This window comes from Rhipicephalus microplus, chromosome X (genome assembly GCF_043290135.1).
Source record: "Rhipicephalus microplus isolate Deutch F79 chromosome X, USDA_Rmic, whole genome shotgun sequence".
Lineage (NCBI taxonomy): Eukaryota > Metazoa > Arthropoda > Arachnida > Ixodida > Ixodidae > Rhipicephalus > Rhipicephalus microplus.
This window is the reverse complement of record NC_134710.1, coordinates 127,392,902-127,505,339: the sequence shown is the minus strand read 5'-3', so window position 1 is coordinate 127,505,339 and position 112,438 is coordinate 127,392,902. Positions and strand designations below refer to the sequence as shown.

Genomic DNA, 112,438 nt, shown 5'->3' with positions numbered 1-112,438 from the left:
TCCTCTTGAGGGTTAGTGACAGATTATCATTCATAATTTGAGAATGCTTGCCGAATGTGATCCACTCATTCTTATTCTTCCTTATTCTAGTTACTTTACTCTCATGGTTCGACTCCGCGATTGCTACCTCTCCAAGACATGCCTTGCTTAATAAGTGGACGAGTTATTGCACAGTTTCTTTTTTTAGAACTTTGATAGTGTCACTCCCAACATGCTCGCGGTATCAGTAACTGTTTCAACACTACTACAGCTGTACCTACCACTTCCTTGCAATAGTCTTTACATTTACAGCAATCTATACACAAAGTGAAAAAGAAGTGCTGCTAAATATGCACTACTACAAGCCCATTCGTTACCTAGTTATATGTGATACTCCTTGCAAAGTTTGACACGTAGAGTGAAGTACATTATGTGCACTCCATGACATGCACTGTCCAATATGTTTCATTGTAAACTTACGAAAAATGTACAAACATGTATATGTACTAAGGGTTCACTTATTGGCTCTACTATGCATTCAATTTATGAGCATATATTGCAGCAGACTCATTTTGAGCAGAAACAGGTAGAACTTATGCTGTGATCTGCGCTACAAATTTTAGCAGTACATATATTTTCAGTGAATGTGACAACGAAGTAAACGATCTCAAACATTCACAAGGTGTGCATCTCATTAGCTGTACAAGTCGAAAAGCCTTATGAAACGATAAAAACTGTAGCGCATGCAGAAGGGCCGTGTTCAGATAAACAGCAGCGCATTTTTACTCACCGGCGAACAAGCCCACATTGTGCAAGATTATTCCGTCTTCGTAGGCAGTCTCCGAGCGATTTGCCGGCGTTGAATTTTCACGCTGGAGGCTGCGCAGCCGGACGTCGGTGAAGCACAACACCCGACACGGTTCACAGCCTCTAGACACGTTCGCTTCGTCGTTGCGGCCCGTGAAGTCTGACACACAAGCTCGCATTGATATATCAACGCTGAATTAAAACGGAGCTTTGCAATGCTGATCGACAAAAAGTACCGCGGAATTTTTGAACAAATCAACTGATATAAATAAAATTGATGCCAATGGGCTGCTGCTTTTCAAGCGTCAAGATAATCTCAATACTTGAACTAAAAAATCAGCGCTCTTTTATTAATACAAAACTAATATAAAATTATTTTTGTTCAATTTTTTACGAAAAAAAAAGTCGGAGTAACTTCTTATTAACGGTTTTTTTATACATCCTGAAATAAAAGTTTTTGCCACGTTGAGCGCTCCTAACAGGAAAAATGCACACTAACTTGTTCGACCGTTAAAAGAAGAGTTAGTAGCTTTACTATACCTGCTTAGAGGCGTGCGCCGACTGGTCGGCGCGCCGCCGCCGAGAGTTTAGGAAGGTGTTCTGTGGCGTCGTCGCCGCCGACGCGACTTCATCGGCGCACCATTTATGCGCCAGTACTGACTTTTCACAGATTTGTCTTCTTTTTCATCTTGATTTATAGCTTCGTTTCACATTTTATGTAGCCAGTAAAAACCAGGCTTCTTAGTTATCTTCACCCAGCTTCAGAGACCGAGAGTACCACTATGAACAGCGGCGCAAGTTGGCCGGCCGCTGCATGAAATGACATATTGGACAAATTGACAGAAAATAAATGTAACAGTTACAGCAAAACATATACACTGCCACCTTAGACTTAAAAGCAATTTTGGCTGTTTTTTTGTGTGTCGTAATTAGCTATGATTATGGTCATACGACGCTGAAATTAACGGCCCAGCGTTTTGATGCGTGCGAGTTCACCGTAGCACTATTCGACTGCAAAACGGCGTCATTATCAGTTCAAGATGGCAGCCTATGATCGGGCCTGAAACCGGGCGTATATACAGAAGAAATTAAGTACTAGCAGTGCAGCGCGTTAGATGAAGAACTACACAAAGCCCCGAAGGATGAAATCGAAAGGGAGAAGTTTAATAAAGATTAAAAGCGTCGAGGCATAATACATGCTTGAACCTACTCAGGGTATATCATCACCTGTCCGTGGTGTTAAAGTTAATAATTTTCAAGGATAATCACTCATGTGCAGCGTCTGAACATGCTGCAGAAAATATTCACCATATGTTTTATTCTTTAACCTCTGTTGGTATCGGCCTTTCCAGTCATCGGATATTCGGGATGAAGATGCCAAGGCAGTAAGATGGCAAGAGAGAGAAAGGAAGGCTGGGGGATTAACCATATCTTGGCATCCGGTTTGCTGCCCAGCACTGGGGGTGGAGAAATAGGGGCAAGGAAGGGCGTGTAGAGAGACAGAAAAGAAAACGCATGTGCACACAGGAGTAAGATGGCAAACTTAACAGAGGATTTATTACATTCTGTACAGACAGGGCGAGAGATCTCTTGCGAATGAGCTGGGTGGCTCACTATAAAGTGTGCGTTTTGACTAAATCAGGGAATGGGTCCAGAATGCGCTGTTGAATCACGAGACACACATACCATTCCTGACGGTGCCGCTCACACTCGCTCAAGTCAAGGTCTTTGATTGGGGCGTGGCCACCACACTGCACCTGTGACACCAAGAAACCATTATGGTCGTCTCGTCGAACGTCTTATGGTGTCGGAATGCCACCTCACTTCCCGGCTAAGATGGACAATACACGGCGGCCAGCAGGCTGGCAGCCCTTGGGTGACTTGTTTGATGAACAAAGAACGCGGCCCTCTCCCGTCGGCCCACGCACTGCGCTTAACAACGGCTATCCAGTGGTGAGAACAGGCGTAATAAGCTTGTCTGAGGCCACCAGTTTTAAAAACAACAAAACAAAATTAAAAGAAAACTTGCCAGTAGACGCTTTACAAAAGACGGCTGGATTCATAAAAAATGCAGAGACCGACATTTGAGCGACATGTCATATATGACATAGTCCAGCAAACTGGTTTTCATCACGTAACTTGAACGGACCTACTGGCACTCGGAGAGGTTAAGAATGATTGCCGCTGACAGATGTACTTCTGTTGCGAAGGTAATGCTCAGAATCAACCAAATAAAACTTAACATTATATTCAAGTCTTGATAAAAAAGTAAGTCAAGTTAGAAAGCTCCTCAGGTGGCCAAATAATAAATTACTTCACCATACTTTATGAAGAAGTAATTTGCAAATAAATAATGCAACCCTGTTTAATTGACATTCAATGACATGGCCGCAATCAACGGTGTGTCGTCGCTATAAAAACTGGAAAGTTATATGTGGACATGATCGGGCGAATGCGGCGGAGAACGAATATGTCACGTAATAAAAGCGATGTGATGTTGCACATTTTCATCTTCATAACTCCGTGCTCTTTTGCTTGCTCGTGACGTATTCGAAGGAGCTAGCCAAGTCTCAGGTAGAAGTCAAGCAGAGTAGCCGGGGCTGATAAGAGCAACGTTTATATACACTATTTACACACTAAAGGTAGCATCATGGAAGCTTGATGAGAGCTTCTGAGAGCTGGTTCAGAGCGTCTCGGTGCTCACGTTTTAAGCCGTAGTCTTCCTAAAATTCTCTGCAGGAGAAAAACAATGGACAGTTTGCAATAATCTGCAAGGCAGATTTTCTGTAAGGTTAGTTTTTCAGCCAAAAACTCTCGTTCACAAGCTACTTTCCTCGCTCATTTTGTTTCTGCCATTCTCTTTTTTGAGATTTTGCTGTGCTCACTTGCCTTCGCTGGAATTCGGAGAGGTAAAGGCACAATGAGGAAGAAAAGCAGTCTGTGAGCGAGAGTTTTTGTTGGAAATTAAACCTTACAGGAAAGCCGCCTTGCAGATCATTGTAAACGGACAGACTGCATGTCCATTCAGTCCAGGGCAGTCCAAAGAAATTGTCGTCTTCATCTCCGTCCCCCAAATGGTGGGGGTAGTGGTTAGAAGATGGCGCCTAATTTCTGCAGTCCAGCAGGGAGCACGGCGCAGCGAATAAGGATAAAAAAAAACGAGAGGGAGAAAGAGAAAGTCAAACACTGCCTTCTTTTCTACCCAGGAAATAGAAAGGATGCACGCTCGGTTCGTCACACGGCGAGAGAGAAACACAGCGTAGGTCATAATGCAATAATACGCACAACACAGCACAGTGCAATAACGTTGCATCGCACGTGCAGAATAGGGTCTGCAGTGCTAGGCAGGCTAGGGCCTGGGGGAGGGGAAGACTTGAAAGCACCACAGAGTGTGGGAAACATACCTGACGACGGATCCCAAGCTCTCGGCTAATTGTTCAGCGCGTCTCGTGGCATGTCGAACAAATCAAGCAGCCTCGATTTCCAACAGCTCTTCCTAGGCCGCCAGTCAGTCAGGCGTGTCCAAAGAGTTTTTGACGAGGGGAGCCAACAGCCCTAAAGAATTCGAAGTATGACTTCGTATTGTCGCCTCTTTTAGCGCACCTCGAGAGGGTTGACCCAGAACAAATCAGAGTAGGCTTAGCTGCAATCGTCCTCCGCGTCCAAGCGGCACCGAGCCAGGGAGGCCGATCTTAACATCTTCTACAGACACACACACACACAAGCACGCACAGTTTCATTCCGAGAGAGAATTGGTAGTGGTCGCAATGACGCACGTAACATGCATCTGCTATAAAAAGGTGTGCAGTGTATGCCATGGCTTCTTTTCTTTGAAAGTCTTGGAATTCTAGTATATTTTCATTATATAGCTGAATTATGAGGCAGTTGTTAGTTGCATATATTTGGGTTAAAGTACTACAAATATTTATTCGCCACGCATGACTTCTGGAAATGATACTCCTGAATGATGCGCCAAGAAAAAGGAAATCGCTCCAACATTTTTTTTAACTATAAGCTCGCACGTGGAAGTACTTGTTTTCTGTCTGTGCTTTTCCATGGTTCATGAATGTTAAGCCCCGCTGCCGGTTCTATAGAATGGGGTACAATAAGCCGTATCAAGGCAGTGACAGGATTTCCTACAGACTACCAAGCATTCGATCACCAGACATTTTCCCTCCGGCATATTTTGATTAAAAGAAGCGACAAATTTTTGCTGAAAACCCGGTTTATGCACTGGGGCCCGGTGCACAGATGTTGCACAGTACAACTCTTGACCATCGCGAACACGAAGACGGCAAGTAAAAGCCTTTATGCTATTGTCTGTACGGCCGATGTAATGAAACCCTCTAGTCTTGAGGTTGGTGGGTTAAACCATGCACTTTGCTCATTGCTATTTTTCATCATGGCGTTTGTCTATTCACTGAGTGGTGCTATGTGGTGCACGAGGCAGTAGTGCTTATGTGCTTTTTGGTGCTGGTACAAAAAGAAAACTAGCTTGTATCTCTTTTTCAATGAGTCCTTCAATTAAACCTATTCTAGTGGGCTGCATAGAAGACTATACGCCTGACGCAGTTGGAAAAGTAAAGCACGTTGTAAGAGACCACTTCTGCTAATTGAAGGACTTGTAGACCATCACCATCTAGACTGCGGTGTTCTACAGAAAGACGTTAAGCTAGTGACGTGCCGCATTAGGTTCTAAATTTAAAATTGATGTGTCCAGACAGCAATATACTAACAGCGCATTTGCTAGCAGCCTGCCCTGTGTACCGACTGTAAGTTTGTTTTTTTTTCAAAAAAGCTTTTTTTTTTTATTTTTGTTGAGCTAAATAATTTTGAATTGCCGTTCTACTAATCTCAGTCCTCGCATGTGTTTATATTAAGATGGTTGGTTGTGGTGGTTCCTAGCATTAAGTGCAATCCTAGCATTAAGTACAAGCTGAGTGGACGCGAGAAACATCTAAACAGCATATACAGCTCTCTAAGTACTTATTCAAACTATTTCCGCGCAAGTATTAGCTTTAGTCATCGAGGAATTCGAATACTTTTAGAGTGCACCAGGTCGATCTCTTGTGACACTGTGAACGAATACCGACGTGTAAAGCACCTGGTTAATTACATCCGAAGAATAATAAATTGATAGAGCACAACGAGCAAAGAATCCGCTAAAATAAAAAAAAGGTATGTTTCGCGGCGGATGAGTTGCAATTATAAACCAACAGATGATTACTGGTTAATTAAAAATGGCCCCTCAAATACTATTCAGTTAGTTCATAACTGCGACTTATTTGACATGCAACATTTTTTTTCATGGATTCTTTGCTTTTGTCGCACAGGTTGGTATCACTTCCCGGTAAGCGGAGCGCTGCACGTGGTTTAAATACATCTGGGTAGAGTTGGCATCTTTTGTTGACTAAAGCTATAATAATGTGGCACTCGAAACGCCGAAAATCGAAATGACGAACTATTGGAATGCCGAAAGTTAGAACACCGAAAAATCAAACAGCCAATTATACAAGATACCGAAAGTGTAAAATGTCAATGGCACTGTTCTTTCTTTTCTTCTGCTCTTCCTGCTTCACGATATGTTTTTGCACCTCAGTCTTCTGCACCAAGTCAAAAAATCAAAATACCTAACTACAGAAACGCCGAAATATCATAATGTCTTCGTCACCTAGCTTTACTGGAAGATGAAGTACCTACCTAAATTAGAGGTTACGCCAGCACACTCTTTCACCCTCATTTCCAGTTGTCCATTTACATTTATCGCAAGCGTTCATACAAATAGCAAACTATATATTTTCCACCTCCAATTGCACATCAGAGTGATTTCTTACCAAACAGCTTGCATGCAATTCGTTGTCGAAAAATTGAAACGTCGTCATTGTCCGGGTTGCCTAAAGCAGCATCAAGCGATTTTGCAAACAGAACATTTCGGCAAGCTTTCTGGATGCTTGTATCACAGAAAAATAGCAGCAATATTGTTCAGCTTTTAACACCTGGAACAAACAATTTTGCTTAACATGAAAACAAAATTTGCCATTCAAACGAGCAAGGTTATAGTAAATTTCGCAAACAACACCCAGACTACACTCTGCGGAATACGGAAAGATCCCACGTACGGCATAGGTTGGCCTAACAAATGGAACTCACTCAGATTAACTCAATAATCATATATAAAAATATTTTCCTTTGGACTCACTCGGACTAAAAATTAGCGATATTGGACGTGGTCCAGCTCATACAATAAACGTCGAAGGAGTACCATTAAAAAACACATGTGAGATTTCTTTTGGTTTCCTTGGCCCAATTTTGATGCCTAGGTAGTGAAAGCATAAGATTACATTGTACGGTTGAATGCTTGCTTTGGTGCTAAGAGGTGGAATATAGATAGCTGTTGAAGGATGTGTTTATTTCCTAATGTCTTGGCTAACATGGTTCATTTTCATGCCATGAAATCATGTGAATTGTGTTTTCTGCTTGTTCAAATGCTTATAGTACACAAGGAGGGGTCTTGGAATTGTGATAAGTGATGTATATAGCGGTGCACTATTAAAGAGAACATCGGAGTGGGTGGCAGCTGCTCGGTACCACCACCTGCTGGCGGCTGCGAATAGTTTTGCGCAGGCACAGTGAGCACCATGTGCGGTGCTTTTTTTATCAAGTGAGCGGACAGTAGTGGACATGGCAAGTGCACCATTTATGGTGCACTTGTGTCACAAATTATTGCTACAGCTGGCCGGTGGTGGGACCAAGTGGCTTTCGATGTTCTCTAACAGTGGAATCCTGTATACACTGTGCTTGCTTCTGGACCCTGTTAAAGCAGTGGGAGAGTGCATTTTCAAATGCTGTGCTAAAATACAGCCAGCCAATGGACCTGTTCTTGATCTAAGAATTTAGAACATTCAACAGCCATTATCAATAATTTGTGGCCCAAATTAATGATGCAAAGAAACCTGAATTTTGTTGTGCTTTTTTGATAGGCTGTTTCAGTAGGCAACTAAGGAAAGAGTCTTTTCTAGCCTACTAATTGTGAAACAGCTTTGTTCAGGATATATAGCAGTGACATACAGAATGCGTCTTAAGCATTTGTAATGGCTTCATTTTACATTCTCAGATTTCATTTCTTACAGGTTGTTAATTTTGAAATGCTCAAGCCTGGAATCTGCAAGTCTGAGACTTCGGAAGCCACTGAATGAGCTGTTCATGTTTTTGATAATAAAAAGTTTGTTTTTTGTTCACACATTCATATCTACATATATCATGGAACTGCTTATCCAGAGTTATTTCATTCTGTGCCATTGTCAACATGTTTGTGTCGCCACGATGACCAGGATCTGCATCATCTGTTGCTTGACTGCCCCAAGTACATCATACATAGACAGAAACTTCGACGGAAACTCCACATTCCAGTGAACATTCTTTTTGGTGAAAATGCCAGGTTCATGACCATCTGAATAAATTACGAAGCAACGAGGTGCTTCAATGTTTTTTTTTAAAAAGACCAATACACAATTTTTATAGGGCCTAATTTTTTTAGCAGAACGGAAAGCGGTGCGAAGCATTTGATATCAGAATTTTTACATCTGGAGCGAATGTGTTAGCGTATACTTGCATGCTGCTAACAGTGAACGTAAGAGAAGAGCGATTTGGGTTCGAGCACGGTGGTTTATTTCGCATGCGGGAGAGCGTACTATTTGCACCAGGTTAGCCCACAACAGAAGGAAGTGAAATTTACTGCTTTATTTCACGTATTGCCTGCAATCGGTAAAATGTGCTCGAGATGAACAATTTAATTTGCACAACAGTTCCGTTACAGCGATGCGTGAACAGTTACGACGGCTAGGCTACTGAATAATGTAGTCATCTGGGTACTCAAATACTTTTGGGAACTTCGCTTGCTCCTCTTCCGAGTACTCGACGAGCTTCTTAGGTGCACGCCGGAGCTGCCTCAGTTGACCCGAGATGTTGTCCATAATTTCGCGAGGCACCTTGTCGTCTGGGAACAGGTGCAACCTGGCCATCCGGGTTCGCCTGTTCAGGTCGCCTGGCAGTGCCCTGTACACAGCCTTCCAAAGAACCTTTGTCGCGTCCTTGTCCTGCACTTGCCATGCCGGTGTCCAGGAGCGCCCGCCAGCAAACCGTGTGTCGTGGAAATACATGCGGTACTTCCACTCGTACCAAGGCATGGCGATTTCGCTGCAGTTCGTCACCACAACGTGGTCCCCGCAGTCGCTTGTGGGAGAAAATATCGGCTTGTGTTTGCCCTGCAACACGTCGGAGATCATCTCGGCGGACTGGAATGGGTTCTGCCATCGCGCGTCGTAAAGGAGCCAGCGGCGTGTAAACGTTGCCCACTGTTGCACCCGTTTAAAATTAGATAACGCACCCATATCGAAGCAGGAAAGGGGAAATATACACTTTGCGATACTGGGAAATCACTGGCACATGACGCTACAGAAGTATAGTGTACTAGAATATGGTAGTACTTGATAGCAAAAACCATGACCTACTACACTCCTGACCTGCCCAGAGAGCACCTCTTCCAGCGCCCACGTTCTAGTTCATACCTTCTGCCGCTAGGGCCGTCACCTACGAGCGGCGTGGCGCTAGGCAGCACCTGTTCGCTGACGTCACCTTCACTCTTTGTAGTCAAATTTTAACCAACAAAGCACTCGTAGTGCGAATTTATGATCCACAATTTAGAAATATCCAGAAATAATAATACTAAAAGACATTCAGAATTTTTTTTGCAATAAAATGCACGCGACAACGCATAGGCTGTCCAAAATCATGTAAATCCACGGGTTTCCACGTTTGTCAACCAGTGTGCTATAAATTCTTAAGCGCACTGAACAGCTTACTTGACCAGCAATGTATGGGAAGAAATAGTCACATATATGCCGACAGTTCACCACAGAAAGCAGGCATTCTTATACCAGCGCCTACAAAACAACCGTAAAGAAGCAGACGAACAGGTTATAGGTAGCGCCACCTACGGCGAGCGATTGAACGAGAGCGGGGACACGCGCTCCCATAGGAACCCCGCTATCTGAACAGGTCAGGAGTGTAGTAGGTCATGGCAAAAACAAAATGAGCCTGACGCAGGGTTGCCAGGTGCTCGGAAAGCAACCTGCCAAGTTCAGGTCCATTAGTAACCCAAAAACAGCCAAAGACAATATATTCAGATAAAAAATTCTTACTTATTATAAACTGACACAAAGCGAGTTCATACACAAAGAAAACATTTATGCAACGTATTAACAGACAGATAAATCACTTAAGACAAGTACGAGAGGGAAAATTTGGTTACATAAAAACTCCCAAGCATTTCCCCGAGGGTGAACATGATTTTTGGACCTCAGGGCTGTTTACTGGCCGTTTAAACTAATCAACTAGAGAACAAAAGAGGGTGAAGCCTCAGTCTGAGCAGCTGTTTATTGATTGAACGATTTTACTTCGTCTCGCCGTAGGCAAGTCGGAGAGAAGATGAGTCTGCTTCTCAACATGTTGATATCGGAATGAGACTAACCCCCCTCTTGTTCATAATTCCGTAAATTGGCCTCTATGACATTTACGAAAATGCTTGCTTTAGTAAAATGGTTTGGCATGTTGAAAGCCACATCTGAAAAGCCTGAACAAACCTCAAAATGCATGTCACCTGCCAGAAATGTTTTAACTACTTGTATTTGCAAGTGACAATTATTTAAAGTGACTCAGTGGAAAAGATAATTTTAGCTGCATGGATCATATTTACTGTACTCTGGACAAGCTGAGTACATGACAGCTGTGTGAATGTGGCTTTTGCACATGCGTAACTTGCTTTTTCTTCCCTTACCTGTAAAATTGCTGGAGCACGAGTTCATTGAAATGTAATTGCGACCATTTTTGTCTCTTTTATGTAGGGATAGGCTCTGGCTCAATGAGTAATAGCATTTACCTTTTGGAAGTCAAGGGTATGAGTGGTATGTCTCCTTCCTAGTATTTCTCATTGGGGGCTTTATGAATTGATTCTGCTTGCTTAAGCTTCGCTTGCAGTGACACGCACATTCCTGCAACGGCTTTGTTCAGTAGGTGTCATCAGTGCTGAATTAACCTGTTATCATTGGCTATGGTTGTCTTGCTCTCGCGTGCCAATTTTGTAAGATCTCTTGACATGAATGGCATGTTGAAATAAAACTGGCTTACTACTATCGATTCTTATATTTCCAGCAGGGTAAAAAAAAAAAAAAGAAGGACAAGTGCGAGCAAACTGGCCTTGTTAAATTTGTTAAATAACAGCATGTTTAAAGACCTCCACGGTAAAAACGTGGAATGTCACTACGCATATCCCATCACCGTATAAGCCTTGTGAAACTTTGTTGGCGTCGCCGTTGGTGCTCGTGTGTAGCATTGAAGCACAGCAAGAGCAATGCGATGCAGCAAACTAGTGTGGCCTCATCCAGTTGACAATGGCCATATTTGTTATGAGAGAACGCATGCCACTCAACTACACCAGCTATGTGACAGTAAATTTTCACTATATCTTTGTCGGTACATTTGTTTATGCGGGTAGGTTACCATCGCTTGCATGGTGCCACGTCGTATTGTGTCCAGGTGCCCCCTCCACCCTAATGACATAAAGAGGGACACCATTCGCAGCTGAGCTTACCAACAGAAAATTTTTGATTTAGTAACACCAGGTATCAAAAAACGACTGCTTACTATTTCCAGACCATCATACTTGTGGAGCATTACAAAAGATTGCATGTGTTTAGTTTTATATAATTGTCGCAGTAAATGTAAGTGGGACAAAGAGCACTTAGCAGTGAATGATTGTTGTTTACTGAGAAAATGTTACAGTCAGGACTGTTACTATTATTGTTGTACTTGTTGTTCCACTTCCTTCCGTGGATAACATGTGTTAATGATGCCTCCTCCCCTCAGATATCGATGAGTTCTTCATAAAGCACATAGCAGCATCTAGATACATGCAGAATCACAGGTTGATCAACGAAATCTTCAGTGATGCTGTGGTGCCTGACGTAAAATCGGTTGCCACAACAGCGCGAATGAGTGTTCTTAAACGTCAAGTGCAGTCCCTCACTATGCACCAGGTATGTATGTCCCTTTGTGCTGTCTTGATTCTTAGTAGTATATTAGCTGAGCTTTACACTGCATAAATCTTGCATGTGCTCGAATTAAATGGGAATGCTCCGTCAGCTGTGGTGGTACACCGTTAACAACGCAGCACCTGAGAGTATTTGCACCTGAAGTAGAGGAAAGTAGTTTCCCGTGACAATTTCAAGGAATACAAGCCACTTTTATGAGATTTTCTATGACTGGCGTATGACAGCCACCTTCATTTCTAGCGCCTCGCAAACAATGTATTGCATGCTTGGCTCTGTTACAAAGGCTTAGGTAAATCATAACTGCTGTGTATATTTGATTTGTTTACTGACAAAAAAAAATTTTTTTTTTTCAAGGAACTTAGCTGGAAATACCAGTTTTCATTAGGTTTTGAGTATTGTTGCATTGAGGGCTGCCTGTATTTCTTAGCAGAGTATGATGAGATTCATATTTTTTCCCCACTAGGTACATTTAAGGTTTGATTACTGCAGAACTTTCTTTCACGAAAAATTGGAAGCAGAACTGCAGCAGATTGAGGAGAAATTCGAAGCCGAAAAGTGAAAGTTCCTTGATGCCAGCAAGCTATTTCAGGCAGACTTGAAGAAGGTACGAAATTTTTTTACTGTTTTCCCCTGCAGTTTCTTTCATCGTCGTTCTTTTACCCAACGCACATTTTCTGCCAACAGCATTGGCTACTAGAAGTGGAGGCGGTGACGGTGCACATTTTACTAGTAAAGGTCAACTTTCTTTCTAAGCAATGCCCTAAATGTAATCAATTGTAAAAAACAATGCCTGCCCTTGCAATGTGCAATATCTTTTTCAATCTTCACTAAATTTGCAATGCGAGCTATGGAGGCATGTTGGAATAGTGACATTGCAGAGTAGTGGTTTGGGCTTATTGCATTGCCTTAATACATATGAAGCAGCTAGCGTTGCACTCAAAAGAGGTTTATGTAAGCCATCGATTGCCTTTTTGCAAGAAAAGTTCGCACTCCTGAACTTCAGCATGAAGGGTACAGGGAAATGGTGATCTTTTCTGTATCATTTTGTATTGGTTTCTTTATTTATGTGTAAACTTCTCTGTCTAATGAAAGCTAAGTTGGCAGTTAGCGTTTTTCCACATCTCTTCGCCCCCCTGCCTGTCCTGGGCTGCATTGCTTACTTTTACGAAGTAATGAATTAGGCGAGCTAGTGACATACGTGTAGGTGTAAGAGCTTTTCACAGTGACTGTACTTCAGCGGCACAAAAGCTAGAAAATTGACCGAATGAGAAACATATGAGCCATGTTTTTTTTTTTTTACTAAGTACACGAGAAAATAAATATGATGCACACGCCTTCACGCATAAAAAAAAGTGGAAGAGAGACTTTCCTGCCTCTGTACATGCAGCGTTGTTGAAAGGCTGTCGATGTGGAGACGTACCTGAAGATGGTGGAGCGTGCTCTGGAGCAGCTGAAGAAGGACAATGCAGCCAAGGAGGAGCAGCGTGGCAATGGCGACAGCAAACCTAAGGAAAGAGAAGAGGAAACCAATGGTGGCGTAACAGGCTCGCCTGAAGACAATGGAGGTGTCTCCAAGGAGCGTAACAGCCTGCCCGAACCCATGGACAGGTCGTCGTTTCCCCCCTGTGCCCCCACGGGAGGGCAGCACCAAACAGAAGCTTCGGCTGTGTCCAAGGAAGAAGAGGACAACGATGATGAAGAAAGAGGCAGTGGTCCTCCTCCGGCCACCAGCCAAGAATCTCTCACAGAGGACACTCAGCAACAAGCGAGTAGAGGGTCAACCACAGCACCCACTCAGCAGCAGCAACAGCAGCCTCCTTCAACATCATGGAAAGTGAGGACACTGCAGAAAGCCGAGACTCTCAGGTGAGTAAACTCCTAAAGCCAGCTGTGGCCAGGCTTTGTCTAATGACCGGTACACATCTTTCTGTTCACTGTGAGGTGTGTGACTGTGTGCCTTCGTTTTCAAAATTCGAAGTGCTATAAAGGAGCAAGAAAATGTCTGCATGGTTGTCACGCGAAAAAAAAAAAAGGTGCAGATGGTGTCACCCAAACGTCGGTGTGTTTGTGGGAGCGAATTTGACGTGCTTTGCCGTAATCTGTAGCAGATTTTTTTATCAGATTCACCTTTTGATGTGTGCACAAATACACATGTGTCATATTGAGTGCGTGCATAAGTTCCTCAGTTTTTTGTAATAAACCGGGTGGTAGTGAGTGGTATCATAGTGAGCTCCAATTTTGTATTGAGACCATGAACTAACTCACCCAGCAAGGTATTCTATTAACTTTATGTTCTTTCACATTGTGAGAGTAATGGTTTGAAGTCAGGAAAGACACTTATTTCTGCAACCCATGAAAGAATGTGGTGCAGTGTCAAAAGGGAGGGGAGTGAAATATATAAGAGGGTGGTAAGGTGACTGAACCTAGTATTTGGACTGTGCTCACTGAATACCTGCTGTGAGGCCTTCACTACATTTCGTCTTGTCTGTACCTTTCATGGTACCTTAGTGGGCAAATGCGTTGTGTTCCAAAGCTCGAAGAAGCATGTTCGATTCTGAATCGCCACAGCTGCGTTTCAGTGTTGGTGCAATGCAAGAACACTCATGTATTTATATGTACATGACTGCTAAGAAACTTTGTACAGTCAAAATTAATGCGTAGTCCCCCACTATGACACGCTCGTAATCATATTCTTTTGTCAAGTATAATCTCAGAATTTTTTTTTTTCATATCAGCTTGTCTCTGTGAAATGATTTATCTGTGTGGTGGCTTTTAGAGCTTGAATCTCAGCTTAAAGGGACTGCAAACTTAACTTATGTAATACGGGCCAGGTGACTACAATGCTCATTTTCATGAACTAAAAAACTCATTTTTTTCTGTGCGGCTACTGAACGCCATTCACCACTGTTATATTTGTGCTAGAACAAAAATGTGTCATACGACCAATCTAGCTGTTTACTGGTCACGAAATTGCACATTTTGGCCCTTGTAATGCATTGCAGTGTTTCATTTTAGCCAAGAAACTTAGAGTAAAGCTGAATCAATAACTACTGATTGTCCAATAAGATCGTGCCAAATTTGCTTTTTGCATGATGCCGGACTTACGGTGTGTTTGTTGCCTTTTGCAGGAAAGAAGTGATGGGACTTTTTCGGACCAAGAAAGCAAGGACACATCAAGTCATGCTCCTGAAGTTTGCACCAGGCCAAGCGAAATTCCCAGGACAGCCATCGAATCACTCAGTCAGGCGACACAAGAAATGAGTGGACCTCAGTAGACGTGATGTTTATTATGCCACCAGCAACTTTTTTTATTCAAGTGTTTATAAGCTATTTTTGCCACACTGCACTTTGGTGCTAGATGTTTTATATATTTTTGAAAGCCTTTTTGTACAACACACGAGCAGCTTCTAGATTCATTTGCGCGAGGCGTCACGATTAATGTACAGTATGACATGATACAGCCACTGTGCAGGCATTTTTATATATCGCGTTAACAGATAAAGCATGCTTTTTATCACATTTATTTTTGCCCTCCCCGCCTTATGTAGTGAGCTGTTCCTTAAGTAGGTAGCAAGAATGTGCATTTTCTTAAGACTGTGCCAGGAATGTGTACCAGATAAACGAGCATGGCATGTTGTAAATAACATTGTAGTCGCTCGTGACAGTTGTATATTCAATTAAAAACTTCGTGTGGTAACCCATTGCTGCATTCTGCATCTGATTTCTGTTCTGTGTTTAAACACAAGCATCGTACATAAATGCACGCTTAGTGTTCTTCCAATAAGGGCCTTTAAAAAAGTTTGGGCAATCTGACCAAATAAGCACAGTGTATGGGTACCCATACTGAGCAAGAGCAACTAATGCAGCTGAGGGGTTGGATTTTTTTTTATATGAAAAGCAAACATATACAATGAAGGGGGAAATAGCATTGGAAAATTAATGTTTTCATTAAAATGTGGATGAAACGTCTTTCTACAGGCAGGATCTAAACCTTCATCTTCATGTAGTCCTTTCCCTTTAGAACTGCTTCGACAGCTGTTGGTCAGTCATCATCTTTCTTCAATGTGTATGTCTTCTGCTTTAACCCTGGGAATATCAGCAATTGCCACCCATGGACTCGGTAGTAGGTACCACGATTCGGGGTGTCTGTAGATCCCTAGAACCCTTGAAAGCCCTGGAACCCTTGAAGTTGAGTATGTTGTCTGGGCACTGGAAACCACCGGAATGACTTTTTCTTGAAAACTTTTGACTTTCATAAGTAGCGTGTAATTCGAGTTATGAAAAAAATAGGTTTTAAAATTACCTTACTTATACTTTCTAGAGCGGATCAACATGGAACTGGTGAAATCTCAATTTTGGATATGATGCATAGTACAACTTTGGATGTATAGCATCTGGAAAAGATACACGTGCAAGTTCATTATGATGGTAATTCAGTATAAAAAAATCTTTGGCACAAGTACTACTTGGCTTCACTGTAATACAAGCTCATGTTGCAGTGGAGTATTCTTAGGCGAATTCGTCGTTATCAAGTGCAAACTAGGTCTTGCTTCATATCTTCGTGGCATATATAATCTTTAGATTAAGTATGCGCAGAATAAATGACTTTTAATTTGCTCATGTGATAACAATAATAAGCACAGTAGGCACAGCACATAATGCCACATGCACATTATGTAATATTTATTAATGGGGTTGTGCGCTGGAGCCAACAGGCGCCCCGCCACGGTGGTCTAGTGGTTAAAGTACTCGGCTGCTGACCCGCAGGTCGCGGGATCAAATCCCGGCTGTGGTGGCTGCATTTCCTATGGAGGCGGAAATGTTGTAGTAGGCCCGTGTACTCGGATTTGGGTGCACGTTAAAGAACCCCAGGTAGTCAAAATTTCCGGAGTCCTCCTCTACGGCGTCTCTCATAATGAAATGGTGGTTTTTGGCACGTTAAACCCCACAAATCAATCAAATCATTAGCCAACAGGCAAGTCCAGTACGGACCCTGTCACTAATTCTTAATCACAAGATTCCATCTTCTCCAGACTCCTGGCTTTTTTTTTTTACATTTTTCACGCAAAAGTACTTTATGCAGGGGTTCGCCATGGCTCTGCTGACGGATTTCCGTCACAGATATGACGTAAAATAGATACTAACATATTGCAAAAAAAGAAACGAGAAGGAAAAGTTCCACAGCAGGACGTCGAACCAGCGAACTCGCGCTCCTCAAAGCGCGACGCTAACCACTAAGCCACGGTTTGACCTTTCTCCAAGTTGTCAACGGTGAGCCATTTATATACACCATGTACCACTGGCAATCCTCAAAGTTGAGCAACTACAGCACATTTTCGTCATCAGTAGCGAAATGGCACGACAGGCGGGCGTGCTCTGAAGGTCCTCGTGGGTGCCATCCCACGCGTCGCTATGCATGCGTGCCGCCACGTCGCGTGGTCAAAGTATGTATTGATGTTCTGTAGCCTGGTGGCCCACTCGCTTATCTTGGGATTCGGGTGCTTTGTACCTCTTGTGCTTCCACCGCAAATTAGCTTTGAAGTTACAGTAGTTAAGGTGAGCACGAATGTCACTTCGCTCGCCGCATTCACGAAATTAGCGTGCTGCTCACACACTAAGTAAGAATTGTGACAGCTGTTCACGCTCATCGTGTGTATACCTGTGCGTTCATTTCGTTCTTCTTTCTGTTTGAGCAGCATGCTTAAAGTGTCGAACTGTGACAGTTAGTCCGCACTCGTCCTGTGCATGCTCATTTCGTGCATGCTTTGTGCTTGAGGTGTGTGCTACAAGTTTCGACCCACTAGCCGTTTTTTGCGTGACATAGCAATTTGTTGCTGTAGCATTAATTCCTTCACCCTTGTGGTGAAACAATGCACAATGAACGCTCAAATATCTCTGGGAGGACACGTCTCAATTTCGCGTTATACTGATTCATAAATAGAGGGATCAGCCACTTTTTTTTTTCTTTGCTTTTGCTCATTCAGTCTATCATTTAAAAACTCTCTGCAGAGTTTGTCCTTAGTGAGACTTGGTGCTGAACTTGAAAACTTTGCAACAATTTTAGAAGAGTTTGCTGGTGTGCCATGGTGTTAAAGCTTCATAGCTGTTGTGATAGGCATTGTAGTGAAGCATGCCTGAGTGCCTTTAGTGTGCAGGTTTGCATAGATAAATTTTAAAACGAGTCACAGTAATTTTAATTCTTTATGTTGCTTTTTAATATCGCAATCGCTGCTTATGTTTTGTGAAGAATATAGATGCAAGTTTATGTAGCAGGGTCAAATTTTAAGTAAATGGTGGCACATCAAATATATGCTGCATGATCGAGGCTGAGATGCATGCAAAAGCTGTATTGTCTAAACGAATACTTTAAAATGCGCTTGTGAACGATTCAAGCTGCCCTCACCACGCTCCGATTGTGTTATGCTCTATGTACTCTTGCAATAAAGGTGCAACAGAATGAAACAGGAATAGAACAGCTTTACGGCTTTATTTGTGCACACTGCTATCAATTTACTACAGCTGATCACCTAGGCTCTGCGAAAGTTACTTTGATGGCTTCTTGGTGTCGGCGGGTGGTGTCTTAGGCTCCTCCATCATCCCGGACACAGCATTCATGCACCACGAAGCAGCTTGCTTTGAATATTCTGGCGTGTTTAGGAGGTGCTTGAATGTGGCCTTGATACCTGCAGGACAGGGAAGGAAGGAAGGGCATCGTTTGGCTCCTCTCGAACTTTTTTACTCCATCTGAAAGTTACAAAATTGGCAGAGAGGGAGAGAGAAAAGCGAAGGAAAGGCAGGGAGATTAATCAGGTCGCACCCAGTTTGCTACCTTACCAAGGAGAAGGGGGGGAAAGAAAGAAAATAATGTGCTTGAATGCTTAGCAGTATGTGCCAATCAGGCCCAGGAGGTCATGAAACTAAACTGTTGCAGGGTTCGAACAGGACGACTTCGACTGTCTTACACGAAGTAGACTACAATCCATGATGTCAAAGAAGGCTTGCAAGGACTGGCTCCATGGTACCCAGAACTTGCTGTGCACTTCGAGCTGATTGGCTTGTCCATCCACCAGCTTGGTGATGAGTGAGTGCTTTGTGCTTGCCAGTGGCCTCAACATTGCAATTACAGAGATATGGGAAGTTCAGGGGAGAATAACTGTAAGCACATGAAGGAGCCAACTCTTTGAGGTTGGGGGTAGACATATCACGTTTGCATGATTATGGTGTGCCTCTAAGTCTAATGTGCAGGTTATCTTAAATTAGAAAAATCTTAGAAAGGCAAAACTTGATGCCTATTTCACTTCTGGGTCCAGTGGTAATGTGCACAGACATTCTAGGGCTACATTTATAAAGAAATAAAAATGAAAAGTTATAATCTTGCAAATGTACTACTGTTTGTCTAGGGTTTTTATCGTGGACATGGCAGTTCTTGGGACTTGTCACGTGCCTTAGCAAGCTCCAGCTGAGTCTAATTAGATTCGTATACGTCCACACTGTTTTATTATCCTCAGAGATTACTTTTGCAATTTGTTTAGTAGTCATTTCTATTTGCCCTTCCGGATAAAAATTCCCCTTTAGTTGCTCATCTTGTCTCCTTTGCATTTTCATTGCTCCTCCAAAACTGAGCTTGATACGTTTATGATCACTACCCAGACTTCTGGAGCCACATTCATCTATGTGAATTCCCCTGAGCCTATCACACATCTTATGTGACATCAGTGCAAAATTTATCGTCGACTGCAGCGTTCCTACCTCCCATGTTATTTGTTCTTCACACTTCTCAGTAGTGTTGCAAATGATCAAACCATGCCTTTCACACATATCCATGATCATTTTGCCTGTTGGGTCAGTTTACCCATCTATGTCTCTTATGTGCGCATTCATATCTCCTAGTATAATTATCTCGCATTCTCCTCCTATTTCCTCAATGTCATTTGTTATACACTCTACCATTGCTTGGTTTCCCTCTCTGGCCTTGGCTCCTGTCCACAAGTACACCAAGCCCTGTCGCGGTGGTCTAGTGACTAAGGTACCTGGCTGCTGACCCACAGGTCGAGGGATCGAATCCCGGCTGTGGCAGCTGCATTTCCGATGGAGGCGGAAATGTTGTAGGCCCGCGTGTTCAGATTTGGGTGCATGTTAAAGAACCCCAGGTGATAGAAATTTCTGGCGACCTCCACTATGGTGTCTCTCATAATCATATGGTGGTTTTGGAACGTTCAACTCCACATATCTATTACTCAACAAGTACACCAAACCAAGGAGTATCATATCTGCCCAGCTACTTTCCCTCTTAACCATAAATGTTTCCTGCATCCATGCTTGACTCTTTGCCAACACATACTTTTATGTATAAATGCCCTAATTCCACCTCTCTTTTGCTGCCTTCTGTTCTATTGCAATATTCCCATACGAGGTCCAGATTGCAAGGTGGTTGCTCCATGTCCCGAAGATGTGTCTCCACAATCCCATATACCATCACCTCCTGCTGCCTTAACTGCTCCTCTATCTCTTCCCACTTTAACCTATTCCTGCCACCCTGCATGTTAATATAACCTACGTCTGACTTAGCTCGGCCCTTGTGCTTACGTCGATTTCCTCTCCCACGGACTCCACGTGGCTTGAATATTTGTGCCCCTTTAGAATCGTCTTTGGCTACACTGTTGGGCCTCAGGATCTCCCTAAAAAAGCTGTGGCTTGACTCCTGCCCATCGCACCACTGTAATGAATGTCATATTGTGCAAAGGGGCGAGCGCCGGGCTCGTACACCTTGTACACGTGTTGGTTCACATCTTGGTTCACGCTAGTGACTTCAACGTTTCCTGGTTGTACAGTGTACTAAAAGGGCGGTGCACTTAGTGCATGGAGGAAGGGTAACTTAGTGACGTCTTAACGTTTACTCCTTTGCCAAATGGTGCCAGCCTGTTGAGCGCTGACAAAACGACAATATTATTCAACAACAACCTGTAGTTTTTAAAAACACTTTTAAAAAATTTTGCATTGTTTAACTGCTGGTTATTTTTGGCTGGAGTAAACAAAGCTTGTTTAAAAGCAAGAGTGAGGTCGATACAAAACTGGGGTGATTGCGATCTAAAAATTATTTTGCTGTTTATATTACTTACTTTTTGTTACTCCACAAGTTTGCACGTGTAACCACATTTTTGAGATATTAATTTTGCCTGTAGTTGATTTTGTTTGCTCTCGTTAGTTCTATTTTGTTGTGAATGTATAACCTATGTATTACCTCTATCACTTGTCCTGATACACAAGTTTTTTTATGTAACCAAATTTTCTCTCTCATACTTGTTTTAAGTGCTTGATCTGTCTGTTAATACATTGAATAATTGTTTTCTTTGTGTGTGAACTCGCTTTGTGTCAGTTTATAATAAATAATAATGTTTTATCTGAATATATTGTCTTTGGCTATTTTTGGGTTACTAATGGGCCTGAACTTGGCAAGTTGCTCTCCGAGCACCTGGCGACCCTGCGTCAGGCTCATTTTGTTTTTGCTATTAAGTACTAAACTGGTAGGTGTTCTGTGGTACTACCATATTCTAGTACACTATACTTCTGTAGCGTCATGTGCCAGTGATTTCCCAGTATCGTAAAGTGTATATTTCCCTTTTCCTGCTTCGATATGGGTGCGTTATCTAATTTTAAACGGGTGCAACAGTGGGCAACGTTTACATGCCGCTGGCTCTTTTACGACACACGATGGCAGAACCCATTCCAGTCCGCCGAGATGATCTCCGACGTGTTGCAGGGCAAACACAAGCCGATATTTTCTCCCACAAGCGACTGCGGGGACCACGTTGTGGTAACGAACTGCAGCGAAATCACCATGCCTTGGTACGAGTGTGTTGTGTACCAAGGCATGGTACACAACGGCGAGGGCCCGACGACTGAACACGAGACGCAACGTGCGCCAGCATGCGCCCCCGACACACGCAGTAGAAGTGAGTTGACCAAAGCCCGCGGGAACCCAACAAAGACTGAGCCGGCCAGCGGCCGTTTATTGAACGACACACAACGGACGCGCGCAATTGGCTGCCTGCAATCACGTGTGTGCCGTTACAGACGACATCTGTTAAGCAGAGTACACACTAGGGCGCACTCAGTGCGCACACCACTCACAGGTGGCGCCACGACACAACATCATCCCCCCCTCTCGTCGACAAAATGAGCATTATAGGGTAACACTAGAGAAAGTCCCACGATTTCCACTAAGGAATGTTCACGCCACACGAGCGGCGGGGAGAAGAACAGTTCGCGCACAAGCACAAGTGGCCTAATACAACAGATACGTCAAACATCTTGTGAATAGAAATACAGTGCAAAAAAAAAAACACAGAACTGAAAGTCTCTTGCGATGTCGTGGCTGGGCCCACTAGCCACGGCATTATAGGAAGAACTCTTTTGACCTTAAGTGACAAAATTTTTGAGCCAGTCAGGTCGTTTTGTCTGACGGCGCGGACGCATAGAAGTCTCAGTAGAAACTTGTTGAAGTGCGACCAGGTTCGGTCGTCTTTGAAAACCTTGCAGTCCCTTCACTTTCTCCCTCCCCAGGGTTGAGATTTAGTGGATTACTTGAAAAAGGTACCCGCACCGGGTCCTGCAGACTTCCCAACGTTTTTTGGGGAACAACTGATTCAGACCCTTCGCTATAAGAGATCTCTGACGAATCGGAGTCTGGCTGAAAACTGGGGGTGGAGCCCTGCAACATAGGTGCACCAGGAGACTGACTGTCACAAAGATCTAAACTGGAATAAGAGTAAATAAGTTCTTTGGGTGTAGTAGAAAGGGCAGCATTCTGGAAAGAATCCTTAGGAATTACTGTTAACTTGGATGCATTCCACACTTTTCCGTCACTGAGGAGAAAAGTGGACGGCGCAACCTGAGCCTTCACTGTAAGAGGCCTACTATACTTGAAAAAGCTTTCCTATGGAGTCTTGCCTTAACCAAATCGCCGACCTTTATGTGGGTTTGCTGCGGACCTTTCCTTTTGTCAAAATACCCTTTGCTCTTATTCTGTTTCGCTGCAACCTGATTCCGGACATCAGGCAACCCATTTGGCGACTCCGATACTTTAGGACGAATCCTAAAGTTGCTAATGTCTACTTTGGAACGAGGTTGTCGACCGTGCAGCAAAAAAGCTGGAGACAGGCCAGTCACCGCATGTGGTGTGATCCTATACGAACTCAAAAATTGTGTGATGCTCCTCGAGGCATCTTTACCTTCAAGTCTGGCTACCTGCAAATGTTTCTTAAAAACCCTGTTAAGGCGTTCTATTTGACCGTTGGCCTGGGGGTAATAATTGGACGAAAATATATGACGGATGCCCTGTTCCTTTAGATATTCCTGAAATTGTACAGAGACAAATTGTGGATCATTGTCAGTTACTAAGAACTCTGATAGCCCTTCCCGGCTGAACGATTCCAACAGCTTAATGACATCCTCTGTGGAGATAGAATTCGTGCCAAGAACCTCAGGCCATTTTGAATAATAGTCGACTAAAGTAACAAGATACCTGGGAAACGATGCATTTAACGGGCCGACAATGTCCATACCCAACTTTTGCCACGGCCTTTCAGGCCATTCAACGGGCTGCAACAATGCTACATGCGGCTTGTCTGTCAGCTGACAGGTGTGGCAATGCTTGACATGTTCTTCTACAGAACGATCCATTTGGGGCCACCAATACCTTTCACGCAGAAGTTGCTTAGTACGTACTATCCCTTGATGATTTTCATGTGCTAATTGGAGGAAAGTAGGTACCAGAACACTAGGAATGACTACACGGTCACCACGCATGAGTAATCCGTCAACACAAGAGAGTTCATTCCTAAGATGAAAGTAAGTTATTAACTCATTGTTTATATGCTTCTTAAAAGGCCAGCCCTTGGATACACATTCACAGACTTTTTGCAACGTCACATCTGCATTCGTTGCAAGTTGGACGATTTCTTTGTCAACTACAGATGTCACTAAAGACACTATTTCTTCATCCTTGCTATGTTCTGGACAGGTCTGAATTGGCAGCCTAGACAGAGCATCAGCGACCCCATTTTCTGAGCCCTTGCAATATTCTATGTCAAAGTTGTATTACAAAAGTCTAGCTGACCACAGCGAAATCCTTAAAGGCCGTCGGCCTGCATCACCTGCGGCTAACAAAGCAACTACAGCCTGATGGTCGGTTCTAAGGGTGAAACGTCTACCCCAGAGGTAAATATGCCACCTTTCACACGCAAATAGACAGGCAAGCGCTTCGCGTTCACCCACAGAGTACTTTCTTTCAGCATCTGACAAGGTTCTCGACGCAAAGGCTACTGTTTCAAGCTTAGGACCATACCGCTGCTGTAACACAGCCCCGATGCCCACGTCAGATGCATCGGTTGTAACCACCACAGGTAGCTCAGGATTAAACACCTTAATGACAGGCGAACAAGTCAGGCGCGTTTTCAACTGGTTAAAACTGCGTTGGGCATCCTCTGACCAGCAAAACTCTTGGCCCTGCCTGAGCATGAGACGAAGTGGTTCAACTAGGTCTGCATAGTGATCAATGAACTTGGCATAGTAGCCTGCCAGACCTAAAAATGACTGTAAAGACTTAATGTCTGTAGGAGCTGGGGCATTTACTATAGCCTTTACTTTACTTTCTAACGGCGGTATGCCATCAGCTGAAATCCGGTGTCCCAAGAAGCTAAGTTCTTTCACGGAATAAAGACATTTATCATTCAACTTCATGCCACTGTTGGCTATGCAAGTCAAGACTTCAATTAGGCTCGCGTCATGCTCAGACTGAGTCTTACCCCACACAAGGACATCATCCAGATAGCAAATTACATTCTTGCAATCTTTTAAAATCTGGGACATCATTTTTTGAAAAACTGCAGGCGCGGACGCCAGACCGAAACAGACACGCTTAAACCTGAACAAGCCATCATGCGTGATGAACGTCGTTGTGTCCCTACTGCTCTCCCCTAACAACAGCTGGCGATAAGCTGACGCCAAGTTTACCTTAGAAAAACAAGTGGCTCCATGAAACATCTGCAACAACTCTTCAACGTGCGGCAAAGGATACCCATCGATGATAATTGCCTTATTCGGTTTCCTGAGATCTACACACAGCCGGATGCTTCCATTTTTATTGCGGACGACGACGAGCGGCGAGACCCACTCGGAAGCGTCGACGCGTTCGATGACATCCGAGTCCACGAGTCATCGCAACTCAGTCGCCACCTGATCGCGAAGAGCCAGAGGGAGACGTCTCAGCTTGGATGCAATTGGAGTCACACCTGGCCGCCGTTGAATGCGATGAATGAAACCCTTGACGAGACCCAACTCGTCGCTGAAGAGCTGCTCAAAGCCCGAAAACACGTTGGAGGGACACTGCACTTCACATGATGCGAGTCGACACGTCAACGAAGCGCCGTCAATCTGGATGCGCTGTCGCTGAATGGCGTCAAGGCCCAAAAGCGATGTGCCCTTATCGGTGACGTAGAAGACCACGGAGCAAGACCGCTGCAACACTTTGACTGGAGCTTGGAAGGAGCCAAGGATCCCGATGCGCTGCTTGGAGAAGTTTTGCAAGTCGACTACAGCTTTGGACAGGCTGTGCTGTTTGCTGAAATGACGCTGAGTCTTCTGCAGTCATCGAGGATACAGACGCTCCTGTATCCACCAGTAGTCGCAGGGTAACACCATCGACCACAGCGTGGACGACTAAGTCTTTTCTGAATGAGGTGCTAACGGTGAGCACAGACAACAAAGGACGATCCGAAGATAACACTGATGAGCTTGAAGTTGAGTTCAACTGAGTGGAGGTCTGCTGCTCTGGTACGACGTCGACAGCTCCCCTCGAAGAGACGCGCTGTACAGGGGCAGTCTTGCGGCACATCGATGCAAAATGTCCCCAAGCGTTGCACGTATTGCAACGTCGGCTTTAGGCTGGACAATTTTGAAAACTTGAGTGGTCCCGTCTGCTTCCGCAGCGGTCGCACAATTGAGGATGGAAGTCGCCTTGAGACTTCTCATTTGGGACTGGAGCTCGATGACGACTGCGGCTGAAAATCGCCATCTTGGCCTCCCGGACCTGGAAACGTGGCGTCACGGCCTTCCCGCCTGGCGCGGCCATTCTTTCTCTTCGCGCCGCCATATTGGGCGCCTTGCCCAACGGCTTCGACATGTTCAGGTTGACTGGGAGCAAACGCTTGTTTCGCCAAGGACAATGCTTCGAGCGTCCGACCGACTTCTTCCGCTTTCTCCAAGGACAACTCTTCGCCGTATGCCAGCAGCTTCTCTCTCACCCGCAAGTTGGACGAGCCGTGAATAATCTGATTGCGGACGCGTTCCACATACGTGAGCCCAAACTTGCATCGTACGGCTTTGTCCTTCAGGACTGTCACGTAGTCGAGGAAACTCTCGCTGGGGAGTTGACGACGACTAGTGAACTCGTGACGTTCAACTAGCGGATTAGTGGACGCGGCAAAAGCCGGTCGAGCTGCTTGACGAGACTGTCATACTTTGTAACAGCCGGACCCGAATCTGGGTCAGACGCCGACGTAGTTGGCGCCGCGTTGCTCGGAGTAGACGCCGCATTGCTCGTCTCATGTCGGGCTTCTTCCTGTTCGGCTGCCGCGAAATACCTCCGCTGTCCTTCCTGTCCCAGCAGGCTGACGAGCGCCGACGCACGACGCGCGTCGTTCCAGTCGCTGCCGCCGGCCGCCTCGAGGTGGGCCTGAAACATTTTTTTCTAATGAGTCCACGGAACCGGGGGCGGCCCCGGCAGCTGGAGGAAGATAGGAGGGTGCTCGAAGAGAGCCATGCCGACAGGAGAGGTGGTACAGAGAGGTGTGGAGCGGAGCAAGGGCGAAGGCCTAGGCGAGAGCTTGCCAGAGTCTACACGCAAAGAGCGCTAGGCCTCGCGGACGCCAGACGCATCAGACACTGGTTCTTTCTGCCGTGGTAGGAACCGAGGCGAAGAACATTCCATCTTCGTCGCCATTTTGTTGCGTCGGCGAGCGGCGTCTGACGGCGAGGGCCCGACGACTGAACGCGAGACGCAACGTGCGCCGGCAGGCGCCCCCGACACTTGCAGTAGAAGTGAGTTGACCTGAGCCCGCGGGAACCAAACAAAGACTGAGCCGGCCAGCGGCCGTTTATTGAACGACACACAACGGACACGCGGACACACGCGATTGGCTGCATGCAATCACGTGTGTGCCGTTACAGACGACATCTGTTGAACAGAGTACACACTAGGGCGCACTAAGTGCGTGCGCTACTCACAGGTGGCACCACGACACAACAGAGTGGAAGTACCGCATGTATTTTCATCTCGGAAATTGTTCATCTCGAGCACATTTTACCGATTGCAGGCAATACGTGAAATAAAGCAGTATTGTCCACTTCCTTTTGTTGTGGGCTAACCTGGTGCAAATAGTACGCTCACCCGCATGCGAAGTAAACTACCGTGCTCGAACACAAATCGCTCTTCTCTTACATTCACTGTTAGCAGCATGCAAGTATGCGACTACACATTCGCTCCAGATGTAAAAATTCTGATATCAAATGCTTCGCACCGCTTTCCATTCTGCTAAAAAAATTGGGCCCTATAAAAATTGGTTATTAGTCTTTAAAAAAAAAAACATTGAAGCACTTCGTTGCTTCGTAATTTATTCAGATGGTAATGAGCCTGGCATTTTCACCAAAAAGAATGTTCACTGGAATGTGGAGTTTCCGTCGAAGTTTCTGTCTATGTATGATGTACTTGGGGCAGTCAAGCAACAGATGATGCAGATCCTGGTCATCGTGGCCACACAAACATGTTGACAATGGCACAGAATGAAATAACTCTGGATAAGCAGTTCCATGATCTATGTAGATATGAATGTGTGAACAAAAAACAAACTTTTTATTATCAAAAACATGAACAGCTCATTCAGTGGCTTCCGAAGTCTCAGACTTGCAGATTCCAGGCTTGAGCATTTCAAAATTAACAACCTGTAAGAAATGAAATCTGAGAATGTAAAATGAAGCCATTACAAATGCTTAAGACGCATTCTGTATGTCACTGCTATATATCCTGAACAAAGCTGTTTCACAATTAGTAGGCTAGAAAAGACTCTTTCCTTAGTTGCCTACTGAAACAGCCTATCAAAAAAGCACAACAAAATTCAGGTTTCTTTGCATCATTAATTTGGGCCACAAATTATTGATAATGGCTGTTGAATGTTCTAAATTCTTAGATCAAGAACAGGTCCATTAGCTGGCTGTATTTCAGCATAGAATTTGAAAAAAGCATTCTACCACTGCTTTAACAGGGTCTAGAAGCAAGCATAGTGTATACAGGATTCCATTGTTAGAGAACATTGAAAGCCACTCGGTGCCACCATCGGCCAGCTGTAGCAATAAGTTGTGACACAAGTGCTTTAAAAATGGAGCACTTGCCATGTCCACTACAGTCCGCTCAATTGATAAAAAAGCACCGCACATCGTGCTCACTGTGCCTGAGCAAAAATATTCGCAGCCGCCAGCAGGTGGTGGTGCCGAGCAGCTGCAACCCACTCTGATGTTCTCTTTAATAGTGCACCGCTGGTTACATCACTTATCACGATTCCAAGACCCCTCCTTGTGTACTATAAGCATTTGAACAAGCAGAAAGCACAATTCACATGATTTCATGTCACTAAAATGAACCATGTTGGCCAAGACATTAGGAAATAAACACATCCTTCAACAGCTATTTATATTCCACCTCTTATTCACCCTATATTCCACCTCTATATTCCATCTGCTTTACTGATGAATGAGCAAACAGCTGCACACATGAAAGATGGCAGCTACTTAGAAAAAGTCGCAGAGGCACATAGAGGTGGCTTTTAGAAATTCTATTTTATGATTAGCCTAATGTGGATATTCTGTGTATGTCTAGATTTCCATAAACAATCAAAAGAAGTCTCAATATGGCAAACCTGCAACATGAAGCTGAAGATGTAGCAACAAAAAGTATGCCCACGCACACTGCTCTTAAATATGAAAGGCCACAAGCCAGTACCTAGCCTTCCTTTACTGCGATAGCAGGCTTAATGGTTTTCAGGTGGCAATTCAAATATGCAAAAACAATCTACAACTGAATAAACACAAAATACCAATACGCTTCTACCCTACCCTAACCTTTGGCACTTCTAGCAGTAATAATATGAATGGTCAGCGGTGCACAGTCACGTGATCGTTGATTGATTGGTGTACGTGGTCTATCTTTTTGTTAGTTTTGAAATATTGTTTGTTTCTCTATAATAAAACATATTACTCTATAAAAATGTTTATATGCTTGCACTAGTAGCATGCATTAAAGTGGTGCTGCCTCCACTTGATGTAATGATACCATGCTCGTCAGCTTGTCCACGACACAGGCGCAGGGAACCTTAGGCGTAGGTGCACACAACACTGTATGAATACAGGAAAGGTGTATAAAGCCACATAGTCTCATTGTAAAAGCTTGATGTTTCCAAGAAAGGTTGAATAGCTTTAAAAAAAAAAGGTGTTTAACTTGCGCGAAAGCAGAACGACAGCTTTCACAAATCATGAGAAGGGATAGCGTCATCACTATCAATTCTTAGCATTCTTAGAGGAAGTGCTCATACATGTTTAGATCCTTTCAGATCGAAAAATACTGTTCATAAAATAGCTATGTGTTTTTAGGATTAACTACTGCAGGCACCAATACTAGGAATCGTAAGGTTTCTGTCGTGCTGTAAAAAAACTGGGTTCAGAAAAATTGGTTGTCAGGCCGTTTAAAACATTTTAATGCAAGAACGTAAAAAAGTTTGTTTTGCAGGAATTCCGGCGTTGGCGTCATTGGTTGTGAGCGAAAAATCACCATCTTGTGCATGACTAAAAAATAAGAAAAAGCAAATACTAAAATAATGGAAAATTCCGGTTCCGAGTGAAGATCGAGCCCAAGTTGTTTGCAAGAAAATGCAGAGAAAAGAACTTCCTAAAAGTAACTGCAAGTAACTTTGATGCTTTACAAGACACAAGTCCCATACGCATGGTTCACAATACAACATATTGTAACGAACAAATACAGTGTCGGAAGCTAAAACAGCTATTTATTAATGGCGAACTTGTGCCCGTCAACTAAATACACAAAGGTTGTGAGCTCACTAGTCAAAACCTCTTCAACTTCTTGATTGATTTGTGGGGTTTAACGTCCCAAAACCACGATATGATTATGAGAGACGCCGTAGTGGAGGGCTCCAGAAATTTTGACTACCTGGGGTTCTTTAACGTGCACCCAAATCTGAGCACACGGGCCTACAACATTTCCGCCTCCATCTCGTCAACTTCTTCTCTTGCGTCTCGCCTCAAGCTGCTACTCGAAAAACCGCCAGCGTTCTTTTTTTCCAGCGCGTGGTGTGTTGACACGTGCAACCAGCGTTGCATGGCGCGTTTAGCTTGGCGCATTTAGCTTGGCGCGTTTGGCTTGTCAGTTGGTGTGGCAGAATTTATAAGAGCAGAAAGCGGCGCAAGACTTCGGTAGGTGCCTAATAACATGCGGCATTAGTCCCCCTCCCGAAACGCATCGTCCCGATGCGCGCGGTGACGTCGAACAGTTTTGTAAAAGAGTATTTATCTGATGTTTGAGCACATTTATCAGTTGTCTCGTTCAGTGCCTTTCGTAGTACGGTTTCATTCGTACTACATGTACAACTTCTGGGCGATTCCTGCATCGGGTTGAGCACACTTGCCCTTCAGGAATTACTTCGTAGTTTAGCGTTTCTAACCGGCAAAGTACTTTGTAAGGGCCGAAATAGCGCCGCATCAGTTTTTCCGATAGGCCAGGTGCGCATATAGGCGTCCACACCCACACTTTGTCTCCGGGGTTGTACTGTACGTCTCTCCGCTTCAGATTATAGCGACTTGCGTCGGAGCCTTGTTGCAAAATGATACGATGTCTTCCCAATTGCCGTGCCTCTTCTGCCCTTTCTTTGTAGTCGCTGTTGTGAGGGTCACTCTCATTCGAATCGTTGACAGGTAACATCGCGTCTAAGGTCGTTGTGACCGTCCGACTATAAACAAGTTGAAATGGCGTGAAGTGTGTCGTTTCTTGTACTGCGGTATTGTACGCAAATGTTGCATAAGGCAAAATACTGTCCTATGTCTGGTGCTCAACGTCCACATACATCGAGATCATGTCGGCGAGAGTTCTATTGAGCCTTCCGGTTAATCCGTTTGTTTGCGGATGGTATGCTGTAGTCCTTTTATGGTCGGTGTGGGTGAGCTTTATAACAGACTGCATTAAACGGGCAGTACCGTGTTTACTCGCATAATCCTCGCACTTTTTTAGCCAGAAAACCGATGCAAAGTTGGGGGGTGCGAGAATTACACGGGGAAAAGTTTCTACGAAAACGCAGAGAGCAAAAAAGAAAACGAAGTGGCTGCAAATCGGAATTCTTACAAAAGCACCTTACAGCAAGCTTCAAGAAGTACTAATTAGAACTCACCTCAACAATAAAAGCAGAAGTTCAACACAAGACAAGATTTATTTGAGACACAAAAAGTGGAAGCAAATGGTCGAGAATTAGAATACCATACGCGAAGCTTGTGAGCGTTGCGGGCGTAGCGGTAGCGATCGGCGCTCAACAGGAGCCATCAAAAAGTAAGCGTAGGACGTCAGTATTGGGCTGATGGCTATTTAACAGAATCGTCGGCAGTTCCCTTTTGAAAAAATAAAGTTTACCATCAATCCCAGTTTTAGGCACACGGCAGGCCCAACGCGTCTTGGTGGCCTTCAGCTGATGTTATCAGTAGCGAACACAAAACTCGTAGGCTCCGAAGGGCCTACCGGCGGCCCTGTTGCCGTTGTTTAGCGCATGATCTATCACTTGCAACTTAAAGCAGCCGTGTGGCTTCAGTATCACCCCATAATGTGCCAAGGTTACCGACACAACACACAAAACACGCCGTAACGCGCACTGCCCACTTCGGCTTGGCTTGGCTTGAATCTCTATGCAATAGTACGCTTGATGCTTTTAAGAGATGGCGCCAGATGGTGCGCACTATCATCATCAATGGCTGGAACGAGCAGACGACATTATTGCGGTAGTTTTCGGGGGTGCGATAATTACTCGAGGAAAAAAAAAATCGTAGTTTTTCTTGGGCGATGTGGAGAATGCGAGAATTATGCGAGTGCGAGGATTACGCAAGTAAATACGGTAAATGCTGTTCCTTTGTCTGTAACGACAACCTGCGGTGCGCCATGTCACAGTACAATCTAAGTGACGAAAAACTGGGCTACTTCATTCCCCGTTCCTTTTGCGAGAGGTGATGTTTCCGTATACTGAGTCATGTAGCCTGTTGCTCTAACAATCCAGCGCTTCCCGGATGAGGAGAGAGGAAATGGACCAAGCAAATTCATTCCCACTTGCTGAAACGGCCCTTTTGGTGGCTCTATCGGATCCAACAAACCCGCTGGTTTCGATGGTGGTATTTTGTGTCTTTGGAAATCCCGGAATGACTTGAGATAATGGTGCACCGAATCCCTTAATTTCGGCCAATAATACTTCCGGCGGATTCTGGCCAAAGTGTGACTTCTACCCATATGGCCAACCGATGGGTCGTCATGACACGCTTCTAAGATTTCTGCTCGCAGTGATGATGATGCAACAAGCAGAAACGTCTCACCGCTGTTTCCGAAGTTGCGCTTGTATAGGACATCATTCCAGAGGGCATAGGATGTCAATCCACAGACGAAAACTTGTGGTACCTTAATTTGATGACCCTCCAAGTATTGGATAAGCGGGCGTAGTTCCGGGTCCATTCGCTGAAGACGAGCCATCTTCGATACATTCAGAACTCCAAGAAATGGGATGTCTTGTTCTTGATCAGATGACGGAGACTCCACAGGTGCGCGAGACAAGCAATCCGCGTCATTGTGCTTGAGGCCGGACTTGTAGACCACAGTGATGTCATGTTTCTGCAGACAAAGGCTCTATCTAGCTAGTCTTCCTAAAGGGTCCTTGATATTTGCCAGCCAACACAATGAATGGTGATCACTGATTGCTTGAAACGGTCTCCCGTAGAGGTATGGGTGAAACTTTTTATTAGTCGACACTCTTTCTCAGTCACTGAGTAATTGGACTCAGCATCCGATAATGTGGCTCGCGTAAGCGGGGACTTTTTCTTCTCCATTCTGCCACTGAACGAGGATGGCACAGAGACCAACGTTACTCGCGTTGGTATATATGTCTGTGTCGGCCTCTTCATCAAAATGGGCAAGTATTGGAGGAGAGTGTAAACGGCGTCGCAACTCTGAGAAAGCTGCTTCTTGTTCTTCCCGTCAAGAGAATGGTACACTTTTTCATTAGCCGTGTCAAAGGCTCAGGTACCTTAGCAAAGTTTTCAACAAAGCATCTGTAGTAGCACTTAGTCCCAAGAATCGTCTGACGGCTTTTTTGTCTTGCGGTTTCGGAAAATTTTCAAGTTGCAATCTTTTCCGGGTCCGGGCGGACGCCTTCCGCAGCAACTATGTGCCCGAGGAACCTAAGCTGACGAAATCCAAAGTGACACTTTCCCGGTTTCATAGTCAGTGCTGCCACACGAATGGCATCCAGTACCGTTCTCAGTCGGTGGATGTGCTGCTTGAAGGTAGAAGAAAAAAGCACTACATCGTCGAGGTAGACGAGACACGATTGCCACTTGAGTTCGAAGAGCACAGTGTCCATCATCCTCTGGAACGTAGCGGAAGCAGAGCACAAACCGAGAGGCAGCACTTTGAACTCGTATAGTCTGTCTGGGGTCACAAATGCCGTCTTCTCGCAATCTCGTTCATCCACCTCGATCTGCCATATCCACTTTTTAAGTCCAGTGATGAAAAGAAGTGAGCATTGCGTAACTTATCTAAGACATCATCGATCCACGGAAGTAGGTAAACATCACGCTTTGTGACTTGGTTCAGCTTTCTGTAGTCAACGCAAAACCGCAGAGTGTTGTCCTTCTTTTTGACTAGCACTACCAATAATGCCCACGGACTGTTGGATGGCTGGATTACATCATCGTTGAGCATTTCCTGCACTTGGTTCTTGATGGCTTCCCTTTCTTTTGGCGCTACTCAGTATGGGCGCAGATGCACAGGTCTCACGTGTTCTTCGACCACGATACGGTGCTTTGCGACGGGAGTACATCCGACTTTCGACGAGGTGGAGAAGCACTAGGCGAACTCTCCGATGAGGTCAGCAATCTGTTGCTTCTGAGATGACGAGAGCTCTCTGTCAATGTCTACTGACTGGAGTACGTTGTCTACTGTCTCTGAAGCTTTATCAAGAGTGAAAACATCTGAGACTTGCACGTACTCATGCAGCGATGCTACGGATGTTCCCTTCGCAACATGCTGCAGCTCATTTCGAAAGTTAGTTAATAAGACATACGCACATCCATCACGAAGGCTCACCAGACCTCTTGCCACGCATAGTCCTTTTTCTAGTAGCAGTCCGATGTTTCCGTCTGCTAATCCGTCACAGTCACGAAGAACTTCACTCCTCACAAGAACGGTCACACTGGAACGTGGCGGCACGGTTACATCTTCGTCCACAATAAGGAGAGGTAGAACCATTGGTTTCTCTGCATGACAGAAGGCGACGGCATTCTTCGTAGAAAACGAAACCTGGGACTCTTGCAAGTAAATGACTGCATTGTTTGTTTGCAAAAAGTCCATGCCTATAATCAGTTCCCGGGAGCACTCAGGAAGCACAATAAAGCTGCCGACATACACAAATCCTCTTATTCCTATCCTTGCGGTGCATAACCCCACGGGACTAACTAAGTGCCCTTCAGCGGTACGTATCTGAGGTCCGGTCCACTCAGCCATCACCTTCTTAAGCTTCTTTGCAAGAGCATTACTGACAACGGAATAGTCTGCACCAGTGTCTATTAGCGCAATGGCCTCGACGTCATCGATCGTGACTAATATCTCGGAGGTAACGTCGCTACTACTGCACTTGTCCGTCGTTGCGTAACTGCCACCGTCCTGTCGGGCTAACAATGGAGGGTCTTCAGTTGTAAGTATATCAGCGGCCTCACCTCCAGAGGTCGCTGGCTCTAGTTTTCCCGCCGCGGGCTAGGTGAACGTGATCTTCGGAGATTTGATGACGGACGAGGACACGGCGACCGATAGCGCATTGGTGCTGTCAAACGCGACTCCCGTTGTTGCGTGTCTTGAGGTGAATAGCGTGAAGACAAGTATTCTTCCATTTCGTAGGGCCGTTCACCGTTCCGTGGGCATGGCGCATTGACTGGAAAACCACGCAGTCCCGCTCGACGATACTGGCACGCCCGGTAAAGGTGACCTGCTTCTCCGCAGTGATAACAAAGGGACCGCCGGTCTACAGTGCGCGATACAGCACTCTTACGTGGTCTTGCTTCCGGCATTGGTAGCGGCGTACTCGGAGAAAACGTCGGAGGCATCACAGCAGTCGCAGCCGTCCGATTCATGCGTCCGAGGTCCTGCCGTACAGCTTACGCGTACGACAACCGAGGCGGAGGCTCCTGTTGTGCGCGCTGTAGTACCTGAGGTTGTGGTTGTAGAACCGCTTGCCGCACTTCTTCGCGCACAATGTCGGCAAGTGAGGACATCGCTGGATGAGCTTGAGTAATTTGTATTTTCTGAAGTTCTTCCCTTACGACAGCCCTCACCATTTCACGCAAGAGGTCAATATTACTCGTGAGGGTTGTCGACGCCGCGCTAACAGATGAGACGCTTACGTCCCTGTTGTATTGGCACGCGTGCTGCTGCAGGGTCTTTTCTATCATGGTCGCCTCTGATCTGAACTCAGCAAGAGAGTGCAGTGGATTACGCACCAGGCCTGCAAAAAGCTCCTCCTTCACTCCACGCATCAAGTGCCGCAACTTCTTTTCCTCAGCCATGTTCGGGTCGGCCCGGCAGAACAGTCGGGACATGTCTTCAATGTACATGGCGACGCTCTCGTTGTTCCGTTGGTTTTGAGGCTGAAGAGCGGCCTCTGCCTTTTCTTTGCGGTCAGTGTTAGGGTACGCAGCAAGAAACTCTCTTCGAAAGTCGTCCCACGACAATAAGGACGCTTCGTGGTTTTCGAACCACGTACGCGCAGAATCTTGCAGTGCGACGTAGACGTAGCGAAGTTTCCTGTCTTCGTTCCAACCGTTCAGTCTGGCAACGCGTTCTAAACCATCGAGCCAGTCCTCAGAATCCTCGAAAACATCACCGTGAAATACCTCTGGTATGCGGGGCGGGTCCATGACGATATGAGATGGAAATGAAGTCGCTTGGGTGACCATTGCAGGGACTCCGAAACTTACGTCCTCCACGGGTCTCGAAGAATCGAAGAGGGCATCAAACTCGGGCTACTCACCTCGTAGGCGATGACTCCTGCGTTGGTGTACGGGAGTCAACAGCGCTGGCTCCAACCTTCGGGGTTCTGGGCTATGTTCCCTATCCTGAGATGGGCTTGGAATCATACCCCGTACCTCCACCAGTTTGTAAGGAACAAATACAGTGCCGGAAGCTAAAACAGCTATTCATTAATGGCGAACTTGTGCCCGTCAACTAAATACACAAAGGTTGTGAGCTCACTAGTCAAAACCTCGTCAACTTTTTGTTTAGCGTCTCGCCTCGAGCTGCTACTCGAAAAACCGCCAGCGTTCTTTTTTTCCAGCGCGTGGTGTGTTGACACGTGCAGCCAGCGTTGCATGGCGCGTTTAGCTTGGCGCGTTTGGCTTGTCAGTTGGTGTGGCAGAATTCATAAGAGCAGGAAGCGGCGCAAAACTTCGGTAGGTGCCTAACAACATGCGGCAATATAATATCACAGTAATAATGCATGGTACAGTGTACATTGCCATCCGGTGTGAGAACATGTGATTATCATAATGAATTCTTTGTATAAAGCCAGCCATCTACTACAAGAGGCACACAGGTTACTGCGCCTATTCCCTTAAGGCCAAGTTGTGCTGGGGGCACAGCAAGTTCTAGAAGATTATACACGAATAATCACTCGTGGTTTAAAGTATGCTACTCATTACACAAAATTCAGCCATTTGCAAAAAAAAGCCACTTTTAACTTAATTGATTACATTGAAGTAATACACAATTTAATCATCACCAGAAACATCATACAATAAAAAGTATGCATTCAGTGGTTGAAGTATGCACTAGGGACAGGACATCGCTATCGCATTAAACTCAAAGGTGAAGCTTAAGTGTCTTCCAATGTTTGTCCGCGTTTTCATAACAATTTTCTTATCTCTTTCTGTGCCCTTCAATATTACTGTCCACACTAACTCTTCAGCTTTCACCTTTGGACGAATGGTTACCAAAACTGTCAAACACTGTGACAGGTGCCCAAGCATATATGAATGAATGAATGCATTTTTATCTAAAAGAAAAAAAAACTGGCATGTTTATATTGGGGAGTTATATGTTCAGGTTAGATTGTGGTGAATTCGTTCGCAAGTGCACGAATTGAAGATCCCCATCTACTGGTCTCACACTAAACTGCCCCCAATGAGCTAGATCCACATGTGTTTTTTAGCCTCAATGGAAATCCCAGGATTTTCAAATATTATATACTTCATAAAAAGTGACATTTAACACTAAATTAAGCACACACGCACCTGCTTTGCATGGGAATCTGCAATGTTTTGTAGCAGCTCACTTGTACGACCACAGCCAATAAGGTCCTGTAAGAGTGCCGAGATTTAATGAGCAAGTAATGAAAAAAACAAAGAATTATAACGAATGCTCACACACATGTTAGTACAAGCAGAGTCCTTCAATACTTTTAATGGTCATGAAGCTTCGGCGAAAGTTTGATATAGAAACAGGAGCAACTGCTAGGGGCGTCCACGGCGCGGCATCGGAGCGGCCGTCGCGCTGCAATTGTACAGCACGCACCGGAGCTCTGAAACGTTTATTAAATGTAGCCGTAAAGGTTGAATAAGTCTTCAGAGTGATGTTAGCTTCAAGAAAATTCGGGAAAGCTCTAATACAGTAAAATTTAGCGTCGAATGAAGCCTTGAAGCTAGAAATTCGACAGCATGCCGATTTCACTGTAAGATATGCTACCATTATAAATGCGTGCTTATATTTTTTCTTTCCTTAAGCATTTAGTGAACATTTGTGCACAATCCAGAGTTCTTCCACGACTCTGGTGGTAAACGCGTCGCAAAAGTGCAGTGGCTGCACCTTTTGACCGCATATCCAACCTTCCAGGCTATATATACATTCAGTGTTTCTATATATGAAGATATATTATCTTCTTGTGCTCTTAAAATTGCCTCCCACTTATTAAACCTATGGCCACTTTGAATAAATCAGTGCTTTTAATTTAGCAAGAGATGAGGATCAGGCAATACTTCATATGAGGTTTGCCTCGTTTTCGTGTTTCTGTTTTGTGTTAATTTATCACCATGGTGTGTAGCACGTTCTAAGTTCGGTTGGCCATGCAATGTAGTTTCACGGTCATTTGCTTTGCTGTGTATCTTACTCATGGTGTGTTTTTTCTGTCCTTTTTTATTGTTTGCACAGTAAAGGCTAACGCCTAACATGCCTCCTGAAACGTGAAAATTGACTGACTGCGTCCCGCGCCGGAGGCGCCAACATGCGACGCAAAAAAGTTATCTTCTCGTGGTCATGATGCATTGATATCGAAAATTAACTTTTCACGCTTTTACAGCTTGTGCAAGTTTTGTACAGTATTTTGGTGCAACTTCTCTTGTCCCGTCACTCAAGCAAACTTCAATTGGTACCTTTGAAGTCACTGTTGCATGCAACAGATGTGTGCTTCGATTTTTTCAAGCTGTGAGGAGCTGCATGTAGCTCCACCTGTTCAGTATATCACCTCAACACTTTTGGTCACCTCAGCGCCTGTATAAATGAAAACTGAGAGCATTTCACCCATCGGGCTCCCGTATTACCAACTGGCATGAAACAAGGAGGAGGTGGCCGGTATGCTCACCTTCATTACATGCGTCATTATCCATTGCAGCTATGTCAAGAGGGCTCATGCACAGTCAAATGCAGCCTCAACAGTATCCAGCTCGCTGACAGTTCTTATCGACACTTGCAGGCGGGCAAGCTCTGCATCTTTTTGCACTATACAAATACACCATGAGGCTGTGAAAAATCCTCAGCACAGCGTCGGCAAAAGTTTCGGAATGTTGCATAGAAACTTCGCAACACCTCCCATTAGCGACTTGTCTACGTGAACGATGTCACTCTCATCAAAGTGCTTTTCACACACGTGCACATTTGGGGAAACAAATGTGAATCCACCAGTTTCTTGTCACAGTGTTGCGCTCTTACACTTTTCTCGCCGATCACTGTAGGCAGTGAGAACTCGGAGACTTTTTCGTCATTTTTTTTTTGTAACCGGGTCAACAACCAGGTGCCCAGCAAGTATACGGTTTCCTTCCCGATCTTCAGGCACAGCACACTAGGCACCATAGTAATCATACGGTGAAAAACTACGCGATGGCACGCCACAATATTATGCATTGACCCCATAGCAGCATCAGCAGCCAGTTTCCCTCCGGTCTGCCCAATGCCCCCGCGGTGATGCAACGCCACCCCGCGACCTCTGCTCGCAGCACACAAAGCTCTCCCATAGAATTACAGTGAAGCTTCACGACCAGTAAATGTGTTGAAGGACTTTGGTACAAGTAGTACAAGCTCATGCAAATAAACAGCAGTAACCGACCAACAACAAAAAAAAAATGACAACCCAGATGCCTGATACAGTGCATGCACTGTGCTAATCACTTCCGTGCATCTACATCAAAGAGCAAAAAACATTTAGGAGGCGGAATCATGTTAGTACGGTGCACACGAGTGAAAAGGTAATGTCACAAAAATAGCATGCGCTGAAGAAGGTGCGTCAACTGGCGACGTGGAGCGACAGCCACAGAATGGCAAAACAAAAACCAACCACGAGAATGGCCAGCAAAGCACGTCCACACTCTGTCTTTGACAGCATTTTTGACAAGGCGACAAAGGCATTCGTTTCAGTGGGCACGTTAAAGTTTGTTTTCTGCGCGCTAAGACAAGTATGGACATCAGACCAAAAATACATGCGGCCAAATGTGACTTGTGTTCACACTAAGGGTCTTCAGCTGAAGGGAGCAACACACATACGGTTCTTTTGACAAATGAAACGATAACGATTGAAGGCTTGTGCGAGTAGTGAAATTCACTACTCCACTACTTGCACAAGCCTAGAAATTACCAATATATGAGTAGCTCGTTATCTGTTCCATAACCTCCCTTTCCCTGCTGCTCTAACCTTCTTTCCTGTCCTGGCCCTTCTTGGGAGATTAATTTCCGTGACTACGGCCCACAGGCTCAGGCGAGTTTGAGACCCCTGATAAAATGAAGGTTAACAGTTGTGTCTAACCCCACAGACCACAGCAAATAGAGTCCATCTTATTCCATTCCCCAGCCACTGCAACAGGATCATTTTGTAGCACTTAATGCATGAATACCAGTTCAGAATGCCAAACGTACTGTAGAATTATCAAATACACTCACCTTAGCAAAGGTACTACAAATAGCAAAAAGCTTCTTGCCGCAAGCCTTGTAAAGGGGGCTGCTTTGAGACACACCATTCTTTTCCAGAGCATTCGCCACAGCGACACGCAGTTTCTGAGAAATAATAAGTAAAAAAGTGCATATAAATTCCTTGTATGTTTGTAGCGATCTTTACAAACAGCACAATAACTCACCATCCGGAGTTTCTCAGATGCTGCACGATTTGCATCAACTCTCTCTTTCCTGTGATGAGAATGCATATAATCACTTCACTCTTACATTATATGAACGCAAGAGGACTTCCTCATTGCATGCAAACATTATATGAAACTCCAGCCACTTAAGCCACACAAGCAAAATAGTGACAGCATAGAGATGAAGAAGAGCACTAATCTGCCTCAGGGATTATCTAGTGGTACTGATTATAGACCAACAGTAGCAAGGAGGCTGATCCAGCAAGTTGGTACATTGTAACTAATAGCATGAAGGTTAAAGCAGCCCTCTAACACTGTTTGAGCATGGTCAGACAACACTGGTAGTCGAGGCTCTCGAGCCAAACATTATAGCACAGCCCGTGGCCTTGAATTGACCATTAATTCTCAAAGCTAAAAATCTATCCCCCTTTTTTTTAAATATGGGATATACTCAAATGACCATGCCAATACCCGAATCCACGACAATTGGCTGATTTGAGCACCATGGGGTGCACAGTTACTGCACCCACCACAGAAGGCCGCCATGTGCCTGCACGTGCGCTCGAAAACCAAACGTTCAAAGAGAGGAGAAGAAAAATAAGGTGTTCAAGGTCATGACGCAAGCATGAAAAAGAGCCATCCTTCCTTGCTTAGCTTCCAGCACTTTCGTCGGGACGAGAGAAGAGAGAAAGCTAGATCTCTGCAACTCCATTCGTAGTTGACCGATTCTTAACATTTTTCCAGCAGTAAATTCGTGAGGCAATAAACTTCTTTAGTGAAGCCACTGGATAGTTACTTGGAAAAGTGTTGCAGGGCAGTTTCATATGTGGATACTTAACCATGACACTAGTGCAGCCTCAATTGAGCTGTCATTGAAACCACCTTGCTTACACCTGTATTTACCCTTCACATTGTACACTTACGATGAAAGTAGCAGATGCAAAAATTGCCACTTACAAGGAAGGCTGTCATTTTCCATAAAGGGGCCCTGCAACACTTTTTGAGCATGGTCAGAAAACGCTGCCGATCAGTTGTAGAGGCTTTCGAGAACACGCGAGCCAAACATTATAGCATAGCACGCGGCCTGGAATTTACAATAAATTATGAAAGTCAGCTGAAAATTTCTTTCTCTTCCCTCGACAAATGACGAAAAACGCTAAAAAATCACACATAGATTACCCATCTTATCAGCCATTGGCTGATTTGAACATGGCGTGCTCAGTTGTTACAGAGATGGCCGCGACAGACCATCACTTGTTCACACGTGCGCGTGCGATCACACTGAAAAAGCCGGGTATTCAAAGAAAAAAAAGTGCTAAAGGTCACTAGGCGGGTGTGACGCTTTTCGTTTGCCCCTCCCATTCCTCTCTGCTTAGCTTCCAGCGCTTTCGTTAGGACGAGAGAAGATAATGCGATTGCAGCGTGTGACAAATCTTTGTAACTCGGCTTGTACTGGACCAATTCTTAAAATTTTTGCGGCATTGAATTTGTGAGTCAATACGCTTTCCCAGTGAATTAATTCCATGGTTACTCAAAAAAGTATTTCAGGGCCCCTTTAATATAGAATCCTTTATATGGAATATCGCCACAAGCATCATCCACTAACACATGCCCATTTTTGTCCACTCTGTCTGGACATGCAAATTCACTTGCACAGAACGAAATGTGAAGAGGGGAGATCATACGCCAAAGAGGCCGTAGGGAAAGCAGTCTGCTCAACTGAGCTAATATTAAAAAAAAAAGGGGGGGGGGGGGAGCATTAAAGGTACTTTTTTTTCTCACCACCCATCAGAAAATAACTAGTTCTGATAACTTATTTGAAGAAACTTTTTTTTTTTTCACTTAAATCTCAAGGCTTAACCTTAAGACCTTATCATTCTTATCATCAGCCCCGTCACCACCACCTTATGTCCACCACAGGCATCCTTGATCAGTATCTAATTATCTTCAGCTTACGGCAGCAATATACACCAGCTTGACCCATTCTGCGACTTCATTGCAGAAGTCATTGATTCTGCTTCATGTCGAGTGGAATGGGCTACCCATGTCTGTTTACTGATGAACAGTGCTGTCTTTCTGTCTCTTGACATTACACCTATCATTTTTCACTAGTCCTTTCAATGCACAGTCAACTTGCTTCCTCTCAGGCTTATCTGTTAACGAGAGTGGCACTGTATATGGACTTGACTCTTAATGGCAATTTGCAGCAAAGTAGTCTATCTGTGAATATAAGCTGCAAACCAAGAATTTAAGGAGACAAAACCACACATACGACATCCTGCAGGCATGTCTTTGAAAACAAGGATTTTTCTACATTTTTTTTTTAAGAAACGTAACATGCAGTTTCGTGGATCATGATGTTATAAAGGTGCTTTGTCATTGTTTTCATTCAACACCATGTGCTCATATTTTTTGAAATTATGTAAGAAAAAAAACTGCACACCTTGGATCATCACATTCGTGCTGTTTGGTATTTTTACGTGGGCTCTTTCGCGGAAAGGAAGAAGCAGCAGCTTGTGGGCTATTCCAGGTTAGAGGGACTGTTTTTTGTGACATGCTCTCCTTTTGTGGGCTCCTCTGAAGAGGTGTTGATGCAACAGGATCATTCCGTGTTGATGAGAAAGAATGCTTCTGTTGGTGGCCTTGCAGCGTGGTGCGGTCCTTGTTCACAGGAACACAAGCCGTGCTTGAAGGTTTCTTGGATTTGGATTGGAGAAGCACTGAACTTTCCAGATTAGATGTGCAAGTAGCAGCTGTTTCATTAACTAAGTATTGCTCTTTCATTGCACTGCAGGAGTTCTCCAATACTTCATGGTCTGTGTTGTAACTGGATTGAGAAATCGGAAGGTGTATAATGAACAACTCGCTCAAAAAATTTATCACACAAAACCACTGAATGTGGCTTACTGATCACGTTTTCACTTTTATAGCATTATAAGCAGGCTTAATTGTGCTGCAGTCACATTACAGTAACTACTACATTTCATTTTAATAAAATTATATAGTGCCAAGTTTAGTGTACAAAATAAAACAATGGGTGAAATGGCTTGCAGGATCCACTTCACAATGCAAAACTCGATGAAATTTTTTCCTTGGTTCTGATATTTGTGATTAAATATTTGCATCAGGAAGAACATTACATACTGGTTCTTAGCATAACTATTGTTTCAACTTTTTCCTATTGTTTACTATTGTTTCACCCTTAACTATTTTTTCAACCATAACTATTGTTTCAACCAATGAAAGACTGTGCCACTACTAACATGCAGAACCAATACATAATAGACAAAGTCGGTCGGAATGATGATTGTTGCAGATGAAAGTCAGAAGTCATGAAACTTGAGCGAGAACACTGTTTTACAGAGGAGCTGTTACATTCTAAACTACAGTATAGGCTCTTCCCACAAACTACGATGAACTTGTCAGTACTACATAAGAGACTCGTGTCAATATATAAAAGAGTCGTGCAAGCTAGTTTTCTTTCTAACCGTAAGGACTTTTTCTGTGCTAATGTACTAAATACCACGCATATCTAAGACTAAAAGTTCCTTTCTATAATATGACTTTCGACTGAGCGGTGATACCAGAATTTCGGATGAAATTTGCCAGTTCTTGGCTTGAAACCACCAACACAAACATGCGTCAGCATGACAACACTCAACTATCCAAAACACGCGTAAAGTGCTTGACGTCACTGAGATAAGCAAATATGGTAGGTGAAACGTCTTTCGAAGTTCTCTCTCCTTTCGAAGTTCTCTCTCCGTGAGACTGTTATGGCTGTAGATGGAGCATACATTTATTATTAGGTTGTAATTATCCACAATTTCCAGTGGAACACTGCATGTGGAGACTGAAAATTTCCAACCACCTTGAGAGCAGGTGTAGTTTGAAGAAATAAAGCAGAAACGCTTACTCCCTGTATGTAGAAACTAATGCATTAGAAAAAAAACATGCTGCAAATAAAATAATAAAATCAGTTTTCTTGGCAGGGTTTGGAGCCGGAAAACCACATGCTCCCAAAGCTTGTGTCTCAACACTAGGACAAACACACATAAAGTGATTATATTCAAACTATATGGATGTGTTCTACATGTCATGCAAAACAAATGTAAATAGAAAACACCTCCTATGAAAGCTTGTGGTGTTGGAATAAATGCCCTCTGCAGGACAACATAACATCAGGCGAATTGCTTTTTTGGGAATATTCCATGCCAGAGATGCATTTTTCCATGCACTGTTTAAGTTAAGAAGATGCCGATATTGATCGAAAACAGTGTTCTGGGGAATACCGCAACTTCCACTGCAACTCTGTGACTATGCATACCTTAAACAATTCCCAAAAAGAATCTTGCACCCACCAGTTCCACTGATCACCAACCTCCCCAAAATGAAATGGCACTGAGTTACCTATTTAGGTCCTCAATATTTTTTGAGAAAATGAGTAAAATGAACGCTTCGATTGAGTAGTCTGTCTGAACACTTTAATGCTGATATAAAATGAATACTGTTATTGCATCAACTACATGCGCTACTAATATACTTGTGTACAACGTTTTGTGGCTAACATGTAGTGACACAAGGTAGAGTTTTTTCACAACTATATGGAGACTTTGGGAGTGTTTTTCAAGTAGGAGGCTCAGATATTTACCATGATCAGAATACATGAACACACAGAATAGATGTATGTTCACAAAAGACAAACTAGACTTTGAGCACATTCACAGAGAACAGGCAACAGTCATGACATTTCTTTGTGCAGCAACGACACAGCAAGCACAAATATCCTGCCTGTTCTGCACAAGGAGAATGGAACCTGAACGTTGGAGAACAGAGGAGCTGGTTACTACACCCACCACTTTTGATGGCTAGCTGGGCTTAAGTGCCTCCTGCCCCAGGGCTGCTATTTTCTGTAGCGATGCCTTTTTAAAGGCAAGAAGACTTTTTCACACTAATCACACTTTGTCAATGGTTGAAAGCAACAGTCTACCCCTGTTATTATTAATATCAGGCAAAATAGCACCCCAGATCATCTTTCTAGCTTCATGCAACAGCTTTCTAGCTTCAGAAAACAGATTATGCAAAAAGCAGGCATATTGTCTATGAATGCTGCAGTACTCAAGAGCCATATTTGAAGCTCATAAAATGGAACAAAGCCAGTTTGCCTGAAATTAACAATCTGTGGGTGTGTGACTGCCACAATGGGCAAGTAGAATTTTTTATTGAGAGTTCTTCGGCTCCATTGCTTCCTCGGCATTCTTAGCTGTATCTATAGGCGGGTAGGTACAAATTAAGAGGACCCTAAAAGGCCCCACCCAGAGGACTAAAGCACGGCAGTCGATTGCCTCCACAGCTAAAAAGATAGCTCTGCTCATGCACTCAGCAATGTTCTTTGAAAGCGGGTTCACTGGCCGCCTAGCTGATTGGGGTGGTCTGGGATGCACGCTCATTGGTGCAGTTTGAATGCATCCACCTTTGGGAAGGAAAAGGTGCAGACTTCTAAAGTTAAGTTTCAGCTGACTATAGTTAAAGCAGTTTCTAACAATTGCGCGTGGAAGGCTATGTTGCTGGTACAGCGACACTAAATCTTAACATTTTTTTAAGCACTAATTATTGAGATACCAAACTCTAACTAGATAATTTCATGTGTTGTATTTGCCAGTATCTCAATGATGACATTATTTCACAAATTGTGAGTCACTAATAGGCCCTGAGACAATAAACTTTACTATACTAATTTGAGTTATATTTTTAAGCATTTTCTATCAATCAAAACATGCTTTTAGAAGCACAATATCCTACATAAAAATTTTAAAAATAATAAATAAGCATATAAACATTTCAAGAGAGAAAATCTTGCAAAAAATGAAATGGTCAAGGCATTTAGGTGCTTACTACCCAGCACAACAGCAGTCATTGCACGGTTGAACAGCTAATAATTACATACTTACTAAACATCATGGTACTTGCACTGAAGGATATCAGGCCATTGAGTGCTTTCCAGCTGATCCCATGAGACTGATGGCCTGGTGCTTTGCCCCTAAAAATACAATTCTTGCTGCAGTTTTTTCTAATTATTAGTAAAAATTCATTGCTTATTGAGTCACCGTGACAATACACTCAAAACAGAGGGAACATATGAAAACACCATTGAATATGGTCCAGTTATTCAGACATGAAGCTTCTTATGCAGCTTGAAGACTAATTTTCATTTTCAAATAACTAACACAACATGCCCCATTACTTGTTTAAAGTGTAAAATCTTGAAAACTAAACTACTAATTACTAAAGGTGTGCAAATACTTAAAATTTCAAAAAATTTTCTATTCGCACTAAAATTTTACTACTGGAACTATTCGAATTTCCTAAAGACATATACAGTGAACGTCTAACTAAAAGTGACCCCTTCAAATTTTCAATACGCTTCACCTCAGCATACTTCAATACTGCGGCAAAGCTGCCTTTCAAGGTACTCTACGATCGCAAATGTATTGGCTCGCGAAAATGCTGGCTCCAACATGAAGATGAGTGATTTGGCAGAGGTGGGGGCTCAATGTTGTTTTGGACCTAAAGTTTGGGCAGGAAGTCTAAAAATTTTTAGCATCCAAAATTTCAGATGTTCTTATAGATTGGCCTCTATGAGGCAGATTTGAAACTTCGGACTCAAAAGGGTGAACACCCTCAGTTGGGCTTCCACATAAGTTGAGAGAGGAAAAGAGGCTGAGGCAATAGTATCTCTGTCTTTCATATGTATAGTGTTGTTGGCAACACTTTTGACCGCACCAAATCATGTATCTAAATACCATTCAGCTTCTGCATTGCCTCATCCTTGATAAGACAACTATGAAACACCACCCCACCTGCACATCATCAGTCTAACAAAACCTAACGCTTTCATGTTGCTATCTCGTAAGGCCATGCTTAAAAATCCTCTCGAACTTTTTTTTTTTGGGCGATTTCGCTTAGACGTAATAAAAAGTGTCTAGAAATGTTCGAGAAATATTAAAATATATTCTATCTGATTCGAAATTGCACTTCAAATTCGAATTTGCTTCGCACCCAAAATGTTCGTATTCACCCAGCTCTACTAATAGGTTAACCTTCACTGTAACATAAATAAAGAGAAATGAATCGCACATACAGATTAAGGAATTTTTCCATCAATTCCATGAAGTGATATATTAATAGCAGATAATTGGTGCAGAGATTTGATTTCATATCGCCTTACCAGACCACAAATATTGGACAATGCAATAGGAGTGTTTATGTGAGTTCATCAAGATATAAAACACTTGAATTATTCCATTCAGCCATTCAAAACACATGCTGAAGCCTTTTTCTGCACTGCTACAAAGTTGTCCATGAGTACAAAAGTCTATGGCGTTGCTCTAATAAGATAGTGCCCTGCATATATAGAGTGTTTCCTGAAGACTGCCTGAAAATTTTTGTTTCCTGTCACAGTTACCACACATCTAGTCCTTGAGAATATTTATTTGAAGATACAACCTTAACTACAAGGCAAAAATGATGCATTATAATTGAAATTAATCATGCATTTAGCTGATTACCAGGTGTGCAAAGGACTGTTACGCCTGCAAGTCCACACCAAACGTCAATGCCTCTGAAAAAGGCAATCTGTGTCAAGGCCAGCAATCGAGCCCGCCTGACGCGATCAGCTCAACGACGTCAGCAAGCGGCGGCGCCGGTCTGTCACGCAACGCACCGCAAGCTCCCTCAGCCTGCGAGCCCGTTGAAGCGATTGGCGCCTTCCAGTCTGGCGAGTCTTACGCAATGCGTGGCAACATCCCTCGTCCTTGGCGCAACCACGCGCAGCGGCGGGCCCCATTGAAGGATTCGGACATCACGGCCAGCGGCGCGTCTGGTTGTACAAACTTCCGACCAGAACTGAAACTTCCAATCCAACCAATCAGAAACTTCCAATCCAACCGGTGCCAATAAAAAAAAAAGCCCTGCAACGCGTCACCTGAAGCTGACCTAAGTGTCAGAAAAGACTCTCGTCGGTTTGAGCCCCTTCGCATTCGGCACGCCCGGTGTCCTTGGCAGCCATGAGTTTCGTGGCGCCCATCGTAACCTCGTCGGCGGTGCGCCGAATCTGTAACGCCTCTATTTCTATGCTGTACATAAACCTTCCCTTAACTTACTGTCGTCTCGTCCGCTCGTCTACCAGCTCTGCGCAGAAGCAGTCGCGAACTTAGTAACCTACGCTACCAAATGGCTGGTGACAGTGTCGGCGGAGTTCGAAGCAGTGGCGCCTTCGGGACTGTGTTGGCGTCCCGTCTTCGTAACAGTGGTTGGCAGCTGCGGGATCAGCCGGCGTCCGGTAGTTAAGAAGGGGAATGAGTTCCAGTATGCTAAGAAGGAGAATGAGTCACACGTTGGCTTTGCGTTTCGTCTTAAAGCTGATTTAATTGAATGGCTCAAGGGCAAAGGTGTTTATGACGATTGCGATAAAGTGGTGGAATGCATTGCGTTGGAGCGATTCTACCGCTGGATCGAGGAAGATGTCAAGCTTTGGCTGCAGGACAAACTTGGTGGTACAGCTAAACAAGGTGGCAGAGTTAGCTGAGGAGTATTATACTTGCCAAAAGTTGCATAGCAGGGCAGTGTGCGTTGAAAAAGATGAAAGGAAAGAGGGCTTTTTAAAGAAACCTGATCAACAAAAACCCGCTCTGCACCGTAATTTCAAGAAGGACCCGTCTCTTACAAAGGACACTGTAGGGGAAGGGCAAACGGAAGCGAAGAAATCGAGTATGGTTCCTAAACAACGCACTGATACCACATGGGCGTTTGAATCATGGAAGCCGCTAAACTGCTACAACTGCAAAAAGGAAGGGCACATTGCGATAAACTCTAAGCAAAAGTTTGCTTTCGCAACAATCCGAAAATCGGAAAACAACATGCGGTTGTTGGAGCAGTATCTCCAAGAAATTAGTGTGAATGGGAAAACGTGTCGAGCCCTTCGAGACTCAGCGGCAACTATGGACGTTGTCCATCCTTTGATGGTGTCTCCAGATGACTTTACAGGAGAATGCACGTGGATCAGGCAAGTCGCCAAGGAGCAGAGTGCTTGCTTACAAATCGCTATGGTTGTCATTGAAGGCCCGTTCGGTAAGCTTCGCAACGAAGCGGCTGTGTCTGCCACGCTTCCCGATCGTTTTTCTTATCTATTTTCTAATAACTCAGAGCAGCTTCTCGAAGGGCAGGGTAAATCGTTTTTCTCTAACTTGGCGTACATGGCCCTCACGTGATCGCAAGCGTGGAAGCTTTCGCAGGAACTTGATCTTGTTCAATCTGGCGAAGCACCAAGTGGAAAAGCTGCTGGTCTGTGTGACCTTGGCGGAGGTCGATGGAACCTCAGACAGGAAATCCTCCATGCGAGTCATTCGAGCAGTCACTCGAGCGGCCCGTAGCCGAAGCGACTGGCGCGGTCTGTGTCGGCGGAGGAGACGACATGACACCATTCAGTCAGAGCGAGAGGGGTGCAACGCTTTCACCTATTGCGGAAAGTTGGAGTGAGCTGTCGAGGGTTGATCGAGAAACGCTCAATCGAGAGCAGCGTGAAGACCTCTCGATTAAAGCGCTAATGGAAAGCATAAACTTGGAAAAAAAGAAAAAGAATGTTTCCTTTTTTGAGAAAGCAGGGCTCCTGTATCGGAGCTACACAAATGTGCAAGGTCACAAGTATGAGCAGCTCTTGGTGGCACAAAAGTATCGTTGCCAACTATTGGAACTGGCGCATAAAAACGCGTGGGCAGGGCATCTCGGCATAAAAAAGACCAAGGCTAGAGTTTCCCTTGAGTTTTATTGGCCGAAATGCTGGATAGATATCGAAGACTTTGTACGCTCATGCGACACTTGTCAGACAGCGGGGAAATCCACGAACAAGTGGAAGACACCCATGAAGCTAGTGCCAATTATCACAGAACCTTTTCAGTGCCTAGTAATTGATATCGTCGGACCATTGCCAGAGTCAAGGCAAGGTTGTTGGTACATCCTGACGGCCCTCTGTGTAGCCACAAAATTTCTGGAAGCGATACCACTTAAGGAGCTCAATTCCCCTCATGTCATGGACACACTGCGATCTATATTTGCATGCGTCGAATTTCCTTCTGAAATCCAATGCGACAATGGTAGTGTCTTCACCAGCTGCCTTACCTCTACCTTTTTGAATAAATGTGGAATAAAAGTAGTGCACACCTCGATCCATCACTCGCAATCTAATCTGGTAGAGCGTATGCATTCCGTTCTTAAACGGATACTGAGAGCTCTTTGCTACGAGCACAAATGCGCCTGGGAAGAGTGTATTCCTCCCGCTATGTTTGCTTTGACATCAGCTCCTCATGAGAGCACTGCCTTTAGCCCTGCAGAGCTTGTGTATGGCAGGAGTTTGAGAACACCATTGCTACGCGAGTCCTGGGAGGGATTCGATGAGGACCCTAATGTAGTTGCGTACATTCTAGACCTTCTTAGACCTCCTTCTGAGGCTTGGAAAAACGAAAGATCTTGTGGTAGGCCACATGAAAGCTGCACAAGTGTTGTCGAAGGAGTACTATGACAAATCAGCGAAGAAGCGCGCTTTTGAAGCAGGTAGTCAGGTAACGCTGCTGCGACCGTCCAAAAAGAACAAGCTTGAGGTTCATTGGGAAGGGCCCGCCAAAGTAATTTCGAAGCTTTCTGATACCAATTATGAAGTGAAATTAGAAAGGCGGCTGAACAAAACTTACCAGAGTAACTTAATGAAACCATACGTTCAAAGTCAAGAGCTCGCAACTCTGCTGTTGGATGCTTCAGAGGAAGAGGGAGCAGAAATTTTGAGTTCTAGTGATGTAATCGAAAGGGGATCGGAGGTAATCTTGGAGCAGTTGAACCTAGAGCCTAGGTGAAGTGAAGTCCAGAAGGAGGACTTGAGAAGGATTGTTTCCGAGTTTGAAGACATGTTTTTGGACCGTCGTGTTTTCTGGATGGTCCGAAAACACCTGATTGAACACGATATCGAGCTAACTTGTGAGGAGCCAATTCGTAGCAAGCCGCATCGTTGTTCCCCTGTGCAACAGCTAGCCTGTTATGTCTTCGGTTCGAGTTTTGTAGTCGAAACGGGCCACTGTCCTCTAACCTGGTTAAATAACATGTCGCCTAAATGTGGCTGGTTACTGAGGTGGAGCATGATACTACAACAGCACAAATTTGACGTTCGCTACAAAAAAGGAAAGCTAAATGCTAATGCAGACGCATTGAGCCGTGCGTTTTAGTTAGTACCTTCTCCACCTTTCGGTCTTTCGCTGGCCAGTCGGGGCAAAACTTTGTCTTCATCACGGCCTTAGTTGAGCGCTTTCGTCCAGAGTGATCTCAATGGGTCAACCTTATGTTGTATTTTATTTCGATACGTTGTTGTAGGTGTAAAAACTTGAGTTCTCATTTTAAGAGTCTTGTGTCCCATATGTGCCTCTTGATATAGAGGAAACGAAATTCCGATAGACACGTAGCTAGGTATATGGTGTACTATACTTTGTCTGGTGTTCTGTCGGGTGACCGAGGGCACTTGCTTGTGTCGTGTGTTGTCTGTTGTTGAACCGTTCTTGACAAGTTGCAGAACCATCGACCAGTGCCGAGACCAAATATCGTCAAAAGAGACGAGCGAAGCTGGCCGGCAAGTTGTGGCGACAAGCCAGTAGAGCTGAGATCCGTCCTCAAGAATGGGATGTGTTCACGGAATGGAGTTTGGAGCTGCTCCCCATGACCCTGGAGGCGAACCTGGAGGGACCTGGCGGAAGAGCGCGCCCAACATCCGAGCCACGTGGAAGCAGCTCGTCTTTCCCGCGCATTTTCTGGCGGCGGGGGTGCTGTTACGCCTGCAAGTCCACGTCGAACGTCAATGCCTCTGAAAAAGGCAATCTGTGTCAAGGCCAGCAATCGAGCCCGCCTGACGCGATCAACTCAACGACGTCATCAAGCGGCGGCGGCGGTCTGTCATGCAACGCACTGCGAGCTCCCTCAGCCCGTTGAAGCAATCGCCGCCTTCCATTCTGGCGAGTCTTACGCAATGTGTGGCAACATCCTTCGTCCTTGGTGCAACCATGCGCAGCGGCGGGCCCTATTAGAGGATTCTGACAGCACGGCCAGCGGCTCTTCTGGTTGGACATTTGGTTTATCAAAAGATCCACCCGGTGCCTATAAAAAAAAAGCCCTGCAGGGCGTCGCCAGCTGCTGACCTAAGGGTCAGAGAAGCCTCTCAACGGTTCGAGCCCCTTCGCAGTAGGCGCGCTCGGTGTCCTTGGCAGCGGCGAGTTTCGTGGCACCCATCGTAACCTCGTCGGCGGTGCACCTCGTAACAGCGTGCGAGAGAAGGCATTTCGGCTCTTCGAGTCCCTAAACTGTCAGCCCCAGTGCCGAATTCGTAACGCCTCTATTTCTGTGCTATACATAAACCTTCCTTTAACTCACCGTCGTCTCGGACGCTCGTCTAGCAGCTCTGCACAGAAGCAGTCGCGAGCCGAGAAACCTACGCTACCAAACGGTTGGTGACAGTGTCGGCGGAGTTCGGAGCAGTGGTGCCTTCGGGACCGTGTTGGCGTCACGTCTTCGTAACAGTACTTCAGAATGTGGTACTGATTTGATGTACTGCAAGCATATCTCAGATAAAAATAAACATGTTTGTCAGTTTCCAGGAACTAGTAGTGTTCTGTTTCTAAAATTACCCAGCAAAGCAGCCCTCAGCAGAAAAAGAAATTCAATACAGCTTTCCAAACAAGAACACACTATAATCAAGTGCTTCACAGAGATGTTGGCGATAGAATCATCAAGAAGAGGCTCCAATGTGTTTCATGTTACGTGGCTGCTTGTTGGACTACCTCTCAATGACATCCTAATCGAACGGCATTAAATCTAAAAAACAAGTTAGCTACAGTTTCAAGGTAATGTGGTTGTGGAAGTTTTCGGCCAGCCATTCATGGGCAACAAGGGTGATATGTGGATGAGAGTGAAATATTGTTGAGGTACAAAAGGACACACTAACAATAATAATTTTCGGTTTTTATGTCACTAAATGATGATACTGTTATGAAGGCCACTGTAGTAGAGGGCTCTTGAAATTTTGGCGAACTGGTATTCTTTAATGTGCACCTATATTTAAGTATGCCGGCCTATAGTATTTCGTCTCCATCGAAATGCAGACACTGCAACTGGAATTCAGTCTCGCAAACTTCGTGTCAGTAGTTCAATACCTTAACCACTAGATCACCTCCGTGAGTTCTTTTGACACATCTAGTTTCTAAGGCTACACAATGCCATAAAGCACCTCCACGTGCATAGCCAAATCAACAAGGAAGTCTTGTTCAAAGAATCGTATGTGGCATGGAATCGCCCTCATTGGTGATCACAGCTAACACCACCGCCGACAATTGAAATTTTCCGTGCATTACTGTTCGCACCAAATCAGGGCTTGAGTAAAGTCACATGCAGTTTCTGCTAGCTTTCAAAGTTCTTTTCAATAAAATTATAGAGCATTACGTTATACTCAGGGTGCTTCAGTTTGCTCAGCAACTGCTTGGACCAAAGCAGACCATTTTGCCAAGTTTTACCATACATGAATTGGCCTTTCTTTGTGACTTCGGAATGATATGTCAAGTACTCATTCACAGAAAGTCAGACTGTTGACTCTGCAATCTGGAGCTCTTTTGCAATGGTTCTGATTGGAATTCCTGGGTTCACAATGGCTAGCAGATGGTGGACAAAATCAGCAGATCTAATCGCAGTCTCTATTTCTTCCTCTTTTTTCACAAATGTCAATTCCACCTAAAAGGACTTAAGTTTATGGTTTTTTGTTTCACTTTGTTTTTACAAATGAGAACAGGACAAAGACACAACGGTAAAGGATGGCCCACGAGATATGTTGCTTATCATTTAAACCTCACAAACAAAAAGATGATCTGAAACGTGGCGATTTCCGAGTCTCTCGTGTCGGAGACAAAGACAACTAGCACTGAATGATGGTTTATTTCCTGCATAAAGCCACATGCTGTCATCACCTAAGCATCACCTAATATATGTGGCAATATATTCAAAGCTACATGCCTACATAAATCTAGCAATGCTGCAAGCATTTGTGGTGACACTGAATAGTGTGATCAAAGAGTCCACACACACAGTGTAATGTAGGCACATATTGCAATTCACTACATGTATTTGGTGACATCGTGTGGAATATTTCACCAAAAAATGAATCCTGAGCAGCAGTTATAACAAATGCATCCCCGAATTCGCAGCAGGTATACACTGCCTCTACTTTTTAACAATATGATGTTTCAAGCACTGAAGCGCGAAAATAATCAACTCTTTCGTTACCATGCCTATTCAAATCAATCACCTGTGATCGACGCTTCGGATTGGAAATCAGCATGTAAAATTTGTTTCCCGTGCACCCAGCATTTTCTAGTAGTTAGTCCAGCCACTCAACTTTCAGAATCAATTTGAACTTGCCTGTTTGGGCAACATAGTGATTTCAGACAGATCTTTGCATGAACCAATGTGCGTGTATTGTTGAAAAACTGTACTAGGCTGGCGAACTTGACAAAAGTGCATGCCCCTCGTGATTATACAGCAGTAACATCGAAGTTCAATAATGAAAGGAACCCTTACACGCCAAAAATCGATTTGAAGTGTCAGCTTTGCAATTTGATATTGTTTAACAATAGTAAATGCCTAAAATTTATGCCAGCTATTCAATAGACAGCTGTTGCTTTAAGTCAGGGAAAATTTATTCTACAAAAAATACTTCCGATGGTCTGCCGCATGTTTAAAGTGTCGAGATGGCCTTCTCAGCCAGTTTCCAGCAGCTTTGGTTTTGCTTGTATCGTTACATCTGACACAAGGTTGCATATAGTGTCACTAGTCGCTCCTATGGCGTAGTCGTCACGCGCGCATGGGTGCGCACTGCAAAAGACATGCACTACTTGAAACTGGTTTGCAACCCCACCAGAATTGACTGAGGACGAGCTTCGAGTTCGATGATGACAGCACCTCAGCTTCAAATTTTATGGAGACGATGTTTACCGTTAGCCTGAGACAGCCACAGCCGTTCACGGGTTTTTGTTTACATCCTCAAGTTGTCGCCTCCCCTGCAAGTGCGTATAGCTTCTGACCTTTGTGCACAATCTTATAGCTACTTTGGTTATGTGCGTGGTCCACACTTCACTGGGGCACAGTGTGTTGGTCCTGACTGCAGAGCTTCTGCTGAAGAAAAAAGGCCCTCGGAGCACATCTTGGCCCTGACTACGGAGCAGTGCGAGACGTTTTAGAACTGCACATGACATTGTCCTTTCTTAATACGATTTGCACGAAAATTCAAAGAAATATGCTTGGATGCATATATAGTAACCCCAACCTATGCAGAGTGACATGGCTCATGGAAATAGGTGACGCTAGACGAAATAGTGAAGTTCATTCGATATCTCATTTATAGAGGGATTATTCAGATCACGGGTATCCATCTATATTGGAACTATATTGGGTATCCATCTGTAGTTTCCAGGTGTGCTGTGACCCAACAGTGGGTCACACGTCTGTGCAGGTTTCATTCACTCTATAGAGATGGCATTATTACCTTCAAGGCTGGCATTTGGCATGTTTGTTTGAAAGATACAAAGCTATTTTTTTGCCTTTTTCACATAAACTGAAACGCAAAGTGACCAGAACCAGGAAACGCACACACGTTTCCTCTGTGTTGTGCTTCTGCACCTGTAAAAGGCAAAATGATCAGTTAGTTGCGCTAAAAATCTTGAGGAGCAGCAAGAAGAATGCACGCACGTATTTGAATGAAGTGTATTTAAAACTGCGACAAAACAGTGGCAAGCAACACAGTATAGAAATAAGCCGCCACATCCCTTTTTCAAAATAAAAGAAAATATGTGTCATCCCAAATCCTATGCAGCAAAATTTATTTTTTGGATGCACTTTCAAGCCTTAGACCGGAGCACATGACACAGAGTGCTCAAGCATGGGCAGCGCCTCCTCTATTTTTTTCAGTGCCGGGGCGAAGGAGCGAAGTACAATGGGAAGCAGCCGTCCGCTTTAGTGCGGCGTTCAGCCATAATGTGCTGCTACCGGAATAGAGTCGCTGCCGCGTTGCCGCTCGCTGAAACGCAGGTGGGATCTGCATTCGCAGCTCTTTTATGGTCGAGTTTTCAGTTGTATTTGCACTGATTGAAGTATAAACAAAATTTTTGTAAGCAGAAACAGTGAAGCACTCATCGCACTTCACAACAAGTCCTTTTTGAAGGCATGTTCTGTTCATGGCTATTGCTGTCGAGGCACGCGCTCGCGCGTCGTCTACTCCGCCGATATGAAAGCATGGTCAAGTGATGCTCGTAAAATTGTTCTTTCATCATTATGCTCGCTAGTCTGATAGTGTGTTTTTAAGTGTTTATGAGTCAATTTTTGAAAGACCTGTTTCCCAGTAGCTAATACCGAAAGCTTGGGTGTTTAAGAGCACAGGTGTACGGTGACATCTATTGGCCTAGTAGACTACATGCAAGCGTGGAGTGCATGCCTTAAATAGCACGAAATAAAATGTAACACTGCTTCCATGTAGGTACATGATCTCAAGTTCCCTGCGCAAATCTTTTGTCATGTACATTTGTTGCCACACAGAAGCAAAAAGTGGTGCGTCAGAAAACCAGGTACTTCACCAAGCGATTGTATCGTTTCATAGACTAAAGCAGCTTTATCATGATGACATGAAAAACAAACAAAAACAGGTAGTTCTTCTGCGCACTTCTTGTAACACTGCCCGATATATGTGAACAAATGCTGTTGAGTTCGTCACGCTGTTGACCTTGAGCAAATGTTAGACGCGGGCAAAAATGCAGCCTGCCATCAGTGCTGTCACTTAATAACGTGAGGCTTTGCGAACATGCACAGAGATATCAATCCCAAAATAAAGATAAGGGGAAAGCCTTACATGCCTCATCAAATGTGGAAATATATCGTGTGTGTCGGCAACGTTCACACGAGTGATGCGAAAAATCATCACGATGCGCTGTCGTCAACGTATGACTTCACAGTTCGCAAAAATTTGTCTTCATTAAAGTGTCTCAATTACATCTTGAAGTTACCTTATATGACGACACATGATGACATCATCACTTAGCATGATCATTTTGCACTGCCATCATCATCAGTGGGTCGATAACAGAGTCAATGCAACACCACGTAAGGTAAAAAAAAAAAAACCTTTCGGAGGGGGCGGGGAGTAACAATACACTGACTAAAGAAAAAATAAGTAGAACATTTCTTTTGCCTTCAATTCATTTTAGGTAAATGCATAGGGTACCCTGTGAGCTTTTGTTTTCAAGAGCAATGCACGGCAAGTCATGGTTTACATTGATTGCACCATTTGAACGGTGAAAAATAAAATTATTGTGGAAGCAAACCCCACGTGCCATTCAAGCGCATGCGAATCTTGCAGTTTCGCCTACTTAGAGCTGCCGTTTTTATTTCTATCTCTGAAGTCCTCATGCTGGAAATGGGAGCTACATACTTTTGTATAGTTCGAAGTTGTATTAGGCAACTGTCATGAGTAGGAGCCCCTCGAAGACAAAGACGACATGGAAGTTCAGAGAAGATAGGAAAAGGCGCGAGCACGCGCACTGTACAGCGAGGCCCGAGGCGCGTGACCCCAGCGGCCATCGGCGCGCGAGCAGCAACGAGCTGGGATGGTCGACCTGGGCTTGGGAGAAGGTCGCATCGCCAGCTAGCGTACTGGCGACGGGAGCGTCAGGACAGCCCGGGATTCCGTGACTATTGGTGAGCCTGCCAGGATCAAATTTGGCCCAGTCACTGATTATTGGTTGTTGCGGTGATGGATTGGTACAAAGTTTTAACGGTTGTTCAAGAGCAAAAGCTAAGTAATATAGAGAGTTTAAAGTTAATTGAACAAAACGCACTCAGGAAAAGCGGGAGTTAATGAGGAAGGAGCACCAGGCCAAACTTGAGGCAAAACGCGCAGAAGTGCAAGAAATATATGCGAGAGAAAGGCAGGCGCTAGAGCGGCAACTGCGATTGGCACAAGCCACAGGTAGACCGAAAGAATAAACGCACACAGAGAAGTCATCAGCAGAAATTAGTGTGTGCGGTGTTCCCTGTTATGCTTCCGTTGAGCGTAAGGTTAGCGAGCAGGAGTTTAATGCCAGCGAGACAGGTCATGTGAGCGATGAGTTGCAGAGAAAGGGATTAGATGTTGCATAGAGTTGCAGTAAGGCAATGATAGGAGTAGAAGACATGGATACTGTAGAACAGTGCACGGAGAAAGCAAATGCAACTAAGCTCGGTAGCAAAGAGACAGTGAGCAGAGTTGCAGTAAGGCAATGGTTAGAGTAGAAGACGTGGATACTGTAGAACAGTGCACGGAGGAAGTGAACGCAACCAAGCTAGGTAGCAAAGAGGCAGTGAGCAGATGCTCGGGGTTGGGCAGGCATATTGAAAGAAAAAGCACGACGCATTCATGAAAGATAATAATGCCGGAGGGTTCGAGAAAGAATGAGATGCTTTTTACGTGCATTGTAAAACGCATAAATGTAAGAGAAAATGAGACAGCTGTAGACGCAGAGAGAACCGGTCAGGGTTACCAGGACGCAAGTAGAGTGGTGCAAAATTTGCAGATGCATGAGACGAAAGAAAACCACTCAGAAAGCGCTAAAGCTATGCCTTGATCATCAGGCAGAAAAACTAGTGAGGAAAAGAGCCGACGTAGCGAGAGTCAGGACGCTACGTACGACAGCTGATTCAAGGAGGCATCGCAGTAAAAGGAACAGAGGCATTAGCTGTGTCGAGCGTCTAGAACCATGGGGCGCGAGTAGACATAAGAAGAAACTAAAAAACACGTAGAACGTGAAAAAGTGCAGATTGAAGTGTGTTGTCTAAAACTTGTGATTGCTTTCATGGAAAACAGATGGTCTTCTGGAATGTGTTTGAAGTAGGTCGACAGATGACTTTATTTGAAGGTGAATTTTGTACACAATGAGTTAGACAACATTGTGAACAGTGAGTGTTACACTCTTGTGGTAGCTAAATTTTCGAGTGTAGTCAATAGTGTTTTGGACGATAGAATAATGAACTTGCCAAACAGTGTAGTGTTGGATGAAGTGCTTGCAAAAGTGTTTTTTGGTGACCACTGTGAAGTGAAAGTTACCTTAAAGTGAACACTTGGCAAGCGAAGGCATCTACAAGATCAAGAAAGAGAGGCAAGCAGTTTTTTGAGAAAAAAACTCTTGAAGAAGGTGGCAAATGTCATAAAAAGGAGCCCTTCGGAGACAAAGACGACGAGGAAGTTCAGAGAAGATTGTAAAAAGTGCGAGCAGGCTCACCGTACAGCGAGGCCCGAGGTGCTAACCCCAGCGGCGATCGGCGCGCGAGCAGCAACGAGCTGGGATTGTCGACGTGGGCTTGGCAGAAGGTCGCATCGCCACCAAACGCAGTGGCAACGGGAGCGACAGAACAGTGACTCGACAATCTGTGACGCGGCTGTCCTGAGAAGACTGAGACCTCGACACGTTTCGAAGGAGGCTGCTCAGGATGCAGTAGCTGCTTACAGCAAGCACCGACGTATCTGGCACAAGCCCCCTCCGAGGCCAACCGACGAAGACAGTCCCCGAATGGCCACGTTAGCATACAGCAATAGGTATCGCCTGCGGCCACTAGGCCTAACCTAGGAGGCCTCCGCCACATCAACACCGACATCAGGCGACGACGACGACGACGACGGGCGACCAGGTCGGCAACAGCAGTAGCGACAACTTTCGTAGAGAACGTCGAGATCCTCGACAGATACCAGAAACAACCAATCAAAAAATTGACGTCAATATGATCAGCGTGACCGATCCCGGACATTGACGAGCTGCGAATTGGCTTGGTAACTATGAGGCTAAAGATGCCTGATGTTGACTAGGACGATTTAGCGTGTAGCGTGGTGGGAATGTAAGCTTAGTGAGGCTTAGTTTGCATTTTTAGGGCAGTTTAGTCTGTATGGGGGTTTGTTTGTGGGTTAATTTTAATTTAGTTTGGAGTTATTACTAGTTGTTTTGTACATTTTTTGTATATATTTTTTAGTGAGTGTTTATTAAATGGGTGTTGTTAACGGAGTGATGTCTCAGTTTATCGCCCACAGTAGCAGCCTGTAACTTGCGACAGTGACAATTGTCCCGCCTGATCGCAGAGAGCCACCTCCCCCGTACATTAGAGGCAGCTGGTATTTCATGAAATGAAAGCCCATCAGTGTTGTTTTTTTTTCCTTCAATTGGCACAGCGGTACGCAACAACACGACATGTCGGGACACTCGAAGCACATGGTTGCGCAAGGTTGAAATATAGAATAAATCACGAATACCATCAAAATTAACAGCATTATTGCATTATTCCCACCGCCATCACGGCCAGATGGACTGCATTCGGGATAAGTACCAGTTAAAATCTGCGAGAAGCGCGAATGCACTTAAATTCCGATAGAAACACGAATTCAGGAGATTAGCAATAGACGTGGCCGTTTAGCGCCAGCATACCGTAGCCTACGCGCGCGCTCGATGGCCGGAGGAAAGCGTTCGCCCGGGTACTTAAAAATATACAGGCGGCGCTGGCATAGATCACCAGTCATTCACACCGCACGCAGCATAAAAAAGTTTGCAGTGAGTGCACTGTTGGTTACCGGTGGATCCTGTTATCTAACATCAGAAAAGTATTCTTCTGGCCATTTTTAACTTCTAGCAACCAGAATCGTACCTCTGTGATCTAAGTGTGGTGAAGTTACCGCATCCACAAGCAGAGGCCTACTCATAACATCGCACCCACACAGGAGAAGCACAAGCCGTGAACCACCAATGACCCACAACGCAGTGAAGTCGTTAAGAAGGTCTTCACCAGTTTTCGTAAATAACACACCATATATATCACCACAAAAACAAAACAGCTTTAAAATATGCACAACCCATGCATAATTACAGCAAAAGTTTGCCACACTTACCACAGCATGAACAGGGTGGAGTGGATTTCGTTTGGGACGTCCAGATTCCTCAAATAGTTTAGCTATCTCAGCAGCTGATATGGTAAGCTCTAGAAATTAATGAATACAAGTGAAAGAATGACTTATTTCAATGACACTGTAAGATGACAACTTACCCTTGAGACCAGGACAACCACCTGCATTGGAGAGAGTGCAATTTTCACTGGATGCTGAGCTCTTGAGTGACTCAGAAACAAGAAACCGCCTTTCAGGCCAGTCAGAAGGATCACCAAGAGATGCTACAACAAGATATAGTGTATATGTGCACAAAATAGTAAACAGAGAATAAACATTGGTGAACAAAAGATTCTAACCATATGTCATGTCGTCAGGTGAACTCAAACAAGACTCTTCAGCAGAATCAGTCGCCCGATCAGACTCCACACTCTTCAATACATCAAGAGATTTTTCAAGCTCTTCTACATCCTCGCGGAAGCTTTCATCACTAGCTGAAGGAAAAAAATGTTTGCAGTGAGATTGGTAGTGGTACAAACCAAAGAAACAGTAGGGGAGAAGGAGAGTGAATATGAGAATCTGAGCTTTACCAATAATGTCCCCGACCGAAGCAAGGCTAAGTGAATCGTCGTCTTGCAGAGAATCAAGAATTCTGTCAGTGCAAACAAGTGGTATTTCTTGCATCAGCTCAGATGTAGCACTTCCAACTGCAGGTGGCAAGGATGCACTCTCCTGGCCAGAATGGAGGCATGTCTCTGGGAAAGGAGGTGTTTTCCGCAAGGGGTAGACAATGTTCATGTTGTCAGCTGCCATTAATATAAAGTGCAAGTGGCCACTTGGTTCCTGATGGCACTGGTCTCCCACTGAAGCAGCTGCAAATTTAATACGAGTTAATCTTAACAATCAAACAGAAAAAAAAAAGAGAGGAATACTCACACTGACATGGCTTTTCCATCAGTAGATTATGCTGCCAATCTGTGCTAGAGGACGTTGATGGTTTTGCTTTCATGTCAACATCATCCCAGTATGACAGTCGGAGAATCACGCAGGACTAGTCAATAAAAATGAAAAAAAAAAGAGTGTGTGCTGAGCAACAGGCTTCATGTTTGGACATAGTCACTTTAAAGCAAATGTTATCATTACTCAGAAATACTTGTTCCAGGCATATAACCAGGGATGGGGGGAGCTAGGTTTCCTTCCCCAAAATTCAGATTGAGGAGGCTGTTTTACAAAGAATAATAAAAATAGGTCGTTTTTAAAATTATCAACAGGTGCTGCCCCCCTGCCCCTTTTTTGCCTTCAAAAAAATCGAAAAAATTTCTGGATACAGGCCTAACCCATTCCATATGCTAAGTCTCTTGATCTGCTATGGGCCTGTAGTAAACCACTGCATGGTGGGCAGCTACTTGGGCTCCAAATGCACCCACTACATGAGGCTAACAGTAACAAAATTTTATAAAAGGCCTAGTTCCAAATACTATAGATATAAAAGTGCATTCATGCAAACTTTTTGTTTGAAATATGAGTGGTAGAATCACGAAAAGCATAGCAATAGCTACTAGTATTACCGAAGCTAAAAAAACAACAACAAGCATTTCCGGTAAATGACATGTGAAGAGAGCATGACCTAAAACACTTGGCTCCCTAGTAAGACCTCACACAAAAAGGGGCAGTAAAACATCTTGCAGGCAGCACTACTACACTAACGTAATAGTGACAACCATCACATGCTTGAATCATCTGCTTAGATGCTCTTTAAAGCTTGCTAAAAAAAAGGTACGCCACAATGATCCTTGCGGCCTTGCCAAGATTTATTTAGTGGTATACACTACTCACTCAATGAATTTAGTCAAGAAAATTTCTGTCCCACTTGGCTGTTAATGAGGTATGGCAAGATAAATTGACTAAAGAACAGATGTTTGTATTTCATTCCTAATATATTATACACACTCTGGAGAGCGACACCAGAGTCCTTTAAGGCCATGAAATTTTGCCACCACACTATGGAGCAGCTTCACACGCTACCCAAGGCTGTCACAACGTGATGAAACTTTGCCAAAAAGAGCATTGTTCATGTGATGAAACCCTTGTTTGGCATGACATGAGCTGATGGTTGCGGTGTTCCCTGTGCACCCACTATGTTATTTCTTGAATCAGCTGAAGTGTGTGAGTGGAACGACACTGCCGAACACGTTTTGTGCGATGACGAGCCGTTCCTTTACAAGAAGACAACCAAAAGGCATGTCTAGTTTCCTGAGTAACAAGGAGAGCAGTGTGGGATATGAATGTGGGCCCAACTGCTGCTAGACCATCATGATTCCAACTTTGAAGAACGTGCATGCATATGTTCATGGAGGACATTGATGCCACCACAGACACTGTTGCTGCCTGCTATTCCAATTTCAATTTTCTAAATCTTGCGCAAAAGTGGCACTGCATTGGCAAAAAATTTATAGCTGGCACAATAACTCTGTTTAATTTTCTTGGACATTATACAAATCCATTCTACGTAAGCAGCCCAGAAAATCGAACAGCCGTGATCTGGGCAACAGCCCAGATGTTTGCCTATTTTTACAAGTGACACTACTCGGGCATTGTTGCGTTTGCAAAACGTCTAAAGCACAAAAACATGATAAGTGAAACCTATTAAAACGTCAGGACTAACGTCTCACGCCAAGCAACCACGGTGGCCGCACTTTGCTCGGGGAATAAAAAGAGTACTTTAGATTCATTTACACATTCAATGATTAAAAATCTAAAATTTTCAATTCACTATGCCTCAAAATATTATAATAATAATGGTGCTTTAAATCCAGAATTTTTGTGTCTTTTTAGCCGAAACCACCGTGAGCAGCACATTGTGAGCGGCTACTCCTTTTGCCGGAGGGCTCATTGCAGGTCTTAGGACACACTCAGACACTCGTTTACACGTGTTGTGCGTTTAAAGCGACCATCTTGCAAGTTTAAAAAGCTCGATGACTGAAGCTATCCCATACACAGCGACAGCAGTGTCCGCATCCCCTCTCAAGCACAGCTGTGCCTCTGATAACGGCCGCTGGCTTTATATGAAACGGAGGTCACAGTTTTGTTACAATAAGTAGTAGCAACAAAAGCACTCAAAGACATTAAAAAAATGGTGCAAAAACTGCGCCTCCCGACAGCCACAAGGATGCTGTTTTCCATGATCTATTCTCCATGTATGCGATTTTTATAACACATATGGCTGCATCAATGAACTATATTCAATTTGAGCCGTTTTCATAAGCTGTGATTGCAAATGTTCCCATTAGTGTGCTTTCTAAGCACAAGGAAGCATAACCGTTGGTCATCGTGAGCTTGTCCTGCACATTTTGAAGCATAAAAAGAGACATTCCTTGCGGTTGTTTTAAAATTTTTTTCGGAAATTGCTCGATTTATTGAAAACTATCTCATCGATTACACTAAAAATTTTTTAAATTATCATGAAATATCTTATAAATAATCAAAGCCTAATTTGTTGAGAAGACGGGTTGAAAACAAAATAATCAGAAAATTACTCTTACAGCACATGACAAGTGAGGGAAGTTTTTTCTTTCTAGTGAAGTAAATACACGAATGCACTTTTAGCTAGAAATTACACACTATTATGCAAAATTAGTGTGCAATATTTTCCAGTAATGCTGTATTTGTCTTATAAAAAATTTAATTTTACCCCTTAACATAATGTTTGGTTCTCGGTCACAAGAAATGCTACATTTAAAAATTTACATGATGTGTTGGCCAAAAGCATTGTTATTCGAAACAAGAAATGTGTCTAGTACTTTTTGTATTCTGTGTCCTCTTTTGTACTGACTGTCATAAGTATGCTCAAACTAGCCCAATGTGCTACATTACTTCAAAACACAAATTTCCAAGTAAGATCCTGAATATCTTTAAAGATATAAAGCTCCTACTTTCTGCAATCTACGATGCATACATAATGGCAATGAATGAAAAGCACCTGCCTACTAACTCAGGAAAAAACAAACAAAAAGATAGTACTGCTGCACAAGGTTTCAACTGTTACAGAATATTTCAATTTTTTGTTTTACTAAACGAGGCGACATTACTGTCAAGGACTCAGTAATTATCACCTTCCTTTTTTTCGAGAACGCAAAAAAAAAAAAAAAAAGCATCAGCCATTCACCCATCAACACAGTCCTCTCAACCCAGTCATGTGCACTTAACTCCTCAAACTAGCGATACTGCCTTGCCCTCTCATTTCTCTTGTACTAAAGCATGAGTACCGACAATGAATCTATCCATCTAACTCAATATTGCAATATGGTTCAACATCAGCACTCTGCCAACTCTCATTCTTCGTTCGTACTACTCTTTACACTGTAAAAAATACACACACATACCTTCTTGCTTTCATTAACCTTCTTCAAAACGCATGCTGGCAAAGCCTGGACACTTGATAAAGAGACGCTAAAAAGACAATGCTAAGGCAAATGCAATGCACAGCAAATTGGGGAATGCTTGCTACATGTGTAAGAGTAAAGTAATACAAAGTGATCCAGGAAACTCTAGCATGAGTTTCAACATATGCCAATGCATTCTATGACAACGAGACCATATAAATGTTGGTGACTATTGCATAGAGTAAGTCAAATTTTTTATTTTTGGACAAAAATTTTCAAAGAGAAAGTTGTATATTGGTTTGCAAAACGTCTGATGAGACAGTTTATAGATATCTACTGAAACTACTGTAAAAAAATGTCATCTTTTTGGCTGATTGCTCTAAAAACCTTTGTGTCGCTTGCCCTAAAAACAATGTCATAGTGCTTAGGAATGCAATGAATCTATTTTTAACACTGCTACCTTAAAAAATACATTGCAGATATGGCAGCACACACCAGGTTACACAAAGAACACACACACAGAGACAACACAAGCGCTGAACTTAAACTGAATTTTATTACAGGAAAGAATACCTTAAGTAGACGATGCATGCATTGTTGACACATGATGTGTGCCCATTACAATGGTAAAAACCAAGAGCACCTTATGTAGCAGCAACCAATTCGCTATAAACAAGAGGGACAAAAGCTCGAGAGAAAAATGTAACCTTGTCAAGTGTTAATACCCAAAAACTTTCTTTTGAAGCTACAACCGATGGGCAACTAATTCATCCTTCCTTCCTATCGATAATTTCTACTGCCTCTATAATCTCCCAGGTTACATTGCCTTTTACTTTGCCCACCACCTTCGTGTTTTCCATCACGAATTCGCAGCCGCAGTCCCTGCAGTGTAAGGCAAGGTGGCGAGCATCTTCTTTAGAGAAGTAGTAATTATGCAGCATAAGCCTCGAGTTGAGGCATCAGCCCACTTGCGCAACATAGACCCAGTCACTCGTCAGTGGAATCAAGTAGACTGCATGCTGTGTGCGGCGGACGTAAGGGCGTCTGCGCTTAATCGAGCAGACTTCAGTCGGTCTGAAAGAAAAAAAGTTTTTGGAAAGAAAGTTTTTAGGTATAAATACAGACCACACTTACATTTCCCTCTCTACTTTTTGTTGCTCTTGTATAAGCGAATTAGTTGCTGCTACATGACAAGATGCTCTTAGTTTTGATCGTTGCAGTAGGCACACGTCATGTGCGAACAATGCATGCGTCGCCTACTCAAGCTATTCTTTCCCAAAGCAAAAATCACTTGAAGTTACGTGCTTGTGTCATCTCTTTGTGTGTGTGCTCTTTGTGTAACATGGTGTGTGTGCACTGCCATAGGCAGTAATGTCTTACCAACTAACCCGCTAGTATTTTTTAAACCTTAAAAAAGCACTTTCGGTTTCAGTATCGAGGTATTCTGTTGGCACAGTGATGTGCCAACATAATGCTGAGTGACGAATGCTTTCAAACCAAAGTAATATAGCTTTTTTATACATACTGTTTGGCTTCAGTGTGTATAGAGCACTCACAGTACATATAATGGAAACGAGAAATGCCCTTTATAGGTGTGCCTCAAAATAGGGTCAGTACTCCTTCAAGCAATGTTAAGCCTGGATATAACGAAATTTGACAGATTCTTGCAAAAATTCACACAAAAAAACGAGTTTTTGTTCCATTCAGCTTCAATAAAAAATTTCAAACATGAAACACAAAAATTAAGAGGGAAACAGAAGGCAGACGTCACCCCAAACCTTTATTTAGCTATTCAAAAACTTCGTTGCTACTACGATAGAAATTTATTAACACTTTCAGTGGGTTTCTGCTGTCACTGTCATGTCCCGTATGAAGTACGAATCGTTAACATTTCTGTGTGCACCTCAAAATCTACCTGCGTGTAAAAGCATGCGAGCAAAGGCAACAAGCACTCCAGGAGCATAGATCAAGCGAGCCGGCCTATCTTCATTGTTCGGAATGTGCATGCAATAACATAACCCCGCGTGTTAAGACCTGCCGTCAAATGCTCAAGAAGAGAGAAAACATACCACCAGTTTTTAACGAGCATAAAAAGAAAAGCACGGGAAGAAGGGAAGGAGAAGCAACAGTGAATTCTCATTCTAACAGTGCGGTTGCTATCTTGGCAAGCATCAACACACGGCTCGTATACTTATCCACGTGCTGGGCTCTCAACAAACGACTTCGAAAAGAACATTTCTCCCTGGAATGGTCGTGTTCCCTTACACCAGCGTTTTGGGAGAGTCACGCGAGATCGGACCCAGAAGAGTTAGCTGCCAGCCTTACTTCATATAAAATCACGATTCCTTGGTTTTTGCTCGAATGCTTCTTCGTCAAAGATAGCAATAGTGAACGCTCATAAGACATCAATACAATAATTAGCTCCAGCGATGCACCATCAAGTTGCCGGAGCTAATCATGAAGGCCATGGCCTAGCAAACGCATGGTGCAGCACAAGATTGCAAAGCACATGACGAGTCGATCTCCAAAGATCAATTGTTGTCACCATGGTCTCAGACAGTTTCCCCCAGCATCTAATCTGACATCTCCTCGATAGTGATGACACAGTTGTTTTCTTAAAGACAAATTGCAATGGGGGCCACTCCATGCACATGCACGGCGTCAAAAATGAAGAGCGAACGACATGAATACTAGGGAAAAACTTGAAGGACGCTTCCTATATTTCAAAATGTGTTTGGCAAAAGCCTCTGGCCATTCAAATAATGTTTTTGTGTGTTTTTGCATGATGCACCCAGTGGAATGGCCACAGGCTTTCACCAAACACACTTTGGAACATAAAATGGGAGCAGCTTGGGCTGGTTGATAGGTCACGATGACTTTTTCACAGTTATAGTGTGAACAAAGACAAAAGGATCACGAAAACAAGCGTAATTTTGAACACACTTTGTCGTGGAATCCTCACCGGGCAACTTGGGAGCCATCTTTTCAAGTCTATCGCTGCAACAAGTCGTCTGATGAAGGAGTGTTGCTGCGCACGCCACTGTGCGATCCCGTGACTGCTGAGAGGGTATAAGGGGGAGAGGCCACAGCTGTGGCAGCGCAACTGTTACTATGCGCCCCATGTGCGCCGCTGTGCCGTCATGCAATTGCGGAGAGAGTCTGAGGGGGAGAGGCCACAGATGGCAAGATTTTAGGGCAGGGACGGGCACACTGTCCAACGTCACAAGTATGAGCTATTAAAGGCTTTTGCCTTAATATTATTTGGGAACATGCAACATATCTTTAGTGCAAAAGGCAAAGGTGAAAGAACTCAGAGGAGCGAAGAAAAAACAGCACAAAGGGCAAGCGCTAATTAGTGCTTGCCCCATGCACTGTGTTTCTTCACTCCTCCGAGTTTCTCTACTTTCTGCTTAGCCACTAAAAATGTGTCGCATGTGAAACACCCCCAATTCGCCCAACAGGAAACTTTATCGAATCACTATTCAAAAAAGTGCTCTCCATATCATAGGCAGATTTAACTGTATTGCTGTTTTCCTGCTTACTACAGATTCTGTCGCGGACAGCTTTCTTGGTGGTATTTCCAGTTCAGGGAAGAACACTACATCTAGCACACGGCACCCGGGTCTGTGGCCTAAGAACACCGGATGCGCGCTTTTCTCGACTTCTGTTTTATTCTCCGAAGTGGACGATAAGAGTGGCGACACGTGCACCACATTCACTGGTTGTTTGTGTATGTGCATGTATCTGTCTGGTGCAGGGTGAAGAACCGAGTACACCCCGAAGGACGGTCAGTCACCAGTGAAGCTCTTGAGCTACTTGGACCTTTGCTCTTTTTCTCTGCCAATTAATCAGTTCGTTTTGTTTTTAATCAACTGGCCTTGTTTCACCTTTCAGTGTCTCGGGACTTGAGCCATAGAGTCATAAGGACACTACAGACGTCCATATATAGAAAGATATGCCCTCAAATGGGCAGCGCACAAGAGGAAACGCACAAGAGAAGGAAACAGGACAAGTGCTGGTTTAACAACTGAAAATTTATTTAAAGCATATATATATATATATATATATATATATATATATATATATATATATATATATATATATATATATATATATATATATATATATATATATATATATATATATATATATGTATACAAAAAACACAAAATCATGTGCAACGCAAGATTATATCAGGTTAATGAAACCGATTTCTTGCTCATATAAAGCAATAGATGGCTGCTGGCAAACGCAATTGCCAACACACTTTGCCATTGCGTTAGCCTGTTTCTGTTTTATATGTGTGTGTGTGTGTGTGTGTGTGTGTGTGTATATATATATATATATATCTGTATAGGGAAGAAGACGCACATACGAAGTGATTTTATTGACGTTTCGGCCGTGGGTCCGGCCTTCATCAGAACACAGTTTATGGCACGAGTGCTGTTTATATACATGTGCATATCAATAAGATACAAATATGAAAACCGGCATGAAAGGCGATATATGGGCATATATATATATGCAAGTCACACAACATGAAGGGCACCTAATCTACGAGTAAAAAGATATTGCTTCCATGCGCGAGCACGTTGTTTACAAATAAAAGATAAAGCACATAACATGAAGAGTAGTCCGACCGGTAAAAGCAAGGGAAAACAAGAAAAAACTATAAAATACTAATAAAAATGACAAAGACGTTACAAAGCTGCTACGTAATCAACGAATACAGACAATGTAGTACGACTTGCTGAGCAAGGTTGAAAAAAGATGGATAGGGTGATACAGGTTACGCAGATAGGCAACTAAGTTTTCCTACGTTTTTATTCAGACCAGATGCGACGGCGTCGAACGTATAGATAAGGAATGATTCACTGACTTCTCTATCCTAATTTGTGCGGAAACCAGATTCTAGTAATGTGACCTGTAGATTTTCAAAAGAGTGGCCAGGGAAGTGCACGTGTCTTGAAATGGGCAAGTGGGGCAAGGTGTTAGCATGAGATTTATGGTTGTTAAAATGCAGTCTAAGAGGCCCTTCTCTTTGACCAATGTACTGTATTTCACATAGCGCACATTCTATCATGTATATCACGTTCTTAGAATCGCAGTCAAGATTGCCTTTGATTTTTAAGGAAAAGTTAGAACCAGTACTGGTGACCTGTTGGCATGTGCGCATGTACGGGCATACTTTGCATCGCGGTTTTCGGCAAGGATGGCACCCGATCGTGTCAGGACTGTCTGCTTTCGACGATGATGACGATGAGAGTATGTCTCGAATAGTTTTAGCTTTGCGATACACTGCTTTAGGTGGTGCGGTGAAAATGATTCTTAAGCGTTCACTTTGCATTAGAATATTGTGGTGCTTTCTCAGCACATTCGAAACATGCGGAACTGACGCAGAATGGGTAAGGACTAAGTTTGTCTGTGGTGAGGGAGTCGAGTTTTTAGCAGCGCACAACAGCGTTCTACGATTATGCATGTCAGCACGTTTTATTGCGTCATCAATTAATTGCGGTGGATATTTTTGTTTGACTAGAGCATCCTTTAGTGTTCTGCAATTTTTTTTTAACTCTGATTGCTCTGAGCAGATTCTTTTAAAGCGTAAAGCCTGACTGTAAGGGATGCTAGTTTTGCAATGTTTCACGTGGCTACTGTCAAAGTGCAAATACTGTTGCCGGTCTGTAGGCTTCCTGTATAGAGCAGTGGATAGCTTGTCATTTACAATCGAAATGCTTACATCAAGAAAACTAAGCGTTGATGTGGAATAGGTATGAGAAAATGATATTGATGAATGGGCATCATTAAAGTCAGATATGAAGGAAAAGCAACTCCTGTTCACCATGCGGTGAAATAAGGAAAATGTCATCAATGTAACGTTTATAATAAAAAGGTTTCAGCGCTAGGGTTTGCAAAAATTCACTTTCAAGCTGGCCCATGAATAAATATATTGGCGTAGTTGGGTTCAATACGCGTACCCATTGACGTGCCGCTAACTTGGACATAGTGTTGCCCTTCAAATTGAAAGTTATTTAGCTCTAAAATGAGCCTGAGCAATACTGCTAATGTGTTGCTGTCGATAAATTTACCCAGTGATGCTGCTTCATAGGACCTGGCGACTGCCGCTATTCCGTCTACATGCGGAATGTTGGTGTATATAGACGCTACGTCTAGCGTGACCAAAAAGGAACCTCAAGGAACAATGTGCGCTATGTGAAATACAGTACATTGGTCAAACAGAAGGGCCTTTTAGACTGCGTTTTAACAACCATAAATCTCATGCTAACAACTTGCCCCACTTGCCCATTTCAAGACACGTGCACCTCCCTGGCCACTCTTTTGAAAATCTACAGGTCACATTACTAGAATCTGGTTTCCGCACAAATTATGATAGAGAAGCTCGTGAATCATTCCTTATCTATAAGTTCGACGCTGTCGCATCTGGTCTGAATGAAAACGTAGGAAAACTTAGTTGCCTATCTGCGTAACCTGCAGCACCCTGTCCATCTTTTTTCAACCTTGCTCAGCAAGTCGAACTACATTGTCTGTATCCATTGATTACGTAGCAGCTTTGTAACGTCTTTGTCATTTTTATTAGTATTTTATAGTTTTTTCTTTTTTTCCTTTGCTTTTACCGGCCGGACTACTCTTCATGTTATGTGCTTTATCTTTCATGCGTTTTATCTTTTATTTGTAAACAACGTGCTCGCCTCGTGCTCGCGCATGGGAGCAATATCTTTTTACTCGTAGATTAGGTGCCCTTCATATTGTATGACTTGCATATATATATATGCCCATATATCGCTTTTCATGCCGGCTTTCATATTTGTATCTTATTGATATGCACATGTATATAAAAAGCACTCGTGCCATAAACTGTATTCTGATGAAGGCCGGACTCACGGCTGAAACGTCAATAAAATCACTTCATATATATATATATATATATATATATATATATGCTTTGCTTCAAATAAATTTTCAGTTGTTAGACCAGTGCTTGTCTTGTTTCCTTTTATGTGCTGCCCAATTATGATTAAGTTCCAACTCGTCCGCCTTTCAGTTATACTACAAAAATATACCACATGACATGTCCATTTGCGTGTCACGATTATAGTGCTTATAAATGTTTCCTCTATAAACGATATGTTTCCTTAGCAATCATTCATGACAGCAGTAAGTCGTACACAATAGGTGCATCCTAACACAGCGACCACCCTCGGCGCTGCTCACCTTTTGAGCAGCAGCATACCCGGCCAAGCACTACAGTAAGAAGCAAAAAGAAACATATTAGATAGAGAGTTAGAAACCACCTAATCAGATGTTTTGCACACGAATCTACAACTTTCATTGGAATTTATTGCTCAGTTTCACTGCTTTAAAAGCCCATTAATTATTCTCACTTGACTAAACAATTGAACAGAACACAAGAGTGATGTCATTTAATCCATTCCACAGTCAGCAATATGTATTTGGTCTCATTGTCATAGAGTGTGTCAGCATATTTGTAAACTCTGGCTAGAATTAGCTACAGTGCCCTTATAAACCTCTGCACCACTTAACGAAAAATCATAGAAAATCACAGAATATTATGGTGAAAACAATAACACTGATAATAGCAGGAAAAAAAAAACTCCTCAGTATGTTTTTATGTTACAGTTTCAGCTTGACAATATTACTAAAAAAGAATTTAAAAAAGGACATCTGTCAGTAAAGAATTTGACCAAATGCCACCAACTAAAAAGCATTATTCTTAGTACTCTTTCTGGCCTTCAAATTTTCTATCGTAGTTGATGCAATGCAAGACAGCTGTCATTTAAATTCTAGGACATTTTGTGGTCGAAAGCAATAAGTGGCATTAATACTTTTTTTTTACAGCATTGTGTGAAGGGCTCCTCAATTACGAAATTTAACAGTGATTATGAAATATGTGCTATACCTATCACAGCTTTCCATTATAAATAGAGGGTTGTCCTATGAGTAGGGGTTTGGCCTTTGATAACCTTTACGCCCACTAGAGGAATTTTGCAGAACTCATTTGCAATGCTATAGAATACTATACTACCATAAACCAAGGCAATATGTGTTACATACATGAAGTCCAAAATAATGCAGATTGGGCGGCATTGGTAGAATACAGGTAACATTGGAGTGTGTGTTAGTCACCTACACAATATCGCGGACAGTCTGGCATATTGCCAAGTACTCGATAGCTCACAGAAAGTTCTGTACGAGTTCTGAGCAGCATCGAAAGGTTCAGCATAATCAGTGAACAAAAATCAGCAAAGATTTATTACAAAGTAAAAAGGGGGGTTAATTAGGCCAATTTAAGGAACTTCTATAGGCTTCCTCCAAACCAAGTTTAAAATACATAAATATTCATTCAAGTTCAAAGCAAAATTATAATTAACTAGTTACTTTATTAGCTCATAACTTCTTCAAAGCTGAAAGGCAACCTTTTTTGGCTAAGTGACATGGAGGAGGAAGCACCATGTCACAATTTCGAAGCCGAGTATAAAAAAACATGAGCTTGCTGGGAATTCTATCATGAGCATCAAGCACAAGATGGGAGTGGCTTTAGGGGATGCTGGCTTGCGGACGCTAGGCGCACTACCTCTCAAGTTTAAAAACAGTGAAGCTATCTTTCGTCTAGGCTTTCATGCCCGGGATCCATGGCAGCGGGCATCAAAAACGAGTATGCACCATAAAAGCTGGGTAAATCCCATCATTCAGCCCTGGTTCACTCAAAGAAAGAAGGCAATAGACTAACAAATGGCGTGCAATTTGCCACAGTCACACAACTGTCCTGTTATACTTTGTGGTTATAAAAGGTGGTGGCTATATTACCAACTCAAAACTTAACAAAGTATGTTTATTAAAGAGCAGTGACACAACATATCTGAAAGACTTGCAAAACATACAAATGCAATAGCCTGGGACCACCAGCTTTGCAGTTTCATCAGTGTCCATGAAGCATAGCTAGTTAAGTGTTTCTTTTTTTTTTCTCCATGCAATGCGATTGACACATTGACACAGTTGTTCCATGAAAATTTCAAGCAGCAAATCAATATTCATAATTCGAGAACACACCCTTCAACTAGCAGACGAGGTATAAACCACTACTTTTTAAAGGGCCAGTAAACAACCCCAAGGTCCATACGCTATGAAGAGAAATATGCGCACTTTTGCTATGTGAACATGCTGCCACAAGAATTTTGCAAATACGTGCTAAAATAACAAAATTATAGGGGTTAGAACATCCGTTTCAGCGGGTTTCAATATTACACGTGACCTTGCCACCTTTCTTTGCCATAGAGAGGGGAAAGGTGTAGCCCGCTGTCGTGACTCCGCTCACTTCGGCAATGTGACATGACGTTCGCGATACATTATCGGCACACAGACAATGACCAAGCACAGCACCGCCGACATGAGCATGTGTCATAGCAGCGCGGAGAGAAAGTGCAGTTTGAGGAGCACACCTCCCCTAGTAGTAAAGTAGCAAGACGCCTCTTTGTCTCGGAGGTTTTCGTTCTGGTAATACTGCTTCTCCCAGTAGTCTTGGGCTCTACAAAATGACAGAGGGCTGCACAGGAAAATGAAAATGCAGACTGCGCGGCCGAAAACACATCACCGCAGAGCCAAGGTGCCGTTTAGTACAGCAAAGGACCAATCGACGAGCTCAGTGGTACGTAAAGTTGCCCAAGAGCAAGCTTTCATCACTGTGCTTGTACGAGGAGGATTCTTCAGGCAAAGAAAATGGATGTGGGATTATTTTTCGAAATTAAGAGTCTACATGGCGTGTAGCACTGTAATATTTGAAAATTTTGATCGCCACGGTGTACTGTACAAGTTGGCAAGCTTGTTTGCAGAGTGTAAAAAAATAGTCAAAGCCTGTTTACTGGCCCTTTAATTTGTAATGATACTGGAACGAAAGCAGCAAGTAAAATGCAAAAAATTTAGTAGCAGCAGGAAAGGATACAACCGGAAAAGTGTAGGAACAATCAAGTGCATTGGGAGGCTGCTAAAAGAAAAGTCATCCAAGACCTCTATAGATGTACTCCAAACCAAGCCTCCCAGTGATAGGAGGGAGTAGTAGTCCATGACTCTCTGTAATAGGAGGGAGGAGTAGACCATTAGAGAAGTGCTTTGTACAATTAAAGTTCTGTTTGACCAATATTCTTGATTTATACGGATAAACATTGCAATGGCTGTCTTACCTGCTTTTATCTCCACAATTACACACCAAATAGTGTTATAGCTGCGTCAAGGCAATGTTTACTATAATAAGCATGCTAATACTCAGGGTGTGCCAAAGTTCTTTGTTTAGCAAAAGGTAGGCAGTGAGAAGTAGGTAGAGTTTGTTATAGACAAACCAATGCTTCCATAAAAGTTTAGTCTTTCTGCATACATGAAATAGTGAATGCTAATGTTAATGTTAATAGGAAGTTATAGTGCGTTGAACATTCACGAGTGAAATCCCAGCTTGAAATTGACGCACTTGCGAACGTTCAACATGTTGGGGTGCAACAGCCGAAATTCAATTTGGAGCAATTTTTGGAGATACAAAATCTTACTTTTATATCATCAAATAGCAAATTCGGAGCAGCATAAAAAAAGAAGGCTTATATTTAGAAAAAAAAGATGTATAAACTATTTAACATAACCTAAACCATTCATTGTGAACATCAGCACTGCCATTTCAATGAAAGTAGTATTTTGAATCCCCCCGTTGAGCAAACAATGACGAAGTCCATATTAGCATTTGCTGTGCCTGTCAAATCGTTTGACAGACTCTGCGAATGTAAATATCAATCTGCCAAGTTATGACCTTGAAATTTGGGAGATTTGCAAAACCTAGGAATAGGAGAGGCAAAAAAAAAAAAAAAACTGGCACACAATTTACTTTGTTTTAGGGAAGCAGAGACCTCATACACTGCTTAAAATGATTGCCAGTAGATTATTTAGACATCAGTAATTATAACGGTACTCAGAATTGTGCGGCATACAAACGCATGAGTAACTGAGCAAAATGTGCAGTGTCCCACTAGCGCTAACAGCCCCTTCAAAATCTCAATATTCTAATCCGCAAGGTACTAGTGTACTGCGGCAAAGGTGGCTCAAGCAGCATTAGAACCAAAGCTAAGAAATTTTATTTATTTATTTTATTTAGCAATGCTACCAATCTCCCAAGAAGACCATTGTATTTTCTAACCGCTACACCACCACCCCACTCCCATCCCCCCCTTTTTTTTCACCGTGGAGTTAGGTGCCGCTTCGGCTCCCTTGCAAGGCGTGTTCGACCAGGTTAAGTAACAACGGCGCACGCCCGCAGGCCTGGCAAAAGTACCGAATATCTATCGCCAGGACCGTGGCAGGGATCAAACTTCAAGGCGAAATTAAATGTTTTATGTGCCACTGTTAAGGCATTCAACATGTTCGCTGGCAACGCTGGCATTCGCGGCACGTCGAGTTTGTTCGCGCGAAGAAAACGCGGCATACGCTTCCGGCTTTAGTTCTTAACAAGCCATAGCTGCATTTTCAGGTTAGGAAATTTACATTTCCCGCGAAGTGTTGTTGGCTACAATATAATATTTTTGTCTTGAAGGTTTCTTTTCTCACCGATAGGTATCCGCTGTGGTCAGCGGACCGATGGGTGCGCAGCATTACTTTATCTGGTCGATCTCATCTCGCGAGCATATGACGGGTGTTTAGAATATTTTAGGCATATTCAAGGCATTATAGTTTGAGTCTGTGCGATTTGACTGATGGCGCAAGCTGCAGGTGGCCTACATGGCCTGCATTTCTTGCCGAAACTAGCGCAGCAGAAAAAAATTTTGAGGCTGACTGGGCATTTTGGCGTAGCATGGCGCAATTGTAGCAAATTTCACGATTTCGGCACAGCAAACGGGAATTGTAATAAATTGTTGCAATTGGTGCAGATGTTGCACCTCTGAACATGCCATAACTTTTGTTGAAATGTATTTAGAAACTCCTTATTATTGCATTGCAGACAGTTCTGATTGTAGATTATAGTGATATGCTGATACACACACTCACTTTTATAAATAAACTACGTCCCTAAAAGGCATATGAAATATCTTGTATTTCAAAAACCACATACATATTATACAAGAAAAGTGATTACACTTTTGAAATCAGCACACGAATACAGACAAAATCATGGAGTTTCATCACAATCAATCAAAAAATTAAAAAAAAAGTTTAATAGTATAACCCGTCAACAGAAGTGCGCAAATATTCGAAAATTTAGAATAACAACTCGAATAACATTCTATTCAATTCAGTGCTCAAATTGAATAGGGCATATTTGAAATAACAAATAATTTCCTAATATATTTTTGGTAAGTCAGGATGGTTTATAAATGCTCAAATGAACAAGACTTTGGAACAAGGAGCCCCCCCCCCCCCCCACTCCCAGCAACTTTTCTTTTTGCATCATTACTGAGATGCATGCAGCCCATGTATACTTGCAATACTATTGTCACGGGGTCGTGACGTGGCCGAAGACAGGAGACTTTGTGTTGGAATTGAACTGTTTATTTGGGCTAACCTGTGCACGGTAAACAGAAAATCCGATAACAGTAGCAGTCTTGGGCTGATAGCGGCGAACGGAGCGTCGGCTGCCGATCAACTACTCACAAGCGGCGAAGTGCGTCGCCATTTATACTCTTGCCATCGAATGTTCTAGCGTTATCGCTGGTGGTGGCGTAGGTTTTAGAATAATCTGTACAGTTCGCTGAGTGGGCGTGACCTTATCGAAATAATCTACTAAAGTCCGGAAGCTTCTTGAAAACTGCAGGCACGGTTTGCGCTGACAATCGCGTAGTGTTTTGGGGCGATAACAAAACGTGAGAAATAGAACGTGGCACTATAATCGTTATATTTACCACAAAGTAAAGACATTCTTGATTGATTGATTTGATTGATTGATAAGTGGGGTTTATCGTCCCAAAACCACCATATGATTATGAGAGGTGCCGTAGAGGAGGGCTCCGGAAATTTCGACCACCTGGGGTTCTTTAACGTGCACCCAAATCTGAGCACACGGGCCTACAGCATTTCCGCCTCCATCGGAAATGCAGCCGCCACAGCCGGGATTCGAACTCGCGACCTGCGGGGTCAGCAGCCGAGTACCTTAGCCACTAGACCGCCGCGGCGGGGCAAAGACATTCTTGATTAAAACTTCACAGTCACTGATGTGGCAGAGTCATCAATTCACTCTCCTTACCATGGCATTCATGATGATTTTAAATGAAGAAAATTACTTAACATTTATGTATGATGTTTATTTTAAACCTTTCAAAAAAGTACCACCTTGAATATTGTATGTAACTGCTATATTTCAGCCAGCAGTTACAAAATATTTCGAACGCTCTAGTTGCTGTTGTATATGAGCATGCCCCCAAATAAAATAACTAGTATTTTCTGTCAGTTAAAAGTCACTGCAATGTTTCCAGTGAAAGCTTTTGAATATTTGTTTTATGTTAAACTACTATAAAATTCTTAGGTCAATTTGAATATTGTTACTTTAATAGTCTCGGTTTGCTTTGAAAAAGGTTGCCTCACTATTCAAAAACTATAAACAGTATTCGATTTTTTTTTTTCGTATTTGATTCAGTGTCCTCAATATTCAATTCATACTTGATTCCGCCCTAAAATTCACACCCCTGCTTTTTAACATGACTATCAAACCTTTCCGAAAGCTCGGAGTACTAAAAATGAAGCTTAGAATGACATAAAGTTGAGTTGGTTGATAAGGGTTCATCTTGAAAAAAAAAAAAAAAAGAAAGGCTTGTGCACAGAAACACAAGATAGCAGGACAATACAAACATTGACAATCAACTGAAAGGGCACTCTTTGGAAAAAAAAAAAAAAAAGAAGTAGGTGCCAAAACTTATCGCAAGTGCCAATAAGTTTTGGCTGCTCCTTATACACATTCTATTTTACATGATAAATGCTTTACATGAACACAGCACTGTTAAGCTAATGTTCAGCATATGATTTTGTGAAGGGAAATGTATTTGCCAAGTTTAGCTTTGATTTCTCTCAAAACCAAATCCCAGCTGCCTAAACACTAGGAGTGTCAAAGTGAATTAAAATGGGTCAAGAAGTCAGCACAGTCATTTGTTGAATGTTTGTAGGACAAGTAGCTGTACTTTTATTTCACACTTCCGACATGACGATCTTGATTTAAATTTTAAACGAAAGTCTCACACAAGCCGGGCAATGAAATTATATCGGAAAGAAAAATGGAATGTGTGCATTAGCCACTGAGACTGTTATGGATTCCTGAAAAGTTGAGTAATAGAGAAAGTCTCGCGTACGCTTAAGGAATCTTTCGCATGTTTGGATGAAGGATTCATGTTTGGTGGCTTGCATTTCCTAGAAATAATAATACCAACCAGCAGAAATACTAGCAGCATAGGATATCATGATGAAAAGGTGTTAGTGATGTGATGTAGTTCAGCAAAGACTGCAGAAAAGACACAGAAAGTCTCAGGTCTACGCATTGCAGTCATTAAAAAAATGGAAGTAGTGCAAAAAGTACACTCAAATCTCGATATAACGATCCTGGATACAACTATACATCAGTTATAATGAAATAAGTGAAGAGTAGCTTTTTGGGAATATACCTTTATAACTAATTTTCAGATATAAAAAACATATTTTGGTGCAAGATGCAGTTTTGTTATAATGATATTTGAGTGTACTTCACTGTCTTTCATGCAAAAATGCAGTCACAATTCTGTGAGCCATACAAGTATTGATGGCAGAATACAGAAGCTTGCATTTTGTTCCAATACTCTGTACTTTATGAAAAAAAAAATCACGTACACTGCCCCTCTAATGTTCCTAATCAGTCCCATGAGGGGTGTTACTCACATGATGGCTTATTTTCAAGCCCTACACTTCAGCTGCTATGCCACGGCAATACTTGCAACACACCCCGACATTGATTAGGAAACAATGTCGGTAACATAATTACAGTAAGAAGCTTCTATTTTGAATGATTCATTCATTCATCACAGAAATTTTATCCTCACTCAAAGGGGGCCTGAACTACTTTTTCAAGTAAGTATCGAATGATCTCAGTGCAAGAGTTTATTGCCTAGTGGATCGATTGCCGCAAAATTGTTTTGAATCCATCAAGTATAAGCAGAGTTTGAGGGGATATTTCATGTTTTGAGCACTTCTCTTTTCTCCATCTTGACAAGAATGCTGGAGGCTAAACAGGGAGGGATGTCATGGAGGAGAAAAGCCATGTCAGCGCTCATCTTTAAACGTATTCACTCACTTTTTGTGCGGTTGGGTGAACAGTGGTATGCTGCCGTGTAACATTAGCACACCATACAGGTTTTCTCACACAACTTGAGCCGATACTTTAAAAATGAAAGGCTGTTAGAATTGAGCTGAATTGAACACATACTATTTGCACCAGCCTATATTCACTCAGGCTACCTTTCGTTTTTCCTTAACTAATGTTAATTAACTAACTTTATCATTAATGGCAGAAGGCACAAGTATGATCACCGAGTTGCAAAGAACCTTCAGAACCCACAGACTGAATTGTTCTCCGTGTGGTACATCTTATGTTGTCCTTTTTCCTGTGTTGCAAAGAAAGCTAGCAAAATATGAAAAAACCTACCTGATGAAGTGCTTATGCATTGATAGTGCTGCTTTGAAGCATGCATTCAGTTTTTTAAGATTACGGCAATGTTATAACAAACTGATCTTAGTTTAAGATTGGTGAAAGTGCATTAAAAACGAAGTCACAAAAAAGGCAAACATACACACACACAGTGCGCTACTTTCAACTGTACCAGGTTGAAAGTAGTGCTATGTATGTGAGTGTCTATGCCTTCTTTGTGTCTGTTTTCAGTACACTTTCAATGATCTTAAACATGGAATAGACACGTGCCCAGATGTCGGCCTTAGTGATTTCGATTGACTTGTGTCTAACTACCACAGGTAGCTATGAGAAATACAGATCCAAGCAGCTGGCTATAAAGTATAAAACATAGCATGCTTATTTCACTTACAGGTTTTTCAAAATGTGGCAAAAACGGCTTCAAGTCCCGGGCGTAAGTATCACCAACAAAGCACTGAAGCTCAAAGTGACAGGCTGTCGTAGTGTTTCCATCCTATTCACCCAAAATCAGACACATAAACAAATCACACAAAGTAATATTTCAAGAAATGCTAATGTTGATTTCTATATGCACCTATATCAAGAATAAAAAAAAAACGATGCAATTAACATACATGTGTTTATGCTTTATGCTGCTAAAGAAAGCTAGCCTTAATGACACAATTTACGATGTGAAAATTTAATGCAAACGCGGCTCATACATGTCAAAAACAACATAACTGAGAGCTATTCAGTGCCTCCATTGAGGCAAGTGAAGATGAGAGAATCAAATTTATCCAAAGCATTTAGTCACACTAGTGGTTTTCAGGCATCATAGCTACAAATTCATCTGTGCAAACCATCATCAGTCAAATTAATCAGGAACTAGTTCTTTTTTATTTCCTTCCGAGACTAAGTGATTGAATGACTGAAAAAAAAAAAAGACTTGTATTTCTACAACACAAATAGGATGCTCCCTTAAAAAATTACTTGACTCACATTGAAGCGTCCTTTCCACACGGAAAGCCACTCCTTTTGAAGGTCCCAGCCAGTAACTGTCAGGCCATTAATCCATTTGTTCATCTGTATGCTCGAACCAACTCCCAAAGGTCTAAAAGTAGCATGATGCCACATATAGGCTCTGAACAGGGCACCATAGAGCATGACATTGTCTCTGCAATAATTTTGGCAGTAACCAAGAGAAACAGAGGTTAACACATGTTATTAATGGCTGTTGAAAACTCTTAATTTGACATCACTATATCTAAATTCAGGTGGCCTAAATTACCACAATAAAAGATATTCTCAAAATAAAAACAAAAATGCTACTTCATAAGCCACATCATGACACATGTTTCATTCAAGCAGTATGAAAATGAAAGCCCACACTGCCTCCAAAAAACTGCAGCAGCTATACACACATATTGCAGGGAAGCGTCCTGCGGGGCCAAATATTCAGAAAGCCACTTACATATGAAGCCATTATATTTAAATTCAAATGTCACATGTAGCCGATGTTTTAAGATTTTTCCATTTTTCAATCTATTAAATCGGAGCCTCAGAAAAGGTCTGGCAGCACCACACTAAGGGTGAGGCGAGCACCTTCCATTCTTGGAGCACTTTGTCAGTTTTCATCATTTTGGTGCTGTAAACCCTTACTGTCTCACTATCTAATACTTTGAACCTGGTGGCATCATAACACATAAAGGATACAGTGGAAGAGCCAAGCTATGGGCAAGTTTTTTTGTTGTTGTTGTTTGCTTGTTTTTTTAATGTTGTGACATGCCTGCAAGTTGTAGTGCTGCAGCATTTGCAAATTCTTACCGTCACGGCACAAGGTACATGATGCGCATGTTTATCAGACATACAAAAAATTGTCAAACGTAGTTCAAAGGCCTTTCATGAGCAGTAAACATTAGTTTTATTATGGTGAAACAACTAGCTCAGCCCAAATTTTCACAAACATCTCCCAACTAACCAAGCACTAATGCACCCAAATATGCTCAAGAACACACTTCATCAATGACTGTAAGCACATGCCACTGCTAATTTTTTGTGTTGCAGGCCCTTCTATTGTTCATGGTACAACAGATCACATGACATCTCACATATGACAAAGCTTTCTTAAATCACTGTTTATCAGTAGAAAAATGTGGCCAGGTGGGCTTGTTGACTGTATGTTGTCAAATATCCGATGTTTCTGCGTTTTTTATGGCACATACCGCCGTTAAAACACAATGAGGTCAAGAGAAAATATACCCTGAGCTTAAAGACTTTCATGGCTCCTCTGTAATGTTTCGGTTAGTGATTAAACAATTCTGTTATGAAGTAGCAAGAAGGCCGAAATGTTTCAGAGTTCAGCTCAGAGACGTCAGACTCTGCCCAGGCAGCGCTGCGAAAAACGCCGCCACCAGCGCCCCCATCGCTGCGCTGGCCATAAAGGGGTAATGCAAAGAGAGCCGTCTGCGAGCAAAAGTGCATATGTGCTCTTCTTTCGTTGGTATTGAGGCTTATTTTCCTAAAAATCAAACACCTGGCAAGCCTTTTCCTTCAATCCAAGCTCGTTTTAGAAAAATAAAAAGCTCATCAAAACAAATTTTGGGTACAATGCAACAGATGTTTGTTATTTCGGGGTGCTGCAAGCGAGCTTTGCATGACATCCGAGTTCAAGGCAAGCACTCCGACGAGCGTTCTGTAACACCTAAATGCATTAAACTTGGGCATACACATGATGCCAAAGCGTTGAAGTGAATACACAAGATATAAAAAAATCAGTGGCACGAAGTTTGCTTTATTCGACATGAATGGCCCTGGCAATTTTCGCCTTTGCAGTTGCATTCTTCATCGCTCTCTCGCTTCCTGTGTGTTGAACTGTTTTATTAAGCATGCTAGAATGTTTTGTTGACGGCTGTCTTCCATTTGTACATACTGAAAATAAGGATACATGCATGTCTACTTTCTCGGTATACGACGAAAGGCACAACTGAGGCCTCCGAGATATATCCGGAAATCACAAAGACTACCGGCCACAAAAACCTGATTGTGGTCGCGATCATTTTGCGATTTATCTGTATGACATACGTGTTCGTATTTACTATTTAAAGCCTTCAAAGACGTACATGCAAAATGGTGCATAGTAGCAACAACTTCAGATTATCGGTGGTCGCGGCGTGTGCTATGTTCATCGCTCGCGTCACCTGTCTACTGTTGCACGGCGGAAACCGTGGTCAGAGGCATCATAATCAATGTTACCATGGTTCTCCGTCAAGGCTACAGAAAACAATAACAGGAGACCTACAATATCACACTTTCTCATGCAACCAGCTGTGGAGAACGCAAGTAATTCGCTTACACAACACGTTCGCAACGGTTTGCATCCAGCGCTCCTGCTACTGGGATTCGCGAAAGCTGCAGAAATTGGTGAAACTGAAGTTGTTTGTCCGTGGCAATTCACAACCCAACAGTAGCATCGAGCGGGGTCTTTTTTCGTAGAGCGCAGAGACGTTGCGTCTGCTCTTGTTTTCGCCATCGTTCTAGTGAGTGAGCCAGCTAGCACTTCATGGCGGTTCGGTGACGCGACCTACTAGCTGAGAGAAATTAGTAGGGCTATTTATAAGCATCCAATGCAAAAATATACACCTAATATTTAGCTAAATTGGTGTTTTGTAAGCTGCAGTTGCACATGGTTGTGCAGCAAACTATGCAAAAGAATCGGGCTTTGCACTACTCAAAACTGTGTCGACAGGTGGTGCTGCGTGTACGCAAAACTTATAAAGTCATAAAGCGAGATTCAATAAAGAAGAAGAACAAAGCACATGCTGTGGGGGAGTTAAGAAAATAATGGAACATACTCTGATTCAATGCAGCAATATACGTGTGGGTATAAGCCTACATGAGGCTTTGAGTTTTAGGGACAAACATGGAAAGCTGAGAGACGGTTAGATTATTGGTGGCAGGAAAGCAGTGATGAAAGACACAAATAGTGCGAAAATGAAGTCATTCTGCCTGAAGAGGCAGAGAGATGGAACATAAATTTATATTTTTCTTTGTTATAATAATAATTTAATCAAAGTAGATAAGGCCTTGGGCCAACATAAAAAAGAAGTTTTTTTTTTGCAAGCCTGGTGGCACACATGCCACCCCCCCCCCCCCTTCCCGTTATAAAAGGGACGCTCATAGCATCCATACTTCCACTCCAGAGTCTGAAGTTCATAAATCCGAGTGAATAATTCTAGAAGCTGTGTACCACATAACAAAAATAGCAGTACAATTCCTTTGGTGGACATCTTAGCCCCTGGACTACAACGTGTTGCAAGAGCAATTTCACAAATGCAAAAGCAACAATGCCATCTGAAAAACCAAATCACAGCAAAAAGTTGTAGAGATAAGAAGAATCCTTTACAAAAAGCATGTCAGTCCGACTTCGAGTGTGAGGAAAGAAACCCGATATGCAAACCAAAGACTTACTTGACATCTAGGTCACTAAACAGACTCCTGTCCACTACAATCTCTAGCATTGCCCTCCCTGAAATGGAAAAAAAAAAGTCCGAGTTAATATCAGTTTGAAATATTAATTTATCAGCACCATACCAGGGATCGGCAAATTGTCAAGCAGGCCTTCGATGCGTTTTGTAGCGCTGGTAAGTACAGCCCTGAAGCAAAGATCAAAAGCTCAGAAAAAGAAGAAACAACCCTTTGTTTCAAGCGAGCAGCGTAGAATACATACGGCGACAGGTGAGATGGAAAGTGGTAGGTGTCTTTCAACCCCGCAATGTCGTCTGACCAGCTTTGCAAAGCACTCTGGAAGGAATCCAACTGGAAAGTCTTCCAAAAGGCCTAAAGCAGCAGAATGACAAGTATCAGAATGGACAAATTTTAGTGCTCTCCCTTCAACAATGGAAAGCTTTCAATAAGAATATTTATGCATACCTGAAGTTCTTCACATGGGCTCAAGAGAAATGGCAGGATCGCGAAGTGGACCTCACGACTTGGGATCAGCGGCAGCAAGTGGCTCGTCGGTGAGTCCGGCTCCCATGTCGGAGCATCCATCAGAAGATTCAAACGGTAAAAATAATCTTCCACAATATCCTTGCCAGCATCATCTAAATAGACACGATTTGTTACAGGTTACAGTTGATCACAGCGTCTACTTACGCGAAAACAAGCGAACGCACCTTTGATCAGGAACAGGCACCACCACTTCATGATCGCAGGTACCTCACACCGCCACGCACACTCGGCGTTCTGGCCACGGTTCGCATATTAGGCCAATATTCTTGCCAGATGAAGAAAAAAGAAAATCAGCACGCGCTACGATGCTCGCTCGTGCTCTGCTGATTGTTTACCGGCTCGTGCATGCATGCGCGTGCGCCAAGCTACGTTGCCCGCGAATTATTTGAATCATTGTGCCTAGACTACTACATCCGCTGCCTACATTTGGAGCGTCTAAACGTAAAACCGAAACTGAATTCTTCGACCACAGTTTAGAGGTACGATGTAGCCGAAAAACACCTATATGCACATAATATATGATATAGCGAATAAGCTTAACAAAACTCGTTTCAAGTTTACCCTTATCAGCAAACATATCGCGACCACGGTGTTATCAACTGAGGTCAGAGAACATTTAGGTTTCGTTTATGTCGTCCATCTTAGCACGGCCACATGACTTCGTTGCTCAAGTTATGGTGGCTAGAAGGGGAGGTGGCGTCAGCGCCGCAGGGAAAGCGATTTGTCGTTTTATGACACGGCCGCGGCAGCCGGGGTGGCGCTCCGGCCAACTCTTCGATGCCTGTCGAAAGCGAAGCGAGGGGGTTGGCGCTGTTTCTTCCGTCGTTTGTTTACCGTTTCGCGCACGTGTTTCTTTGTGCTTTACAGGCTGAGTTCGTCGCTTTTTGTGTGACAAGTATGTCGCACAAACTTATTTCCAGTCAGTACTGAGTGCGGTGATCTAAAGCGCAATGAGCTCTGGCGTGAAACGGAAAGCGTCGCAGACGCACTGCTTCGCGCCCGGCTGTTCTTCGGGCTACGTCTCTGCGAGGAAGTCCGGTCGGCAAGTGTCGTTGTTTTCTGTGCCCAAAGACCCTGAACGCTTCAAAGCCTGGCAGCGAGCAGTGCCACGTGCGGACAAACCACTGGAAGCAACCTCAGTTCTTTGTGAGCTGCATTTCGACGAACAGTACCTCGTGCGGTTTTTCACCCACACTATCAACGGTAAGACAGTGCGAATTCCTCGTGACCGACCTAAGCTTACGGATAATGCAATCCCCACCGTTTATCCGAACGTCCCTGCGTATTTATCGAAGAAACCGCCCCAGAAAAGAACGTCGAGGACGTCTACGGGGGGCCTACCTGCAAAGATTCCGCGGTGTGAAGGAAGCGCCTCTGTGCAGCCACCATACTCAAGTTCCGCGAAATTTTCAAACATACGCATTGTGCTGTGATTGGCATGATACATGTGCAAGCATTGCGAGGTTCGGCGGTAAATGTGCTTTGAGGTAACTCGGTACTATGGTTTTGTGTTCGTAATGAAAATTTCTTTTGATTGATTGATTTGTGGGGTTTAACGTCCCAAAACCACCATATGATTATGAGAGATGCCGTAGTGGAGGGCTCCGGAAATTTTGACCACCTGGGGTTCTTTAACGTGCATCCAAATCTGAGCACACGGGCCTCGACATTTCCGCCTCCATCGGAAATGCAGCCGCAGCAGCCGGGATTTGAACCCGCGACCTGAAAAAAATTTCTTTTCAGGGGCACCTTTCAACAAAATGAAATGCAAGGATCCAGATAGTGGACGCAGCTTGTGAAGAAGCAAAAATGTACAAGAAATGCGGTGTTGTATGTATCCGTACGCTTAGTTATCTTACAGTTAGCAATATATGCTAATATACGCTGTTGGACGGTGCTCGACTGGGCACGTTGGCATTTCCCAGCTCCCCATTGTATTGCTGCAGCAACGCACGAACCACTGCGCCGAATTCTCTTTTCTCTCCAAGTTGCACTTAATTTAATAAACTAGTCAAGTTCAAAAGCTTTTCTATATAACTTACGTCCTTGTCTCAAGGTCTCATTCAGGGGTACAGTGATCCAGGGCTGTCAAAGTGAGCGATGTGAAACAGCTTTTTGGGTCCACAATACACACGAGTAAACTCAACGTCACCTAGCTAGGCCCACTCGAGGATCGGTCAGGCTCGCGCGGGTGCTCTGGATATGACCAGGATTTTAGAGCTGGGGTCCTGGGCCTTACTAAGCCATATCGTCATTTCCTCTTAGTGGAAAGGAGAAAGAGGTGCAGGACATGCTCAAAGCCCGCATAACCATCACTAGTGCCACCACACTGGGATGTCCTAGCTTTGGGAACCGTTCCGGGTATACTCTGTATCAGACCACATTCCCTTACCTAAATTCTTGACAAAGTCTAAACGTTAAAGCACTTGCCACTTTTATTTTTTCTGAACAACCTGCAAAATAATAAAGGATAAATTGTGAGCACAGTAATTGTTCCATTCCTTGAAGAAGCTGCACACTACTATACAGTATGTGTGTAGCACAAGTTTTACTTTAGTTGCATTTAACTCTGCATAACCATCATAATTCTCATGATATCGTTGATGATTTGATAGGTGGGGTTTAACATCCCAAAACCACCATATGATTATGAGAGACGCCGTAGTGGAGGCCTCTGGAAATTTCGACGACCTGGGGTTCTTTTAACATTCACCCAAATCTGAGCCCACGGGTCTACAGCATTTTTGCCTCCATCGAAAATGCAGTCGCCGAAGCCGGGATTCGATCCTGCGACCTGCGGGTCAGCAGCTGAGTACTTTAGCCACTAGACTGCCGTGGCAGGACAGTGCACAGCGCCCCGTTTATGTTCAAAGCATAACTGGCTGAAATGGGCCGGGCTGTGCTCAAGCTTTTCGGGCCCGGGCCGGGTATGGGTTGTATTTAAAAACACCGGGCCAGGCTCGGGCGGGCCGGAGAACCATGTTTTCGGGCCGGGCTCGGACCGGAAAAATCAGCTCGTGCATTGCTTTAATGTGAACTAATATACATTTTGATAGGTGTTTTCACAGCTTAGCAACCTTTCATGATAGTGAAACCAACTTTACAGAGAGGTACATGCAGACGTGTATTTAGTAGTAAATTTCGAATACTTCGAATTTTTCAATAATTTAAGCTCAAGTCCAAGCAAATTGGAATACTTTAATATTTATTCGAATACTTGAAGCATTTGAATATTTGTGCATGCCTACTAAACACACTTAACAGAAAAAGTGATACTGTTATGATCCTAGATACACTCTATGATACTTGTTTGCACCTCAACAGCAGAGTCAAATATTTTCACGACAAACCTAAATAGAAGTGACTCATAGAGCAGTGGTTACGGTGTTCAGTTGCTGACTCGAATGTCATGGAGTGGATCCTGACCCCGGTGATTGTATTTCAATGAAGGCGAAGAGACTAATTTGCAGGAATGGAGGGCCACACGCAAGAATTTAATTTCGATACTTTATAAATTCGAAACAGTTCTTTTGATAAAACATTTAGCTCAGTCGTGTGCCTTTTTTTTAATGAGTAGTCACTTTTTACAGGTAATGGAGCTTTTTTCCTCTTCCTAGCTGACAGTAAAAAAGTGTATTATGTCCGACGAAGATTAGTGGCTTAGTCATTGGTAGACAGCAGCATTACAAGCTTTCGAGAACGCACGTGCCATTTCACAGCATGTACTGCTGTCGATGTTGATGCATTAAACTCATAATTGCACCGCTGCCCATCATCTGTGTGTCTGTGTGTGCTTAGTACAAACATTGGCAAGTGAGTGGTACTGAAGCTCTAACACCTTACTGAATCTTCGGAGTGGCTGTCACTCATACTTCGTGTGTCATAATGATACACCCTGCAAATTCACCGAGGAAGATCAACAAGTATTAACTAGGTTTCAGAGAATTGGCTGCAAACCATGACGTTTGCACTCAGTCTCAAACACGTTACTTACAATAATTCCCTACAGGACCAGGTGATATGGGCTCATTACAGAAGTAGTTCCGTACTGAACTGTAGCGTTCATACTGTAGCCTCCGATATGTGGGCTGCCATTACACTAATTTAGACACTTTCACTGTGGAATAGTTATCACCACAGTATATTATTGCAGTTAATATGTTCGTGTAACCCATCAAAGAGAATCATTGTGCTGCAAATAAAGGCACTTCTAGCCAGACTGCAAGCATGAATGATTGTAGTGCACTGCCTGACCCAGCGTGCATTAACTCTACTAAAATGCCCTGTGCTTTATGCTGGAGCAGTAGTGCAGGTGGCGCTACGGTCAAAGAGGAGGCACGAAAGGGACAAGAAACGAGGAAGAGTGTGTCGCTGCTTTACAAAGTTCCAAAGCTTGCAAAGCACAAAGCTATTCAGGTACCCTTTAATGTGCTGTACATGTCTGCTTTGAACACAATGCATTCACGTAGGTTTTTTAAATATATAGGAACAAGGATAATGAAATCCATGTTGTACATGATGACATTTGTGCATAAATGATTGTGCAAACAGTATCTTACCTTGCTGCCATTTTTCGAAAAAAAAAAAATATTTCTCAAACCTATGGCCACTTAAACTTAGTTGAAACTCATTATTATGTAAAACCCAAATTTTATGCCAAAAACCAGCAGTGATGTACAAGATGCTATTGTACGTTCCTTCCTCAGGATGGTGTCCTCGTTGAAAACATGTTCGACCTTCCTTATGTGAAATCGAATCAGGCTGGACCAGAATTGAATGCCTTCATGGCACTTGTCTACACAGAAGTAAAAAAGATACTTCCTTCTTTGCCCTGTGGTGTACAAATACTTGCTGGAAATAATAAAAGTGCATTAGCTGTTGCAGTAGCCACAGGTAATTCCTATTCTTTGCATACTTGCCGGAACCAATATTGTGACTTCATAATATATTCAGTAATTGTTTTCTGCCTGAATTGTTTCCACTGTTATTGCATACTTATTTAGTGATACTAGTATATCTATTTAATAAAATTTCTTTTAATCTGTCCGAACGATTTCCTCGTGGCTTGAAAAATACCATCTAACCATCCCATAAACAAGCAACCTTGTTTTTCCATACGTTTCGTTTTGGCTACCATTACTTTACGACATATTGACCCAATAGAGCATACACCATGAAAAAAAAAAATCTCTTTATAAAGTTAGCTATGCAGATGTGAAGCTGTCATTAAAGCTGTTCAGACAAAATTTTGTTGGTGAGAGAGCTTTTCAGGTTGATTTGTGTGAATAGACATAATCTCATTATTATTGGCAAACGTAGCTTAGAACATAAAATCATTCTTAAAGTGTATGTCATGCAACTGAGTGCAGAAAGCAGAACTTGGCTTGAATGTAAGCAAAAATAATTTGCATCGGGAGCCTCAGCTTGTAAGATACGTAGTCTTTGTCATCTCTGGATGGCAAAGAGATCAAAAGTCTGGAGATTCGCAGCATAGGTGGTGGCATGTCTTCAACGAAGAGCATCAATCTTAATCTACACTCATGTGGCCAGTTGTGTTTACATTCCAGCAGCTCTGGACCCACTTTTCTTGGTGCTCCCTGAAACTGAAAGTGAGACTGGGCACTATGAAAATGACTGGAAATAACCATCAAGCGCTGAAAAAATGCAAGCAGCCATCATAAGTGGGTCATAAATTACTTACTGCGAGAGAAAAACTGTGAACTATTCCACTCTGTTAACGTTGATAGTAACATGGCAGAGGCCAGTTTGATATCAAAGGCCAGGTTGTGAGTGGACTCCATAGTGTTCAACCCACTGAACAGAGTCTGCCGCTGCATGCTGATGACCACGCTGCAAGAAATGCACATTAAGCGATGTTTGTTTTCCATGTCCACCTATAAGACCACATTCTTTGCTTCACGATGTGTGCCAATTTTTTTTTTCTTCATGAGTAGGCTTTGATGAAACACACAATGTGTGCAAGCCAGCTTTCTCATAAATCACGCCAACGCCGATTCTTTTAGGTTAGCTTCACTTCTGAAGATAGATGCATTGCTGAAAAAACATAATCTTCCAGATACAATATGAACGTTTTTATTTGAATAGGATGGCCCTAGAACCTTTTCTTAGAGTACGAAAAGGAGTGAAGCATGGTGGTTTGGTAATGATGCACATGGCATCTTCTTTCCACATTTAAGCATAAGCGATTTAGTCTTTCACCATCATGTTGTCAGAATAAGAAGCATAATAAACACAACAGCACACCACGTACAAGAAGTCGAATTCTCTTGGTTCTAGTTCTATCAGTAAGATAATGTATCTCAAGAAAGGGAAAGAATACAATCACTGTTTGTAACACGAAGCCACAAGAAAAACCTTGAGGCTTCGTGCTACAAATGGGTGGTTGTCTTCTTTCCCTTTCTGAACCCTACTACCACCTTGTGGGTTTCCACAAAACTCGTTTGCAATAAAGTATCTCGATTTTTAAATATGCCTTCCTCGGTTAGCTAGCCCTGTCCTAGGAAACTGCAAACCAGGACACTATATACAATGTTAAGGTGTAAAATGCATGCAGACCTTATTGAACTGACCTCAACAACCTTGACAATTGCTTATTGCGATAGGATGTGTCTTTTCCTGTAAGAACTCAAGCATTCATACCAAGACCCTCTTTCATCTAAAACATTTGGCAAAGCATGTTTCTTTGTTTCTGCATATGGGTAAACAGGCCTTGTACGCGGAGGTGTAGGTCACATATAATTATTATAAACCCACCATAGGTGCCAAGGAATATTAAAACAACAGAGCCATTACGAGGGTTCCGTGAGAAAGAAAGAGATAAGAGGAAAAGCTGGGACGTTATTCAAGGTTCTATCACGTTGTCTACCCTTCATGTGAGAAAGGGAAAAGCTGTGTTAAAATCACTGACTAAATAAGTAGCTCATTTCCGTGTCAAACACATGGCTGCCGAATGTGCAGATTAGCAAGAAATCTATGAATGATATCCACACCTCTGGCAAATGAGTTTTGTGGAAGTAAGCAAGATGAATGCCTGCCATTGGATCATGTAATCAGCAGCTATGGTTTGTGTACTGAAGTGCAACCAGGTGTTACTCATGGAAACTGTCCCAGCAATGGACATTAGTTTGTTTATAGTACAAGCAGCTTCCACAGTAAGCGGTTAAAGGAGGACTTTTGCTCGAATGGATGGGATCATGTAGACGTAATGTTTTCCTCGTATTGTTTAAGGCCACAGTCGGGGCTGGGCTTAGCTTGGTGTAGCTAGGCTTATCCGTCTTTGAGAGTGCCGTACCAACTCCAAGAGTGGACCGATTGATCAGTATTAGGATCTAAGTGAAATGCAGTCATAGACAGTTTGAAATAGGTCTTGAGCTAATACTAACAATATTGTATTTGAGCAAGTCTCTGGAATGGTTGGGACGTTTAAGTGTCATAGAAAGGTGAATATATAAAGGATAGTAATTACTTGTGCAAAAGAGATCTTTAAGTCACCATTATGCAAATGATAAGTCAAGTAATCACTTGCAATCTGAACAATGTGGGACACAAGCAAGGGTGGTCACCACAGCTGACCCTTGAAAAAATATCAGTGAGTAAAGGTTTCTGATTTCACGTGCTTCTCAGGACCTTCCTGTGGATGCTGTGCATTTTTTATTTATCCGAGGCATATTCAAAGAATATGCATTATTCTAAAAGCAATTTTAAAGAGACACTAAAGGCAACTATTAAGTCGACATTGATTGTTGAAATAGCGGTCCAGAAACCTCGTAGTGTTACTTTTGTGCTGAGGAAAGGTCTATTTTGAAATAAAATCACGTTTTAGTGGTCCACATTGGATTAGCGCACTTCAAATTACCCGCCTCAAGAAGCAGACTGACCGGACCGACTCACTGCTATCTATATTTGCACGCGTCGGATTTCCTTCTGAAATCTAATGCGACAATAGTGTCTTCACCATCTGGCTTACCTCTACCTCTATGGATAAATGTGGAACAAAAGTGGTGCACAGCTCGATCCATCACCCGCAATCTCATGCGGTAGAGCGTATGCATTCCGTTCTGAAACGAATACTGAGAGCTCTTTGCTACGTCCACAAATGCGACTGGGAAGCGTGTATTTCTCCCGCTATACGTTCGCTTTGAGAGATCAGCTCCTCCTGAGAGCACTGGCTTTAGCCCTGCAGAGCTTGTGTATGGCAGGAGTTTGAGAACACTATTGCGAATGCTACGCGGGTCCTGCGAGGCCGGCTTTACTGCGCTAGTAGCAGCAGACCGAAAGAAGCGAGAACCACAGTGGCAATTACGGCCATTGATCAATTTCTCACCATTGGCTTCGAGATTGCAGACGTTTTTTTATTCAACTGCGCCTCTCTAGATGGCACTACCTGTCCAGTGTAACTACGCGAAAATTGAATTTTTGAATCACCCGTGCCATTCCCCATAGTAACGCCTGGTGGTTCTTTTTTCCATGAATTAAACAGAAATGAACAGGCAGCATTTTATTGAGTCTCTTGATACACGGAAGATTCTTTGTTTAGTGCAGCTAGATTCATTACTAGTGATTAATTGTAGGCGGTCTGTCTTATGTCATCGTGATCATTTTGAGAATATTCTACTGTGGTGCATGTGTTCTTGTGAATTTACCTTAATTTTTTGGTAAGTAGGGCACTGTTGTTTATAATATTGTCGTTTTAGATGTTGTCATACATTGAGCTTTCACTCTGACGTAAATTGTTTTTTGACTTTACTGGTCCCTTTATGTGTAAGAATTTAAATAAGATGATATTTGGTAAAAAAAATTAATACTAAAGATTTCCTTTTTCTCTAAACGAAACAAAGAGGATCATTCAAAATCTGTTTGATAAAAGAAAAAGGTTTTTATTATATGATATACATAAGCATGTAATGCGAAATGCCAGTGAATGCCCAGTAAACCTATGAGCTAGTAAATAAAAAACGTCCGATTTGTTATAGTATTGTAGATCATGACAGTGACTGTAATAAAATAAGGCAACAGCATGTCGCCATAATACTCATGGTGTGGTGTTGTTTACTTAGGTTTCAAATGCTTTCCATTACCAGAAAAGGACGCGATTATGTCTTAAAAAGTTAATATCAGTCTTGAGATGTTCATCCACAGAACATTACCTATATAGACTGGTGTTGTTATCCTCTTTGTCCCATGAGGCAGATGAATGTCTGTAGATGTGGAGTTCAAACAGGAAACTGCAGATATCTCATAAATGGTACTAGCCTTGAGGCCCTTGCTAAGATTGCTTGAGCATTGGCCAGTTCCAATTCAGCAACATAACTCCTAAACTACACAAGCAGTTTTTCAGCTTTAGTTTGTGCTGAATAATGATAATTACAGTTTCTGGTGTTCGCGAATCCTGATAGTGTGTAACTTGCAAAATGGCTTGGCACATGAGGTAAAACAAGGAGTACACAGTAACATGGTCGTCGGCAGGATTTTTTCCTAGGGGGGAGGGGCGTGCAAACCAGTGTTGCATTGCGACTGCTAGAGAGGCACCGTTGTAGCTTGGGTTAGGGCAAGTGCTGGCGAGGCTTGAAGGGGGTTTGTGCCCCTTTTGCACCCCCTGCCAACCCCTATGCGCAGTAATGCCTCACCGTTTAATTAAAGCATTGTTTGTATGAATAACTCAAATTATTTTTTTTTGTTGGCACCATAGTTTTGCGATACTTCCTGACTACAGAGTTGAGAGGCCCTGTCAATAGTCTAGAAAGGATGCACGTTGACTGTTAGTCTACTACTGCAATGACTACAAAAAGGCTTTTATGCTCATGGGCTCTGTGGAGAGCAAAGATGATTTCTAGCACAAACACTGGTCTTTTCACTTTTTTTCATCTGTTTGATAATATCTTGTGCATAGAAGTCGATGGTTAAAGAACAGCTCCTTCTCCTGCTTACTAGCTTCATCAGCAAGCAGTGGCCATTCCTACAAAAGTTATCTTCCCTTTTTTTTAACTTTATTTGAGTGAAAGTCTTTTCAGTGGCAATTCTGTTAGCGCGAAACACATTGAAATTATCTCTTATGGTCCACTGAACACTTGCACTGTGATTTTTTAGAGATAGCAGCAACCAAGCTAATTTACTGGAGTCGTTCACATTTTATTTGCTCATATATAATCAAATCTCAATTTCATTTTCCAGTGTGATGCTCAGTACAAAATTTAATTATGGAGCTTTATATCAGGAAATCTCTAAACTATTTTCTGAAAAGATTTGTTAATATTGACTAATCAGTTTATGGGTGGCATGGATTGGCAATCAAAGCTCCCAGCAAGACGAGTGCTTCTACGTTTAAAAAAATGAAGGTATTGAATGAAGCAGCTTTATACATGAAGGTTGTGTAGCCATATGTGTTTCAAGAGTTCATAAACCAAACTTTGTGCAGGTTTCCAGTTCGTGCGTGCTGAAGGCTTCGTGGTTGAACACGTGGCAGATGAAGGTATTATGAAATCCTGTGCCAGCGAGCTATTGCGCTACAGATGCATTATTGATGCTGAGGACATTCTTGTGTTTGCAGACATAAAGAAAAAACACTGGTCAGCATCAGGGAGTTCTTTCAACATTATATTGTTGTTCCAGTCATGCCAATTGTGTTTCATTAATGTCTACATGTAATTTCACCCTGGCCAGTTCACATGCAATCACAAGTGACGTCAGCATCCTGGAAACAATGAAAGCAGCCGAATTCTTTCAGTGTGATGGCATCATCCTGACTGGAGGTGCAACAGGCCTGCCACCCAGTACCACTGAACTGCAAGGTGTGCACTTGTGAAATGTTGCTTCTGTTAAAAATGTCATGAGCCAGCATAGTTTTGTTTTTTGATTCAGTGCAAGCACACATGGCTGCCAGTAATCATTTACAAACAGAAGCCACTGTAATGTTGCATTCTTGCATTACAGCCCTTCATAATTGCAAGCATTACATGTGACCGAGTGTATTACTGCTTTTCTGAGGTGAAAGCAGAAGCAACCGTGCCCGTGCTACTTGGATCAGGAATCACAGAGAACAACATTCAAGATTTTTTTGCAGCAGATGCAGTGATTGTGGGATCATCATTTAAACATGGAAATATCTGGAGCGGTGCACTGAATGCTCTAAGGATGGAGGCATTCATGGAAAAGGTGCACACACTACGTCAAACATTATCATATTCATCTTGACTCTGTAATACAAAAGAAATAATGACAGCTCTGAACTGGAATGTGGCATAAAAAAATGTTTTAATTTTTTTCTTCTTTCCATCTTTCTTAGGATGCATCTAAACATAGTAATAGCCTATTGGAATATTGGCCATCATTTTATAAATATCAGTTATACAGTTTTCATGGTTAACATTTGTTTCATCATACAATATTTTTATCTCTGGTATTTTCAATATGAAGTGCAGAAACTATAAAACATTTTTCGTTGGATATATTCCGGTGACACAGTACCACACAACATATGCATAGTGAGTACACTTTCCAAGTGCATCAGTAGTGAAGCATGAACAATCTGTACAAGTATGTTTTCTTGTTGTACATCTGCTGCACCTATGTGCACAACAAATAGTGGATAGCACGATACATGAATTCAAAAAAGAGCTTTCAATAATATGCATCCATTGAAAACTTGACAGAAAGGCTTAACCAAGTAACTTGTCAAAGACCGTAAACTGCACGGGTACAAAAATGCCATAGAAGTAAGCACGAAATGCACAAATCAAAGTTAATACCGTTTGTAAGCTTTATGCTTTTGTAAGACACTCTCGCGTACTACATACTGTCATTCACAAAGCACAAATCTAAGGTGCTGGAAAACCGACATATTAACAGTTGAGCCGACCATCGCAGCAGTTTGTAAATATATTTTTCTTTAGATTTGCATAGGTAAAGTTCAGCTCAGAAAGAAATTACTGCTGGCATTCTATAATTAATTAATTACATATTATTATAATTAATGACATACGACCGATCTAGCTGTTTACTGGTCACGAAATTGCACATTATGGCTCTTGTAATGCATTGTAGTGTTTTTTTAGCCAAGAAACTTAGAGTAAAGCTGAATCAATAATTACTGACTGTCCAATAAGATCGTGCCATATTTGCTTTTTGCATGATGCCGGACTTACGGTGTGTTGCCTTTTGCAGGAAAGAAGTGATGGGACTTTTTCGGACCAAGAAAGCAAGGACACATCAAGTCATGCTCCTGAGGTTAGCACCAGGCCAAGCGAAGTTTTCAGGATAGCCATCGAATCACTCAGTCAAAATGAGCGGACCTCAGTAGACGTGATGTTTATTATGCCACCAGCAACTTTTTTCATTCAAGTGTTTGTAAGCTATTTTTGCCACGCTGCAATTTGGTGCTAGATGTTTTATATATTTTTGAAAGCCTTTTTGTACAACACAGGAGCAGCTTCTAGATTCATTTGCACGAGGCGTCACAATGTACAGTATGACATGATGCAGCCACTGTGCAGGCATTTTTATATATCGTGTTAACAGCAAATGCATGCTTTTTATCACTTTCAATTTTTGCCCTCCCCGCCTTATGTAGTGAGCTATTCCTAAAGTAGGTAGCAAGAATGTGCATTTTCTTAAGACTGTGCCAGGAATGTGTACCAGATAAACGAGCATAGCATGTTGTAAATATTATTGTAGTCGCTCGTGACAGTTGCATATTCAAATAAAAACTTCCTGTGGTAACCCATTGCTGCATTCTGCATCTGATTTTTGTTCTGTGTTTAACCTCAAGCATTGTACATAAATTCACGCTTATTGTTCTTCGAATAAGGGCCTTTAAAAAGTTTGGGCAAACTGACCAAATAAGCACAGCGTGCGGGTACCCATACTGAGCAAGAGCAGCTGAGGGGTTGGATTTTTTTTTATATGAAAAGCGAATATATACAATGAAGGGGGAATTAGCATGGGAAAATTAATGTTTTCATTAAAATGTGGATGAAACGTTTTTCTACAGGCAGGATCTAAACCTTCATCTTCATGTAGTCCTTTCCCTTTAGAACTGCTTCGACAGCTGTTGGTCAGCCATCAGTTTTTTTCAATGTGTATGTCTTCTTCGTTAACCCTGGGAAAATCAGCAATTGCCACCCATGGACTCTGTAAAAGGTACCACGATTCGGGGTGTCTGTAGAACCCTAGAACCCTTGAAAACCCTGGAACCCTTGAAGTTGAGTATGTTGTCTAGGCACTGGAAACCACCTGAATGACTTTTTCTTGAAAACTTTTGACTTTCATAAATAGCGTGTAATTCGAGTAAAGAAAAAAAGAGGTTTTAAAATTACCTGACCTTTACTTTCTAGGGCGGATCAACATGGAACTGGTGAAATCTCAAATTAGGATATGGTGCATACTACAACTCTGGATATATAGCATCTGGAAAGGATACGCTTGGAAGTTCATTATGATGGTAATTTTGTATAAAAAAAAATTTTTGGCACAAGTACTACTTTGCTTCACTGTAATACATGCCCATGTTGCAGTGGAGTATTCTTAGGCAAATTCGTCGTTATCAAGTGCGAACTAGGTCTTGCTTCATATCTTTGTGGCATATATAATCTTCAGATTAAATATCCTCAGACTAAATGGCTTTTAATTTGCTCATGTGATAGCAATAATAAGCACAGTAGGCACAGCACATTATGTAATATTCATTAACCGTGTTGTGCGCTGGAGCCAACAGGCAGACTTGCCTGTTGGCTCCAGTACGAACCCTGTCACGAATTTTTAATGACAAGATTCCATCTTCTCCAGCCTCCTGGCTTTTTTTTACATTTTTAACACAAAAGTGCTTTATGCAGGGGTTCGCCATGGCTCTGCTGACAGATTTTTGTCACAGATATGATGTAAAATATATACTAACATATTGCAAAGAAAGAAACGGGAAGGAAAAGTTCCGCAGCAGGACGTCGAACCAGCGAACTCACGCTCCTCAGAGCGCGACGCTGAGCACTAAGCCACGGTTTGACCTTTCTCCAACTTGTCAACGGCGAGCCATTTATATACACCATGCACCACTGGCAATCCTCAAAGTTGAGCAACTACAGCACATTTTCGTCATCGGTAGCAAAATGGCACGACAGGCGGGCGTGCTCTGAAGGTCCTCGTGGGTGCCATCCCACGCGTCGCTATGCATGCGTGCCGCCACGTGGCGTGGTCAAAGTATGTATTGATGTTCCGTAGCCTGGTGGCCCACTCGCTTATCTTGGGATTTGGGTGCTTTGTACCTCTTGTGCTTTCACCGCAAATTACCTTTGAAGTTACAGTCGTTAAAGTGAGCACGAGTGTCACTTCGCTCGCCGTGTTTACGAAATTAGCATGCTGCTCACACACCAAGTAAGAATTGTCAGTTGTTCACGCTCGTCCTGTGTATACCTGTGCAATAATTTCGTTCATCTTTCTTTCTGTTTGAGCAGCATGCTTAAAGTGTCGAGCTGTAACAGTTTGTCCGCACTCGTCCTGTGCATGCTCATTTCGTCCATGCTTTGTGCTTGAGGTGTGTGCTACAAGTTTCGACCTACTAGCTGTTTTTTGCGTGACATAGCAATTTGTTGCTGTAGCATGAATTCCTTCACCCTTGAGGAGAAACAATGCACAATGAACGCTCAAATATCTCTGAGAGGACACGTCTCAATTTCGTGTTATACTGATTCCTAAATAGAGGGATCAGCCACTTTTTTTTTCTTTGCTTTTGCTCATTCAGCCGATCATTTGAAAACTCTCTGCAGAGTCTGTCCTTAGTGAGACTTGATGCTGAACTTGAAAAACTGTGCAACAATTTCAGAAGAGTTTGCTGGTGTGCCATGGTGTTAAAGCTTAATAGCTGTTGTGATAGGCATTGTAGTGAAGCATGCCTGAGTGCCTTTAGTGTGTAGGTTTGCATAGATAAATTTTAAAAAGAGGCACAGTAATTTTAATTATTTTTGTTGCTTTTTAATATTGCAATCGCGGCTTATGTTTTGTGAAGAATATACATGTAAGTTTATGTAGCAAGGTCAAATTTTAAATAAATGGTGGCACATCAAAATTATGCCGCATGATCGAGGCTGAGATGCATGCAAAAGCTGTATTGTTTAAACGAATACTTTAAAATGCGCTTGTGAACGATTCAAGCTGCCCTCACCACGCTCCGATTGTGTTATGCTCTATGTACTCTTGCAATAAAGGTGCAACGGAATGAAACAGGAATAGAACAGCTTTACGGCTTTATTTGTGCACACTGCTATCAATTTACTAAAGCTGATCACCTAGGCTCTGCGAAAGTTACTTTGATGGCTTCTTGGTGTCGGCGGGTGGTGTCTTAGGTTCCTCCATTATCCCGGACACAGCATTCACGCACCACGAAGCAGCTTGCTCTGAATATTCTGGCGTGTTCAGGAGGTGCTTGAATGTGGCCTTGACACCTGCAGGACAGGGAAGGAAGGAAGGGCATCGTTCGGCTCCTCTCAAACTTTCTAACTCCATCTGAAAGTTACAAAATTGGCAGAGAGGGAGAGAGAAAAGCAAAGGAAAGGCAGGGAGATTAATCAAGTTACACCCAGTTTGCTACCTTACCAAGGGGAAGGGGGGGAAAGAGAGAGAAAATAATGTGCTTGAATGCTTAGCAGTATGTACCAATCAGGCCCAGGAGGTCATGAAACTGAACTGTCGCAGGGTTCGAACAGGACGACTTCGACTGTCTTACACGAAGTAGACTACAATCCATGATGTCAAAGAAGGCTTGTAAGGACTGGCTCCATAGTACCAAGAACTTACTGTGCACTTCGAGCTGATTGGCTTGTCCATCCACCAGCTTGGTGATGAGTGAGTGCTTTGTGCTTGCCAGTGGCCTCAACACAGCAATTACAGAGGTATGGGAAGGTGAGGGGAGAACAACTGTAAGCACATGAAGGAGCCAACTGTTTGAGGTTGGGAGTAGACATATCACGTTTGCATGATTATGGTGTGCCTCTAATTCTAATGTGCAGGTAATCTTAAATTAGAAAAATCTTAGAAAGGCAAAACTTGATGCCTATTTCACTTCTAGGTCCAGTGGTAATGTGCACAGACATTCTAGGGCTACATTTAAAAAGAAATAAAAATGAAAAGTTATAATCTTGCAAATGTACTACTGCTTGTCTAGGGTTTTTATCGTGGACATGGCAGTTCTTGGGACTTGTCCTGTGTCCTGTAGCCTAGAATATACTTGAACTATTATAGCCATTCGATGGGGCAACCTTCCTCTATTTCATGGGATCGAATCTCGGCTGCGGCGGCTGCATTTCCGATGGAGGCGGAAATGTTGTAGGCCCGTGTCCTCAAATTTGGGTGCACGGTAAAGAACCCCGGGTGGTCGAAATTTCCGGAGCCCTCTACTAAGGCGTCTCTCGTAACCATATGGTGGTTTTGGAACGTTAAACCCCGCAAATCAAACAAATCAAACCTTCCTTCTATCAGAAGTCTAGTACTGCAACATTCTGTAGAATTCTCTACCTAAAAGAAGAATAGCCTCCACGTTTCTTAATTTCTAATCTTGCTTGAACCTCTGATCTCATGCACAAGACTGCATTGCTGAAAGACAAACCAGGAACCATAACCCCTTTCCATATTCCTCTCACAACATCATATTTATTGTAATTTCACAGTGCCCTATTTTTCATCACGACTGGATTACTGTTACCTTTAGTCCTTGCGTATATATTTTGTGTCCCCTTAGGTACTCGGTCCCATTGCTTATCCATACGCACAGATATTTGTATTTATCTGTTAGCTCTACCGTGGCCTCCTGTATCCTAAGCTCACTACTTTCACTATCATTAAAAATTATGACTGCTGATTTTTTTACTGAATCTGACATCTAACCTATCTTCCTCATTATCGCAGATGTTCATCAATCTCTGCAAATCTTCCTTGTTGTCGGCCATTAGCACTATATCAGCTGTGTACATCAATGCTGGTAGTGCCTGTTCAGTGAGTTTTTCTTGTTTGATGAAAGAGAAGTTGAAGCCAAATCTACTCCCCTCTAATTTGGCCTCTAATCCTTGTAGGTAATCATGAATAACAAGGGTGACAGACGACATGCCTGCCTAAGCCCCCGTTTTATCTCTCTGGGCTTGGATACCTGTTTTTTCCTAATTTATAACTACCTTGTTGCTTTTATAGATATCCTTCAAAAGATGAATGACTCCATCTTCCCACCCAATGTGTCCAGTATTCCCCACAAGTCCTCTTGAATCACGCTATCGTACGCTCCCTTGATATCCAAAAATGTCAGCCACAGGGGCCCGTGTTCCTTTTCTGCTATTTCGATGCAGTGCGTCAGTGAGAACAAATTGTCTTCCAACCTCCTTTGTTTTTACAAACCGATTCTGCAGTTCTCCCAGTTCCCCTCATCCTCTATCCATGCTTGCAGTCTTTCCTTTGTAATTTGCATAACCAGCCTGTAGACCACTGATGTCATTGTTATAGGGCGGTAGTTGTTTATGTCAGCTTTGTCCTCCTTTCCTTTATAGATCGTGCTCATCCTGCTAACTTTCCATTCGTCGGAGACTTCACCACCGCTTGTTATTTTGCTCGCTGCCTCTCTTATGCTTAGACTTGGGACCCAATGTCTTTATCAGCGCATAACTGGGATGCCATCCGGGCCTGTTGATGTGCTACTAGAAACCCTCTTCTCAGCCCTTCCACACTCTCGTTGTGAAAATGGAGCCACTGCACCACTTGATCCATCCTTGTCTATTAAGGTGTATATGGCACTTACTTGAAATTTCTCTGTCACCCTTGTTCTTATATATTTAATAGCTTCGTCCCCTTCTAGCCTAGCACCTTGAGCTGTTGTTATAAACCTCTGCTCTAGGCTCGTCTCATTTCTTAGTTAGTTTGGATGGTTCCAAAATTTTGCAGCTGCCTTTCTATCTTTCTCATCTACTTCTGCCAGCCACTGAGCTCCCTTTCTTCTAATCTTTTCATTGATCAGAAGGGATGCATCTATTCTACAGCTTAGAAAGGTTTCCCATTTTCTTTCAACATCATCTGTCGGTTCACCCCGCTGCTTAGCATGTCTGTTCCCTAGAGGCTTCCTGACGTTTTCCTATGGCCCTCTTAACTCCCTCATCTTTGGGTTTGTGTCTTCTTTTCCGGGGTGACTTGTCACGCGTCTTAGCAAGCTCTAGCTCAAAGAGCCTAATTAGATTTGTGTATGTTGCTTATCTTGTCTCCTTCTTACTTTTTCTGCTCTTCCAAAACTTAGCTTGATACGTTTGTGATCACTACCCAGACATCTGGAGCCACCATCTATGTGCATTCCCCTGAGCTTATCATACATCCTATGTGACATCAGTGCATAATTTATCGTCGACTGCCGCCTTCCTACCTCCCATGTTATTTGCCCTTCACACTTCTCGGTACTCTTACAAATGATCAAATCAAGCCTTTCACACATATCCATGATCATTTTGCCTGTTGGGTCAGTTTACCCATCTATATCTCTTATGTGCGCATTCATATCTCCTAGTATAATTATCTTGCGCTCTCCTCCTAATTCCTCAATGTCATTTGTTATACACTCTACCATTGCTTGGTTTCCATCTCTGGCCTTTGCTCCCATTCACAAGTACACCAAGCCCTGTCGGGGTGCTCTAGTGGCTAAGGTACCTGGCTGCTGACCCACAGGTCGAGGGAGCGAGTCCCGGCTGCGGCAGCTGCATTTCCGATGGAGGCAGAAATGTTGTAGGCTCGTGTGCTCAGATTTGGGTGCACGTTAAAGAACCCCAGGTGATCGAAATTTTCGGAGCCCTCCACTACGGCGTCTCTCATAACCATATGGTGGTTTTGGGACGTTAAACTCCACATATCTATTACTCAACAAGTACACCAAACTAAGGAGTATCATATCTGCCCAGCTACTTTCCCTCTTAACCATAAATGTTTCGTGCATCCATGCTTGACTCTTTGCCAACACATACATTTATGTATAAATGCCCCAATTCCACCTCCCTTTTGCTGCCTTCTGTTCTATTGCAATATTCCCATACGAGGTCCAGATTGCAAGGTGGTTGCTCCATGTCCCGAAGATGTGTCTCCACAACCCCATATACCATCAGCTCCTGCTGCCTTAACTGCTCCTCTATCTCTTCCCACTTTAACCTATTCCTGCCACCCTGCATGTTAATATAACCTACGTCTGACTTAGCTCGGCCCTTGTGCTTACGTCGATTTCTTCTCCCACGGACTCCGTGTGGCTTGAATATTTGTGCCCTTTTAGAACCGTCTTTGGCTACACTGTTAGCCTCATGGTCCCCCTAAAAAAGCTGTGGCTTGACTCCTGCCCGTCGCACCACTGTAATGAATGTCATATTGTGCAAAGGGGCGAGCGCCGAGCTCGTACACTTCGTACACGTCTTGGTTCGCATCTTGGTTCACGCTAGTGATCTCAATGTTCCCTGGTTGTGCAGTGTACTAAAAGGGTGTTGCGCTTAGTGCATGGAGGAAGGGTAACTTAGTGAGGTCTGAACGTTAACTTTACTCCTTTGCCAAATGGTGCCAGCATGGTGCCAGCCTGTTGAGCGCTGACAAAACGACAATATTATTCAACAACAACCTGTAGTTTTTAAAAACACTTTTAAAAAGTTTCACATTGTTTAACTGCTGGTAATTTTTGGCTGGAGTAAACAAAGCTTGTTTAAAAGCAAGAGTGAGGTCAAGAGAAAACTGAGGTGATTGCGATATAAAAATTATTTTGCTGTTTATATTACTTACTTTTTACTACTCCACAATTTTGCATGTGTAACCACATTTTTGAGATATTAATTTTGCCTGTAGTTGATTTTGTTTACTCTCGTTAGTTCTATTTTGTTGTGAATGTATAATTTATGTATTACCTCTTTCACTGGTCCTGACACACAAGTTTTTTATGTAACCAAATTTTCCCTCTCGTACTTGTTTTAAGTGCTTGAGTTCCTGGTCACCATGTTGCAGTGTTGACACTTCAAAGACCACAAGCGATGTTTTCAAAGATTATTTCTGCTCATAAAGAATGCCTTCCTTTCGGCTTCACTCCAGCAACAAGACCAGCGTCATCTCCGTGGTGTCTACAACAACCACAGGTGTGCCTCTCTATTCCGGGAATAACGAACAAGAGCCGTCATTCAACAGTGGTCCTACAAAAGGTGACATTTTCGCTACTCAACTAAATATACGGCCAGAGGACCCACATTTACACCGATGTCTCGACATATATATCTGTGGAGCTGTCAGCCGATCGGTCTCGGCTGACAGCTCCACAGGTGCTGTTGTCATCCCGGCGTACCAGGTCACTAAAAAGCTCAAACTGTCGCATAGGACAACATCCACAGCAACGGAGCTTGTCGCCTTACGTGCTGCTATACTTTATATTGCGGAAGCCCGACCTCAAAAATGGGCTGTGTTCTGCGACTCTAAGGCATTCCTTCAGAGCTTGCAATCAGCTTTACGACAAAAGGAGCATTAACAACTAGTGAATGAAATAAGAGAAGTGATTCACAAAGTTTTATCGAAAGGACATGACGTGGTGTTCCAGTGGTTACCGGGACATTGTGGTATTGTCGGTAATGACCTTGCTGATAATGCTGCCCGATCCGCCCACGCGGACGCCCAGACAATCCCAATTCCATTGTCGAGAACCGACGTTTCAAGGGGCCTTCACTCGTTCGCTAACACCATGTCGGAAACTTGGCTGAGTGACCCCAGTGTCAGGAACCGCCGCCTACACAAATTGGACCCATCGAGAAAGCTTCAAGTTCTATCCGACCTCTCCCGGCAGGATTCGACTTTACTGTGCCGCCTGTGGTTAGGAGTAGCTTTCACAAAGGCGTACTCCTTTCGCATAGGAATGGCAGATAGCTCCCGATGTGAATCGTGGGACACTGACGAGACAATAGAACATCTACCGTGTTCATGTGAACGTTTTTCGAGAGAACGCAACTTGCTACGTGAAACGTTAGAGACACTAGACAGTAGACCTTTCTCCGAAATAAAGATCCTTGGTTCATGGCTGAACGCGTCGCAGGCCAGCAAAGCGACGCAAGCACTGCTAGGTTTTCTAAAGATGACTGGACTACGCGACCGCTTATAAGCGTGCAATGGACAAGGTCACATCTACACACACGTTGCCCTTCACTTCTCTCTCTTTTCTCCTTTAATCACCTCACCCCTTCCCCCAGTGCAGGGTAGCGAACCGGACATGCGTCTGGTTGACCTCCCTGCCTTTCATTTCTTCCCTTCCTCCTCCTTGATCTGTCTGTTAATGCACTGCATAATTGTTTTTTTTTTGTGTATGAACTCGCTTTGTGTCAGTTTATAATAAATAAGAATGTTTTATCTGAATATATTGTCTTTGGTTATTTTTGGGTTACTAATGGGCCTGAACTTGGCAGGTTGCTCTCCGAGCACCTGGCAACCCTGCGTCAGACTCATTTTGTTTTTGTTATTAAGCATAGAGTTTTCCACAATAGTAACTATAGGGAACTCTGGCGCTAGTGTCTATGGGAGCTGCAACGCACGGCACTTCAACGAGCATGGGAATGATGGGTAGTACACATATTTGTCTAATTTTCGTACTTGTGGCCTGCTTCTGGTTCCGTGTGTGTTCGTGTGGCTCGGAGCTGTTTTTTCACGAAAACATAAATTAGCAAATGCTCACCGTTTGTGCTTCACAACCTTATTTTTTTAAGCTTACTGTTTCGAATCAAGACCTTAAGTTCAAAAGTGTTCGTTCCTTCTTTCAAAACAAAACCGAAACAAAGCAATAAACAAAGCCGCAAGTACGAAGACTAGGCAAATGTGTGTACTACCCATCATTCCCATGGTCGCTGCACGATCGCAGCGCCAGAGTGCCCTCTAGTTAATTTTACAAAACTATGTTATTAAGTACTAAACTGGTAGGTGTTCTGTTGTACTATCATATTCTAGTACTCTATACTTTTGTAGCGTCATGTGCCAGTGATTTCTCAGTATCGTAAAGTGCATATTTCCTGCTTCGATATGGGTGTGTTATCTAATTTCAAACGGGTGCAACAGTGGGCAACGTTTACGCGCCGCTGGCTCCTTTACGACGCGCGATGGAAGAACCCATTCCAGTCCGCCGAGATGATCTCCGACGTGTTGCAGGGCAAACACAAGCCGATATTTTCTCCCACATGCCACTGCGGGGACCACGTTGTGGTGACGAACTGCAGCGAAATCGCCATGCCTTGGTACGAGTGGAAGTACCGCATGTATTTCCACGACACACGGTTTCCAGGCGGGCGCTCCTGGACACCGGCATGGCATGTGCAGGACAAGGACGCGACAAAGGTTCTTTGGAAGGCTGTGTACAGGGCACTGCCAGGCGACCTGAACAGGCGAACCCGGATGGCCAGGTTGCACCTGTTCCCAGACGACAAGGTGCCTCGCGAAATTATAGACAACATCTCGGGTCAACTGAGGCAGCTCCGGCGTGCACCTAAGAAGCTCATCGAGTACTCGGAAGAGGAGCAAGCGAAGTTCCCAAAAGTATTTGAGTTCCCAGATGACTACATTATTCAGTAGCCTAGCCGTCGTAACTGTTCGCGCATCGCTGTAACGGAACTGTTGTGCAAATTAAATTGTTCATCTCGAGCACATTTTACTGATTGCAGACAATACGTGAAATAAAGCAGTATTGTTCACTTCCTTCTGTTGTGGGCTAACCTGGTGCAAATAGTACGCTCTCCCGCATGCGAAGTAAACACCGTGCTCGAACACAAATCGCTCATCTCTTACGTTCACTGTTAGCAGCATGCAAGTATACGCTAACACATTCGCTCCAGATGTAAAACTTCTGATATCAAATGCTACGCACCCCTTTCCGTTCTGCTAAAAAAATTAGGCCTGTGAATAAGATGTGCCTGCAGCAAGCAGCAGAGCTGGCGCTTTAGATTGCACGTCCTGTGAGAGGGGATTGGCCACACTAATCACCTTGGGTTCTTTATTACCGGTAGAATTTCTGTTTGCTGATTTTCAAGAGCCATCAATGCCGGTCTTCAGTCCCGACCAGGGCTCGCCCTGGTCGGCCAGTCGCCTTGCTGAATCGGTACCACTGGAGTGTTTCCTTAAGAACGGCGTAAGCAGTTTGCCTGTCGCGCTTGTGCCCACTGATGGTGGAGCCATTCGGTTGAGTGAAACACAAGTGTTTCAAGAAGAACTTCGCAACATAAGCGGTCATTTTCTGGACATCTCGGAGGTGAGGCGTTTCGGCAAGACTGGCATACTATGCAGGTCTTCAAATATTCAATGCTTAACAGACTTATTGGCCGCCACGAGATTTGCGTTCATTGCTGTTCGCGCTTTTATCCCCCCTCATCTTGCTTGTGTGAAGATCATTGTTTGTGGTGTTCCAACTAACATTAGTCCTGAAGCATTCTTAAAGATGGTCTCTCCAGCTGGCGTGATATCTGTCTACAGATGCACCAGACCTGTAGGTGATACGCGAGTCCCTACTGAAAGCGTCATCGTTACGTTTGCTGGTCTCACACGCCCCTCTGAGCTGAAAGCCTGTCCTTATCTATTCCGTGTAGAGGCATTGACACCTCGCCCACTGCAATGCCGTTACTGCTGGCGATTTGGACATAGCGCTAATGCTTGCAGGTCCTCATTGAGATGTGCGAATTGCAGTTGGGCACATGCCGCATATAATTGTCAGGTAGACAACTGCAGGTGTTGCCTATGTGATGGAGCACACACAGCCACGGACAATAGCTGCCCTGCTCTAGAACGTGAAACACTAATTCTAGATATAGTGGAGAAACGCCGTTGTTCTCGGTCTGAGGCAACATCCTTCGTTAAAGAGCGCGACGTGGGGTACGCTGCTGCTACGTCACGCCAGTGTGAGTCAGTTGAAGCGACGGTCGCTTCCGCAGTGTCGGCAGTGATAGATAAGGCCATGCCGATGATTATGGAACGGATTTTCAACACTTTGCTGAAGATCTGACCGAGATGCTTGCCGCCAGGTTAAACAGCCTTATTCCCTCCTTCGCTGCACACACTGTCACGGTCCAGGGTGAAGCTGAGCATCTCGAGAATGAACAAAATGATCAGCCTCAAGAAGATGTTACCTCTGAAACGCTCATCAGCGCTCAGTCGCTGACCCCTGTGGGGCCCAGTGGGTCGTTAGGTGACATGAGGCTTGGTAATATCATTCATAAACGACGCAATGCTCCATTGTCTCCAACCAGTTTGCCAATGTCGAAACCAAAAAAAGTTATTACTAATGCCAACAACCAGCAGGACGTTTTGCGTTCTGCAGTCGAGTCAACTATATTAAGCCCATCATAGCGCCTGTAAAAGTTCTCCAGTGGAATTGTCGTTCCGTATCTTCAGCTTACGTAGATCTTATTTATCTCACAAAGCAAACAAATCCTAATATAATTTTACTTCAAGAGTCTTGGCTATCAGTAAACCAAACATTTACTCTGAAATATTTTCGAACTTTTAGACTGGATCGGCCAGGTAGAGGAGGTGGATTATTGGCCCTAATATCTTCAAAAATGTGTCATCAAGTTACTGTAACTTTTGAACATATTTGTCCGGATTGTGAATTGTTAGGAATAGATTGTTTGTTACCTGACTCCAACAGGATTACAGTGATTAATGCGTACTTTCCGAATGGAGTAAGACGCACAGATCACCTAGATTGTGTTATCAAGAATTCTTTGTCAAATTCAATTTTATTGGCTGGGGATTTTAACTCGCATCACACTTCTTGGGGGTTTAAAACAGATGGCTGTGGCAAAAGATTGTGGAATTGGTTGCAGGATAATAATTTTGCTGTCATAACTCTGGACAAGTTACCTTTGTACGCGGGATAAGCTCATCAGCAATTAGACCTAACATTTTCGTGTGGCCAGTTTATGATTTCATCGTGGGAAACGTTTGATAATGAGACGAGTAGTGATCATGTACCGCTTACTTTTGAAATATTGCTACCACAGCTTACCTCTGCTATCCGGCAACAACGGTTCACCAACTATAAAATTTATAAAACTGTTTTAAACTCCGCGCTCTCGTCATTGAGAGGACGCGTCGAACAGCAACGAGCTGCTTCAGTAGTAGCGTGTCTAAGTGACTCTGTTCAGCCGGCAGAGTTTTCTGTTAAGTACGGCAGCACACCGTCAAATTCAGCCATGTGGAATGAAGATTGTACGCTTGCGTATAGGCGACGTAAGGCTGCTTAGAAACGTTTACGCCACAATTATACTCCGAAAAATTAGATTGACTATAAATTCAACGCAGCGCTGTTTTAAACCTACAGTTGCTATAGCTAAAGATAAAACAAAATTGTGACTTAATTTCGCGTTTATTCAAACCTGATAAAGATCTGCCCTGTACAGGTTTCTACGGAACAAAAAATTGACGCAGGTACCAGCATATTCGCATTCAGTAGTGCTGTCTCCTAAAGAGACAACAGATTTGTTAGAGGGCATCATGAAAGGACTTGAAGCACGTTTCGCTTCGTCATGCTTGAGACCTGTGACATTCAAAAGCGTAACCTCAGACTTTGGGGAAGTCACTATGGCAGAACTGGCAGATGTCGTACTAACTGTAAAGCACTCAGCTCCCGGTCCAGATCAGATTACAAACTCTATGATTAAATTGATATTTAATTCCCATCCCAATGAGCTTTTGAATATTGTTAACTATTCCTTACAGTACACATGGA

At 43.2% G+C, this 112,438-nt stretch overlaps 5 protein-coding genes across 10 annotated transcripts; 3 read left to right on the top strand and 2 right to left on the bottom strand.

The window, feature by feature from the left end:
• Positions 1 to 8,507: 8,507 nt before the first annotated feature.
• On the bottom strand, positions 8,508 to 9,316 carry LOC119176424 (large ribosomal subunit protein uL13m). Its single transcript, XM_037427683.2, has one exon. The coding sequence runs from the start codon at positions 9,174 to 9,176 to the stop codon at positions 8,631 to 8,633; it is 546 nt and encodes a 181-aa protein (XP_037283580.1). The 5' UTR covers positions 9,177 to 9,316; the 3' UTR covers positions 8,508 to 8,630.
• A 753-nt stretch (positions 9,317 to 10,069) lies between these two features.
• On the top strand, positions 10,070 to 21,300 carry LOC119176423 (uncharacterized). Of its 3 annotated transcripts, none has more exons than XM_075877652.1 (6): positions 10,070 to 10,124; positions 10,689 to 10,748; positions 11,710 to 11,879; positions 12,358 to 12,498; positions 13,282 to 13,760; positions 15,023 to 21,300. In XM_075877652.1, exons 5-6 carry the CDS (start codon positions 13,321 to 13,323, stop codon positions 15,153 to 15,155), a joined length of 573 nt encoding a protein of 190 aa, XP_075733767.1. In that variant the 5' UTR covers positions 10,070 to 10,124; positions 10,689 to 10,748; positions 11,710 to 11,879; positions 12,358 to 12,498; positions 13,282 to 13,320; the 3' UTR covers positions 15,156 to 21,300. The 3 variants fall into 3 exon arrangements, with proteins under 3 accessions (XP_075733767.1, XP_075733766.1, XP_037283579.1); XM_075877651.1 differs by having other exon boundaries at positions 10,120 to 10,256; XM_037427682.2 differs by lacking the exon at positions 10,070 to 10,124 and adding an exon at positions 10,131 to 10,336.
• A 6,481-nt stretch (positions 21,301 to 27,781) lies between these two features.
• LOC119185831 (uncharacterized) lies at positions 27,782 to 87,286 on the bottom strand. The gene is made up of 20 exons (XM_075877643.1): positions 86,865 to 87,286; positions 86,620 to 86,792; positions 86,417 to 86,526; positions 86,281 to 86,342; positions 86,158 to 86,215; positions 82,690 to 82,864; positions 82,103 to 82,204; positions 76,021 to 76,148; positions 66,045 to 66,111; positions 62,599 to 62,713; positions 62,253 to 62,534; positions 62,022 to 62,156; positions 61,824 to 61,946; positions 61,669 to 61,757; positions 46,592 to 46,680; positions 43,087 to 43,470; positions 40,644 to 40,692; positions 40,450 to 40,563; positions 37,539 to 37,604; positions 27,782 to 27,893 (listed from the first exon to the last, which is right to left on the bottom strand). The coding sequence occupies exons 1-20, from the start codon at positions 86,893 to 86,895 to the stop codon at positions 27,828 to 27,830; spliced, it is 2,418 nt and encodes an 805-aa protein (XP_075733758.1). The 5' UTR covers positions 86,896 to 87,286; the 3' UTR covers positions 27,782 to 27,827.
• Positions 87,287 to 87,367: 81 nt separating this feature from the next.
• On the top strand, positions 87,368 to 108,940 carry LOC142775742 (uncharacterized protein F13E9.13, mitochondrial-like). Of its 4 annotated transcripts, XM_075877647.1 has the most exons (8): positions 87,368 to 87,903; positions 97,136 to 97,286; positions 97,381 to 97,508; positions 97,784 to 97,872; positions 98,881 to 98,943; positions 100,050 to 100,156; positions 106,786 to 106,892; positions 108,871 to 108,940. In XM_075877647.1, exons 1-6 carry the CDS (start codon positions 87,651 to 87,653, stop codon positions 100,071 to 100,073), a joined length of 708 nt encoding a protein of 235 aa, XP_075733762.1. In that variant the 5' UTR covers positions 87,368 to 87,650; the 3' UTR covers positions 100,074 to 100,156; positions 106,786 to 106,892; positions 108,871 to 108,940. The 4 variants fall into 4 exon arrangements, with proteins under 4 accessions (XP_075733762.1, XP_075733761.1, XP_075733760.1 ...); XM_075877646.1 differs by lacking the exon at positions 108,871 to 108,940 and having other exon boundaries at positions 106,786 to 108,087; XM_075877645.1 differs by lacking the exons at positions 100,050 to 100,156; positions 106,786 to 106,892; positions 108,871 to 108,940 and having other exon boundaries at positions 97,136 to 97,189; positions 97,268 to 97,286; positions 98,881 to 99,439.
• Positions 108,428 to 109,413, top strand: LOC142775745 (large ribosomal subunit protein uL13m-like). Its single transcript, XM_075877659.1, has one exon. The coding sequence runs from the start codon at positions 108,745 to 108,747 to the stop codon at positions 109,288 to 109,290; it is 546 nt and encodes a 181-aa protein (XP_075733774.1). The 5' UTR covers positions 108,428 to 108,744; the 3' UTR covers positions 109,291 to 109,413.
• The last annotated feature ends 3,025 nt before the right edge of the window (positions 109,414 to 112,438 follow it).

What these genes read in the sequence shown, in the direction of transcription:
- LOC119176424 (XM_037427683.2), bottom strand. Translation starts at nt 9,176, where the DNA reads ATGGGTGCGTTATCTAATTTTAAACGGGTGCAACAGTGGGCAACGTTT.
- LOC119176423 (XM_075877652.1), top strand. Translation starts at nt 13,321, where the DNA reads ATGGTGGAGCGTGCTCTGGAGCAGCTGAAGAAGGACAATGCAGCCAAG. An exon ending in CAGAAAGCCGAGACTCTCAG is followed by an intron (nt 13,761 to 15,022) that starts GTGAGTAAACTC and finishes TGCCTTTTGCAG; the next exon opens with GAAAGAAGTGATGGGACTTT.
- LOC119185831 (XM_075877643.1), bottom strand. Translation starts at nt 86,895, where the DNA reads ATGAAGTGGTGGTGCCTGTTCCTGATCAAAG. An exon ending in GTGCCTGTTCCTGATCAAAG is followed by an intron (nt 86,793 to 86,864) that starts GTGCGTTCGCTT and finishes GTGTCTATTTAG; the next exon opens with ATGATGCTGGCAAGGATATT. An exon ending in ACCTGACGACATGACATATG is followed by an intron (nt 61,947 to 62,021) that starts GTTAGAATCTTT and finishes ATCTTGTTGTAG; the next exon opens with CATCTCTTGGTGATCCTTCT.
- LOC142775742 (XM_075877644.1), top strand. Translation starts at nt 87,651, where the DNA reads ATGAGCTCTGGCGTGAAACGGAAAGCGTCGCAGACGCACTGCTTCGCG. An exon ending in CAGTACCACTGAACTGCAAG is followed by an intron (nt 97,509 to 97,783) that starts GTGTGCACTTGT and finishes TTTTTGCAGCAG; the next exon opens with ATGCAGTGATTGTGGGATCA. An exon ending in TGGAGGCATTCATGGAAAAG is followed by an intron (nt 97,873 to 98,880) that starts GTGCACACACTA and finishes TGCCTTTTGCAG; the next exon opens with GAAAGAAGTGATGGGACTTT.
- LOC142775745 (XM_075877659.1), top strand. Translation starts at nt 108,745, where the DNA reads ATGGGTGTGTTATCTAATTTCAAACGGGTGCAACAGTGGGCAACGTTT.